Source organism: Zalophus californianus, chromosome 6 (assembly GCF_009762305.2).
Source record: "Zalophus californianus isolate mZalCal1 chromosome 6, mZalCal1.pri.v2, whole genome shotgun sequence".
Taxonomy (NCBI): domain Eukaryota; kingdom Metazoa; phylum Chordata; class Mammalia; order Carnivora; family Otariidae; genus Zalophus; species Zalophus californianus.
The window spans coordinates 140,948,811-141,089,716 of NC_045600.1; the positions used below are offsets into that span (position 1 = coordinate 140,948,811).

At 50.9% G+C, this 140,906-nt stretch overlaps 4 protein-coding genes across 9 annotated transcripts; 3 read left to right on the top strand and 1 right to left on the bottom strand.

The window, feature by feature from the left end:
- Positions 1–9,203: 9,203 nt before the first annotated feature.
- LOC113909155 (cytochrome c oxidase subunit NDUFA4-like) lies at positions 9,204–9,482 on the top strand (the record flags this gene model as incomplete). The annotated part of the gene is made up of 1 exon (XM_035728076.1): positions 9,204–9,482. A coding segment is annotated over one exon (279 nt), but the record flags the coding sequence as incomplete, so codon positions are not given.
- Positions 9,483–27,661: 18,179 nt separating this feature from the next.
- On the top strand, positions 27,662–94,457 carry ZNF710 (zinc finger protein 710). Of its 5 annotated transcripts, none has more exons than XM_027572167.2 (5): positions 27,662–27,788; positions 82,675–84,178; positions 87,176–87,367; positions 87,879–88,053; positions 91,787–94,457. In XM_027572167.2, the coding sequence occupies exons 2-5, from the start codon at positions 82,703–82,705 to the stop codon at positions 91,951–91,953; spliced, it is 2,010 nt and encodes a 669-aa protein (XP_027427968.2). In that variant the 5' UTR covers positions 27,662–27,788; positions 82,675–82,702; the 3' UTR covers positions 91,954–94,457. The 5 variants fall into 5 exon arrangements, with proteins under 5 accessions (XP_027427968.2, XP_027427971.2, XP_027427967.2 ...); XM_027572170.2 differs by lacking the exon at positions 27,662–27,788 and adding an exon at positions 28,125–28,227; XM_027572166.2 differs by lacking the exon at positions 27,662–27,788 and adding an exon at positions 28,962–29,297.
- A 1,195-nt stretch (positions 94,458–95,652) lies between these two features.
- Positions 95,653–112,271, bottom strand: IDH2 (isocitrate dehydrogenase (NADP(+)) 2). Of its 2 annotated transcripts, none has more exons than XM_027571001.2 (11): positions 112,047–112,271; positions 103,297–103,388; positions 102,258–102,423; positions 100,318–100,478; positions 100,090–100,233; positions 98,967–99,103; positions 98,634–98,785; positions 96,882–96,994; positions 96,608–96,705; positions 96,302–96,512; positions 95,653–96,012 (listed from the first exon to the last, which is right to left on the bottom strand). In XM_027571001.2, the coding sequence occupies exons 1-10, from the start codon at positions 112,159–112,161 to the stop codon at positions 96,341–96,343; spliced, it is 1,350 nt and encodes a 449-aa protein (XP_027426802.1). In that variant the 5' UTR covers positions 112,162–112,271; the 3' UTR covers positions 95,653–96,012; positions 96,302–96,340. The 2 variants fall into 2 exon arrangements, with proteins under 2 accessions (XP_027426802.1, XP_027426801.1); XM_027571000.2 differs by having other exon boundaries at positions 96,420–96,512; positions 112,047–112,269.
- Positions 100,487–102,247, top strand: LOC113909631 (ubiquitin-60S ribosomal protein L40-like). The gene has a single exon (XM_035728172.1). The coding sequence runs from the start codon at positions 100,787–100,789 to the stop codon at positions 101,171–101,173; it is 387 nt and encodes a 128-aa protein (XP_035584065.1). The 5' UTR covers positions 100,487–100,786; the 3' UTR covers positions 101,174–102,247.
- Positions 112,272–140,906: the final 28,635 nt, after the last annotated feature.

Sequence of the window (140,906 nt, forward strand, 5' to 3'; positions counted from 1 at the left end):
GGTCTCTGGCCGCACTCCGTGCTCACCCGGCCGGTGACCGAGCGTTTCTATCTCTGGCACCCGACCCCGTGTGGAGTCTCCAAACCCAGCAGATCCCTGCGGTGCGCTCCCGCGCCACTCCTCCCGGGGGAGGAAGGGGAATCTCCCCGGATCTGCAGCTTGTTGGGTCCCTGCTGGAGGAGCAGTGGCCCGACTGGGCCGCGGATCACAGTTTATGGCCACCCCGAGCTGAGAGCCCGCGCCTCGGCTCCGTCTCTGCAGCCGGCTTCCCTGCTCCGATCCCTGGGAGCTCTGCCGCACTCAGGCACCCCCGGTCTTTCTGTGACCCCGAGGGTCTGGAGACCACACTGTCCCGCGAGGGTTCCACCCCCCGCTTAGCCACTGGAGCGACATCCCTCAGCGAGCCGACTTCTGAAATGTCCGATTTTGTGCTCCGCGGCTCTAGCACTTGCCAGAAGCGGCCCACGGAGGCCCCCTCCCCCGCCGTCTATCCTCCCGAATATTGCCTCGGATTCACTTCTCCGCACGTCCTACCTTCCAGAAAGTGGTCGCTTTTCTGTTCAGAGAGTTGTTGCTATTCTTTTCTTCGATCTCCTGTTGAGTTTATCAGTGTTCAGAATGGTTTGATCCCTATCCAGCTGAATTCCTGAGACCAGATGAAATCCAGGTCTCCTGCTCCTCTGCCATCTTGCTCCTCCCCCTAGCCAAAATAAACTTTAAGGAAGACTGTAACAAGAGACAGGGAGGGGGGGCGCCTGGGTGGCTCAGTTGCTAAGCTTCTGCCTTTGGCTCAGGTCATGATCCCAGGTCCTAGGATCAAGCCCTGCATTGCGCTCCCTGCTCCGTGGGAAGCCTGCTTCTCCCTCTCCCACTCCCCCTCTCCCACTCCCCCTGCTTCTGTTCCCTCTCTTGCTGTGTCTTTCTCTGTCAAATAAAAAATATCTTTAAGAAAAAGAGAGAGAGAGAGAGACAAGGAGGACACTAATAATAAAGGGGGCAATTCAACAAGAGAATATAACAATTGTAAATATTTATGTACCCAACACGGAAACACCCAACTACATAAAGCAGTTCATTCCACAAACATAAAGGGACTAATTGATAGTATTACAATAATAGTAGGGGACTTTACCACCCCACTTACATCAATGGACTAAATCCATCTAAACAGCAAACCAACAAGGAAACAGTGGCTCTGAAGGATACAGTGGACCAGATGGATTTCAAAGATATATTCAGAACATTCCATCTAAAATGGCAGAATACACATTCTTTCCAAGTGCACATGGAACATTCTCCAGAATAGATCACATGTTAGGCCACAAAACTAGTCTTAACAAATTCAAGAAGATTGAAGTCATACCTTGCATCTTTTCTGACCACAACGCTATGAAATTAGAAATCCACCACAAAAAAAATCTGGAAAGACCACAAATACATAGAAGTTAAATAACATGCTATTAAACAATGAATGGGTCAATGGAGAAATCAAAAGTTATATAGAAACAAATGAAAATGAAAACACAACCATCCAAAATCTTTGGGATGCAGCAAAACAGTTCTAAGAGGGAATTTTTAGCAATACAGGCCTACCTCAAGAAGCAAGAAGAATCTCAATCTTCTTCACCTAAAGAAGCTAGAAAAAGAAGAACAAACAAAACCCAACACCAGCAGAAGGAAGGAAATAAAGATTAGAACAGAAGCAAATGATATATAAACTTAAAAAAATAAAAGGCAATAGAAACGATCAATGAAACCAAAAGTTGGCTCTTTGAAAAGATCAACAAAATTGATAAACCTCTAGCCAGATTCATCAAAAGAGAGAGAGAGAGGACTCAAATAAATAGAATCACAAATAAAAAAAGAGAAATAACAACCACACAAGAAATACAAACAATTATAAAAGAATTTTATGAAAATTACTCATGCCAACAAATTGGACAACCAAGAAGATATGGATAAATTCCTAGAAACATATAACTTCCTAAAACTGAATCAAGAAGAAATAGAAAATTTCAATAGACTGATTATACCATCAATAAAATTGAATCAGTAGTCAAAAAACTCCCAACAAAAGTCCAGGGCCAGACGGACTCACAGACAAATTCTAACAAACATTTAGAGTTAATACCTTTTCTTCTCAAACTACTCCAAAAAATAAAAGAGGAGGAGAAGTTTCCAAATTCATTCTATGCGGCCAGCATTACCCTGACACCAGAGCCAGATAAAGACATTACCAAAAAAGAGAACCACAGGCCAATATCTCTGATGAACAAAGACACAAAAATTCTCAACAATATATTAGCAAACCAAATCCAACAATACATTTAAAAAATCTTTCACCACAATAAGTAAGATTTATTCCAAAGATGCAGGTGTGGTTCAATATTTACAAATCAATCAACATGATACATCACATCAAGAGAAAGGATTTAAAAAAATATCATTTCAGTAGATGCAGAAAAAACATTTGACAAAGTACAGCATCCATTCATGATAAAAACCCTCAACAAAGTAGGTTCAGAGGGAACAAACCTCAACATAATCAAGGCCATATATGAAAAACCCACAGCTAACATCACACTCAATGGTGAAAAACTGAGAGGTTTCCCCCTAAGTCAGGAACAAGACAAGGATGTCCACTCTCATCATGTTATTGAACACAGTCCTGGAAGTTCTAGTAGCAACAATCAGACAAGAAAAGGGAATAAAAGCATCCAAATTGATAAGAAAGAAGTAAAACTTTTGCTATTTGTAGATGGCATGATACTCCATACAGGAAACCCTAAAAATTCCACCAAAAAAACACGAAAACTGTTACCATGAATTCAGTAAAGTCACAAGATACAAAATTAATATACAGAAATCTGTTGCATTTTTATACACTAATAATGAAGTAACAGAAGAGAAACTAAGAAAACAACCTCATTTACAACTGCATAAAAAATAATGAAACACCTAGGAATAAACTCAACTAGGTAGGTGAAAGACCTGTACTCCAAAAACTATAAAACACTGATGAACAAAATAGAAGAGGACATAAATGAGAAGATATTCTCTGCTCGTGGATTGGGAGAACCAATAATATTAAAAATATCTGGAGTGCCTGGTGGCTTAGTCATTAAGCGTCTGTCTTCGGCTCCAGTCATGCTCCCGGGGTCCTGGGATTGCACTGGGCTCCCTGCTTGGCGGGAAGCCTGCTTCTCCCTCTCCCACTTCCCCTGCTTGTGTTCCCTCTCTCGCTGTCTCTCTCTCACTGTCAAAATAAATAAATAAAATCTTTTCTAAAAAAATCTATATTATCCAAAGCCATTTACACATTTAATGTAATCCCTATCAAAATACTACCAGCCTTTTTTACAGAACTAGAACAAATAATCCTAAAACTTCTAAGGAACCGCAAAAGACCCTAAATAGCTAAAGTAATCTTGGAAAAGAGGGACAAAACTGAAGGTATCACACTCCCAGATTTCCAGACACACTACAAAGCTGTAGTAATAAAAGCAGCATGGTACCAGCATGAAGATAAACACATAGATCAATAGAACAGAACAGAGAGCCCAGAAACAAACCTACCCACGATGATATGGCTAATCAATCTTTGACAAAGGAGGCAAGAATAACCAATGGGAAAAAGACAGTCTTTTCAACAAATGGTGTTGGGAGAATGGACAGCTACATGCAAAAGAATGAAAAGGGACCTCTTTCTTACAACATACACAAAAATAAACTCAAAATGGATTAGAGCCCTAAATATGAGACTTGGAACCATAAAAAATCCTAGAAGAGTGCACAGGCAGTAATTTCTCCGACAATAGCCATAGCAACATTTTTCTAGATATGCCTATTAAGGCAAAGGAAACAAAAGCAAAAATAAACTATTGTAACTTCATCCCAAAATAAAAAGTTTCTGCAGTGAAGGAAAAATCAACAGAGCTAAAAGACAACCTACTGAATAGGATACATTAGCAAATGACATATCCAATAAGGGGTTAGTATATAAAATATATGAAGAATTTATACAATTCAACACCAATAATAATGATAATGATAATCCAATTAAAAATGGGCAGAAGACATGAACAGACATTTCTCTAAAGAAGACATGCAGATGCACAACAGACACATGAAAAGATGCTCAACATCACTCATCATCAGGGAAATGCAAATCAAACCACAATGAGAGGACGCCTGGGTGGCTCAGATGGTTAAGCGTCTGCCTTCAGCTCAAGTCATGATCCCAGGGTCCTGGGATCGAGTCCCACATCGGGCTCCCTGCTCCTTGGGAGCCTGCTTCTCCCTCTGCTTCTCTCTCTCTCTCTCTCTCTCTGTCTCTCATGAATAAATAAATAAAATCTTTAAAAAAAATAAAAAAAAAACCACAATGAGATACCACGTCGCACCTGTAAGAATGCCTAAAATCAACAACATAAGAAACAACAAATGTTGGTGAAGATGTGGAGAAAAAGGAGCCCTGTTGGTGGGAATGCACACCGGTGGAGCCACTGTGGAAAACACTATGGAGATGCCTCAAAAAATTAAAAATAAAATTACCATATGATCCAGTAATTCCACTACTGGACATTTACCCAAAGAATATGAAAACACTAATTTGAAAAGATATGTGCACCCCTATGTTTGTTGTAGCATTTTTTTACGATAGCCAAATTATGGGAGCAGCCCAAGTGTCCATCAAGAGATGAATGGATAAAGAAGTTGTGGTATATATACACGACAGAATATTATTCAGCCATAAGAATGAATGAACTCTTGCCATTTGCAATGACACGGGTGGGTCTGGAGGGTATAACACTAAGTGAAAGAAGTCAGAGAAAGAAAAATAACGTATGATTTCACTCATATGTGGAATTTAAGAAACAAAGAACAAAGAAAAAAAGAGAAAAAAAAAACAGGCTGTCAAATACAGAGAACAAACTGGTCATTACCAGAGAGGAGGTGAGTAGGGAGATGGGTGAAATAGATGAACGGGATTAAGAATACAGTTATGGTGGGGCACCTGGGTGGCTCAGTCAGTTAGGCAGCAGACTCTTGAATTCAGCTCAGGTCATGATCTCAGGGTCCTGGGATCGCCCGCATCACACTCTCTACTCAGCAGGGAGTAATCTTGGAAAAGATCCCTCTCCTTCTGCCCCTCCATCTGCTCATGCTATTTCTCTCTCTCTCTCATTCTCTCTCTCTCTCTCTCTCAAATGAATAAACAAATCTTAAAAAAAAAGAATACAGTTATGGTGATGAGCACTGAGTAATGTAGAGAATTGTTGAATCACTATATTGTACATCTGAAAAAGAAAAGAAACAAAAAAAAAGAAAGAGAAAGAAGAAAGGAAGGAAGGAAGGAAGGAAGGAAGGAAGGAAGGAAGGAAGGAAGGAAGGAAGGAAGAAAGAAAGAAAGAAAGAAAGAAAGAAAGAAAGAAAGAAAGAAAGAAAGAAAGAAAGAAAGAAAGAAAGAAAGAAAGAAAGAAAGAAAGAAAGAAAAAGAAAGAAAGAAAGAAAGAGAAAGAAAGAAAGAAAATCTAAGGAGTACAATGTGTGGCATGGTGAGTATAATACTATATTGCATATATGAAAGTTGCTGAAAGAATAGATACTAAAAATCTTCATTGCAAGAAAAAAAATGTGTAACCAGGTATGGTGACAGATGCTAACTATACTTTGTGTGGTGATCATTTTGCAATGGTGCAAATAGAATCATTATGTTGTACACCTGAAACTAATATTATGTTATATGTCAATTGAACTCCAATAAAAGAAAATCTGAACAGACCTATAAGGAGTAAGGAGTTTGAACTAATAATAAAAAACCACCCAACAATGAAAAGCCCAGGACTAGATGACTTCACTGGAGAATTCTACCAAATATTTAAAGTAGTATTAACACCAGTCCTCCTCGAAATCTTCCAACAAAGTTGAAGAGGAAGGAACACTCTTAAACTTGTTTTATGAGGCCAGAATTACCCTAATATTGATTCCAAAATCCTCAACAAAATACTGGCAGACCAAATTCAACCACATTAAAAAGATTATACACCATGACCAAAGTGGAATTTATTCCTGGATGGTCCTTAATGCAAAGATGGTCCAACATACAAAAATCACACAAGTAGGAGTGCCCGGGGGACACAGTTGGTTGAGCCCCTAACTCTTGGTTTCCACTCAGGTTGTGATCTCAGGGTCATGGGATCAAGCCCCCCATGGGACTCCATGCTCAGCATGGAATCTGCTTGGGATTCTCTCTCCCTCTCCTTCTGCCCCTCCTGCTTGTGCTCTCTCTCTCTCTCTCAAATTAATTAATGAATTTTTTAAAAATCACACCAGTAAATGGAGACATCCTATGATCGTGGATCAGAAAACTACATATTGGGCGCCTGGGTGGCTAGGATGGTTAAGCGTCTGCCTTCGGCTCAGGTCATGATCCCGGAGTCCTGGGATCGAGTTCCGCATGGGGCTCCCTGCTCCTTGGGAGCCTGCTTCTCCCTCTGCCTCTCTCTCTCTCTCTCTCATGAATAAATAAATAAAATCTTAAAAAAAAAAAGAAAACTACATATTGTTCAGAAGTCATTACTACCCAAAGTGCTCTACAGATTCAATACGATCCCTATCAAAATCCCAATGACTTTTTTTTTATTTGCAGAAATTAAAAAAAAAATCCATCCTAAGGTTTACTTGGGATCTCTAGCAACACTGGTTAGCCGTGTATGTTCAAACGATCTCCAACAAGCATGCCAAGACCACTCGATGGGAAAAGGACCATTTCTTCAACAAATGGTGCTAGGAAAACTGGTTATCCACATGCAAAAAATGAATAAGTAAATAAATAAAGTTGGGTCCTTACTTTATACCATATACAATAATTAATTTGAAATAAAATAAATAAAATCGATTAAAGACCTAAACAAGAGACCCAAAAGTATAAATCTTCTTGAAGAAATAATTGGGGAAAAGCTTCAAGACATTCACTTTTGCAATGATTTCTTGGCTATGACACCAAAATTACAGGCAGCAAAAGCAAAAACAGACTAATGATATTATCACCTCACACCCATTAAAAACCAGAGAACAACAAGTGTCAGCAAGAATGTGGAGGAATTGGAGCCCTGTGCACTGGTGGTGGGATTGCAAAAGGGTGCAACAGCCAAGAAAAAACAGTATGGCAGTTCCTCAAAATATGAAACATAGAAGCACTGTATGATCCAGCGATCCCACTTTGGGGTAAAGACTCAAAAGAACTGAAAGCAAGGACTCAAACAGATATTTGCATGCTCATGTTCATGGCAGCATTATCCACAATAGCTAAAAGATGGAAGCACCCCAAAAATCCATCAGTGGATGAGTGAATAAACAAAATGTGGTTGGGGCGTCTGGGTGGCTCAGTCAGTTAAACATCTGGCTTCAGCTCAGGTCATGATCCCGGGGTCCTGGGATCGAGCCCCGGCATCGTTCTCCTTGCTCCGTAGGGAGCCTGCTTCTCCCTCTGCCCCTCCCCCCTGCTCGTGCACACTCTGTCGCTCGCTCTCTCAAATAAAGAAATAAAATATTTTTAAAAATGTGGTTTACAAATACGTGTATGTATGTATGTATGTATATACACTATATGGTAGAATGTTATTCAGCCTTAAAAATGGAAGGAAATCCTGTCACACGCTGAACACGGAGGAGCCTAGAGGACCTCATGCTAAGTGATAGAAGCCAGTCACAAAAAGATAAATATTGTATGATTCTGCTTACGTTGAGTATCTAAAGTAGACAAATTCATAGAGACAAAAGTTAAAGGGTGATTGCCAGGGGCTGGGGCAAGCAGGAAATGGGGAGTTTTTGTTTAATATGTACAGTGCTGGTTTTGCAAGATAAAAAAGTTCAAAAGATCTGTTGCCCAACGATGTGAATGTACTCAACACGACAGCATTGTACCCTTAAAGATGGTTAAGGTGGTAAAGTTTATGTTATGTGCTTCTACCACCAAAAGAAAACATTTTAAGCCATGCAAAAGAAAAATAGACTTTCTCAGGTGAGTCCCAGCTTTGCAAACTACTGGCCCAAAGTGACCCTGCATGGCTTCTGGAAAGAAGAGCAGCGTTGAGCTGGGCTGTGAAAGACAGAGACGTCTTGGTTGGGCAAAGAGGTGGGGGCATGTTAAAAAGGGACGGATTAGTTCAGAAGCAGCATCATTATCACTGCAAACATTTAACATAATGCCTACTGTGCGCCAGGCGTGTGGTTCACACGTGTTGTCTCACATAATCCACATACCAGTGACTCTATGGGGTGGGGGGGCCACTACCGGGGCCATTTTACAGAATAGAAAGCAGGTGGTAGTTTGGAAGGAGCGAGCGAGGGCACCAGTCTGCCCGAGGGGAACGGTTGCACATAGAGATGACACAGATCGGAAGGGAGGAGGCAGATTGTCAAAGGTCTTGACACCAGACAGAGACATCACATGATGCCATGGACCTGGGGAGTCATTGCAGGTCCTGGAGCAGAAGCACATGATTCGAGGGGTGTCTTCAGCAGGTGAATCTGGAAGCAGTGTCTGGGGAAGACCAGGCTGTGCCCTGCACTAGATGGAAACCCAATCAGTGCAAAACGAGTGACAAATGTGTAACAAGCAGATGAGCAAAGTTGGGGTGCAAGGTTGGGGTCAAGTGCTCCAGTCTTTATCTCCCCCACCCTCAACACTCCTGGGCCTCTCCTTTGAACGACTCGTATCCCAGGGGCTGCCGGTCTCCTGGTACCTGCCCTGCTCTGGCTGAGCAGGACCAGATGGGACCTGACTTGGTGTGGGGGCACCTCCCATCTCTGCGTGCGCCCTCTGCTGGAGGCGCCTGGCCTGGCAAGTGTCTGCCGGCCAGTCTGGGCACTGAGCCTCTCGGGCTTTTCATTTTTTATTGGAATGATGGGATGGATGTCTTTTGGAGCCTCGGTGATATTAATGACAGCCTAAGGTTTCACAGAGGACAGTGTTCTGTCCTCCCAGAGGCCTCTGGCCTCCAGACACCCCACCTCCACCTCCCAGGCCAAAAAGATTGAGTTCTCAAGGATTCTGGACTCCCTCCTCCTTCTGCTGCTCATCCTCAGGACGGCCTAGCAGGCAGAACCCTGGAGCTCTGGGTGGGAGATGCTGGAGAATTCTAGAAATCGATCTAAAATTGGACACAGGGTGTAGGGACGTGCAGATTTGATCTGTTCTCCTGGACCCGGGGCCTCTGTCGCCCCCATTGTTTCGCCAGATCCTGGGTCCGGCCAAGAAGCATATGAGCTTGATCTCCCTCTTCGTATTTATTGGAGGGGGAGGTACTGGAGCAGCGCAGTATGTGTTGCTCGTGGCATTGTTCAATCCAGGTGTCAGTTGGGATAAGAAAAATAACCCAGAACCCTGGAACACACTGGGTCTCCATGACCAATACAGGTTTTACTCGGTGAATGCAGATTACGGCAAACTGAAGAAAGAAGGTCCAGACTTCTAAATGAAATGTTTCACTATAAAGCTGCTTAGGATGGAGGTCTTGCAGAAGTCATCCGTGTAATTTTCCTCTTTATCCAGGAAAGATTTCCCCTCTCAATGCATGAAATCATGTTGGTGTATTGTGTTGGGGTTTACACTGCTGAATAAATCTCTGAAACTTGAAAAAACAAAAATGAAATTGGACACGGGTGGCTGTGATTGGACAATAGATTCCTGCTCCAGTAAAGAAAGGTAATAATGTCTACTGTGACAGGACTCTTCCAAGAAGGGCCTGAGCCACACGGGAGGAGCACCGTAATGGACTCAAGCATGGGGATGTGGGGTTTGCAAACCGCCTTCAACAGCACACTCCTGGAACCCTGCCTACTGGGCCTTCCTGGCATCTCTCTGCAGACTCCCGAGGCCATGACTCCAAGCCCTGGCTAATATCCCCTCCGACTGTAAGAGTCCCTACTCTGCCATTCTAAGCCAATCAAATAGTATTAAGTGAAGGAAGACAAGTACATTTGAAAATCAGATTTCCCCCTTGGAAGGTTGAGTGTTCATTTCTGATTTAACCCAGGCTGGATTCAGGGGTTCCTGAGTTTCTGACTTGTTTCTCCTCTTTGGGTAATAAAACAAAACTCACGGAGATGAAAAAAGTGCCAGGAACCATGCTAAGCGCTTTACACACGTTTCTCTTTCTGTCTTCACAGTAACACTCTCATCCCCATGAATAAAGGGAGACTGCAAAGTTCATAAGGGATCTGCCCAATGTCTCTCAGCTGGAGGCCAGGATTCAGGTTTAGGTCTGTCTGACACCTAAGTAGCTAGCCTGCCTCCCGTCTATCCACTCAGCCCCTGCCGCATTTTACAGCCCCACCCCAGCCACCTCCTCAGCAGGAACCCAGCCCAAGCCGAATTTTGTGTTGCTGCCCTTCCCACCCGGTTCCCACCATACCCACCCTCCAGGGCAGGAAACAGACATAGAAGAAGTATGTTCAGGGGCACCTGGGTGGCTCAGTGGGTTAAGTGTCCGACTCTTGGATTTCGGCTCAGGACATGATCTCAGGGTTCTAAGTGTCAGGCTCCACACGGGGCATGGATCCTGCTTAAGATTCTCTCTCTCCCTCTCTGTCTGCTCCCCACTCCCTCCCTAAAAAAAAGAAAGAAAGAAAGAAAGAAAGAAATGAAAAGAAAAAGAAAAAGTATATTCAAAATGTTTAATGTGCACTAGAAAATGGCAGAACCCAAACCATAGACCATGTAGACCATCTGGGACCATAAGAGGATTCTAGGGAATTTGAAAAGTGTGTCCACGTTCCACATTCCAATCCCCACATCCATCCTGTGAAAGAGACAAGTGTCAATACCCTCATCCCACAGAGCGAACACGAGCCTCAGAGAAGCTGTGACCCACGCAGGGTCACACAGTTAAGGAAAGCATCTCAGCCAGAGCCAAAGTGATGCGAGTTTCCAGAGGAAGAGGCACAGGCTGGGACCCAGCTCTCCACCACCCGGGCCCGGGCTCCTGGCATCAGCGGGCAGAGAGCAGCAGCCTGCAGAAAGATCTCCAGACAGCGTCGTCTCACTAGCTCTTCCTCCCTCGCACGTGCTGTTTTCTCTTTATCCTTCCTCCTTTTGCTTCTCTTCCTTGTCTCTCCCCGCAAGTTACATCCCTTGTCTAAGGAATAATTAATTTGGCTTAAATAAAGAGCCTCTTTGCTGTGCTCACATAACATCGGACCATCACTTGCATAGCCAGCCTCTGGACATGTACACTACTACTTACTGAGCTTTCAACAATGTGCCAGGCAGGTGCATGCGCTAGCTCATCCCGTCCCCGCAGGCTTCTGAGAGAGGGTTCCACGTACCCATTTTACAGATGGGGTAATGGAGGCTCAGAAAAGTCACTCGTAGCTTATTCAAGGTCACATAGCTCGTAAGTGACTGAGCCAAACTTGAACTTAACTCATCCTTAAAGCTAAAGTCCAGATTCTTTACCCCATGGCTCCTGCTGGGGGAGTAGCCAAACCATAGCCGCTGCCTGCCTTCTCCATCTTTAGAACCTTTCCGGTTAACCGGTATGCTTCATTCAGCATGCTCATAGGTGAGACCAGGCTTGGAGACACCTAATGATAATAAGAATTATGATTTCCCCTCGTATACTGGCTGCTTACTTCAGGCATTGTGCGTTGCCCCACAAGAGGTGGATACTGCTATCCCCATTTTACAGGTGGGATGACTGAGGCTCAGTAACTTGCCACGGGCACACAGCTTGCGAGCAGTGAGATGAGACTGTGGACCCAGATCTGGCCGATGGCTTTAACCACATGTCTCCCTTCCTAACAGCCAGGTTTGCTATTCTTCCAAAGATGGCACGAATTCTCTCTGCCTCCTGAGAAGGGGCAGGAGAGGCCAGTCTGGTCAGTTTGGATCAAGAGACTCAAAACACCCTGAGTTCACGTCTCCTTGGTTCCGTCCCTGGGCTGGCCGTCTTTCCCTGCAGGAGAACTACTCTGGGCTTCAGGACGGATGCCAGAGGACAGCTAGTGTCTGCTGGAGCCCCGGGGACATATGTGACTTGCCTATTTGCAGGTACAGAGGAGACAAAGCTCAGAATATTCAAAAACGTTTCCTTTTCGGGCGCCTGGGTGGCTCAGTTGGTTAAGCGACTGCCTTCGGCTCAGGTCATGATCCCGGAGTCCCGGGATCGAGTCCCACATCGGGCTCCCTGCTCAGCGGGGAGTCTGCTCCTCCCTCTGACCCTCTTCCATCTCGTGCTCTCTATCTCTCATTCTCTCTCTCTCAAATAAATAAATAAAATCTTAAGAAAGGAAAAAAAGAAAACGGTTCCTTTTCTTTCAGCTAGGTAAGTATGCACTGCTCACCCTGCAAAGAGAGGAGAGTAGTGTATTGCAGTCGACAGTGGGGGATCGGTGAATCCGCCATGAGGCTCACTGATGCAGAAAGGATGACTGGGCATCAGAGAGCGAGGGAAACAGTGAGGCCCCTTTTGGTTACCAAGTGACAGAAAACCCAACCCAAACTGGTTTAAGCAAAGTGGATTTAGTGGTTCACAGAGCAAAAGCCCCCAATGTAGGTGGAGGTTCACCTGCAGCCTATCAGAGGATCAAAGGCTGACTCCAAGACCCAGCTTCTCAGCTCCGCTCTCCTCCATGTTGGCTTCACTTTCCTGTCATGGAAAGACGGCGACCGCGGCTCCAAACCTCTTACCCTCTCAGGAAAAAGGAAAAGGGAGTCCAACAAGTCAAACAACCAAGAGAGTTTCACAGGCTCTAGCTGACCTGACTCGGCTCAGCACGGACACAGGGAAACGTGCTGTGTTGGTCGGCTGGGCCTGGGCACGGGCCACCCTTGGGTGAGGTCCACACCCACCCAGGCTTGGACTTAGAGTGGTGGAGGGTTGGTGAAAAATCATGAGAAGCAGGATGGAGGGGTTGGGGGTGGTGGTGTTGGATGTCACAAAGAATGAGAGAGACAAAGGGGGTGGGCGGGAGGAAGGAAGACAGGAAGGAAGGGAGGGAGGGAGGGAGGGAAGAAGAAAAGAAAGGAAGGCCAAAGTCTACTTGAGGTGAACGAATTCACAAACAGATCCACAATTCTGTGGTTACAGAGATGTGCCAAACAGCTTCCAGACAGATTATGCTCCAAAAATTCATTTGTAAATCAGTTTCGAACTCAGCGCATTTTTACCCATGTGGGGAGAGGGGAAGGGGAAATTTTTTATGGTCAACTCCCCCAACTAGCCTAACATTGTAAAATGTAACCCATAATATAGTAGAAATGCTTGGCTATTTGCAATGAAAAATAGAAAGCAAAGCTTACAACGGTGGGTGATAAATAAAAAAGATTTTGGATCTGAAACTTTGTCGTTATTTGCTATGAGTGCTGATGCCTGAGAAAAAGCACACTAATTAATGAGAATGAGCTAGCAGATGGAGACTCCAGTGAGAATCTGAAGGGAGCTTCTCCACCTTCCAAGGACTCAGGAGGTTGACAGCAGGGCTCCCCATTATGTTGAATTTCCCCTCACATGTTATGGCTTTTCTTTTTCTTGACATAGGTACATCAAGGAGAACATTCGTCCTACATCTTTTTTACAGGTGTGTCGGGAAGATGTGAGTCTTCGCAACCCTACCGTGATTTGGGTCATTCGGGGCCCACCAGTGGAGTCCACTGGAGATGGTCCCATAATCCAGGAGCTGGTTCCACAGCACCTGGGCAAGAGGTGGTAAGGGGCGGGGCAGGGGAGGTGTTGGGCTGGAGGAGACCCGCCTGTAGGGGCGAGGCTGGACCTGCGGAAGAATGACCGGAGCTTGTGGAAGGCAATAGGCGGGAGAGGGGCTAGTCTCAGCTACAGGTGCATTCAAAGCCGTGCGTGGCTCACGCTCAGGCTTTCCCCTCCCTGACCGTCTAGAAGTATGGGGACAGCACCCCTGCTGAGCCTACTCGGAGCCCCACCCCACCCCACCCCACCCCTGCCCACTGGCCAGGGAAGGTGGTTCTCTGCTGCTTCCGTGTTCTCCGGAAGCAAACCGATTATACGTACCTCCCTCTCCTTTTCCCTGAGCTCTCTCCGCAGTGGCTACCGGGCCGCAGAATTTCTTTGCCTAAAATGCAAATCCCATGCCATCATTTGCAACCCCCCAAAAACCTGTCGTTTGCCTGGGGCCTTAACAGCAGCATTTCTTATAGACTTCCATCTGTGCCTTAGAACCCTCATTCTTGGCTCCAATAAGTTTAAGAAACCCTCTATAGCATATACATTCTTAGAGAACCCCAACACAAAATGACAAGTTATGGGCTCCGAACAGGCTTTCAGTAGAGTACCTGTTTTGATTTTTGACTCCATCAGTCCTTCACCTGATTAGGCACAGAAGGCCTTTTTATGCATTATCATTTAACAAGCACACTTTGGAAATCACTGGCTTAAAAGATAAAGCCCAGATACCCCAACAAGGCTTCCAAGACCCCTGCATTCCGGCCATGACCCCTTTTCCCAGCCTCACCGCCCCGGGGCTCTCCCACAGAGGCACCCTGCTTCCCCCATCCTGACGGCACACACAGGTGCTTTGTGCTTTCATTTCTCCATATTCTTGTTCATGTCATTCCTCCTTCCTTCCCTTTTCCCCAGTAAAGCAGTCATTCCCAGAACCCCATTCAGGTGATTATCCTGTTCATATAAATGACCGTTTATTGAGCGCTTTCTATGTGCCAGGAATACTCTATTCACCTGTCTGCACCCGGGCTCCCAAGCTTCAGAGCTCAAGCAAGATGCTAACAATGTTGCCTTCTATGTTTTGATACCCCCTTCCACCTGGCCCCACAGCCCCTTGTACCAGTGCACCCCTCTGTCCTCATTGTTACCCTAGACTTCCTCTGCCTGGCTTGGGTCTCCAGTCAAGTTCCCCTTACCACCTTCTTCCCTCTGAGAAAAGAGCTTTGCAGCATCTAGTTCACAAGGATAATTGAAACCCCGGTTCATTCATTTTACAAAGACTGACTGAGCACTGGGGGCTTTAAGAAAGACATGGTCCCCACCCTCATAGAGCCACAGGCCAGGGGTAGACAGACAGGAAACACAGTGTTACGAACAAATCAATATTTGCTAGCACAAAAAGTGTTGCCAAGAAGTTGAGGAAGTGGGGGTAGGACCTATGGGAGGGACTTAAGAGGGACTTCACCTGGTCTGGGGAGTCCAGGGAGGGCTTCCTGGAGGAGACAAAGGCCCACAGGAGATGGGACAGCCTATGAAGGACAGAGGTGGGGGGGGGGGCTGAGGTGCATTTAGGGGCTGCAGCAAGCACAGCAGGCCAGAGTGGCTTTGGGGGAGGCTGGTGAGCAACAGGCAGGGCCCCTGGACTCTCCCTGAAGACTCGGCACAGTGATGGAGTCGGCAGGCTTGGGTGTGAATCCTGACTGGGCCATTTAGCCACCGGGAGCCCTGGGCTGAGTTTCTTAGCCTCTCTCTGTCTCTTTTTCTGTCTGCAAAATGTTGCATCTTCTCCAACACTTAGCTAAATTTAATAAGCACTTATACTTGCCGGGCATGTTCTGAGCCCTGTACGTGACAGAACTAATTTGATCTTCACAATAACCCAATGAGGTAAGGTATTATCCCCACTTAGCCGATGATGAAACTGAGGCACTAAATGAACTTGTTGAAGGTGACCCAGGCAGCTGGAGGTGATGGTACCTACCTAACAGGGTTTCCAGAGCTGCAGGAGATGGCCCACCGCCACAAGACGTCCAAGTTCATATCCGTGAACCACTTCGCAAAGATGAGAGGTCAGGCCTTTGGAGAATGATAAACCAGCCATCATTTGCCAGCTAGCAAGGCTTTGACTGTGCCTGACCTCATGCTGAGCACCTCGCTGGCTCTCCCACCGAACCCTCCCCCCCACCACCCTTGGAGCTCTGTTCTTTTTTTTTTTTTTTTTTTAAGATTTTATTTATTCATTTGAGAGAGAACGCACGCGAAGGAGTGAGTGAGCAAGAGAGCACAAGCGGCAGAGGGAGAGGGAGAAGCAGACTCCCCGATGAGCAGAGAGCCTGATGGGGCTCGATTCCAGGACCCTGGGATCATCATGACCTGAGCCGAAGGCAGATGCTTCACCAGCTGAGCCACCCAGGCGCCCTGGAGTTCTGTTCTTATCCTCAACGCAGGAGAGTAAAAAATGAGTTCAGGAAGGTTCACTTACTTCCCTCAAGTCAAATAGGTAGTAGGTAGAGCTGGGATGTAAAGCCAAGTTGCCCAGATCCAGAAGGGTGAGCTGTCCACGGTCGCACAGTGGAGACACAGGGTCCACACAGTGTAAGCGACACTGGGGATCTAGACAGCGGAAGAGAAGGTTCCTGTGCCCAAGGGTTTCCACTCTGCTCCAAGAGCTTTAAGGAGGGAGCCCAGCACAGGGCTTGAACTCAAGACCCTGAGATCAAGACCTGAGCTGAGAACAAGAGTTGGATGCTCAACCGACTGAGCCACCCAGGGGCCCGAGCTCCATGAGCTTTAAGAGCTCTTTGTCTTTATCAGTCCTGCCCACCTCTTCCGCTCGTTTCCTCCCGGCTCCGGGAAGCCCTAATGCCAACCTTTCCCCACGCTCTGGTGCTCAGGCCCCAGCAAAGAACTCAGTTTTGTCTGAGCCTGGCCATGCCACCAGATCTCCTTCTCCCTGCACTAGGTCCTGTCACAGAAAGGGCAGGCGGGCGGTGTCGGGGCAGGACAGAGCCATCTACTCTGCCAGAGGGCAATGGGCGGCCAGCGCTGGCAAAATCTCCAGCTGGGAGGATTTGGGCAGGGGCCCCCTTCTCCTGTGGGCTCCCCTAAGGTACCCACTTCCCAAGATGGAGCTGGTCCTGGAGCCCAGAAGGGAAGCTGAAACCTGAACCCTCCGTGCTAGCTTCCACTCTGGATTTATTTAAATGACTGTGAGTGTGAACATTTTCTTGTAGTTTTGTTTTCTGGTTATTTTCTCCTGAGTGACCTGACTTATGGTATCTTTTGATCATTTATCTGTTGGGATTTTACAGCTTAAAAAAAAATCATTTATACATGCCGTTTATATAATTTTTAAAGACGGCTTTTAAAATATTTAAAAATGTTTAACACAGTCTGCCTTTTGGGTTTTGTTGCCACTTTATCTTTTAAAATTATACAAGTGAACATGAGCATATTCTTGATGTAAAAAATTTAAAATCATACACTTCAAATAAAGCCAGTGTCCCCTTCGGCCCACTGTCTTCTCCAGTCCACTCCACACCCCAAATGCTAGTACATCAGTTTGTGTACGCCCCTTCTCACCGCTTTCTAGACATTTACACACATGGCATATTCACACACAAATAGCTTTGTTTTGTGTACATTTTTCTTCCTTATGTGAACATTATCCTAAATGCAACTTGATTTCTTCACTTAACAGATCTTGGAGATAATTTTTGTTTTCTTAGCATAGTAAGGTTTGACTTATTTACATCACCAAAAATGTTCTTTTTTTCTGTTGATTTCCTCCACTGAGTCTAAGCTTAAAAAGTCATTTCTAGGGGCACCTGGCTGGCTCAGTCGGTAGAGCAGGCGACTCTTGATCTCGGGGTTGTGAGTTCGAGCCCCAAGTTGGGTGTAGGGATTACTTAAAAATAAAATCTTGGGGCGCCTGGGTGGCTCAGTCAGTTAAGTGTCTGACTCTTGATTTTGGCTCAGGTCATGACCTCAGGGTTGTGAGATCGAGACTGTGACCAACCACCGGATCTGCACCCAGCAGAGAGTCTGCTTCTCTCCCTCTCCTCCTGCCCTTCCCCCTGTTCACGCTCACGCTCTCTCTCTCAAATAAATAAATCTTTTAAAAATAAAGTAAAAATGAATAAGATCTTTTTTTAAAAAGTCATTTCTTCTCCAGCTGTTTGAAACTGTCTATTTTCTTTTCCTCAGAACTTTTTAATGGTTTGACCTATTATTATTAAGTCAGAATAGAACCTATTTGCTGTATTGTTATGTAAGGTAAGGGTAGAATATGTTTCCCCTAAATTGCTAGCAGTTAGCCCAAAATAATTTTTAAAATAACCCCCTTTTCCCCATGATAGTACTTGATTACATGTTAAATTAGTATGTGGATCATTGTCTGATTTTGAGTTACCTATTTTTTTTTTTAAGATTTTATTTATTTATTTGACAGAGAGAGAGAGAGCACAAGCAGGGGGAGCTACAGAGGGAGAGGTAGAAGCAGGCGCCCTGATGAGCAGGGAGCCCGATGTGAGATTCGACCGCAGGACCCTGGGATCATGACCTGAGCCGAAGGCAGAAGCTTAACCGACTGAGCCACCCAGGCGCCCCCCCAGGGTGTTTTATATATAGATCAATACCCTCCATCCTTATTTGTACTTTACAAAATTTTCTTTGAAATTCCGTTTATATTCCTAAATGAATTTTATAATCTTTTTTGTAAAAGTCTGAAAAAGAGTCACATTTGGATTTGCATTAAGCCTGTAAATTCATTTGACCTTTCCACCTGTCCATTATTTAACCTTTACCTCAGGCATGTGGTGGGTCTCTCCTTATTCAAGTCTTCTCTTAGGGGGGAAAAAAAGACAGTTTTCTTCATAGAGAAAATGCTATATTCTGGTTTTATTTCTAGAACATGGGGTTACTCATGCCTCAAAACTTTCGAAGACATCCACCCCCTCCCCAGTACAACCCTCTGGACTGACAACTTTGGGCGGAAGTGTTGATCTCTTCCTTAAATTCTTCCTCAATTCATTTATTCATTAAATTAGTATTTATTTCAAGCGCCCTGTGTGTGTCAGCTCTGTGCAGTAGGTATTCAGCAGCAAGCCAAGTGGTTTTCTTACAATGATCTTAAAATAAAACGTTTAATTAAAAAAAACACAATTATGTCAAAATAAAAAGTTAAATTAAAAAAAAAAAACAAAACAAAATCTCTCTTCTCAGGAAGTTCCTATTCCAGTGGGGAGAGAAGAAGGGAAACAAGTAAGCAATTAGGCATATGTCATATCAGATGGTGTGAAGCGCTGCGGGGGAAAATGGAAACACAGGGGGGTGGGGGCGCGGGGCTTTGGAAAGTTGGTTGGGGAAGTCTCTCTGTCCAGGGTGCTTTTGAGCAGAAACCGAAGGAGGTACTTTAGATTTTCTGCTTTTGATTCTGTCACACAGGGAAACTTCTCTATTTTCTTTTTCCCAGAAAATTGCCTTTTTCACTGGAGTTTTCATATTTGTCAGCAATGTCACATAATATCCTTTTAGATTTTTATTTTTAAAGTCTCTCTGTGTCCGTTATTCCCACCATTTCACCTTGTGTTTGTTTCTGCTTCCTTTTCATTACGTTTGTCCGTTGTGTTATTTAGACCTCATTTTCACAAAAAGAACCAACTCAAAGGCACATGCATTAATTGGACTATTTTCCATTTTCTTAATTTATTCTTTTCTGCTTTTTGCCTGATCTCTTCCTTCCTATCTTTCTTTTTTCCTTAAGATTTTATTTATTTGAGAGAGAGAGAGTATGTGCATGCACAAGCGGGGGGGGGGGGGAGGGGCAGAGGCAGAGGGAGAAGCAGGCTCCCCACTGAGCAAGGAGCCCAATGCCAACTTGATCCCAGGACCCCAGGATCATGACCCGAGCCGAAAGCAGACGCTTAACCAACTGAACCACCCAGGCACCCTTCCTTCCTTATCTTTACTTGGGGTTTTGTTTTCTGATATTTCTAAATTTGTGTAGTGAATACTTTGTTTAACTTTTTCTGAGTCTAATAGTAGAATCATCTTAAAAGCCAAACAAATTTTGGAGGCAACTGGGTGGCTCAGTTGGTTGAGGTTCTGACTCTTGATTTCGGCTCAGGTCATGATCTCCGGGTCATGAGATTGAGTCCTTCATCGGGCTCTGTGCTCAGCAGAATTTGCTTGTCTCTCTCCCTCTGCTCCTCGCCCCCAGTAAACAAACAAACAAATAAATAAAACTAAATAAATTTTTGAGTAGAACTTTGCACGTACACTGTTGGTTTTCATAGATTTGGTTCTTCTTTTGTATTATTTTCCAAATTAACTCTTTATCCTTCATTTTCTCCTTTAGCTAAAAGCTATTTTGGAGAATTTTAAATAGCCAATTAACATTCATTTCTAGATTTAGCATATTGTCAACAAAGGATGTGATCCCTATGAGGTTTGTATTTCAAATTTATTGAGATTTTCTTTATGGTCGAAAATTCCACTTTTAAAATTATTTTGTGAATCCTGGAAAATAGGCTGAGTATAACTCACAGGCCCAAGCCAACAGTCAAAATATCTTCAGGAACTGAGGGAAAAGAGCAAAATGTGAACAGGAAGTAAGCTTCAAAGGGGAAGTGATTTTGATACCAAGAGGACAAAGAACTGGCTTTTTTCAGTAACAACCGAAGGCCAGGCTCTGTGTGAGGCCCTTTGCGTGTATTGTCTCATTCAGCAGTGAGGTAGGATGCCTCAGAGCGGGAAACTGCAGCGGAAGGAACTTCCTAAAGTCTGTTCCCCTGCTCAAAGCATGTCCCCCCTTGTTTTGCTGAGCAGATTCCAGCTTTTCTTTCAAGACTCATTTTAAATGTCACCACTTCTAAGAAGACGCCCCAAAGATGAGAGCTGGGTCCACCTCTTGTGCTCTTGGTATAAGTCATCACTAGCCTTACACGTGTCACCCTTGGTTGCCTGGGAGACCCTTGAGGGTGGCTAGCACGTTGTGGGTTCTCAGTAAATGTTTGTTGATGAAGCGAAGATTAAAGGCAAAAGAAGGAGACCAAAAAGAGAATTCATGTCTGAAGATAAGGCACCGCAAAGCCATCACCTTTTGGTACCTACCCCTCCCCTGTCCCTGCCAAGCAGGTGATGCTTGGGGGTTTATAGATAATCATACTGACATTAAAAGCTCGTTCCATTTGCAGACTGTTTTGCTGTCTACACAGCATTCTCTTGCAGGCATTATCTCGTCTGATCTCCACGAACATAGGTTGCCCTAAGCCCATTTTCTAGGCAGTGAAGCATTCAGAGACTGAGTCCGGTCAAGGTCACACAGCTGATAAGCTGTCACAGCCAAGAGCTCCTCAGATTCCACTTGTTGCCCCGTTCAAACTTGAACTCAGGTCCTTCCTGACCTTAAAGCAGACACACACAAACACACAAACACCCAAACACACAAGCACACCTTGCTGCCTTGGTGAAGACTATCAATTCCCCTCCTGTCTTGCTCATCATCATGGCTTCACAATGGAGTCTTTCTTTTCCAGACAATATGTTTAATTGATGCCTTAAAGGAAATTCATGAGAGTGATCCCTGATGTTACAGGCTTATCTGTTCATCTGCTCTTATGGACAGTAAACATTTGCTGAGCCCCTGTCACGAACAGAGTGCCAAGTCCTCAGCAGGCCCTGGACACTGTGACCCAGGGGTAGGCTGAGGAGGACAACTTGGAAGGACCTTCAGGGCAGCCCTGCTCGCAGTCCACCCACCACGTCCAGGCCTGCCTCCTCCTGCCCCAGCCTAGCAGTTCCCACCCTGCGCCCTCTTTATCTCCTTTCATAAAAAGCCCCATTCTCCTTTTGCACAATACACTTTCACAATAGATAGTCTATTCAACCCAGAGCCCAAATCATCAGCAACCAAAACGCTGGTTCCTCTTTCCTCCTAGGTCTTCAAACATTTCCAAGGGAGGAAAAATAATTGCATTCTGCAGAATTCACTTGCTGTTTGCTTGACTGTTTTCTCCTACGGAGTGGAAGCTCCTTGAAGGCCTGGCCTGTGTCTTTTCACCGTTGACTATGGCGGGGGTAAGAAGCCTAGATCTCACTCTCCAAATATCTGTTATTGTTTAAAAATAGTATCATCAACATAGAAATTTGTCAAATACACTAAGAGTCAAAGAAGGAAATAAAAGTCGCCTATAATTCCCACAAACAGGGGTAACTTTTTAACTTGTTTGTTTTTCCTTCCCAGTATTTTATATGTGTTTTTTGGGATAAATATGTATGTATACATAAAATCGTACAAAAATATAATCCTGACACATATGCAATTTTGTATCTTGCTCAGGATGTTACAAACATTTCCCAGGTCATTCAATGTTCTTCAAAAACATGGTTTCTAGAGGTACCTCGGTGGCTCAGTCGGTTAAGCATCTGACTCTTGGTGTCAGCTCAGGTCATGATCTCAAGGTCGTGGGATCAAGCCCCGCATCGGGCTCTGTGCTTAGTGGGGAGTCTGCTTGAGATTCTCTCCCTCTCCCTCTCTCCCGACCCATGCTTTCTAAATTAATTAATTAATTAAATCTTTTTTTAAAAAAACATGGTTTTTAATAGCTATATAGTACTACATCAAATGTGCATGCCCTAACTTCTTTAAAAATTTCCTCATTGTTTAGGTCATTTCCTTCTCCTTTTTTTTTTTGTTTGTAATTTTTGCCAACATAAATAATACTTTCTTTTTTTTTTTAATTTTTTTTTAAAGATTTTATTTATCCGACAGTGAGAGACACAGCGAGAGAGGGAACACAAGCAGGGGGAGTGGGAGAGGGAGAAGCAGGCTTCCCGCAGAGCAGGGAGCCCGATGCGGGGCTCGATCCCAGGACCCCGGGATCATGACCCGAGCCGAAGGCAGACGCCCAACGACTGAGCCACCCAGGCGCCCCTAAATAATACTTTCATAAACATCCTTCACACGCATTTTTGTCCACCTTGCTAATTCTCTCAGATTTCTAGAATGAAAGTTACTGAATCAAAGTAACTTTTAAACTTCTCTTGATCTCTAATATCAACCAATTTTCTTTTTTTTTTTAAGATTTTATTTATTTATTTATTTATTTATTTATTTATTTATTTATTTATTTATTGGCAGAGAGAGAGAGAGAGAGAGAGAGCACAAGCAGGGGGAGCGGCAAGCAGAGCAGGCAGAGGGAGAAGCAGGCTCTCCGCCAAGCAAGAAGCCCGATGTGGGACTCGATTCCAGGACCCCGGGATCATGACCTGAGCCAATGGCAGACGCTTAACCGACGGAGCCACCCAGGCGCCCCTGGTGACACTTTTTTAAATGTCTGTTTGATTTTGTCAATGAAAGAAACATTTTAGGGCGCCTGAGTGACTCAGTCGGTTAAGCGTCTGCCTTCGGCTCGGGTCATGATCCCAGGGTCCTGGGATCGAGCCCCGCATCGGGCTCCCTGCTCAGTGGGGAGCCTGCTTCTCCTTCTCCTCCCTGCTCGTGGTCTCTCTCTCTCTCAAATAAATAAATAAAATCTTAAAAAAAAAAAAGGAAAGAAACAAATTTCAATATTCACCTGCTAATCTCCAGTTACTCTGGTGAACACATCAATTGAAACAGTGAAGAGCTGTGTTTCATCCCTTTTCTCAGCTTACAAAATTCCTCAGATTTTCGGAGACGGATATGAACATTCTGGAAGGCCTGTGGCATGCATGCATCCTCCCTCAGGGAGACCATGAGGATGAGTACACATCATAGTAACAAACCTTCCTTCCCATTTCAGCTCTAGGCCGGCAACTTTGGCATGCCCGGGAGAGGCCTCCATTTGCTGCTTCTGCATCACAACAGCGGATTTGGATTTCTCCCTCTCTCCCGTGTCAATCTGGAGGTTTCCTTCCTGGGTTGGGGCAGGTCAGGGAATTTGGCTCAACAGTGCTGGGGTCTGACTGTGTGTCTAGGCTCTTGCTGGGAGCTCCTGACTCTCATGCAGGCTTTATAGTTTATGAAATGCAGCATCGTGTGGGCCATGTCATACATTACTGCTTTTATTCCTCCCAACTCCCCCCAGAAGTGGACACTCCTGAAGCTTAAAAGGTGTCAGAGAAGGAAGTGGGTCACCTGCCCCGACCGGTCGTCACCGGGAGGCAATCTGTGAAAAAAACACAACAGGGAGGTACATGGAGGGAACAGTTGCTCTCAAACAAAGGAGAAAACAGGCATGCCGGAAAGGAACTCCCAACTGGAAACTCTGGCTTAAAAGTCTGGTTCAGCCACACGGCAGCTGTGGCCTTGGGAAGTTTGTTTTAATGTCTCTGTGCATCAGTCTCCTCCTAGGTAAAATGATGACCAGAATACAACATCCACCTGGCACTCAGGTGCTTTATGTTTATCAGAGCGGGTCCATAGAAGTGGAAAACTGGAAACATCCCGCAGTGCAACAATTTGTTTAAACAAATGAAGATGAAGATACACGCACACCATGGAATAGTATCATTCGTGAGTGATAATGTGGATGTTTATACACAGGGAAGGATATTTATGGCCTATTACCGGGTTGAAGTGGTTATAATTCAGTAGGCATAGTGCTATGTCATTTTTGTTAATTTTGTAAAAATACCGTATTTACACGTATCATCATTCAACTGTTTAACAAGATTTACTTTGCACAGTTTCACCATGATGGGCATTTACATGTGGATATGTGGGTATAAAATGTCCAAGGATCTACACCAAAATATAATGTCTCTACAGGGGGTTCTTTTTCTGTTGGGCTTAGCTGGTTTTCAAATTCTTTCACAATGAACTTGTGTCATAAAGAAATAATAGAGGTATAAAATGTTTACAATGCAAGAACTGGAACACCGGGGTCTGCCTCTATCTAGGGGGGCATTTTGCTGGTGCCAAGTTCATCGGCAGGTTACTTGGGGAATGAGGAACCCAAGCAAAGGCCTGAGAGGTTTTAAGGGATTTCATTCGGGCTCTGGAGGAGTCAATAATCTTTTTCTCCCTCTCTCCCCCTCGGTGTGAACGTCTGTGTCTACTTCTCTCCACTGAGCAAACACAGCCAGGTGTCTGCTCCTAGGGCCCCTCCTGGATTTTATGAGGCCCCCTCTCTTCTGATTTCTATTTGTTCTTCAGGCAGGCTACAACTCCACTGATCAGGCCAGGCCTCTGGAAGTCCGGTCTGCACATTCTAGTCATGTTCGGGAGATGACACCCTGGACATCCTGATCAGACAGAGGTGTTGCCCCAATCCCAGTCACCCACCGGGACACGGGCCATCTTTGAAGGAATGCTTCTTCCCCAGAGAGCACATCACGTTTCTGACATGGTGAGTCATTTTGGTTTCAACCCAGAATGTAATGTCACTTCCAGGTTGGACAGGCACCTCCCTGTCAGTCACTCGCTGAGTTATAATAACGAATAAAAGTTACCATATATTGGAGCTTCTGTCCCAGATCCTGTGCTGGGCATGGGCTCTGGTAAGACTCAAAACAACTCTGTGAGTGAGGGGCTTTCATCCTCATTTTACAGAGGATGAAACTTAACTTGGGTTAAGTTGCCCCAGGGATACGCAGCAAGTAAGCCTGGGCCCTTAAACAGAAGACCCTGTCGCTGCAGCCCGCGTTAACCCCAATTTAGGAGTGAGCAAACTGAGTCTAGGTTATTCCCTGAGGCTGCTATCACCCAAGTTCATGAAGCTAGCAAGTGGGAGAAGCTAAAATGTGCTGTATCTCGCTGATCCTGGCCCCCCCCTCCCTGACTTACGCCCTGACGCCCTCCCCACCGGCCCCTCCCTGACTTGTGCGCTTGGCGGTCCTCACTCCCACTCCCCCGTTGTACTCCACACTGCAGCAAATACTTGTGGCAATTCCAAGAACCTGTAAGAATGTTCTCTCTTGCCCCGGGGACTTTGGACAGGCTGTACCTTCCCATGCATTTGCCTGGCACAGGCCTACTCATTTAGATGTCACCTCCTCCAGAAAGCCACCCCTGAGCACTCCAGTCCAAGTACCCTTTTAGGTGCTTCCTTGGTTCATCCTGGCATGTATCACATGGCATTGTGGTTGCCTGTCTTCTCGCCACTTCCCCTCCCCTGCCGGGCTGCAAAGCCTAAGCGAGGGCCATGTGTGCCAATGGTGAGGTCCTCAGCATCCAGCACCGTGGTGGGCACAGAGGAGGTAGTCAGTAAGCATTTGTTAAATGAATACCTGATTATCAGAGCTGTGCTCTGCTTTGTTTGGAGACTACAGCTTAGGTGCCCTAAGTGGGAGGATATAAAATGACAGCAATGTGGCTTCCTGTCTATCCTATTAAGAGGGTATAGTGGGCGAATGCTCTGGGGTCACCCCGGGCTCAGTGCTCTCGTGTGAAAACCATGGTGTCCTCCTTGCTAAAGCAAAGTCTCAGGCTACTGTTTTCTCACTCCCAGGCAGAAACAAACCATGTTCTGAGTGACTGGAGTCATTGCTCACAACACCAGGAGCTGGTTTAGGGTGGAGCGAGGGGCAGCGGCCTTGGGGCTCCAGTCTCTAAAGGCCCAGGCCTCTCGGCTGGGGGGAGGGGTGAAGAGTAGCAGGTCCTGTCCCCGGGAGGCTGCAGTCACTGGGGGAGAGACAATGGGACTCAGCATCTGCTCCTCGCTGGGAGAAGGGACCCTCCAGTGAAAAGCCAGGGAGAGCAGGGAAGTGTGGGAGGAATTGATGAGGAGAAGGGGTGGAGCCAAGGAGAAGCAGCCGGGAGGAAGGAAGAGAAGGGGAAGGAAGAGAAGAGGGAGGGGTGAGGATTCCGGCTTTCCTTCCTCTCGGTGACCTGGTCCTGGGCGGCAGCCTGCTCTGGCATTGTTTCCTGCGGAAACTCTCGGGGCCCACGAAGACCTCACGTTTCTCCCCACAGCCGCTAGCAGCAGCCCCCGTCCAAGGGTCAGGCATCCAGCAGGTGCTCAATACTCACTTGGGAAAATGAGAAACGGGGCCAACTTTGCTCTGGGAACTTTTCCCTTGTCTTCTCCCCACTTCTCCGGAGAAGCTGAGGGCAGAGCAGGTCTTGGGAGCACGCCCAGGCGCCCCATGAATAATTGACCCTTCCTGGCGGCTCTGCCCGGCTCAGTCCGAGGACTCGCGACCGGCCCAGCGTCGGAGTTGAGAAGCGGCTCCGAGTGGCGGGCGTTCCGGAGGTTGGAGGCCGAAGGTCCGGCCTGCCCGGGAGCGGGGTCTGGGGCGGGGGGGCGGGGGGCAGGCTGTGCCAAAGCCCGCGGGGAGGCGCCTGGGGCCTGACCCCCCGCGCCGCGAACGGCCACGCCTCGGCGCCCCCCAGCCGTGCGCCCGGGGAGGGGGGCGCCGGGGCCCAGGCTCAGAGATCGGAGAGCCCACGGCGGGAGGGGGAGGGCGATCCCAGCGCCTCCTCCGAGCCCCTTCCCACCCCCGCCCGGGCGCTCGCAGCCCGCGCCTCTCCCTCGAGCCTGGCCGTCCAGGGCTCTGCAAACAGCTGTTTAAAGGCTCTTTTACAGTTCAGTGCTCTGCGGGGATGTTTGTTCCAAACCCATCTGCCTACTTTAAAAATACATAAGTAAAGAACACACCCAGCTTTCCACCCCTGGCTGGGGAGGGGCGGACTCGGCGGCCCCCGCCCGCACTTCGGAAGGAACCGGCACCCAGCCGCCGCCGCGGCCCCCGCCCCCACCCCTACCGACCCTCCTCTCGGGAGGACGCCCCGGGCTTCCCAAGGGGGAGGGGGCGCGCAGCCCCCGGGCCCCCTTTGTGACGGGCCGGGCCCCCCATTTCCATGCGAGGTTCTGGCGCTCCCCCTCTCCCCCGCTTCAGTTAATCTTTGTTCCCCTTTTCTGCTGAGAGGAGAAAAAAAAAAAAAAGAAAGAAAGAAAAGGAGGAAAAAAGGCGTGACTTGATTTTCAAACGAAACTCCCACAGCAAACAAAACCCTTTTAGAGAAATAAGAAAGGAGGAAGAAGGAAGAAAAGAGGGAAGAAAAAAAAAGGAGAAAGAAAACCCTCCAGGCTTTCAATTTGAGTGGGAGAGTTGAACCGAAAGAAAGAGAAAGAAAGGAAGAAAAAAATCCTCTCTGCGGTAGAAAGAGAAAAGAAAACTTGGGCTGACAAGAGGGGGGTGCTGGGGGGGGTGGAAGGAAGTGAGAAAACAAAAGAGAGATAAAAGGGCTGCTTTTCTGTCTCTCTTCCTCTGCGAGCTGGGTTAGGAGGAGCTGTTTTGCATCCCTTCACGTCAGCCCTGCCTCATTCCCTTCTTCCAGGGAGGGAGAGAGAGCGAGCGAGCGAGCAGGAGGGAGAGAGAGCGAGAGAGGAGAGGGAGAGAGAGAGAGAGAGAGAGAGAGAGAGGGAGAGAAAGAGAGGAGCCGGAGGGAGGGCGGCAGGAGCAGGCGGCGGGCGCGCGTGGAGGCGGGCGGCGGGCGCGCAGCAGCAGCCCGGGCGGTGGGCAGCCAGGAGCCCCCGGCCCGGCCCCGGCCCCGGCCCGCCGAGGGCCCCAGCGCAGGAACCGCGCCCGGAGCAGGGTGAGTGTCCCGCGCGGCCCCCGGCCCCCGGCCCCGCAGCCCCGGGCGGCGCGCCGGCGGGGGCGCGGGGGGCGCGGGGGTGGGTCGAGGCGGCCGCGGCCGACCCGCCCCCCGCCTCTCCCCGGGGACGGCCGCGCGCAGGCCCGCGCCGCGCTGCAAACATGTCGTCTTTTCCTTTCACTTCCACATTCCCTCATGCCGGGGAGCTGGAGGGAGAGAGGGAGAGCCGGGGAAAGAGGGAGAGATGGCGTCTCGGGGGGGGGAGGGGGAGGGGAAGGAGGGAGGGAGCGAGCGAAAGAGGGCGAGAGCGAGGAGAGCGCGCGAATGAGAGGAGAGAGAGAGGAGAGAGAGGGAGAGAGAAGCAGAAATGAAAGGAAAGCGCCGTGGTGGCGGCGGCGGCGGCCGCGGCGGAGCGGGAGGCTGGGGAGGCTGGGGAGGCGGCGGCGGCCGCGGCGGCGGCGGCGGCGGCGGCTCCCGGGCCCGCACGTGGGTGTCTCGGCGCCCCGCGCGCTCCCCCCACACCCGGCCCGGGACTCAAAGTTTCACCCCCTCGCCGCGCCGCCCCGCCCCTGCGGCTGCCCACAAACTTTATTCTCCGGGGCGGGGGGGGGTGGTTGCTGCGCGTCCCCGCCGTCCCGGGTGGGGGGGGTGGGGGGGGTGGGGGAGGGCCGAGCGCGCCGCCGCGGAGGAGGTGGGGGGAATCGGGGCGCCCCGGAGGGCAGCCGGCGGCCGCACGTCGTGCGCTGCTGGACCCCGGCCCGGCCGGCGTCGGGGCGCCCCGGCCGGGGGACCTGTTGAAGGCGCTCGCCGGCTGGCGGGGTCCCCACGGCCTGTCCCCAGGCTCCTTAGTCTCACTTCCCCTTCCTCGTCGCCCCTCTCTGTCTCCTCGCGGTCATTTTCCTAATTGGACAGAGCTGTGGGGTGTGATCGCCGGCGTCAGACTAGGGGGCCAGGAGGCTGCCGGGTGAGCGCGGGGACCCGGGGACCGACGGGGCAGCCCCTACAAGCGCGCGGATCCCGCAGATCCGGCCCTGGTGCCACCGTCCCCCTAACTGCGGACTTGCTAACTAGTGCGTATCGGGGGTTTTTTCCAACTTGCCTTTTAAGATGACTTTTATGGTGGCTGCAACTGCTTCCCTCCAGTCTGAGCTGTAGTTTGGGAAGATTTAAGAGGCCAGGGAGGTGCTGGCGTGGGTTTTAACTAACCCGAAACGGTCCTTGGTGTATCTCTAAGCTCTGCGTTGGTTGGGGCAAAGGCAGAGCCGTAGCCTGGGTGCGTTTTCACAGGGACACTGCGAGGTGCTCGTCCTTGCCAGTCTGAGCGGTCCAGTGAGTGACCATCCTGGTGGCCCACCTTTGAGCTGCAGGCTGAGCGCCCTAACTGCTAAGAACACCCTGAGCGCCTTTTATTTCTGAGCAAAGTGGAAACTCCTAGCAGTTGTCGACCTGGAGGGGACGTAATCGGTTCCCGTGGGCGCCTGGGAAATTCACAAAAATTCCCCCACAGGTGTGCAGAGCAGGACTTTGCACCCTTGGGGGTCACCCAGCCAACTTTGAAGCTACTCTTTGAGTTCTGCCTTTGTACACGTGTAAGCAAAAACAGTCAAAGTTCGTTTCTCCCAAGTGGAGGGCTCCTGGGCCTGCATGCCTGTTGTGCTCTTATCTAGGGGCCTTCAAAGGAGCGGGTCTTATGGGAGAAGGGAAGAAAACCACCCCTAATTGTCATTAGACGTTAGAAACTGTATTTTTAGTGTTTGTGATCAAGCCATGGGCCTGTCCAGTTTTGATTTTTTGAGACCTAGTATGATTGTACCTTTCTTGTTTGCTTTAAAGTGAATATTGTTTTCTAGAGTTTTCTTGGTGGTTTTGTCCACTGGCCCATAGGCCACGTGTCACCCTGACCAAGCACCTGCCTGACCCCTAATTGGTCACCTATAGCTCCAGCTGCATCTGTGCTCCCGAAACCTGCAGGATCTGGCTTTCTCACACGAGGGCAGTGGGAGTAGAGCTGCTTTCTTTTGAGTAGGGGGAGCTGGACATTTGGGTCACATCTTCTTTCCTGCAGTCTCGCCTGGTTGCCCACCTGTCTATGGAGGGAGATGCAGTGAGTTGAAGTGAGGGCAGGTGCTCACTCTTCTCCAGGCAGATTCTTAGGTGAGTCCTTGTCCTGTGGTGTGTGGCCAACAGGCCATTTGTTCCGTTCTTGGGTCACTTCCATTCCAACCAAGCATTTCCTACCAAGGAGAATTTTTTTTTTTTTAGGATTTTATTTACTTATTTGACAGAGAGAGAGACACAGCGAGAGAGGGAACACAAGCAGGGGGAGCGGGAGAGGAAGAAGCAGGCTTCCCGCGGAGCAGGGAGCCCGATGCGGGGCTCCATCCCAGGACCCCGGGACCATGACCTGAGCCGAAGGCAGACGCTTAACGACTGAGCCACCCAGGCGCCCCCTTACCAAGGAGACTTATTTTAGTCTCGCTGTCTAGAGACAAGGCCACAGACAAGGTCTGGAAGGGTTCTTGAGCTGAAGGAAGGGAAACTAATGGGACCCCCAGAGATTTTGCACGACTTCTATTTTAGGTTTGCCTTGTAGCCCAGAGATATTTCTGTCGGAGTCTGCTTAAAAAGTTCAAGTTTGAAGTTAGAAGGGAGTAAATAAACAAAGGAGAAGTCAGGTGTATCTCGGGGGATGCTCCCCACAGGCGCCTCATCTGGCTTGCTCACCACCAGGTCCCAGACCTGGGGCTCATGTTGCTGAGTTAAGGAATCTCTGAATCTGTTGAGTCTCATGTTAATGATGGTTGATCTCAACCCTTAGACTTCAGAGCTGGAAGACACCTTAGAGATTGTCTAAGAGAAACCGAGGCAGGAGAAAAGCTCCACGCCTAGGGCCACACGCTGTTGACAGAGCCAGCATTTGAATGTTGAGCTTTCAGAGTCCATTTCCAGTGTTCTTCAGCACAAGGCCAGGGCCTCTCTTCCTGCGGGGGGTCCCGAATCAGGCTCTGTCCAAAGAGTGTGGCTCTGAGAATAAAGCCATCGGTGTATGCTACCTGCAGGGGACAGGTAAACGGAGCACCTTATTGCCCAGGTGTGTTACACACGTACTGTTCTGGAGGATTTGACAGGCCGGCGTGACTGCTAGGGGGAACCAGGACCAAAGGCCCCCCCCTTCCGTGGGGCAGCATTTTAATCATCAGGATATTCCCAAGTCACACTCAGCACTTTTGGATCTGGCATGCTTTCTTCATGCTTTGTACTTGTGTGCAATTTATTTAGGATTGGTCTGCCGAGAAGAATGGGGGTGTAGGGAAGAGCCAGAGACCTGAACTGATGTTTGTTCATGGGTCAGATCTCCTACTAGAATGTTAGCTCGTGAGGGTAGAAAGTCTTTGTTCATTGCTGAGCCCCTGTGCCCACGTGGTGGGCCCTCAATGATACTTGGTGAATAAGTGTCCTGGGCATTGGGAAAAAGACCTCCCTCCCAGAAGGAACCCGTGAGTGACACACAGAGGCGGGGATGGGAAGGTGATTGATGGGACCTGCAGAGTTTTGCAGTGAGTCATGGCTTCAAACAAGCTCTAGACAGGTAAGGCAGGAGCAGCTGGGAAGAGTCGATCCGAAATAGGTGGAGCCACGGGGTAGAGATTGTGCAAAACAATGGAGAGATCTCAAATTGCGCTGGATAGAGGGAGAATAGTAATAATCGTGTATCTGGGGCCAGGCTTGTGCTATGTGTGTGTGTATCATGTCCCTTGGTATTCCCATTTGGCAGATGGGGAAACTAGAGCATAGAGGAGTTGAGTCACTTGCTGAAGGACACAGAGCTGATCCCTGAACCTGGGCTGTCTGGCTTCAGACTTTGCCTCCCTAGAGGTGAGCACTCAGAGCTTTGGAGTTCCTCAAAAGGATGGCAGCAGAAAAACTCAAAAAGAAACTGTTGGTCTGCAGTGGAGTGAGGCTGGTCAGGGGGCGTGCTCCCTGCTCCTGATGCCGGAGCCCGCGCAGCGCTCAAAGACCGTTTACCCAAGGAAGATTCGAAGGGAGTGCTTCTTTGGGAGGCCTAACCGTTCCCCAAGTAGAGTAGCTAGTACAGATCTGGGACTATTTTGCACTTGATAAACATTTAGGAGACGTTTTTCTTTTGAAGTATGCTTTTCAACTTAAATTTTAATTGGTATGTATTTGAAACTGCTGGGAATTCTAAAGCTACAAGTATCACCGTTGGCCTTGAGGCTTCCAGAAGGTGTTTTCCACGGGTGTAAACCTTCCCTTTCTACTCGAGGACGCTGGTCCAGGCTATTACAGAGCACAACAGCTCCCCTTTTATTGACAGTGTGATTTGCCGGTCTCTGTGCTGGGCCCGACCTCATGGAGCTTGTAGTCTCCCTGGGAGACAGACACTGAACTAATAATTACACAAATACTCTTTAATTACAGTTGTTATAAACACTTCAAAGGGAAAAGTACAGAGGCCATGGGAGCTGATAATCAGGGAGCATGGAGGGGAAGAGAGGCTTTCCTGAAGAAAGGGCATTTAAACAGCCGCAGGAAGGGTGGGTGAAGAGGCTTTAGCCAGGGTGGGATAGTCCATTAACCTTGACGTAAACCTTTGCTACTCTTAAGTGGTCCGAGCACCTGCAGCATCAGCATCACGGCCCGGGAGCCTGCTAGAAATGCAGAAACTGCATTTTCACACAACTCACCTGCACGGTAAAGTCTGAGAAATGCCAAAGGAATCCAAGTACTGAACCAGGAGGTTCTCAGCTTGGCTGTGAATGAGTGGGGTGGCCACTGGGAAAGTCACTTCTCTGGTTAATTAGGGAATTAGATCATTTCGTGAGTTCCTTCTGGCTTCTGTCATCTTTGGCTTTTGCTGGTTTGCGCTGTTTCCAAGCTTATTAAGAGTGAGGGCCCGGGCGTCTGCAGCATCCGCCTCTGCGGGGCCTTGGGTGGGGGTGCCCAGCAAGCACGGGGTCTGTGCAGTGGCCTGGCTTCAGTAGATGCTGCACAGCGGCCCGACCTTTGGGGAGCTTTGGGGAAGGATCAGAATAATTCGCAAAGAGCAGGTAGAGCTTTATTGCACACTGAGAGATTGTCTTAAGGTGACCCAGGGAGGATTTGGCCTGAATCGAGAGCAAAACGGGCAAGGGTCAGAAGGGCTTTGGGGAAGAAAGGTGTAACATTTCTGCCAAAAGCGGAACCTGAAACGGGGCTGTTGCTCAATAGTCCATTGCTTGTGAACATGAGACTTGAAGCGTTGCCACAGAGTTTCGCGCCTGAGATCCTCACATCAGTGTGGAGAGGACCAGAGGGCTGAGAGTGGTCCTTGAGCCTTGCAGTGTGGGGCGTGGGGAGGCGAGGGGGTACTTGAGTTCACATGCAGCTGTGCAGAGTGTTATGGGGATGTGTGTGCACTTTGCTGGGGAGAGGACCCATAGCTCTTGCCAGCCTCAAAGGGGTCTGTGGCTTCCCCGAACTATAGGGCAGATGCCTTTTTGAACTAATCTCACCCAACTCTCTTAATGACACAGCACTTACTAGGGACCAGGCACCATTGTAAGCACTTTCCATATTATCTGGTCATTTAGGTTGAATAACTTTCCGGAGGTCAAGTGTCAAAACCAGGCCTGGCGCCGGATGGGTGGGCCCCAGGGCGTCCCTGCTCGCAAAGCCTCACTTCGTTAACAGGGCCGGTGGGACTAGGGGAGAACTCCTTTGGTAGGACAGAAATGGAGATTACGGAGGCCCCTACGATTACAAGTTATGTGTCTCCCAGTTAGTTGCTCATGCATAAAACAGAAAGGTTTTTCCCGAGGAAACAGGTTACCCATTGCACCAGGTTGCCGGGCTAGCCCATGAGAGCCTGTGTCACTGTTGGGCCCAACTCGTTTTTGTTTGCTCAAAAAAAAAAAAAAAAAAGAAGAAGAAAAGAAAAGAAAAAATTAAAAAAGACGGCCGCAGTACTGCAGGCTAAATTAAAAATTCTAGCATTGGGCAGGAGATCCTTGAAGACGTGCACTGTCGAATAGAGGGTGAGGCGGGGGCAAGAGATTGGGGTAGATTCCTAAAGGGGGATTAAAGGTTGTGACAAGCCAAAGCAGGGCCAAAAACCTATGTCGAATCAGCAGCTTCAAAAGGTAAAATGACTGGTTCTTATTATGTACTAATTAATGTGTGTAGCTCGCAGACCTGACCCTTCCCCCATCCCCAAGTGCGTTACCCCCAAGGACAGAGGCCTTTTGTTTTCTCTTTAATTCATTTCTGTAATATGTGAATTTTTATCAGTATATATTATCTTTATAATCTATATATTTATAAATGGAGTAAAAAGACTATTAGAAGTGGGTTGACCTCTAGGGGGGTTTTAATTCTGTCTTCTGCAACCGTCACGGTAAAGGCGTTTCTGATATTACACCTATATGCTCTATTGTGTGTATATTTGGGGAGTACTGAGAGGTGTTGGAATTGTGAGGATTTTCAATGCAGTGGGAAGCTGAGAATGGGGGATCATGTTTGTGGCCATACCGCTTTCCCTTTCTTCCTTCTGTGTCCCCAGTGTGTAATAAGTAGGGGATCAAAATCCGGTAAGAATGATCACCACCGAAATCAGGAATGTCCACGCTCCAGATTTACGCGGGACACTAACTTCTGTGATGACTCTTGGTTGTGTGTGGTTTGTCTTCTGGGTGGTGTCTGAACGCCATCCATGACGCCATCCTGTTCCCAGTAGGGCAGCCATGGAATGGGCTATCCTGTGTGCGTTCGGTAAAAAACAAGAGCCAAACCTCAGTGGCGGTTTTGTGCACCATGTCACAACGTCCTCACAAGGACCACATCCACGCCGGCCTCTTGAAGAGCATCAGGTACCCTTTGGAGGCTGGTGCTGCTGGTAGGCTAACCCCACCCTGTGATGTTTGATCCTGGGGCCCCCGGAGCTTACATGCCTCACCTCCCGTCACTAGCCACAGACCACGAGTTCACTGTGGACTTGCCATTACCTGAAAGCAGGTGGCCTTTGAAATTCAGAATTCTTCCCATCCCCCACCACTGCCCAGCCCCTCCTAGAAACACCCCTGCCCCAAGCTGGGAAGCCTATGCCTACCACTGGGGGAGCATGGCTGCCATCGGTCCCAGTCCTAGATCCCTGTATCCTGCCCCCAGCTGCCTCCCTAGGCCTGAGCATCCCACATCCTCCTTTGGCCCTGCCTCTCCCCAACTCCCGTATCACTCTCTCCCCCCTAGGACTTTACAGAGAAGAGTTCACCCTTTCTGTCCCTGCTTCTTCTCTCCAGCTCTGAAACAGCAGAGTATTTCACTCCCCATTCCTACCTGTGTTTGCAGAGGCCCCTGGCCCACCCCCTAATCACACCTGGCAGTCCGTTTTGGGGCCTCTACTCGCCTGACTTCTCCGTAGCAGATACTGTCGTGGAGGGTGTTGGCTTGTCACTCTGGGCACTCTTCCTACGTCTCTGATCCTACTGTTTTCTGCCATTCCCTCCTCTCCTAGCTACACTTTGGTGCCTCAGCCAGGGTTCTCTGCTGCCCGTTTCCCTTCCATGGCTCTGGTTTCGGACTCTTGTCTTATGTCCCCGTCTCCGTGTATCCTGTAAACAGTCCAGAGCTGGGTTGACATTGGTTATAGTTTCAGATATATATGGATTTCTTTCTACCATCTTATTTTGTGCTTTCTGTTTCTTCTTTTTTTGATTCTCTGTCCACTCTTTAATTTTTTAAAGACTTTATTTTTCAGTAATCTCTACATCCATCATGGGGCTCAAACCCACCACCCCAAGATCAAGTGTCGCACACTCCACTGACTGACTGAGCCATCCAGGCGCCCCTGTTCATTTTTTTAAATTGATTAAGAGGTGTTTTTTTTCTTTTCTTTCCTTCATTCTGTTTTTTCCTCTACTGCTTTGCAGCTTACACACTCTGTTTCTATTCTTTTGACGCATGCAGACTGCAGAAGTTAGTTGGTGTCTGTATCTTTTCTTAAATAATGCAAGGACCTTGGAATGCTTTATATAAAGTCACCGTTGTGACACATTGAGTTGTCACACAGTGGTTTAGATGCATCTTATTTTGCTCTTCAGTTCCACAAATTAGGCATTTATTTATTTATTTATTTATTTAAAGAGAGGGAGAGGGGAGGGGCAGAAGGAGAGGGAGCCAACTCCACATCCAGCACAGAACCCGACGTGGGGCTCGATCTCAGGACCCTGAGATCATGACCTGACTTGAAATCAAGAGTCAGACGCTTGGGCGCGTGGGTGGCTCAGTCACTTAAGCGACTGCTTTTGGCTCAGGCTGTGATCCTGGAGTCCTGGGATTGAGTCCCACATTGGGCTCCTGGCTCAGCGGAAAGCCTGCTTCTCCCTCTGACCCTCTGCCCTCTCCTGCTGTTTCTCACTCTCTCTCTCTCTCTCTCTCTCTCAAATAAATAAATAAAATCTAAAAAAACAAAAGCGTCAGACGCTTAACTGACTGAGCCACTCGGGTGCCCCAAGCATTTATTTTTAATGTCCTGTGTGGTTAACCTTTGCTTTGATTATTTTCCACCTATCTTCCATTTTGTTTCCTGATTTCTCCTTGCATCGAAGACCTACTTTCTATGATCAGAACAGCATGTGGTGAAGATCTTTTAGGCATAAACTTTTCAGTTTCTGTTTGGCTAAAATTGTATGTCATCCTTGTTGTCAAAGTATTGTTTTAGTGGGTATAAAACATTAGCTTGATAGTTATTTTCTCTTGAGTATTTAAGGATCATATTCCAGAGGCGCCTGGGTGGCTCCGTCGGTTGAGCATCCAACTCTTGATTTTGGCTCCGGTCGTGATCTCAGGGTCCTGAGATTTGGGTCCAGGCTCAGCGCAGAGCTTGCTTGTCCCTCCACTCTCCCCCTGCTTGTCCACGAGCTCTCGCTCTCTCTCTCTCTCTCTCCAAAATAAACAAATAAAATCTTTTTAAAAATAAAATATAGTATTCCATTGTCTTCTGGTCAGGTGTTGATGTTGAGAAACTGGTAGCACAATTATTGTTCTTCTTAAGTAATATCTTCTGCCTGGTTGTTGTTGGGGGGGGTGCATGTGTGTGCATGCGTGTGTGTGAGTGTGCGCGTGCGCACACATGCACGCTCATTTGTATGTTTTGCAGTTCATGATTATTTACTTAGGAGTGGATTTGAATTTATTCGGCTAAGGATTCATTGGGCTTCCTGAAACCAAAGATAGGTGACTTTTATCAGTTCTAGAGGATTTTCAGTGGTTATCTCTTGGAATATTGTCTCTCCATCATTATCTCTGTCTGGTCTCTCTCTTGGGAACTCCAGTTAGATGTATGGTAGGTCTTACTCTCTCCTTTATGTTTCTTAACTTCCATTTCATTTTCAGTCTTTTGGTTTTCTGTAATGTTTTCTGGATAATATCTCACTTGTCTTCCAGCTCACTAATTCTTTAGTTATCTCTAATCTTCTGTTTAGTCCTTCCACAGAAGTATGTTTAGTATCAATATTAACTCACAAATTTTAATATATTGGATATGTTTTCACTGCACTTATTATTTTTGATGTGCATCCTTGGAGTTTTTAACCTGGATGATTATATTTTTTATTTCTGTTTCTATTTTATCCTTTTCCGAGGATGCATGGTGGTTTGTGTTTTTTTTAAATAATCTCTTGATTCCTTCCTTGTGTTTTTAATTCCCCATTTTTTTATTAATCACATTAAACATACTTATTTTTGGATTCTGTACCCAATAATTCCAGTCCCTGAAGTGTTTGCAGGCACAGTTCTGTCATACGATGCTTCCGCTCATTCCCACTCTTGAGGGCTTGCTCCCTATGTGTCTGATGATTTTTGGTTTTGTTTTTAAGATTTATTTATTTGAGAGAGAGAGAGAGAGTGAGCACTCGTGAGGGAGGGAGGAGCAGAGGGAGAGAGAATCCTCAAGCAGACTCCCCGCTGAGCACGGAGCCCAAGGCGAGGCTCCATCTCGAGACCCTGAGATCATGACCCGAGCCAAAATCAAGAGTCACATGCTTAACCAAGTGAGCCACAAGGTGCCCCTGCATGTGTTTCATGATTTTTTTTATTTTTTTTAAAGATTTTATTTATTTATTTGAGAGAGAGAATGAGAGATAGAAAGCACGAGAGGGAAGAGGGTCAGAGGGAGAAGCAGACTCCCTGCTGAGCAGGGAGCCCGATGTGGGACCCGATCCCGGGACTCCAGGATCATGACCTGAGCCGAAGGCAGTCGCTTAACCAACTGAGCCATCCAGGCGCCCTGTTTCATGATTTTTGATTGTGAATTTATGATTGTTAGAATTCTATCTGTGAGAATTCTTTGAAGTATGGGATGAGAGTACATTCTTTCACAGAGGACATGTTGCTTTCTGCCAGACACCTAAAGGCCCGTCAGATGGGTCCATTTATTTGTAATTCTTAGTGTGCCGTTTTGAGGGCCTGGCAATGACCACAGATCCTCAGAGGAGCCTTTTTTTTGAAAGTCCACCCACAGCTAACATGAAGCCAGATTACTTCCTTCCTGACTATGTAGGACCAGATACCCCACTTAGTCTCATTGTTCCCCTATTGGCAAATACTTTCTCCCCATATTTGGAAAAGTCCTGGTCATGCCAGGCCCAATTAAAGGCTACGTATCTTCTGAGCCTTCCCCATGCCATCCCTTGCAGAATTGACCTGTTCTTCCACATCTATTGGCCACTGTTGCCTTACCTCTTAGTCTGTAGGTGTGTACGTCTAGACCCCACATTGGATTCTGAGCTTCTTGAAAGCTCGGAGCTGTGTCATTTATTTCTAGAGCCCCAGTGCCTGATTCACTGTTGGGCAGAGTAGTTGCTTAATAGATACCTATTGATTGAGCAGAATTTATGGCAAAATCAATTCTTCTCTTCTTCTTGGATAGTAATTTAAAAAAAAAAAAAAAAAGTCCAAGCTCAAGCCTTGCCTATAATCTTAGACAAGTCCAGTTCACCTTTTTGGACCTCAGTGTCCTTAGCTGTAAAATGAAGGGATGCTTCTGAGATCTACACTTGTTCTAAGATGCTGAGATTCAGCACAGTTTGCATGATTGTCAGTCACGGTAACATGGATCAACTCTTGGCTCACAGATGGAATGAAGGGATATGAGGGCCATGGAGAGAAAGAGAATGATTTGAGGCAGCTGAGCAGGATTTGGAAGAGAAAAAGAGAAGGGACTCAGAGGTAAATTAATGGTAATTTGATATGAAAGAAAGATAGCATTTTTAAAAAATTTGTGACGAGATGACAACTTGATGACTTTCTAAAAAAAATGAACCAATTATAACACAATAAATTTCAGATGGCTTAAAGATGGTAAATATAAAAAAAAATGAACCCAGGAAATACTAGGGCTTAAAACCCAGAAGCCATAAAAGAAAAGATTGATGTAATTATACACAAGTAAAAAATTTCTGTGTGGCTAAAATCATCATATATGGAATCAAAAGAGTCTCCTAGTTCTCAAAACTGGAGAACATTTTTGCAACATAGGTCATAGATAGAGCTGGTTTCCTTAATATCTAAAGAGCTCCTGCAAATCATTAAGAAAAAGACAGTCAGCTCAACTGTTTTTATGTTTTATGTCATCTTTTTTTCAAGTAGCTCTAGGCCCAACGTAGGGCTCGAATTCGTGACCCCGAGATCCAGAGTCTCAGGCTTCACTAATGGAGCCTAATAATTCCAGTCCCTGAAGCGTTTGCAGGAACAGTTCTGTCATACGATGCTTCCGCTCATTCCCACTCTTGAGGGCTTGCTTCCTATGTGTTCCATGATTTTTGTTTTTGTCTTAGGATTTAAAATAGGCTAAGAACATGGACAGTTCACAGAAAAGGAAATACAAATGGTTCTTAACCTTGTAAGAACATGTTCAGCCCACTACTAATTAGAGAGATGCAAGTTAACTCTGGAGAAGTCACAGTAGGAACAGATACTCTCATAATTGTCGATAGAGTGCACATTATATAGTGAGGATTTTGACGGTGTTTATTAAAATCCAAAGTGCACAAGCAATTCCAGTTCTGGGAATTTTTCTCACAGGTGTGTGGCATAACATGCAAAATGAGCATTTTTCAAGATGGTTCATTGCATCATTGCTTGTAAAAGCAAAAAGCAAAAAAAGAAAGAAAGAAGAGAAAACTTTAATGTCCACCAGGAGGGAACTGGTAAATAAATTGTCCCATGATCATACAATGTCATTCTGGGCAGCTGTAAAAAAAGGTGAAAGCTCCCCGTGTGTCAATGTGGTCGGTCGATGTGGTCCTGGTCACTGAGATGTTTTCTTAAGTGACAGAGGACGGGACAGAATGCCTGGCTATGCAATAGCTCTGCAAGGTTACTTTTTCTACATTTTGAATCTTATGCCTTATGTGAATATCCTGCCCAACAACAACAACAAAAAAAGTATTTTTTAAAGAAGGAAGTTAGGGAGGGAAGAAGAATCTCACCTTTGCTCTGCATTTTCACACAGGGCATCTTAGTTACTCCCCTCAGCAACCCCCAGTGAGGTTACCATTTTTATAGACCGAGAAACTGAAGCTGAAATGACTTGCTCAAGTTCATGGAGAGAGCCTTGGAAACTTGCATTGAATCCAGTTACCACTCCAGAACCACTGGGCTCCTGTCCGTAGATAAGTTTTTGTTTTGTTTTGTTTAGATTTTATTTATTTGACAGAGAGAGGTAGCGAGAGAGGGAACGCGAGCAGGGGGAGTGGGCAGAGGGAGAAGCAGGCTTCCCGCGGAGCAGGGAGACCGATGCGGGGCTCGATCCCAGGGATCATGACCTGAGCCGAAGGCAGACGCCTAACCACTGAGCCACCCAGGCGCCCCGATAAGTTTTTTTTTTTTCCTTGTTTTTCTTCCCTTATTTTTAACTGACATCCCATTGGTCAAAGACCAGTGGTTGTACGCCATGGCCAAAGGCCCACCCCTCCCAAGGGAGTGAGTCTAAGTTCTGTCCCACCTCCCTCAGCTGGCTTGCTGGCTCACAAATGCCTATGGGGCAAAGCTCAGGTAGTAGGTGGTAGAGCCAGCCCAGAGCCCAGCCAGCCACATCAGACACAATGAGGAGGATTAGGGATGGGCTTTGCAGTCCTACCTTTGAAGTTCCCAGCTTTTATCAGAGTGTCTGAACCTTAACATTATTTCAAGGGAGCTTTTATTACTGTCTGTGAACTGGCCTCAGGTAGGTACCAGCTGCTGCCAGGTGCAGGGAACACTTCCTGGTGCCTGAAGCGGGGGCTTTGACTTTGTTATATGGTGGAGAAGTTTCTAGGGCTAAAGGCACTTGGTACGTAGAAGATTCTGGAAGAATAATTTTCTGTTTCTATTTTTCTATCCAAAGGTGCAATTGGATGGCATCCCTTTAATTAAAGGGAAGGAAAAGTGCTTGCTTGCTTGCTTCTTTTTCTTTTCTTTTCTTTTTTTCTTTTTTCTGTCTCACAAAAGCACCTCCTATGCTGTTTTCTTTCTTTCTTTTTTTTTTTTTTTAAGATTTTATTTATTTATTTGACAGAGAGAGAGACACAGCGAGAGAGGGAACACAAGCAGGGGGAGTGGGAGAGGGAGAAGCAGGCTTCCCGCCAAGCAGGGAGCCCGATGTGGGGCTCGATCCCAGGACCCTGGGATCACGACCCGAGCCGAAGGCAGCCGCTTAACAACTGAGCCACCCAGGCGCCCCTCCTATGCTGTTTTCAAAGTAGAGTATTGACGGCTTCTTTTTTGTCAAGGAGAAATGCTGTAGGAGAACAAAGCTAAAGGTGTTGGCCATATATAATACGAGACTGTAATTTATAGGTACAGCTTCACCCGGGGGAAGAATTTGATGTCTTTAGGAGATACAAGATCATCCAGCACCACCTGTCCTCGTGTGTGGCGTCGTATTTATTTTCCGAGTTGGAGTCATCATTTCTTAAGAAAGAGGCAGAGTCCTTTGGGGCCGAGGAATGCTAATGGGGGTAAGAAGTGTTCAGGATCCGTGGGCCTGAGCCGGCATGTCCAACTCCCTGTCGCAGGGCTACTTGGCATCTTTACAAGGGATGCATCCTAATGACCCACGCTGTCCATTTTTGTTTGTTTGGCTGGTGGATGTGAAAGTGCCTTAAACGTCACAGAGCTGTCCCCGTGTAAAGTTTGCTGAATGCATGAACCGGTAGGAGGCACCCAGTGTACGTTCCTCAAGTGAATACATTTTGATATTAGAGGTGGACTTTAAAACTTTTGATCATAAAGAGGACTGGAGAAATTTAGATGTCTGCCATTATTCCTCCTTGGGTTTTCCTGACCCTTGAATAATTAAGACCATCCTCCGTGGAATTTTTCCTTCCTTGGGCTCTAGGTCATCTCTGTTAGGCAAAGGCCAACTTCTGTAAATGGTGAGCTGAGTACTCTTAATGCCCTCCCGAGTGTTCCAGTCCATTATCTGCCTATGTTCTAGCTCATTCTCCAGAAAAACTTCTAGGTAACATCTAAATTTAGTAACAGCTAAATTCTTTTGTTTCAGTTACAGAGCTTGTCAGAATTTGTCTTCCAAACCCCAATTTTATTTTATTTTATTTTGTTTTTTTGAGAGAATGCACGTGTGTGAGCAGAGGGGAAGGGCAGAGTGAGAGGGAGAGAGAGAATCCCAAGCAGACTCCACTCCCAGAGCAGAACCACCGCCCCCCCCCTTTGCTCAATCTCATGACTCTGAGATCATGACTCGACCTGAAATCAAGAGTTCGACCCTTCACCGACTGAGCCACCCAGGCGCCCTCAAACCCCCATTTTAGAGCTTTTATACCTTGGTTGTAAAGATTGATTCCCTATCACCAGGTAGATTAGCCAGTCTCAGCTTAGGAACTGGCCTTTTTTTTTCTCCCTCTCTCTCCTTTTTGAATTTACTGTCTAAAGAGGCAGCTATTGTCCCGTCCTCCACGAAGGACAAAAGAAATGTTTGTTTTGCCTTTTTGTACCTTGGCTCCGCTGCTTGCTCTCCTTTCCCTCTCCCAGTGGCAATTATCTGAAGGACCTGGACAGAGAAGTTGGGTTCTGAGTATTCTGGGGGGGTTGGCTTTCTGCTTATGATTCTCACCCTGTCTGCACTCACTCCGGCCTCCCAGAGATTTTAATTCATCTTTGCTGGAAACCACCCCTTAGTTCTTGAAAATATTCTTAGGTGATTTTAAGATGTCTCTGTTCAGTTTTGTTTTGTTTTTTGTTTGTTTGTTTTCCAAATCCAGTTCAGGTTTGAATGTCCAAGGAATGAACAGTCTCTTGGCTCTTGGATCTCTTCCTTTTGTTTTTTAGAAAATAGATTTTATTGATTTTTTTTCTTGTTACAAAGAGATTTATGCTCTTTGCAGAAAATTTAGGAAATATAAACAAGCAAAAAGAAAACAAAACCCTTCTGTAATTATTAATATTTCAGTATATTATATGCCCTTCCAGCCTATATTTTTTTAATTAAAATGAGATCATACCGTGTGTACCTTCATGTTACTTTTTTTTTTCCTTAACAATTTGTGATTAAAATTTCCATGGAGTTAGATCTCTTCCTCCAAGTCACTATATTATTTAGTTTTTTTTTTAAGATTTTATTTGTTTATTAGAGAGAGAGAGAGAGCACACATAAGCAGGGGGAAGGGGCAGAGGGAGAGGGAGAAGCAGACTCCCCACCAAGCAGGGAACCCTCTGTGGGGCTCAATCCCAGGACCCCCAGACCATGGCCACACTGAGGGCAGACGCTTAACCAACTGAGCCACCCAGGTGCCCCTATTTTTTTTTTCTTTTTAAAGATTTTATTTATTTATTTGAGAGAGAGAGAGCATGAGAGAGAGCATGAGAGGGAAGAGGGTCAGAGGGAGAAGCAGACTCCCCGCCGAGCAGGGAGCCCGATGCGGGACTCGATCCCGGGACTCCAGGATCATGACCCGAGCCGAAGGCAGCCGCTCAACCAACTGAGCCACCCAGGCGCCCCCTATTTTTTTTTTTAAGTTTTGATTCCAGTAGAGTTAACATACAGTGTTGCATTAGTTTCAGGTGTGAAGTATAGTGATCCAACACTCCCATACACCTCCCAAGCTCATCGCCCCCAGCTCCTTTAAAGGGCTGCATAATACTCTTTCAAACAGAAGGACCATAATATAGTTAAGCAGCCCTTCCTACATTTCCAGTATTTCCTCTTTCTCTGTCTTCTGAGGAACGCTGTGGTGAACATCCTTGGGTATTTTTGCCCACAGCCTTGATCATTCCTTGGGATCCGTTTCTAGAAGGGAATCCCTGTGCCACGGACACATTCTAAAGGCTCTTGATTCAGATGGTTAAACGGCTCTCCAGAAAGGTTATATCGTATTTTCTTACTCCTTTTGGGTAAATCCAAAGTCCTTTTCTTTTAAACCCTAGCTGTGTGTTTCTTGGACATCACTTTTCCAAATGTTGAGCACCTGCTGTGGTAGAGAGTCCGTGGCCGGGGAGAGGCCTGAGCTGAGCTGTGAGAGAGAACGTCCCATCCTTGCCCCTTGGCTCGCCGTGCGACTCAAGGGCTGAGTCTCCTCTGACTGCAGGCGGCTGGGCAGGCCTTTGGCTCCCCAGGGAAACCTCAAAGTGCCCATCCTTAGAACGCCCAGGACGGTGCTGGCTTTGAGGGCTCCAGAGTCTCTTGGGGAACTTTGACAGTCTTTTTTCCAAGAGGATGCTCGTAGAGCAAACATCCCACCCTAAGGCCAGAGACTAAGGCTGTTCCTCCCGACCTGGGTTGGGGTTTGGGCTTGCAGGTCAGGGGGATTTTCTGTCCCCGCTCCGGGGAGGGGGGAGTGCATCTGCCCAGACCTTCAGCCCCACCAGCCAGCCTGACTCCTCCACCCACCACGACTGCCTTGGCCGGGGCAAGAGGGGGACAGCAGGGAAGCTTGATGGAATGACTGAGGAAGTAACAGTTGCTTAGGCTAAATCAGGCCTTCCTGTTCCAGCTCCACACTCCGTCTTCCTCCTTTTCGGCTCTCTTCCTCCTGCATGTCAGCGTGTTCTTTATGGTAGTTTTGGTCGGTGTGGCCTCTGAGGGCCTTCCCTGCTTCTTAGCTTCCCTCTTTCCTCTACTCCGCCAGGGACACCTAGGCTGGTGCCCACCTCCCAGATCTGACACATCCAAGCATGTCACCGCTCCTTCCCCGCACCCGCTCTGCTCCGGTTCCTGGCCCCCCTTCACCCTCCTTTCCCAGGCCTGATGGGAAGGCCGCAGGGGCTCCTGGAGGACCAGGCTGCTCCTCTCCTAACCGGAGACACAGCATGCCAGCTACTGCCCGTTGGGTTCCAAAAAACAAAAACACAAAACCCAGCCCCCTGAGATGAGGGACGGACGTTTCAGTTTCTCCGAGCCTGTGCTGGAAATGAGAGGCGCGGGCTGGGAGACGAAGGCTGGAGGTTTCCCCTGGGGTGGGCTTTGTTTAAAATTTAATGTGCTCTTCCTTTCCCTCGGTGCACCAGCGATGGCTTCTAGCGCCTTTGTCATTGTAGCCCCGTTATCTGTCTGGTGGATGAGATCTCTTACCTGTCTGGTCCTGCCTTGCGTCCCTGAATGGCCCATCACCATCCTACCCCCCCATTTGTGACGTGTTGGCTGGATCCCTTTCTGCCACCTTACATAGAATGAAACTTACCCTTTGCTTCTTAGCCAGTTAAGACCTGGGGAAGACGAGGGTCCACTGTCAATGGTGTTAGACCCGCCAAAGGCACAAGCAGTGGGCACCTTTAGTGCCCTGATAGAGGGGGTGTGGAACCCTGTCCTTAGCAGTGGGGAGAGTGCTGGGTCCCAGGGTGGGGGGGTCCTGGCTCGGGGTAGCCTGAGACAAGGTCACCAGGCTCATGGGTTTGCTCTCCTGTGTGTTCCAGCTTCTGCCCTGGCACCTTCTTGGCCCTGGGGAACTCTGTAGGACAGAAACTGTTTTCAGTTTGGAAACAGGGAGCTGCTCTTTGCCCCACAAGCTCCCCACAGAAGTGGGCTCTGAGACACAGGGGAGGATGTCCCTTTAAGCCATAGGACTCAGGTTCACGGGAACCATAGCTTTGCATCTTGGCTTACCATCTCCCAGTCCTGACGAGGCACAGCCTTCCCGACCAAGCCTTGGTTTCATGGCCTGTGAAATGGGTTTATGAGCCTACTTTTATAGCTGTGCTCTCTGAGGGGTAACACGTGGTTATCATTATTACCTGTGTACCACAGGGCTGTCAAGTCAATTCAGGATGGAAGAGCCATCCTGAATTCTCGTTTCTCCTACAAATCTCCTTACTCATCTCTTTATTCACTTGTTAGAGCAGCAAACATTTGCCAAGTACCTACCATGTGCCAAACTCTGTGACATAAAGGGAAATGACAGGGCTTTTGTCCCCAGTGAGCCCTTAGCCAGAAGGAATACTGGATATGCAAACAAGAGCACAGGAAGTTAGGAATATGGTGGGGGCAGGGGTGTATGCAGAGAAGACTGCCTGGTGGAGGTGGTCTTTAGGGGAGTCTCAGCAGGCAAGGGGAGCAGGAACATTCCACTGGGTACTGGAACATGCCAAGGCAGAAAGAACCGGCACATTTGAAGACTCAGTGGTGGTTTGGTGTGGATGGGAGGTAGGATGTGTAGGTGAGATGGTAGAAGATGGGGCTGGAGGTGTAGGGAGGGGCTGATCTGGGAATGTGTCCAAAGGCTTGGACTTAATCCAGAGGCTAGGCAGAGCCCCCGTGGGCTCTGAGCAAAGAAGCAACATGACAGATCACTGCCATAAACCAGGGGACTTGGGACTTGTGTTGTTGTTAACTTCATGTGGGGAAATCCCCTTGGAAACGTTGATCCGAGAGTGGAGAAACCCCTCAGAGGAATAAATATAGCACTTGTGCTTGAATTGCTTCTCATTTCACCTAAAATTTCAGCTTTGCACCAGTTGTTTACAGATAATTTACAAAAGTACATTTTCTATGCTTGATTGTATTTCTTAAAACTCACGAAGAAATAATCCCAAGTAAAATTTTTCCACCAGGGTGTGTTCCTAATACATATTTATAGTTACCAAATTGACTTGAGAATGTAGGAAGATCTTTTGAAATGTTGCATGAGTGCATGAGATCTTCAGGCTGGGTTTCCCTGAAGCTTGGCAAGAGAAAGAAAAAGAAAACCAGTGTTTGTTGAGCGAGCACCTGCTCCGGGCCAATCACAGGGCTAGACTCTTTTTATTCAATAACCCTGCAAGAAACAGTATTCCGGACTCATTTTAGAGGCAGAGAAGCAGGTTCACAAAGGTGGCCACTTTCCCATGGCCTTGTCCCTGTAAGGGATGGTAGGGGGGTTTGAACCCAGGTGTGACTGAGTCCAGAGTTCACACTCCATCCATCGAACCACTCTGCCACCCAAACCCTAGGACACACCAGAACAGTAAAGCAGGAGATACAGAGGTGGGCCAGATGAGCCACTGGAGAGCCTGCTAACTTCTAGATAAAAATTAGACCAAAAACACGAGTTCACTCCCACTCTCCCTCTGTAAGTTCTTCTGCTGGCTGACGTGCTGAGAACACCCTTTCCAAAGGGTGATGGCTCCAAGTCGTGTCGACCCGCTGTGTAGACACCACACAGAGCAGAGGGCAGGAAGTTGGGGTCTGCAGGCAGCATCAGGCTTAAACATAGACATGCTTGAAGGTCACTGCTCAGAACATCCAAGGTGATGGGCAGAGCTCTGCCTGGACGTAGGAAGCCAGAGGGACAGCAAGGGCGGCTGGGGGGTCGGGGTGCAGGGTTTATAGAGAAAGGATGTCTGTGGCTTTTTTCCCTGGTGGCATCACGAGACCCTCCCACACCCCTTACCTGAGCTATACCCAGGTAGTGAGCGTCCCCCAGAGACAAGACACCGCTGGGAGCTGGACACACACCCGCATCTCTCTGCCCACCGCTGCACTGCTTTTGGCCCTTGCTGTCTTTACTTGGCCACCTTAATACGTTCCCCGAGGGGAAGGGCATCTCCGTCAGGATTCTCTTCCTCGGCTTTCTAAGTGTGTCCTCCCTATGACGCAGGTGGCCCTAGACTACCCACCAGACTGGGCAGGGGCTCTTTGGAAGCCAGTCGAGACACCTGAGGGACCTCCTGTCTCCCCTTCCTCCCCAACATGCTTTTCTGAAACCCTCCTTCCTGCCGCTGTCTTCCGGTGCAGAGGGTGTGGGTCAGTGGGAATGGAGGGCAGGGAAACAGGAGAAAGAGCGCCATGTGAGGGACTCCTGGTAATGGTAATGAACGTTGAGAGGGGGAGTCAGCCCAGGTGGCTGGCTGGGCCGTTGCACCTGTGCGGTGCGCTCACTGGCTCATGGTTCTGAAAGGATGGGTCTCCCAGGAACTCCTGAACTACCTCTGCGCTCCCTGTCACACACCCCCTTCTCCCTCCCTCTCTCATCCTTTCTTGCCCCTGCCGCCTCTCCTTCAGCTTCCCTCCCTGCTTCTTTCTCAGGGTGGGCAGTCATGGAGCAGGCTTCTGGATCTCTCTGGATCTTTCCATCTCCAGAGCTGCTAGTATTGAGGGGGAGCCACAGGAGCTGGTGGTACAGCCAAGGGGACCGCCAGCCACCTTTTCCATTTGCAAGGGCCCAGAGGGGTGTTTGGCCAGAGTTGCTCCAAGTGCAGTTCTAGCAGTTGACCTGGGCTTGAAAATGTGGTTTTTTGGGGTGGGCCTTAGAGATCACGTAGGAAGGGAGAAAATAAAAGCCCGCATGGGTCGGTTGTAGTAGTTGGATTCTGTTGTTTTTTCCTTTGAGGGACAAATTGGCCATCACAGTAATAAGGGCATGCTCGTCCGCGAGTGGGGAACGCGGAGGATGAGGGTGACTCTCCTGGGTGCCTCCTGCGAATGAACGTCCTCCAGAGGGGACCTCCAGCGCCAGAGTGACTGTGGGTCCCTCACAAGGGTCACCATCTTCAGGTGTCATTGCTGGTTAGAGTCCAGGTCCAATCATTGCTCAGGTACTTCTTGGTAACTTCCTTAACTCTGGCCAGGGGGCGATTTGCAAAAACACTTTCAGCCGCAGAGCATTTCTCTTACCAAAGCTTAGGCGAATAAGCATTCAGAGAAATCTTATTATTAAAATAGTAAATCTTACACTTCTAAAGAAAATTTAAAATACAGGACAATTTAAAAATACAAGAAAAGTGTCAGGGTGCCCGGCTGGCTCAGTCAGTTGAGTGTCTCAGCTCAGGTCTTGATCTCAGGGTCGTGAGTTTAAGCCCTGTGTTGGGCTCCACGCTACTTTAAAAAAGAAGAAGAAGAAAAGAAGAAGAAGAAGAAGAAGAAGAAGAAGAAGAAGAAGAAGAAGAAGAAGAAGAAGAAAAATACGGGAAAGTAAAAATTGCCCATAATCTCCTCAAAGTAGAAATTACCAACACTGTTCAGTGCCTTTATATATTTGGTCACAGCCTTCTTCGGTGCACATATGTAAACATACTGTATTTTAAAACATGGTTACAAGCACATTGAACTTTGTATCCTCTTTCTCTTTCATTTGACGTAACATTATGGCAAGCAAGAACTTTTGAAAAGCACTTGGGCTTTGCAAGCGAGCATATGCTTTGCAGACATTTCTGTCAGCCACCAGTAACCAACTGTAAGAACTCACGTTCCACCCACAACAGAAATTGTGCCAGTCAGGGAGTCCTTTGATCACCATGCAGTAAACGTAGCCAAAATAATTGTAAATTTAATCGGACTAAAACTAAAACCCAACCACTTGAAAAATTTTAAAACCCTCTCCTAAATTGCTATTTGCTCAAGGAAGGAATAAGGAATATAGTGACAAATATTTAGAAAGCCTTGAAAATCAGAATGCCACATAACCAAACCTCTGCGAGACAGCTGCCGCTATTCTCATGGACTTAAATGCTTTTATTATTAAGAAGGGAGACAGAAAAAGAAAATAAACCAAGAAGTAGCCTGAGATCTTAGAAAAAAAGAATAAAAAACAGCCCCTAAGGAAAACGGGGAGAAAAAAAGAGTAAAGCCAGAAATAAATGAATTAGAAAACAGAAACACAGTAAAATTAGCAAATATATCCAAGAGCTGATTCTGTTTTTAAACAAACCATAAAGTAGACTAACCTCTGGCAAATCTACTTGAGAAAGAAGAGAAAAAAATAATAGGAACGAGAAAGGGAACATTGCAGTAGAGACATTTTAAGAAATAAAATGTAGGCACGATCGACTTAAGTTTGAAAATCTCAATTAAATGAAAGCTCTTCTGAAAATATATATGTTGTTAACTGAGAAAAAAAAATTGTGATTGTTATCAAAACACTGCCCCCTTTACCCAAAGAAAACACCGGTCCCAAGTGTTTTTGCTAGGTAATTATTTCAAATTTGATAATACTGATAACATTAAGCTAGTCCATGGCTTAGCACAAGATTGATGGAATGATCCAATTCATTCTACAAAGCAAAATAAGCCTGATATTAACCATGGCACAGAGGATGGAAATGTTATGTTGGAAATAGAATTCAATAACGTATTAAACAAGTAATCTGCCATAACCCAGTGGGGGCAATTGTCAATATCAGGAAAGCTTAATATAGTAACTACGTCATGCTAATGGGTTAAAGAAGTAAAACTGGATTGATTCCAATATATGCAGGGGAAAATTGATTAAAATTGAACAACCATTTCTACCTAATCAGTACACCAAAAAAAGGAATAGAAGGGCGCATTTGTAGTGTGATGAAGAATATCTATTTCAAACCAATAGCCAATGTTGTAATTAACCATGAAACACTAGAAGCGTTCCTGTTCAAACCAGTAACAAAGTAAGGAGGCCTGCCATCATGTTCACTGTCCTAGCCTCGCTTTTAAAATCCTCAATAATCCTGAAACAGAAATATATACTAAAAAAGAAGTAAACGTTCCATATATTTAGTTTACTCTATACCAAATCTTGGGCTAAAGGTCGATTTCCAAAGTTTAGAAATAAAAAAGTCATCAAAAATCCAACAGATTTGACCACATTTAAAAAAAATTGTAACTGCTCTGTGAAGTCTATGGAACATTTGAGAACCTGGGGGAAAAGATTTTATTATAAGATGCCCTAAAGGGTTAATATTTTGATTCTACTAAGACCATATATACATTTGTTTTTAAAGATCGAGGTTTAGGGGCGCCCAAGTAGCGCAGTTGGTTAAGCATCTGACTCTTGGTTTTGGCTCAGGTCCTGATCTCAGAGTCATGAGATCATGCCCCTCGTCGGGCTCCACGCTCAGTGCAGACTCTGCGTAAGACTCTCTCTCCTTCTCCCTCTGCCCCTCCCCACCTCAAATAAATAAATAAATCTTTTTTTAATCAAGATTGAAACTTGAGGAGAAAGTGAACAGACAATAAAATTAGCAAGGAAATACCCACCCAAAACAATGCTGGATGGTAAGCTCTATGAGGTTGGAGAGCATCACAGATACTATACTGTTAATTACTTGTTCAAATAAATGAATGCAATGCAAGTTTTTAAAGTATTACATGGCTTTTTACCTTAAAAAAATTTTTTTAATATTTTATTTATTTATTTGACAGAGATACAGCGAGAGAGGGAGCATAAGCAGGGGGAGTGGGAGAGGGAGAAGCAGGCTTCCCACGGAGCAGGGAGCCCGGTGCGGGGCTCGATCCCAGGACCCGATCATGGGGGATGGGATCATGGGTTCATGACCCAAGCCGAAGGCAGACGCTTAACGACTGAGCCACCCAGGCACCCTACCTTTTAAATTTAAAGCAGGAGTTTTCACCGAGGTTTTATAACGAAAAATTGCAATTATATAGAAATGAAAGAACAGTACAGTAAATACTCGTACACTCGTGATTAGATATTACAGTGATGTTTGCTGCCATATATATGGGTTTTTTTTCCCCTGAACCATTTTGAAGTAAGTTGCAGAATACATACACTCCTCGGAATTACTTCAGTTGTGAATCCTAAATTTCCCAGAATTTAGCTATCTGTGCGGAGGATTGGGGAAGCTCCTGTGCCATCCTCCAAGGGGTGTCTTTGCAGATTGTCCTAGCCTTTGAGAAGGCATTCAGGAGCCACAGTGACGACCTTCTGGTATTTAAGAGAAAAGAAAGTGCATATTTATTGTCAGCCCCTGTGCTGGGAGTTTTACTGATGGTCTCCAGTTTAATCCTCTTCATAACCGTATGAAGGAGGTGTTGTGCCAGTTTGAGGGGAAACCAAAGTTCAAAGAGGTTAAGTGACTTGTCCAGGTTCACACAGTGGCATTACTCAACCCAGGCTCATCTGACACCATCGAATTATACATCTGCCTCTTCCCTTTCTCTTCTCTCTGCATGAATGCGTGAAGGCATTCTGTGGGCCTTATGGACAAATGGGAAGAAATCTGAGTGTCCTTCGGTACGAGTGTGGGCGGCCAGATGGTGGTCTGTGTGTTAGTGTGGATGTGCTGTGTTTATGAACATAGACTATTGATTATGAACGTACAACATGGAAAATCGCTTGGTCATCCAGGTAAGGGGAAATGAGCAGGACACCAGGTTGTCGGTGCCACCATCAACATCTTGTGAAAACCACATGCTTGGGGAGGCCCAGGAAGAAATACACAAGAAGGGGCTGGGTTAGGGCAAGGAGTATTAATTTTTTTTTTTTTTTCTCTTCCACCCTTTTCAAACTCTTTGCGGTGGGTGGTTTTCTTAATTTTATAATAGAAATTTTTAATCAGAAAAAGAAATTTGTACCCACTTTACAGTTTTGTGTGCTCGTGGCAGGGAAAGGCTCTGCCCTGTTTATTGCTGTTCTTGTATTTTCCAGTGCCCAGCACCATGCCTGGCATATTATGGACATAGTAAGTGTGCTGGACAGGTGCCCACTGGGAAACCTCTGAGGGCCCGGAACGTGTTTGCAGAGAGTTTCTGCCAGCTGGTCTCCCCAAGAGCAGGCACAGGCCAGGTGTGTGTCATGGGGTGGCCTATTTGCAGGGTGGTGAGCTCTCCTGTCCAACCAGAAAGGGGCCCCCACCAAGGCGGAGGGGCCATTTCGGCCATTCAGCCTCACCAGGGCATTTAGTGCTGATATCCATGTGGAATAAACAAGCTCCAGTCAGACAGAAACAGATTTTATGTCATTCTCAGGCTTTCAAAATTGAGAGTCATGGTTATATGGACAGTTACTGTATATTTACTGAGTGCTCCCCGGAGGGCAGGCCAAGTGCGTTTACAAAGCAATCCTCTCCTTTCGTATTCACAACTATGTAAGGATTCGCAACTACATTAGCTCCATTTTATAGGTCAGGAAACTGAGTTACTGAGGAATGAGGCATGAGCTCCAGGGCAAGCCTTGGTTTTGCCAAGAACTTAACTTTGAGCAAACCGTAAGCTTTCTGGGCTTTAATTGCCTCGTTGATGAAGAACAGCCACTGACGTTAGTTGAGTGTTTACTATGTGCCAGGCTCAGCTGAGCGAGAATGAGAGGCCGCCTTCAGCAAACAAACAGGATTTATGCCACTGGCATCTCTACGCTAGGGACTGATGCGGCACTTGCCCTCGTGCACTAAACCCAGTTGGTCTTTTTGGTTTGGGCTTGTTTTTCTTGCCCCAGGCCAAAGTTTCTGAGGACCCTGGTGGCGCCCTGTAACTCCGGGTTCTCACGGAGCAGGGCCATCTTCAGTGGCCGAGTCCTTCATTATTCCCTGCTCTGGAAGCTTGTTAAAATGCAGTTCCCTTGGGGCGCCTGGGTGGCTCAGTCGGTTAAGCGTCTGCCTTCGGCTCAGGTCCTGATCCGAGTCCCGCATCAGGCTCCTTGCTCGGCGGGGAGCCTGCTTCTCCCTCTGCTTGCTTCTCCCCCAGCTTGTGCTCTCTCTGACAAATAAATAAAATCTTTAAAAAAAAAAAAAAATGCAGTTCCCTGTGTCCAGCCCCAAATCCACTGGATCCAGCCAAATCCACTGGATCCAGGCAGGGCCCGAGAGACTGCATCTTAAAGTAACATCAGGTGGTTCCTAGCTGCCAGTCTTGTTTGCAGCCAACATAGGCCAACCCTCAACTGTTACAGTGGCCTTGTCCTTCTGAGATTAAACCGGCAGATGCTTGGGCTCCTATAAACCAGAGCCCTTTTCCATCTGGAGGAACCCAGTGGAGCAGTGAATGTGGCTAAGGATTGCAAATTTTGTACTGACTGAACACTTGTGAATTTCCCATTGACAGAACATTCTCTTCAAACTTCAGCTCCATGGACCTCAGCAGGCCATGTGCAGTTGAATGTAAATTCCAAGAACACTCAAGAAACTTAGATGTTTTTGTTTTTGTTTTTTGTTTTTCTGTTTTAAAGAGAGAGGAGAGGCCGGTGAGATGACCTTTGGAAGGGTAAATTTGAGGCTCTCTCACCTAGCAGTGGAGTGTTCACCTAAGGGGAAGAATAATACATCTACATTTAATTTCTTTTTTTTTTTTTTTAAGATTTTATTTATTTGAGGGCGCCTGGGTGGCCCAGTCGTTAAGTGTCTGCCTTTGGCTCAGGTCATGATCCCAGGGTCCTGGGATCGAGCCCCACATCGGGCTCCCTGCTCAGTGGGGAGTCCGGTTCTCCCTCTCCCACTCCCCCTGCTTGCGTCCCGTCTCTCGCTGTGTCTCCCTCTGTCAAATAAATAAAATCTTTAAAAATAAAGATTTTATTTATTTGAGAGAGAGCAAGCATGGGCGGGAGGGGCAGACGGAGAGGGAGAAGCAGACTCCCTGCTGAGCAAGGAGCCCAGCACAGGGCTCCATCCCAGGACCCTGAGATCATGACCTGAGCCGAAAGCAACACTTAACTGTCTGAGCCACCCAGGTGCCCCCACGTTTAATTTCTTAAATGTATAAGCACCGTCATACCTTCTTGGGCCAGAGCCACACAAAAGGATGGGCCATGGGCCGATGGTGCTGTTCTGCACAGCGTCACCCAGCCCAGAGGAATTGAGAACGAGCTATAGCAACTGCATGCCACCTGCCGGGACGGCATCCGAGGGCGGGCGTGACCTGCAGCCGCACCTCGAGCCGGGTGTAGATTCGTGTGGGCATCACGCACCTCCTGCCTCAGTCTCGGGGCCAGGAGCTGTCCTGTTAGTTCTCGTTTTTCCTGGGAGCCCCACAGGCCAGTTCGTGCAGAAGGCAGTCAGCTGCCACACCAGCTGGCCACTCCATTGTGAGCCCTTCTGCTTGTCCCCGAAGATTCGTGGAAAGCCTGGTCTGGGAGCCTGCGGGGGCGGGGGGCGGGGGGAGCGGAGACTGGTTGGTCCGGGGCGGAGCGAGGTGGTTTAAGAGCTGGCCCTTGGAGTCCTTGCAGGCAGGTCTGGCTAGCAGTTGTGACTTCGGCCCCGCTGGCTTTCCTTCTCTGAGTCTCGGTGTTTAGGAAACGGGCAGTGACAGTCCCTCCTGGAAGGGCTTCCGAGCGAGATAAAAATGAGACGATGCTGGGAGTCTCTGCACTTGGGGTCGGGGAAGGGAGGCTTCCTTGTGCTGTTTTGTCTGTGTTATTTGAAAAAAGTGGATTGCATTGTGGGTCTCCAGGAAGTAGCCAGTTCTCCTCTCAGTTTCTGAATTCCTGTGTGTGTGTGTGTGTGTGTGTGTGTGTGTGTGTGTGTGTGTGTGTGTGTGTGTGTGTGTGTGTGTGTGTGTGTGTGTTTTCTGTGCCCTTGGTGCGGGGAAACAGTCTTCGGTTTCCTGTGTGTGTGTGTGTGTGTGTGTGTGTGTGTGTGTGTGTGTGTGTGTGTGTGTGTGTGTGTGTGTGTGTGTGTGTGTGTGTGTGTGTTTTCTGTGCCCTTGGTGCGGGGAAACAGTCTTCGGTTTCCTGCTGATTAATCCAGTTCCTGAGGGCCCTTCCCTGGCAGAGAGGGGGGCCCGGCCTCCTGCCGCACTGCCTCACTCTCCTGGCCCCTTCTAAGGGGCCCGCCTGCCCTCCTGCCACCCTAGGGCCCAGGACACCCTTTGCAGGCCTGGTGAGCCCAGCTTTGTTCTGGCTGTAGGTGGGCCTCCTGGCTTCCAGCTGAATTGGGTTTTGCCTGCAGGTGTGTTTCCTTTGCCCACCTGGCACCTGTGGGTACTTGGGCTTCTTCCCATCGCCCCCAGGTTGCGGCCAGGAGGTTTTGATCATCTGAACCGCAAGCCCTTGGAAATGAGGCTGTTGGGGTCCTCCACCCTTTCAGAGCGGGAGGCTGATGTCCACGGCTCCCGAAAGGCACCAGACCCCAGGATCTCCCTGCTGGTAGGGAGGGAGTCTGGAGAGTATGCCTTTGGTCTTCAGAAGGAAAGTTCTGGCAGCGGGAGAGGCCAGTGCGTTGGGGACTGGGGGTCCCTGGCCTGCGCCTTGGCCCTTGAGTGAAGGACCAGCAGAGAAGGGGAGTGCAGCTCGGGTCGGGCCTGCGGTCGCCGTGTTGGCCTGGATCCGCCTGGCCACTTCATTTAGAGACTTGGTGACTGCACAGTGGTCCCGTGGATGGTGTGGGGGCCACATGTGAATCCGTGGTCTTGTCCCCAGACACCGCAGCTCTTTGGCTACAGTGTGCCGGTGATGAGCTGAGCGTCCCTTCTTGGAGCCCGCAGCAACCACAGACGGGGCGTCTCCACTCTTCGCCCAGCTGTTCCTGGATGTGGACCCTCGGTGCCAGTGAACTGCGGAAGGCAGGTCTCCAGGACCGGGTGGGTGTGCAGCCTGGCTTTGGGGCCTGAGGACCACCCGTGCCTCCTACACTGAGGGATGGGGTCAGAACCATCTTGTGCCCAGTGTGTGGCGGACCCTCGGAGCTCCGGGAACGACGCTGTGCTACAGTGCACACGCAGCTCCTCACACTTCATCTGAGTCAGGCCCGCCTGCTGGCTGAGTCAACAAGGCCAGGATGCGTATTTGGTTAGCAAACAGGGAGCAGCAACTGGAGCTGGCCCACCGCCTTCCTGCCCCTGCCTTTCTAGCAAAAATGACCTCTGGAAAGGTCAGCCAGGACCGGCTACATGATTTGGTGTTGCAAAATGAAAATGAGGGCTCCTGGTCTGAAAATTAGGAAGAACTTCAAGATGGCTAGAGCAGAGCGTGCCGGAACCAAGCACAGACCCTCCTAAGCCTGGCGCCGCAAGCGGGGGGACGGCACCCTGCGGTCAGCGTTTCCCACCCTTACGGATTTCTGAGGCTTCCAGGGTGGCCAAATTGGGCTTCTTTTTGGAAGAAGAGGGACTTAGCCTCCACACCAGCTGTGAGTTCTGCGACATGCATGCCCCACCCTGTCCTGAGAAGGCAGCTTTTCTCAAGGGTTAGAGTGACTTCCACTTCTCCTTTCTCTGCTCTACCCTGTTTCCCCCTTCCTTAAGTAAACTCAGAAACACTGGACCCTCCCTCCCACTCCTCCTTCTTTCTCTCCGCCCCTCTTTCTGTGCCTCCCTCCCCCTCGCTCCAGCTCTGTTTCCCTCTTCCTTTCCCATTGCTTTCATCTGGAGGGGAAAACCCTTCCCGTGTTTGCTGGTTGACATTTCCCACCATTCATTAGGTGCTGTTTGATTTTAACATCCCTCTGAATGAGCAAGAATGCTCCTTGGATTTCCAGAGCCTCTCTCTGAAGTGGCTCAAGTGAGCACCTTCCCCCACCGAGGGACGTCCCTTCAGTGGCCTCTGGCTCCGTCCAGATGGTCTCTGCCCATTGGGAGCCTGGAATGAATTCTCATTGTTAGCATTTGTCACTCACCATGTCCTGCCCACATTCAGCTGTCAGCCCTACTGGCCACAGTGGAAAGAGAGCATGCTCTGTTCTTGTGACACCACTCATCCCCCGGTGACAAGCCTGGCCCTGCTTCCCAAAGATGGAGGTTTCGAGGCTTCCGAGGAGGCCCAAGAGTGGGGGGTGGGGACTGTGGAGGAGATAACAAATGAGCCCAGTGGGATGCTGTCCTGGCCTGCCTTCACCATGGCCACACTGTAACCAGAAGGACTGGATCACAACAGTCCCTTGCCTAAAACCATCCTCTGGCTTCCCGATGCCTGAGCATGGCATCCAGGTGCTCATGCGGCCTTCAAGGCCCTGTCCTCCCAGAGAGGTAGCCAGCCGGGGCTTGCTGAAGTGACCCTGGAGCCCCACCTTTGGGGAGGTGGAGAGGGGAGGGGGCCTGCCCAGGAAGGGATGGCTCCTCTGGAGGACGGGCGGGGGGAGGGGCAGCAGGACACACCGGCTCTGACCTGGTTCCTTAGGGGATGGTACTCCACCCTGGTGCACCTTCCAGTCACGCAAGGGCTTTGAAAATTACCAGAGCCTCTTGGGCTGGGCCCATTCTGGGTGTTTTCATTGGCTCCCCCCAGGGCAGCAAGTCCAGGCATCCCCTGGGAGCACTTGAGGAAGATGGCCTCAGCGAGAACGCACTGGCACTTTTCTCTGGTGATGATAGGAAGGCTGCTTTGCTCAATCAACCCTGAGCCTCTGGCCACAATGACCTAAGGGAGCACTAAGCACGGATGGGGTCCCTAGAGAGCCAGTTGGCAGGGCCCATGTTCAGAAAGGAAAACTGAGGCCTCCTTGCCAGGGGACATCACCACTGGGTAGCAGAGCCTGGGGTTTCCAGCCTTCGATACCACCTGGCTAGGATGGAATGAGGGCTGAGCTAGTACATTCCGGTCCAAATGATCTCCAACGGGCACTTCGTGGTTCCGACTGTTAGAGCATCTTCAGCACCGTGATCCCCACAGTCTGTGTCCTTTTCTCTGACCTTCAAACGTGGGGTACCAGGATCTGGGCTTCTGTCCTCAAAGAACTCAGAATCCAGGGGGCCGATGGGTCCAGGCATAAAGTATTGAAATCTGGACACACAGGAGATGGGCTTGAGGGGGAAGAGATGAGCTCCTCCAGGGGCTGACCTGAGAGGAAGCCGTGCCCAGGTGTTGACTTCCCCTAGGCCCTCCAGCGGCAGGGCAGGGGCCAGCTGTGGCCAAGGCTGACCGTGAGCGGCCTTGCCTGCGTAGTCCTGCGCACCGTCCAGGTATTTCCTGTGTGTGCCGGCGGATTGGATCGGGGAGCACAGCATAACCCCCGTCCTCATCACGGGTACATGGAGTCTGTGTTGGGTAGGTTGGGTAACAAACCAAAGCTGGGCCCAACAAACGCAAAAAACAAGTCACAATTCGCCTGCAGGGTCTGTTTCCTCATTACTTTGTATTTTGAAAATGTCAAGCCTAACTGAAAAGCTAAGAACCTTCATCTAGGTTCACCAGTTGTTAACATTTTGCTACGTTTGCTTTATCTCGTTCTCTTTCAAATGGTTTTGCTGAATCATTTGAAAGTGAGTTACGGGCAGCATGATACTTCACCCCTCAATACCTCGGCAGGTGTCTTTTAGGAGCAAGAACTTTCCCCTTGTAGCTGCAATGCTGTCATCATGCCTTAAAAAATGACCATTATTCAGTAATATATAATATAATGTATATTATCATATGATATCCCCCAGTTGTCCCCTGAATGTGTTTTTTAGGTTCCTTTCCTGATCCGAAAAGGCTCAGGTGTTGCGTTTGGTGGTTATGTTTCTTTAGCTTCTTTTAATCTAGAACAGTCCTCCTGCTTTGTGTGTGTGCCGGTGGCTTTGAAGAGCCCAGGCAGGCCAGCTGTCTTGTAGAGTGGATTCTGGCTTTGTCTTTGATTGAGCCGGTACAAGTTAAGTTTGCATGGTTTTCAAACTCGCCTGATAATTGCTTCATTGTGTCCAAAAAAGTCCGAAGGCAGAGGGTATCTCCTTTGTCCCCTACCCTTGTACGAGTCATGGGATGTCCTGTCCAGCCACCAGAAAAAGAGGTGGCGTTAGTAACATTATGTTATATTTATAAAATGTTTCAGCTGACTCTGAAGATTACTTCACTTGATCCGCACCAAGCCTGGCCCGATTGGGCCGGCATTCTCTAGTCACTGAGTGGATGGGGTTCTGAGAGATTGAGTTCATGCCCAGGTCCCCACGGTGGGCAGAGCTGGCCCAGAGCCCAGCCCTTCTGACCCACACTGGGGCTTCCCATGCCCCCTGCACTGAGGTGGCAGCTGGGAGACTGGGTAAGTTACAAGGTCCTATCACCGAACCTCAGCCTTGGCCCCAGCACCTGCGTCCCCGAGTGCTAAACAGAACACTGGATATACTCTCATAGGATCGAACCTGTCTTGACGGTCAGGAGCTTAGGCACTGAACTGAGGTACAGAGGTGCTGGAGCTGCCCTCCCCACCCTGACTGGTCCCATGCTGCCATCTGGTAGGTTTGCATCCCGCACCCTCACTGTTCCAGTCTCCGGCAGGGGCACCCCAGCCAGCTTTCCTGCTGGTCCTTCTCATCTGTGGCCTGCATCTGCCGGTCTGGGAAGCCAGACACACAAGCTTGTTAGAGCTGAGTCCAGGGGCACCTGGGTGGCTCAGCCGGTGAAGCGTCTGCCTTCGGCTCAGGTCATGATCCTAGGGTCCTGGGATCGAGCCCCTCGTCGGGCTCTCTGCTCGGCGGGGAGCCTGCTTCTCCCTCTCCCTCTCCCCCTGCTCCGCTTGCTTGTGCTCTCTCTCTGTGTCAAATAAATAAAATCTTAAAAAGAAAGAAAAGAACTGAGTCCAGAGGCTGCAAGGGAGGGGCATTGTCCGTGGAGGGAAGAGTGAGTGTAACTGCAAAGACCCCTCTTGGAGGCACCTTAGTCCGATTAACTTCTGGGCTTTCCGAGCTATGTGGTACCCCTCCACCAGTCTCTGGTTTTGGGGTAAGTGAGGTTGCCAGAGAAGGGACTTCTGGACAAGTGGGGTGTTGCTGTCACATGTTTCAACTTTAAAAGGCCTAGAAAATTCCGTAATGTACAGTGGAGTGGCTGGTGGGAACAGCGTGAGCCTGTGAGTGCCAGAGCGCAAGGGCACTTTGGACATGGTGGCCTCGATGCTGAGCGTCCGGGGGAGCTCAGCTCCTCAGGGGTCCTGGGGCTCAGAGGGCCAGCGTGCCCCGACCACCACCCTCCCTGCAGGTAGATCACGCTGCCTTCGCCCAAGTGAGCTGTATTCACACGCACGCCAGTTTTCCTGAGGATCTAGGCCCCTGCTAGAGAGCAGCACCCCAGTCTCTGGATCTCCTCGTCCCCCAGGGCGGCGTCCCTAGTGCTCCGGACCTTGTTGTTAAAGCCACATACCAATATCCTCCAGGTTTTTTTCCCCAAGGTACTCTCCCCCCATTCTGTTCTAATTGTGTTACGTTGGACAGGAGCCCACTGAATCGTGCTCTTCCTCGAAGAAATTTCTGTTCTCATAAACATATAAGCATGGTGCCCTTTCTGTTTCTCGGCTGAGTACTCCAGAAAGATCCCAGTTTGACTTAACAGTGCGTCCTTTGCCGAGACTTTTTGCTTATTTGCTTGCTTTTTGTTTTTTCTTGTTTTTTTTAATCAAACTAATCCATATGCATCCTTCTTTTTTTTTTTTTTTAAGATTTTAGTTATTTGACAGAGAGAGAGAGTACAAGCAGGGGGGGCAGCATAGGGAGAGGGAGAAGCAGGCTCCCACTGAGCCCCATCCCAGGACCCTGGGATCATGACCTGAGCTGAAGGCAGCCACTTAACCAACTGAGCCACCCAGGCGCCTCATATGCATCTTTTTTAATGTCAGACAATTAACTAAAGGCCTGGTCAGGAGAAAGCAGCAGGCCCCGCCCGCCTTCTTGCCTACTCTAGCCCTCTAGATCCATAAACCATTTTCTCAGTTCTTTTTATTGCTCCTCTGTTATTCACCTCCATATTTTGAAACAATATGTTTATCCTATCACTTCTCCATTTAGCAATTTTGGACATTATCTGTTGCCACCATATTCTTGCCCTTCCTGCTAATATTCTATCACAATTCAGGGTTAAACTCACAATGCTAATATGGCTCATCGCCGAGCCTAGTACTGAGCTACATTTCTTCTTTAAAAAGAGTTCATTATTTTTCTCGGCAGCTTAGTTTTCTGCGTCTATTTCTGATTCTTCCCAGTACACCAAAGGATGGAGAAAACATCTATCAGATGTTTTATCTGTAGTTCATTGATCAGTTCCATTGTTTTTTCCTAGACACTGGGGTATCCCACCAGTGAAATTCTGTAAGGCTTTCTCAAAACAAATGAAAATCTAATTCGTTTTAATGGATTACAAGAACTCCATGCCCTCTCCTCTGCAAAGGTTTCCCTGACCCCTCCTCCCAGCCTCCCCGAGGCTGCCCCTCCTCCAGGGCCCCCACAGCCCCCTCACACTAAATTGTAATCCCCTGTTTCTTTGCCTGCGCTGCCCCACACCCTGAGTGTGAGTTCTCGAGGGCAAGCCTCGATCTTCTTGTTCACTGCATTCTCTAGGAATGCACAAGAGCTGGCTGGCACATAGTAGGCACTCAATAAATACTTGTTGGAATTTGCATTTGTTGGATTGAAAGGCAAGAGTAATTATATGCTCCTGGTGGTGCAGGGAAATTTCCGACCCTGCACTTCTTTGCATTTTCCATGTGCCTGATCTCTCGGCTTCCTTGTTGGGTTTGGAGGCCTTTCTGGGCCCGCTCCAACCTAACAGCCCTTCCCAGATGAAGCTAGCAAAGGCAGGGTTTCCTTTCCCAGCTCGGTGGTGCACCCCACCCCCACTCCCCACTAGATTGGCCTCAAGCGTGTCGGGGCCTCCGATTGGTCCTTGTCACTTTCTAATCCCAGCCCATGCCACTGAGCTCGGCACAGACTGATTGCTCAATAGAGGAGTGAGGGTGAGTCTCGCTCAATCAATCAATCAATAAACCAATCAGTCCTCCTGCACCCAGCCTCTCTGTTCCCAGGCATTTCTCGTTATCCGGCGTCTGGATGATCAGAAGGAAAAAGGAACCTCTGCATGAAGGTGACCCCATTTCGGGTTTCGTCATGACTCGCTGAGTATTGAAAGACAAGGAGAGCAAGACCAGGAAAGACAAAGAAAGGGGGACCAGGGACATTCACCCGTGGTCTCAGAGGGACATCCTGGAAGCCATTTGGTCACTAGACTGAGGGCTGTGTGCGGGTAGGCAGGGTCCTGTGCGCTGTGTGACCCGGAGCTTAGCACCAGGCTGAGCACACAGGCGATAAGTCATGACTGACGTCTGATTGCAGGGAGGAACGAGGGACCTGGGGTCCTGGGCCCTGGGACCATGACCTGAGCCGAAGGCAGGCACCCACATATCTTGCAGTCTTTTGGTCTTGGCTAACTCAGGAAAGTGCCGATCTGTGAGGAGGCCACAGAGGCCCCTCCCTTGTAAGCACAGTGATCCCTAATGAAAAGGACTCAGCTCTCACCCTCCCAGCCTGAGCAGTCCCTGCAGAGGACTTCCCCCCATCCCAGAGCCACTAGAATGTCATTCATTCCACAAGTACCCTGTGCCCAGCCGCCCCGCTCAAACCCTCCTCCTTGGCCCTCCTGCCTGGGCCCTCAGCTCTCCGCCGGGGCAGGACAACCACGAGGGCCAAGCCGCCCACGGAGACCAGGCCTCCCCGACAGCGTCACAGCCTGGGGCCCTCTCCGCCTTGGCTCACCCAGGTCCCTGAAATAAAGCTGATGGCCGCAGGCCTGTGCCCCCCGCTCCCCGAGAGGGAGCACCACCCTTGCGGGTGTAGTGAGTTTCTGGGGAAGCCTTTCAAACCGCTCTTTGATGCTTCTCCGTGGAACTGAATTTATTTTTTGTGTATTTAGGAATTAACTTGCAGTTCTCAGCCTCTCCCTCCCTCCCTCCATTTCTCCCCAGAAAGGGGAGAAGGAAAAATGAAGAAAAGGGTCTGCATTGTCACTGTGATTGGCACGAGTGTGAATGAGGGGTCACAGCCTCGGCTGCTCCTTTTCAAGTGCTCCCCTCTCCCCTGCACGCCGAATTCACGCCGAACACTCTTCCTTTCAAAGCTCCCGGCTTTCTCTCCCGCTTTGTCTCTCCGCTCTCCTTCCCTTCCCGCTCTGCCTTTCATTCTGAGCCCTGCCCGGCTCCCTCGGGGACCACTCTCCTCCCGCTCTCCTTCCCCCCTTCTTCCTCTTCTATTCAGTTCTTTTTGCCTCTTTCTTTCTTCTTTTTTCTTTTTCTTTTTGAATAGTGCTTCTGTTTTCAAGGGATGGAACGCACAGAGAAGTCGGTTTATTTGAGCAGGGAGAATGTGAATGTGTTCATTTTCCTCCGTTGCTCTAAATGTGTAAAAGGCAAAAAAAAAAAAAAAAAAAAAAAAACCCCGCCGTGTGGGACATGGTTTCCTCCAGGCTCCCACTTTGAGAGGGAAGGGTGTTTGGAAAGGGGCTCCGCCAGACCAGAGGGAGCTGCTCACAGGCAGCCGGTTCTCGCCGGGAAGGCCCGCATCGGTCAGCAGGGATGATTGGCTAAAGGGCCGGTCCTGCCGCCTGCAGGATTCAGACATGGCCCTGGGGACCGGCTCCCTCTCTGCCTGGCCCTAGGGTGGGCCTCGATGTGAGGGTCAAGGTCCGAGGTGGATGCAGACCCCCCCCCCACCCAAACCTCCCTCCTCTGTGAGACCCTGGCTTTCCTGCAAGGGACGCGGCACGTGGGCTGAGCGTGAGGAAGAAGGCCAGGTCTGCACCCACTGCCACAGTTGTCTGGCATGGCCCCAGCCCCTGGGGGTGGGCAGGTCCTGCATCAGCTGGCCCTGGAGCCCTGCAGAGGGGCCTGAAAACCTGGAACAGCAGAAAGGAAGATGCTGAGAGGGGCCGGTGGCTCCCAGGAGGCGAGCCCTCCTTGGCGTTTAGACGGATGGTTAACAGAAGGTTCGACACCTAGGAAACGCTGCGGGGTGGGGAATAGAGGCATCGTTCTGGTGACATCAGCACAGAGGGGAGAGTCTGAGGAAGCCCTGGTAAAAGGGGCCAGCAGAGCCCACCAGGAGGAAGAAGCAGAGCTAGAGGGAAGCCGTGAATGGCTTGGAGCCCAGGGAAGATGGGGGAGCTGCTGCCAGGTCAGGGAGGAGGCCCGAATCAAAGCCTCTGCATTTGGAGGCGGTCACCTAGGGCGTCCAGGGGAGGGAACAGAGAGCAGGGGTCCAAGAGGTGGTGGAGGACGTGGGATCTGACCTCCTGTTCAGGGGTAGAGGGAAGGCAAGCAGTTGGGCACCACCAGGGCATGCAACCAGGGTGTGGTGAAGACCTCGAGCCTGAGGCCTGAGACAGAAGGCGAGTGAGTGGATCAGGGTTACCTGAGGAGTGTGGGGGAGGCAGGCGTGCAGGAGAGAGGGGCCAGGTCTGGGAGACCCTTTGGCCCTCCTCAGAGCCCAGGAGGAAGGGCTAAGTCACCTGCGGGGGACACGGGGAGCCCTGGGAAGGAGTCCTGGGGTGTGAGTGGCCTGGGCAATGCGGAGTGAGGATGCTGGCATAAGCCACAAGGCCAGAGTGGAGGCCTGGGCCAGTGGGAGGCTCCCAAGGGCAAGCTCTGTGTCTCCCTGCTCTGCCACACCCAGCACAGCTGGTCCAGGGTAGGTGCTTCGTAAACATTTGTTGAGGTGTGAACTGAACTTGTCCTTAGCAGATGTGGGATGGTAACAGCACGGCACGCAGCCGAGTGCTAGGTAGAATGGAAAGCCCCATACCGAGTGGGGCCCCGTCCCCTACCCACTGAGGGCACAAGGTATTGAGGGAAAGGGGCAGTCTCCTCCCCAAAGAAGACTGGGACAGGGTTCCGGCCACATCGGTGGAGGAAGGTAGAGGGACAAGTCAGCACCAGACGTGGAGTGTGGCAGGAGCCGGAATAGGTGGTGACCAAGCCAGAGAGCAGGACAGGCAGGGACAAAGAGCAGCCTCATCTGTGGCCACTGGGGTCCAGGTGGAGGAAGAGCTTCTGGGGAGGTGGATCTGAGCTACCCCCCACCCCCACCCTGAAGGGTCCTTTGTTCAGGAAACCGTGCCTCGAGCACGGACTGTGTGTCCTCACTCTGGGTCTGGGGCTCTGGATGAAGTGGACGATGGGTAAAGGTAGCAGGGAATGCGGTTATCTAGGGAAGTTTGGGATGTGGACCCCAGGGAAGGATGGAGAAGCCTGCGGAGCCAGTGTGGACCCAGCCAGAGAGTTCTGAGATTGGAAACAGGCGAGGAGGCCACCACTGCTCTTACTGGGCCCCACCTACTTCTCAAGACACCTGCTGGCAAAACTGGAGGTTGCAAGAGTTAGGGGTGCTGGCTGCCCGGCAGGTTTTTCCAGTTTGGGCCAGAACATCTCCTTATACCCCTTGAAGGCGCCCACAGCCACCCTGGCCTGAAGATGAAAGCAGGGCAGCTCCCAGCAGAGGGGTGGAGGGTCTGCATCTGTGGAAGGGCTTTTAGAGGCAGGTGCGTGTCCTGGGCCCCGGCCACCAGAGTGGCAGAGGAGCTGATGGTCAGTCCCCCTCGGAGAACTGGCATCAAGGAGCGCCACTCCTCCAGGAACTAGTGCTATGGCCCCAGCAGGGTGCCCAGTGCTAATAATAGCAGCAAATAGGCGTGCCGGGTTCCTCTGGGAGCCCTTTGCATTTTTCAGCTTGTAAGGCAGGTGCTCTCCGTACCACCCCACTTCCGTAGAGAGAAATAGTCACGCCTCTGGGAGTGAACAGGGGCAGGACTGAACTTAGGCCTTCGCAAACCAGTCTGGGCTCTAAACCAGGGCTTCTACTTTTAAAACTACTCTTATTCGTGATCCTTACAGACCAACACCTTATCAGCCTGCCTGGATGTCCTAACAATTTCACGTTGCTGTAAAAGTTTCTAAATGCTACCGGCTTGGGGGCACCTGGGTGGCCCAGGAGGTTAAGTGTCCAACTCTTCATTTCAGCTCAGGTCATGATCTGAGTGGTGGTGAGATCGAGCCTGCTTTGGGCTCCGTGGTCTGCAGGGAGTCTGCTTGAGATTCTCTCCCTCTCCCTCTGCCCCTCCCCCCACTCGCTCCCACATGCTCTCTCTCAAATAAGTAAATAAATCTTAAAAAAAAAAACACAAAAAACCCTAAATGCTACCCGCTTGCATCAATATGGAAGCAGTCCCAGAGAGCACTGCTCTAAAGGTGTTCTTAATCTTTCCGTGCCTCAGTTTCCTTATGTGTAGGACGGGAGGGTGATGGTCCTAGTACCAACCACATGTACAGTGGTCAGTAGTAAGTTCGGTAATGCCCTTCGAGCAGGCGCGGTCGGCCCTGTAGCTCCCAGGACAGCCAGTCGGCTAACGTCGGGATCCTCACCCGCCCCCGCCCCCGATCTGTGGGGCGGGAATAGGCCCTGCCCAGATCGGCCCCCAGCAGAGAGGACCCCTGCAGCAGTGGCCAGACCGGGGAGCCGGGGAGGGCTGTGCCTGCATGAGCGGACCTGTTCCCTTCCCCGCCCGGCCTCGCTCTCGGAGTCCCAGAAGAGCCTCTGTTCGTCCTGCACTTGGCACCCGGATCCGGGGGCGTTTGGAGGAGGGGCTCTGCCGAACCTCCCGGAGGCAGGTCCCGGGCTGCAGCGCAGGGAGGAGGGTGACCCTTGCCCCCTGACCTGTGCATGTGTCCGGGAGAGTGGCTTTCTCACTAGAAGCTTCTTGGACATTTTTGTTTCGGGGAATCCGGGCCAGCACACTGGCGGAAGGGGGGGGTGTCTCATTCTCAGCGTCTCCCCTTCACCTTGTGACCCATCAGGGCTGAGTTTGCTGACGGTGAGTCATCCCAGCCCTGAGAGACTGAGCAGGTGCCCAGGGGTCCCAGAAATCGACTACTCGCGTGAGGAGAGTTTGGTTTTGTGATTTGTTTAGGAATTTGGTCTTTGGGGCTGCCCTGATGGGTTGTAAAGTTTCAGAAAAGAGACGATGTCAGGCACCTATGAGGAGGGCTTCCATGTCCAGCCAGGAAGGGCTTTCCTGCTTCTCCGAGGACTCTCCGAGGGCTCCACTCTGGGCCTGGGGCCCGAGGGACCCTCGCGGCGCACCAGCACTGGGGTTGGGAACGCCGGTCCCCAGACAAGCCAGGGGCTCCTGTGTAGGCTGAGAACTAAACTAGAACCTTCCATAAGGTCAAGTTCGTTTCCAGCCTCTCTCCCGGTGCACCCGATTTGGCTACTTTCTCTCTTTCACAATAGCAGATGCTTTTTCCAAGTGGTCGTGCTCATTCATGGGAGTGGTAAGAGCATATTTTTAGTAGTAATAAGTACATGCCAGATATCGTCGGGTCCTTGGTGATTCACATTGTGTGTGCACATATATTGTAGTGGTGAAACCAAAAAAAAAATCACCATTTACCAAACGCCAGCCCGCATGCCAGGTACTTTCACTCCGGGAACTTATTTAATCTTCTCTACCATTCTGTAGGGCAGGCAGCTGGTATCCCCATTTTCAGTTGAGCAAACTGAGGCTCTGAGAGTTGAAGCAAGTCACCCAAGGCCATTCAGCCAGGCAGTGGCCAGGCTGACTCTACATCCCCGTAGGACAGTGGGAGGAAGCCTTCAAGTCGGACCACAGTCACCTCTGCTGAAGGCCAGATATTTATGATTGTCACGTCCACCGAAGTCATTTTGGCCCTTGGGTCCCAGCACCACATGCATCTGAATTTTTGTACCTGGGGATCCACGACCCAGAGCTCACGGCTCTGCGGATGAGGCCTCTGGAGGCCCTGAGTGTCGTCCTTTGTGATCTAGATTGAAGAGGAAACCAGATCGCGCTCTGGGCTAAGCTGGCCACCTGCAGCACCTTCTCCTCTGAGTCTGTGGATCCGCCTCCCTGCTGGGGACCTGCCCTTAAGCGCCCCTCCCGGCTCTCCCTCCCAGGCCTCCCTGCCTTCCCGGAATCCCCTCACTTCTCCTCCAGCCTGCAGATGAGGCCCGCCTGGGCCCACGGCATTGGGCATTGGCTCCCGGGACGTACCGACCCAGCAGCCCCCAGCTGGGATGCCTGTCCCGCCTTCCCTGCCAGCCTCCCGCCGACCCTTTTATCTCACAGCTGAACTGCGGGTTCCCTCCCCACCACGTGCATTCCTCCCCAGCCAGTCTGCCGGGTCCTTGAGTGTGCATATGCGCGCGGGCTCCCACCCCTTGCGTGGGTCCGGACCCTCGCCTCATCCCTCGCCTCATCCCTCACCTCACTGCATGAAGGTGACTAAGAATGGATGGATTTGCACGTTGCTCCTGCTTGCCGCAGGTTATAGCCTGTGTGGACGGCGTACATGTCTGATGTCTGCCTGCGTACGCTGTCAGCCTAAATGTTGGGCCAGCAGTCCCTCCCCCCGGGAGATCCATGGAGGCTTTACATGAATGAGAGAGGCATTTTTTTTTTTTTACTCCTCTCCTGGCATAAATCCGTTCTCGAGTTGGGTGTGTGGGTGACTGCAAAATAAATGTTGATCACGGCATGGGCATCAGGAGGCATCCGCGCCAGGGGCTCTGCCGGAATGGAGGCCCCAGGGTGACTCACACCGGCGGCGGTGGGAAGGAAGGGGAGGGCTCTGGATCCAGGCCACCCTCCTCCCCCATCCTTGTCTCTTCTCTGCCCGCTGCTCTTCTGTCCTCCTTACTTTCCCTCGTCCGGGCAGGCCCTCTTCAGGCCTTGTGCATCTCTGGGGGTGGGGGCTTCCTAGCCAGGCTGCCCCATCTCGAGGCTTCCCCACCCTTCCGCCTGACCTCTGTGTCCTGAGCACCAGGGAATCATGCTCACAGGGCTTAGTGGGCTCAGCGAAACCTCCTGAGAGCTCTGGAAAATGTGAACCTTTATCCCCTGTCACAGAAGACATGGGCTCACACACACACCGACGTGTGAGAGAGAGGGGCAGCCTCTGTGGCCTCCCGAAGGGCCACTTGACAAGGAAGAATGTTCCTGACCTCTTTACGTTGAAATAGAGGGGGGAAAAGCATCGTTACTTTGTCCTTCTGTGGTGCCCCACACGTTTAGGGCTCATTTCCTGGCTGCTATTTTGCTCTTCTGTTTCGTGGTTCTTAGTTTTGTCCTTCTGACCGAATTATGAGGTCCCTGAGAGTGGGGGTCTCGGGGTCCCACCAGCGTCCAGCACCAGTCTGGCCCAGCAGAGTGGGCGGTGATGGGGAGACGACGAACAGTAGCTCCCAGAAACCTAGTCCTTACTATGCTCCAGCACTGTTACCAAATTCTATCACCCCGATCTCCTTGCCCTTAAAAGCCTCACGCATTTAGGTTAGACCTGAGAAGGAAACCCAAACTCCACCCTTCTCTGGTGATCTGGTGACTTCGGGGCATGTCACCAGACTCCTCTGTAAAGTGGGTCCTGTTATGCGGATCCCACCCCTTACGTACATGATCTCATCATCTACAAGCCTGACCTGAAGGCAGGGCCTTTCCATATCCCTACTCCATTTTACAGATGGGGAAACTGAGGCCCAGGGAGGTTGAGGAAGTTGCTCAAGGTCACACAGCTCGTAAGTGGCAGAGAGATAGGGGTGCAGGCCGGGCCTGCCAGCCCGAGAGCCAGGTTCCTCCCCACTCTGTTCATCTGCAGAGCCAGGGGCTGCCCCTCCCTACTCCCCCATCCCCGTTTGCTGCTTCCTCTCTCTTCTCCTCAGGCCTTGTTCCCGGGACTCCTGAGGCACTGAGCCAGCCTCTTAGGGGAGAAGCAGAGCTGTTGTGTCATGGGCGTCTCTGTGGGCTCAGCCAGCCTGGGCGCCGGGACCTGCCACCTCCTGTGGCCAGGCCTTGCCATCTGCACCCGACAGGGTGGGCCAGGAGCTCCTCCAGCAGAGCCTTTGAGTCCCGGGACTTAGGGAGCCAGTCACAACTTCCACAGAGGCCCACAAGCCTGTGGGGCACCCAAAGATCCACGGTCCTTTCTTCTCCAGGTGACTTTGGTCTCAGAGGAGAGTAACATCATTTTCTGCCAGGCTATCCTCTGTCACTCAGACGCTGGGGCCACGGCGACAAGCAAGTCGGCTTGCTTGTAATTTCTGTGGTAAATTTCTTTGTTTCTCCTGTCATTTCTGATCACTCCAGGGATTGAGCACAGAAATGCAGAAGGCAGGATGGGGGGACACTGGGCCAAAGGGGGGGCCTGACCCCCTCTCCTCCTGGGGACCCGGGAAGAAGGGACATAACAGGGGAAGAACATGATTATAATCGGTTCAAAGCCCACCTTTACCTCTTACTGACTGTGTGATTTGGACAAGTGACAGCTCTTCCAAGCCTCAGTCTGCCCATCTGTAAAATGAAAATTAAGATGCCCATCTCCATGGGACAGCGTGTATCACGTGCCTGGTCCATCCTACAAGCTCAGTCAACAATGGCTGAAAGGAAACGGACTGGCCACCTTATATCTGCCCTAAGCTGTGGAGATGCAGAGCTGGTGAGGAGAGTGGACGCTTCCTTTTCCCAGAGACGGTTTAGGATTACGGTGAAGGGTGAATCTTGAAGAATGGATGGATCCGCCATCCTGTCTGGAGCGGGAGCGTACCTTGCCTGGTACATTGGGCATCCCCGTGTGCCGCAGCGTGGGGCCTGGGGCGGGCGGCTCGGGGCAGTGTGCGCGGGGGCTTTCGCGGGCCGCACTGAGGAGGGATTCTGGATCTGGCTTAACCCACGCTCTAGGTCCTGCCCTTGCTGCATCCTTGGAGGGCCTCCGGCATCTCCCCCAGCCCAGCCTCAGGAAAGCAGGGTGCACCCCCTGGAGTGCCCGCCCCCCGTGAGCCCTCACCCGGACACCTCGCAGCTGTCCTCCCCGCTGTGCGTCTGCCTCCTCCCTCCTACAGGTGAGGTCGTGGGGAGCCTGCATGGTGGCGGGCGGGGGGCCCACTCGGGGCTGGCTGCAAGAGAATGGTGGCTGGGACTGAACTGGAGAAGCCAAGGCTGGTGAAACGGGGGTTTCTTTTCCCTCCTTCTTCTATTTTCTTAAGCGAGAGGTAAATAAATGTCGCCCTGAGATGACAAGAGAACATTGAAGGAGATAAAAGCATAGGAAAAGGGAGTGAGAGACCAGAAGCAAAGGACGGAGGGGCATGTGGACCATACCCCACGCGGAGGGGAGAGATGAAAGAGGAAAGAGGAGGTGGGAGCGCAGGACCGAGTGGCAGAGCAGAGGATGGGGTTGCCACGGAAACGGAAGGAGGGGAGGAATGGAGGGAGAGGAAGACAGGATGGAGAAGGCTGAGGTCTCCGCGAGGGCGGGGCCCGCTGAGGAGGAAGGGAAGCCAGGAGGGGCTCCCAGGGCTGACTCGGGCCCTGGTGGGGAAACTGAGGTCGGCAGGGGTAGAAGACGCAACCCGGAAACCTCATCCCCCGCCCAGAGCTGGCCCGGGCCCTGGGGAGACTCCCCACCCTGCAGGGGCTGCCTCTCTCCAAGCCACTGTTTCCACAACGGAAATGGTCCTCCCGACCCCAGAGGGCTGCCCGGAAGCCTAGAAGTTGTGTGTGCTCCTCACAGGGCCTGACAAAGTTCAAGCCCAATAAATGCCCCTGTCGTTCCTTCACCTGTGATTCTTATCTTTGCCCCATGAACTCGTAAGCCCAAGTTTTTGTTTGTTTTTCCCTGGGACAGGAAGCTGGTGATCTTTGGGCCCAGCACAGGGTAGTTGTTTGGAGGGCAGATGTGCTTTTTGCTTCTGGATTTGGAGGAAAGACATGGAGTTTTCCGGAAACATGAGGGCTGCTGTCCCTTCTCCTGGGAACAGGCACTGGTCCTGGAGCTCGAGAGGAAGTCTAGGCTCAAGGGAGGAGGCTGGTTCCACCTGGGGCTCAGCAAAGGGCCTCTTTTTTCTCCTTTGCACTTGGATATGGGTCTTCTCAAAAGGACAGTCTTCGTTCTCGATGTGCACTCTGCTGGGAATGAGCCGCGGAAGCCCCCGGACGTGCCCTTTGCCCTGGCCTTGTCGGCTGTGATCTAACCGGAGTGCCAGACAGCAAGCCAATAGTTACGTACAGAGATACAGCGTCACGATTTTTAATAAGGTCCAGGAAAGGAAACTATTGCATGTCTAGCTTCTTAGAACTTGGGGGAGTCAGACCTGACTGGGGTCATGAGAGTCAGGGAAGGCTTCCTGAGGAAGGGCTGCCCCGTTGAAAGGTGAAAGATGAGGAAGAGCATTCCAGGCAGGGGGAACAGCATATGAAAAGGCTGTGTGTGGGCAGGTCTGTTAAAGATGAAAAAAGCCCACGAGTCTGGGGGGTGATAAGGGGACGAGCAGCATGCTGGGAAGCTGCCACATGGGGAGGGACCAATCCCGCAAGTTCTTCTAAGTCCTTGGTGGAGATGTTTGCACTTGACTGCAGGAGCAGGGCAAGTGGCTGGGGTCCTGAGCAGGGGAGCCAGGACTGTTTTAGACTTTGAGGTCAGAGGGCCAACTCTTGAGAACTCAAGACACTTCCTGCAGGTTGGTTGAATCCCTTGCTGCCCGATCCCACCGTGGCCTCCCTCGAGGCCCCCAGATCTTGGAAGGCAGACACCCTGGTGGGAGTTTCCACCATGTTTGTTGACGCGGTGGGCAGAAACCTACCAGGAATCAAGAGCTCTCATGTTCGTCCCTGTGGTGGGGGAGGGCTTGGGGCCTCGCTTCCCACATCTCTAAATGAAGGCATTGGACAGGAGGGTCCACAGAGTTCCTTCCAGCCCTGCCGATGGGATTCCAAAGCCAGTGTGGAGGGTACACAGCCCAAGTGGCCGCGGTGAAGGGCCTTCAGCAGGGCCACTATCCTGCTGCGGGAGAACCGAGCTTTCTTCCTTTGTGGTAAAGAAACAGATGCATCTGCCCAGGGAGTCGGTGGGGCATCAGGTGGGAGGAGGACCCGGGGCCCACAGCTTCTGGGGGCCTGGTGACTTCAGATCAGAGACACCATATCACTCCCACACCAGCGTCAAGGGGAAGCTGCCCTGGGTCCTGTGGGCGGCTCTGCAGGTGGCGTGGCATTTCTCCCGTAATTTCTGCATCAGATGCCTGGGTCGTTTTTAGACAGGCTCGTTTGTACAAGGATCAGAGACCCGCCCACCTGACCTCCGGACAAAGGGGGTTGACTGTCAGCAAGGGATCCCCAGGCCAGAAGCAGGGGCTGGCCCCATCCAGAGAGCAGGTCTCTCCCCAGGCCCTCCTGAAGGTGCCTCAGTCCGCCTCTGGCCAGGGCTCTGCTCCTCTGGAGTGTGCGTGTCCTCCTCAGAGAGCCAGGCACAGCCCCCAGCCCGCCTCCCCCACCCCACATACCTCAGGCTTGCTCAGGAGTTCTACCCACTCGTGTCCTGGCCTGACTCCATCTCAGGGCATGCCTGCATGAACTCCTTGTGCATCGGCTCCTGTGGTTGAGGGTGTGAGGCCTGATGCACAGCCGTGTTTCCCAGAGAGGAACCCTTCTGGCCTAAGCCCACTGCGGCATGGGGAGGAGCTGGCCAAGGTCTGGGTCCAGCTGCCTGTGTGGGGGTGAGCTGTGTGGGGTGGCCCCGCGCCAGGAGTGGGGCAGCTGCCCATAGGGGAGGGAGAGGAAGGAGCCCACGTGGGGTGGGCTGTCACAGCTTCAAGAAGGTAGGGTCAGGGCGCCTGGGGGGCTCAGTCGTTAAGCGTCTGCCTTCGGCTCAGGTCATGATCCCGGGGTCCTGGGATCGAGCCCCGCCTCGGGCTCCCTGATCGGCGGGAAGCCTGCTTCTCCCTCTCCCGCTCCCCCTGCTTGTGTTCCCTCTCTCGCTGTGTCTCTCTCTGCCAGATAAATAAATAAAATCTTTAAAAAAAAAAAAGAAGAAGAAGAAGGTAGGGTCTTCCTTTTTCATTCCAGTTACTTAACATAGTGTTACATTAGTTTCTCATGTACAATATAGTGATTCATCACTTCCATCCATCACCTGGTGCTCACCACCAGTGCGCTCCTGTTTCCCCCGCTCCCCTCCCTCTGGTGACCAGCAGTGTGTTCTCTAGAGAATCTGTTTCTTGGTTTGTGTCTCTCTCTCTCTTTTTTTTCCTTTGCTCCTCTGTTTTGTTTCTTAAATTCCACGTAAATAAGTAGGATACTCTTAATTCACCCTCCTACCTTAATTCGCCAGGTCACTGCGAGGGTGCTCATCAGATCTTACTAATTTGGAGAATCGGAATCAGTTGGGGAGCTTTTGGAACAATAGGATGCCCGGGGGCACCTGGCTGGCTCAGTCGGAAGAGTGTGGGACACTTGATCTCGGGGTCATGAGTTTGAGCCCCACGTTGGGTGTAGAGATTACTAAAAATAAGTAAACCTAAAAAGGAAGAAAATATCCCCGGAGATTCCAGGCCCGGGCACTGGTGCTCTTAATCAAACGAGGCCTTTGGACCCTGTGAAGCCAGGATGTCTGCCCTCGGGAGAGTTTGAGTCTGACGGGACACACAAGTAACAGTGGACCCGAGGTTGGGCCTCTCGCCACGGGGACGCCATCCCTCGTTTCCTTGGGTGAAGGGGTCCCTGCGACCTCCCTGGAGGAGGGGGCCTCACACAGTGGCGGCCCTATGGCAGCCAGGCCCACCTCAGCTCTCAGCTTCTAAAGCAGAGGTGTGGCCCCCAGGATGATTCTCGGTGCCCGGGGCCTAGGAGATTGAGAAGGAAAGGGCTTTCAGAACAGGAGGAACCGGCCCCACCTGTGAGGGTGTCACAGGTGGGAATAGCGCAGAGCTCGTGGGCCCGAGCCCCTGGGGACTCTGCCAGAGCAAAACCCGCTCTGTGAAGCCTGGAGTCCACCCCTGGGGAGGAGGCAGGACTGTCCTGGGTGTGAGGTGGATAAAAGCGCAGAGAAGAGCAAAGCATCTGTGGAACTCTCAGGCAAGGATTTACCACCACCACCCCCCCCCCCCGCCCCGGGTCTCATTCATTCATTCTAGGTGCCTCAGTGGCTGTCAGCTCTTTACTCCCCCTTCCTCTAGCTCGGTGTCTGTCTCCCAGGACACTCCCCTACGGGGCCCACTCTGCTCCCCTACAGTCACTGTCCTCTGGGTGTGCCGGCTGGTGGTGAGATGATCATAAACATACAGTTATGAATCAGCGTGATTGTACCGAGTTCTCCAGAGAAGCAGAACCAGTAGGATATATATATACAAAGAGAGAGATTTATTTTAAGGAATTGGCTCACCCAATTGTGGGGGCTGGCAAGTCCGAAATCTGCAGGGCAGACTGGCAGGCTGGCAACGCGGGCAGGATTTCCGTGATTCGGTCTTCAGGCAGAATCCCTTCTTCTCTGGGAAATCTCGGCTGTTCTCCGAAGGCTTCAACCGATTGGCTGAGAGCTGCTGACATTAAGGAGGGCAGTCCGCTTTACTTCAGGTCAGCTGGTTGTAGATGTTAATCACATCCACAGGATAGTTCACAGCAACATCTAGATTAGTGTTTGAGCAAACAGCGGGGCACCATGGCCCAGCCGAGTCTATAGGAAAATTAACCTGAGGCCTCAGGCTGTGGAAGAGGCCCTTGCCCTGCCCACAGGCTAATAAGGAATGCTTCCCTGGAGGGGGGAATCCTAAAGGATAAGGGGGTATTCACTCAGTGCCAGGGAAGGGCATGCCTGGCAGAGGAGTCAGCCTGTGCAAAGGCCCTGAGGTAGAAGACAGGTTTTGTGTGTGTGTACACTGCAGAGAGGCAGGAAGGCTTGATGGAGGATCAGGTGGAGCCTAGCTGGGGACAACACTGAGCAGCCAGCTAAGACATGAGGACTTTATCTTACAGGCCATGTGGCTGAGGATAGGGTCTGGGGCCCACAACCTATACTCTAGTCCTTACCTCACCTTCTCACTGTGTGACCTTGGACCAGTCTCCTCCCTGGGCCTCACTTTCCTTACCTGTAAAAAGAAGTGGCTGGACAAAGTGTACGTGTATTTCAGGCCCTTGTGTGGTTTGTGGATTGGAGGCGCTATGTTGGTGGCCCAGCCACCCTGACTCCTGGAGGCGGGCTCAGCAAATCTGCCCATAGAGAAAAGGGGAAGCTGAGGCAGAGAGAGACTCGCACACTTCCCCCTTGGCCGACGCGCCCCATCCCCACCCGCCCCCTCAGCACGGCCCTCATGCCCCGAGTCCATTGAGGCCCAGGGCCGAGTCCAGTGAGGCCCAGGGCCAGCAGAAGTGAGACTGTGGCAAGGAGCCCCGAGGTTTGCACAAGACTCCAGCCCTGGCTTTTGCTTCCTCTTCCTTTCTGGGGATTCACCTTGAAGTCTACAGTGAGGAAGACAGCCGAGGACACAGCGGGCAGTTTTGCTGCAAGTGCTTACAGCCCCGGACATACCTGCGACTGCCTTTTCCCCTCCCCCGGCCCAGCTGCCCTCCTCCGCTTCTCCAGGGGGCAGAGGGCCCAGCCGCACGCCCCCCACCCCCGCGCGCATGCGCATGCACCCCCCCCAGCGGTGCAGCTGGCCCCGGGGGCAGAAAGGGACCCTGAGCCACATTCCAGAGGGTGCAAATGCCAGACCGAGGAGTGAGACCATCCTCTGTTCTCTACTGAGCCCTGAACTGTCTCCGCAGGGCCCCAGCCCTCAGCCCTGCCCCCACCCGGCCCCAGTGCTGCACCCCTGCCTCCCTCCCACCCCCAGATCCTGGTGCTTCCACTGTTAACTGAGCTCACTCAGGGCAGCTCCTTGAGGGCTGCAACTTTATTTTGCTCTCTACTGCATCCCTACAACCAAGACCAGTACCCAGCACCTCGTGGGTACCTGGGAGCTGTGGCTGAGTCAGTGATTCAATTGCAGGACTGGAGACTCAGCCTCTGAGCCACCTGGTGGTTCAAGGTCAAGATGAAGGGGCCAAGGGCCAAACCTGCCCTCCCAGCAGAAGCCTGGGGCACCGTGCAGCCTGTGTGGGGGCACAGGCCCTGACACCTACTAGACCCTCAAGGATAGTCATCGCAGTAAATGGATCACAGGCGCATGGAGACATCCCAAAGTGGGGTTGGCAGAAGCCCGAGGGCGTTATTCCTATGCTGTCAGTTGTTTTTTGAGAGGATGTCCTGGTGGTGGAATTTACTCAGAATAACCTGCTGGTCACTTCCTTCCCAGGGGCCCCAAGGCAGACCAGGCCTCCAGTGCCTTACACCCGAGCTCTGCCCTACCATCTGTGTTCTAGGGACACTGGCCACCCTGAGCTCCCCAGCCCTGTCCTGCTGTCAGAGCGGGGATGCGTGGAGGGGCTCTCACTGACGGGAAAGGTGCTTCTAGAACACTGTCGGGGGAGCAGGGGTGCTGCCACATCTCACAGAGGGGACCCGGGGTGACAGGCAGGTAGGCCAAGGATTAACCTGCCCTCAACGTTCCAAGAAGCCACGTGTGCCCTTTTTACAGACAAGGAAACCAAGACCTTGTGTGGTCAGGTGACTCATCCAGCATCACACAGCAAGTCACCCCTTAATGCATTTGACAAGAGTGTCGGTGTTGACAGGAACACTTAAGAGCACAGCAGCAGGTGAAGTGACAGAGCTCTGGGGGCTAGGGTCCCTGCTGGGGTGGGGAAGGCCTCCTGCTGGGCCTCAGAGGGTAAGGCTTGGGGCGCTCCCCAGGGGGCCGGCCTGGGTGATGCTGGGCCCTGGGAAATAGGGCTGCCCCTCCTACCTCCCCGCCGTGGCCTCCCTTCCCCCGACTCCCAGTCCTAGTCTTTACGCTACAACCAAGCAGCTATTCTGTCTCCTCTGTTTTCCTGCCTTTGCCATGTCCTTTCTCTCCACACTGGGAACCACGGGTGCCCTGGGCAGGAGGCTGAGCTGCATCCTGCCCAGATGGATGCTCCTCACCTCCTAGCGAGGCCACGGAGAGCCCAGGAAGACCTGAGCTCCCCTTTCTCTGGGACACGGTGGTGAGCTTTGGCTCTGAGTCCCACACAAGGGGGGGGCCTTGAGGCCTTGAGGAGGGGGTGCCTGGCCCACAGGTGGGGCACACCTGGCAGGCTCTTCTCCAGGCCTCGAGCTAGGGCATAAAACAAAAGGGCTGTAGCCAGTGGGGCAGAGGGGGGAGGGTGCCCCAAAAATGACCCAGGAGGAGGAGAAATAGGGACACTGGGTTGCAGAGTGTCCCCACCTTCCCACTCCTCGTTTCTGTGTCTGGTAGACGGAGCACGCATGCAAAATGCAGGTAAATTAGATTCCCTGTCTTTCTCTGAGCCTCTGTCTCAACAAACAGAGCCCATCTGAAACCTACGCACGCACACGTGCAGCCAGCCTGGCTGCACCAGTGAACATGCACTTGCGGGGGGGGGGGGGGGGCGGGGGCGGTGTTCTGCTCAGACAAGTGTCTGTTGGGCGCACAGGAAGAGCAGGGGTCTGACTGGCCAGGCAGGTACGGGGCTGATGCAGGGTTCCAGCAAGAAGTGCGGTCTGAGTAGAGTGCCATGGAGGGGCTCTAGCTGCCCTGGAGGGGTCCCCGGACCAGCCAGACAGGGACAGCTCTGAGGCTTCCCAGTTGCAGGTCACCTGGGGGCCCATGAGCACCTGCTGGCTCCTCAGACCCTGGGCACCACAGGGCAGCACCTGGGAGCCGAGGCCGGGCTCAGAGCCGTGACACGACCTACCCGGTGGCACAGATTAAAGGAGCAGAACTGGAGGCAGGGGGCCCAGATGGGGCCGGGCTGTAGGGCCCCCAAGCCTGGGTGCAGACCCAGCTCTGCCCTGACTGACGGGACACTCAAGCCTGTGACTGAGGCCCTGGGTTCCTGGGCTGTGAAATGGGGTGCATCCCGCCCCCACCCCCCATGGGGTTGTTTTTAGGATTAAACGGCTCACCTGGGACCTTGTGAGCACTCGGTAATGGGAAGCTAGCTCTTCTGCCCAGATTTAGGGTTAATAGTTGGCTCCCCTATGTCCCACGCCACGTGGGCACAAACCCCTCATGAGCAAGAACCCCGGGCAGGTCTCCTTTCACACCCAGGCAGAGGCTCCTGTCACAGGAACGTTGACTCCAGCCCCAAAGTCAAAACTGCCTGCCTGCTCCCAGGGGAAGGGGACACCTGGTTGGCCAGGAGCTGGTGTGATCATTAGGAATGGCCCCTTTCACTCCGAAAGGTCAGTCCTAGCCGTGATGATAAACTGGACGGTCACCCGCCCCACGGGGGCCCATGCCAGACCTGCGCCCCGCTCCCACGGCTCATCTCCCAGAGGGATGATGGTTTCTTTGCTCCCATTCACTTGAGGTCGCTGGGGGTGGGGGGGGGGGGGTGCCAGCTTTGGGGCCGCAGAGGGGAGGACAGAGAGGGAGCCAACATTTGTACTCGCCACCCCACGAGCTGGGGATGCTATGGGATGTGCCTGAGCGAGAAAAAGGCAAAATTCGGATTTGAACTCCAAACCCAGGGCCAAGTCCCGACACCGGCTCTGCTGCTGGGGATCAGTTGCTCCCTCCCTGGCCCTGACTTCAGGGAAGTCTAGAAAAAGTGCTGAGCATGTTGTTTGCTCAAACCCACAGCCAGCATGAGGGCTGTCCCTGGGTGCTGTGTCAGACTGGCGGTCTTGGGGCGGGGAGAGGGGGGACGATGCCGCCCCACGGGGTGGCCACGGCGGGCACAGCAGTCTCCTGTGAGGATTCCATGAGGCGGGGGGCCTGCCTCGCCCACCTCACATCTCCGGGCACAGGGCCTGACCCAGAGCAGGGATTTAGCAAGTATTTGCTGCACAAAGAAATGAATGAGTTCTCATCCCAGAAGCACCCCCAACCTTTGCTGAATTGGGGGCCCCACAAGGGAAACATCTCTGGTCTCTGTGACTTTCATCAGGAAAACCTTCCAGAGCTCTGGGCAAATAAATAAGTTAATTGTTTACATTTGGTGAGGGCTTTATAATTAACAAATCCCCTTTCCTAGTTACGAGCTCCGGGCTCTCACGGTCCTTCCGTGTGTAGGTCTTTCCATCCCCATGTTTTATTTAGATGGAGAAACTGAGGTGCACATGAGACTTTGAAGTGACCCTTCTTAGTCCCTGTATGTGACAGAGTTCTGACTTGGGGCCAAGCTGCCTGACCCTCCCTCCCCCCCCCCATTCTGTGCTCGTTCCAACAGGGGCGGTGGCGCTGGGCTGAAGGAGGTTCAGCCCCTCCGGCCTGTTCCGGATGGACTCCGAACCCGAGTCAGGTTCCGTCCCACCTGACCCTCTCACGAGAGCCTGACTTTAAGATTAATAGTTTAATCTTTAGTGTCCGTTTCAAGGAAGCTCAATTCCTGTCTGGGGTATTTTATTTTTAGCCGGCTTCAGGAAGGAGAAGCTCCCCTGGCCTGTGAGGGGAGGGAGATAACGAGGCCCGAGCCGGTTTCCTGAGGAAGGGCCACAGCCCGCCATGCGCCTGACCCTGACCCTGGGATCAGAGCAGGCCCGGCAGCCAGGAGCCACCCCAGTAATAGCTTTCCCTTTCCTATGGAGCACTTCTGACGTGCCTGCGCCGAGCCAGGGTGGGCCTTGCAATCAGGCCAAGTGTCCCAGGCCGGAGAGGAGGCCCTCCCACATGCAGGGCACACACAGTCCCGTTGAGGCCCAGAGAGGGCGCCAGAGCCAAGGGAGGGCCGGTGAGTCCCAGAAACGGGTGGAATTTGAGGGAAGCCTGGGAGGCTGGTGGGAGAATCACATGCAAAGGCCCGCTACACAGACTGCGTCCCTAGGAAGGCAGGGAGCCGGTGCACCCGGGGTTTGGACTGGAGCGGGTGGGCGCGTTGGCTTCTCTAGAAGAACCCGTCAGGTCAGAGCGCATGCCTGCGAACCTGGGAGCCGGCTTTTGTATTCCTGTCAGTGCTCTGGAACGTGTTAGCCATCACGGGCCCTTCGATCAGATCACATCTTACATGGAACGCCAGTGTACCCATCGGAGGAAAGCTGTGCTTTTAATCGGCATAAATTTAGATATCTAAATGTGTAATATTTAGCTAATCCACAACAATCACCTGTTGTGACACAGTCATGTGACATCAGCCTTCACAGATAAGTGGTAGCCGCCGAGATGGACCTTGGCACCTAATTTATGTTTGTGTGTTGCCTTGTTTTTGCCATATATATATATATAACATTTTTTTAAAAATTTTCCCCCACCTCACCCCCCCTCCCGGCAATATATATATATTTTTTAAAAACCAGACACCTCACTGTACGGTCTCAAGGTCTGTGCAAAATTAATTACCTTGGGAACAAAGCCAGCGAGGCTGTAGAATGTGCCGAAGCGAGGTGTATTTTACATTTGAGAGTAGATGGGTACTCTAAAATCGATTTTTTAAAAGAGAGGAATCTTTATTTTTTGCAATTTTAAATCAGCTTGTTGGAGGAACTCTGGAAGGACATTATGGGGAACATAGTTTGAAAACCGCTGTGGAAATGCCACCTTCCTGTTACAGGAGGGCCGGCTGAGGCCAGGGAGGGGGCAGGGCTTGTCCAGGATCCCACAGGGAATGGGGAAAATGGTCAGACACACAGAGGGTGTCCCCGTAATGACAAGTGCGTCCTGTTCCCAAGGCAGGGGGAGAAACACGCCAGGGACAGACGCACCCCAAATCAGCCAAGCCCCTGCTGCAATACGTGTTTCTATTGTGTGTGCGGCCAAGAACCGGCAGTTATTAATGCTCCGTTCTCCCCCTGCAGCGATGCCCTCCTAGCCAGCCGCCGCGGGATGGAGGGCTTCATGGACTCAGGGACACAGACGGATGCCGTGGTGGTGCTGTCCTTGGCTCAGGCCGCCGTGCTGGGCCTGGTCTCGGAAAATGAGCTCTTTGGAGCCACCATAAGCGCGGAAGCCTTCTACCCGGACCTGGGGCCCGAGCTGTCCGGGTCGGCCATGGGGGAGCCCGGGCCCCCAGGCCCCGACGTCTACCAGCTGGCCTGCAGCGGGAGGGCCCTGGAGGAACCGGCAGAAGAGGAGGTGCTAGAGGTGGAGGCGGCCTTCGAGAAGCACACCCGGCGGAAGACGCGACCGCCCGTGCGGCTGGTGCCCAAGGTCAAGTTTGAGAAGGTGGAGGAGGAGGAGGAGGAGCAGGAGGTCTACGAGGTGTCCGTGCCCGGTGACGACAAGGATGCCGGCCCGGCGGAGGCCCCCGCCCAGGTGGCCGGCGGTGGCGGCGGCGGCGGCTGCGAGACCCTGGTGCAGAGCAGCGCCGTCAAGATGATCGACCTCAGCGCCTTCAGCCGCAAGCCCCGGACGCTGCGCCACCTGCCCCGAGCCCCGAGGCCGGAGCTGGACGCGGCCCCCTACGACCCCCACTTCCCCGACCCGGCGCGGGACGGCTTCCCGGAGCCCGGCATGACGCTGCCCGGGCCGGAGGCCCTGCCCTCCGAGTGTGGCTTTGAGCCGCCCCACCTGGCCCCCCTGAGCGATCCCGAGGCCGCCACCATGGAGTCCCCGGAGCCCGTGAAGCCGGAGCAGGGCTTCGTGTGGCAGGAGGCGGGCGAGTTCGAGGCCGACGCGGCCGGCTCGACGGCAGAGCGCCACAAGAAGGCCCAGCTGGACCGGCTGGACATCAACGTGCAGATCGACGACTCCTACCTGGTGGAGGCAGGCGACCGCCAGAAGCGCTGGCAGTGCCGCATGTGCGAGAAGTCCTACACGTCCAAGTACAACCTGGTGACGCACATCCTGGGCCACAATGGCATCAAGCCGCACTCGTGCCCGCACTGCAGCAAGCTCTTCAAGCAGCCCAGCCACCTGCAGACGCACCTGCTGACGCACCAGGGCACCCGGCCCCACAAGTGCCAGGTGTGCCAGAAGGCCTTCACGCAGACCAGCCACCTCAAGCGCCACATGCTCCTGCACTCGGAGGTCAAGCCCTACAGCTGCCACTTCTGCGGCCGCGGCTTTGCCTACCCCAGCGAGCTCAAGGCGCACGAGGTGAAGCACGAGAGCGGCCGCTGCCACGTGTGCGTCGAGTGCGGCCTGGACTTCTCCACCCTGACCCAGCTCAAGCGCCACCTGGCCTCCCACCAGGGCCCCACCCTCTACCAGTGCCTCGAGTGCGACAAGTCCTTCCACTACCGCAGCCAGCTGCAGAACCACATGCTCAAGCACCAGAACGTGCGGCCATTCGTGTGCACCGAGTGCGGCATGGAGTTCAGCCAGATCCACCACCTCAAGCAGCACTCCCTCACCCACAAGGTAGGGCCTCCCGGGGCGGGCGGGGGAGGGGAGGGAGCTGCGGGGGCGGGGGCGGGGGGGGCCCTCCCCGGGGAGGGGAGGGGCGGGGCGGGGCCTAGCCCCTGGCGCCTCTGCCCCTCCCCCACCCACGTCCCTGCCCCTACCCCCAGCGGCCTCTCTCCCCCAGGGGCCTGGCCCCAGGCCTGAGGCTCCTCCCTCTCGTCCTGCCCGCCTTTCGTCCAGTGCCTCCCAAAGTCCTGATTCAGATCATTTAGGGGACCGTAGAGATGGGACGCAGATGAACCTGTCTTCCGTTTATAATTACATATTCATTGGGAGGAGTATTAGAAAAAAATACAATTGAAATTCAGGGTTTTTTTTTAACAGTAAAACTTTTTTGAAGTTTTTTTTAATGTTATGTTAATCTCCATACATTACATCGTTAGTTTTGTGTGTTTTTTTTTTTAAGATATTTTTTTCTTTTTTTTTTTTGACAGAGAGAGACAGTGAGACAGGGAACACAAGCAGGGGGAGCGGGAGAGGGAGAAGCAGGCTTCCCGCCGAGCAGGGAGCCGATGGGGGCTGGATCCCAGGACCCCGCTATCACGACCTGAGCCGAAGGCAGATGCTTAACGGCTGAGCCACCCGGGCGCCCCACATCATTAGTTTTTGATGTAGTGTTCCGTGACGCATTGTTTGCGTATAACACCCAGTGCTCCATGCAGAACGTGCCCTCCTTAATACCCATCGCCAGGCTAACCCATCCCCCCTCCCCTCCCCTCTAGAACCCTCAGTCTTTTTTGAAGTTTTTGAATGAACTGTTGGAGGAACCCCGGCAGGCCCCAGGGCACCCAGTTGGAGAATCACTGAAGCAGCCTAGCCTCCCGGAGCGCGGAGGCCGGGAGGCCACGGGGCGGTGGACCAGATGGTCAGAAGTAGGGGTTTCCTTTGCTCCTTATAATTACAAAACTGTATCAAAACCTGGGACTTACCTTTAGGAGAAGCTGAAATATATTTCATTTTTAAAAGGGATCAGATAGAAGGAAAAATAATTGTTACGGGAAAGGACATAAACTAGGCCGAGCGGTTTGTAGGGATGGAAGATGGAGCACGCCGTCCTTGACACCTGTGTCCCCGAGACATCACTTTGACCCACTGCCCCCACCGTCCTCTCCCTCCCCTCAGGCCCCTAGCCACCCTGCCTTTCAACCACTGCCACCACCCCCTCCCAGAGGCCCTTCTGCCCAAGCAGACGGAGTGAGGCCTCGTGGGTCCCACAGCCTTGCTCCGGCACTTAGCCCGCCCCGTCGTTTCCACCCCAAATCCAACCTACTTCACGTTTTGCAGCTCAAGGTACAAGAGCTCCCTCGTTCCGTAACGGCCGCCATAGGGCCACTCGGGGTCCAGCCTGCGCCCTCATTTCCCACAGTGGACGCGGCAGCGAGTTGGGGGCGGCGATAGCCTGCCGGCCCAAGAATCCGGCCTTCCTCGCTCCGGGAACGCCTTCTACTAGAGCAGAGATGATTTGTAGGCTTTTGCAGCTGCTCCCCAGTCAGCTGGTATAGTTGCCCAGAGTGTGATGTTAAGAAGGATTCTGAAGCTGAGTCTGGGCTCAGCCGTTAAAGCGGACCGTGCCTTGAGTGAAACCGGATGACTGACTGACTTCGTGTCTGCAGGGAAAAGAGGGGCAACCAAAAGCACATGGGCCCTCTCTGTGCCATTTTTCGCCTCCACTAAAAATCCCCGCGAGTCTGCAGAGTGATAAAAGAGAAATAATACCGTGAAGAAAAACCGAAAACAAAAATCAAAGGCCGGTAAAATGGAAAACTTGCCTGTCATCAGCCTAAATTTGCACAGCATGCACATCATAGGCACCTAGGGAGTCAGCACCGAAGGCAGGGCCCCCTGGTGGTCAGACACACCTTTGGTGTGTCAGGCGAGCGTAGGGACGCGACCTACAGCCCCTGTCTGCTAAAAGAGACATAGGCACCTCATAATACGAAACTCTGTCCACATAAGCAGTTAGACAGCAGCCGTACCTGCAGCCACATATCTGTCCCACCGAGGGATCTACTAAATTACCGCCTCAGCAAAGAGATCGACTCCCACCCTTTGTCCTGACTTTCCTCCCCAGACGGTACATCGGACCCCCTGTGCTCACAATGCCCTGACCCACTGCAGGGGTCCCCTCCAGACCATGGATGAGCGTGTTAAATAAACCAGAGGGTTGGCCCCTGGAATCATTGTCTCCTGGGGCCAGGTGTCCCAAACTCCTTCAGTGATAAGAATCATCTGAGGGACTTGTTGAGACTAAAAATTCCTGGGCCTGATGGCCCGGCATCTCCAGGGAGGACTCTCCCAAGAGGCTGTATGTGCAACAAGGTGGTTGGTTCTTATTACCAGGGAAGCTCGGAAAACTCTCAAGGGGTCAAGTGAATGGGCTCCGGAGGTTTGAGAACTCTTGTATTTGGATCCAAGTATCATTTTTCCTGGAGTGTCCACACTTTTAATCTCAAAGGGGTCTGTGAACCAGAAGGACCACTGAGAGACAACACTGAGGGGAAAAACACATACGTGTGCCCTTGACCTGAGGACAGTCCTCCAGGCTGTGGCTCTCATCCCGGCCACAGATCCCTGGTACCTGGTGTGATGCTGGGCTTGTCACAGGTGCCCAGTAAATGGTTGCTGGATGGATGGATGGATGGATGGATGGATGGATGAACGAACGAACGAATGAACACATTTGCCTTAGTGCGCTGGTACGAACCTAGAGGTGCACCTGCCCAGGTGGGCAGGAGACAGCAGGTGTGTGGGTAGGAACTAGAAGGCTTCCTGGAGTCAGTGGCCCTGCCCCAACATTCTCCCAGAGGCTTTCCACAAGTGGTACCCCTCCAGAACACCTCCAGGAAGTCGCTTTCTGGAAGCTGTGCATACATTCAGATACTGTGGCCCACACACACAGAAGCTGTGCCCATCGTGTGGCCTGACCATCACCCCTCCTGCCCCCTCTCCTGCCAGGGCGTGAAGGAGTTCAAGTGCGAGGTGTGCGGCCGGGAGTTCACCCTGCAGGCAAACATGAAGCGGCACATGCTGATCCATACCAGCGTCCGGCCCTACCAGTGCCACATCTGCTTCAAGACCTTCGTGCAGAAGCAGACCCTCAAGACCCACATGATTGTACACTCACCTGTGAAGCCATTCAAATGCAAGGTACCAGGCTGTCAGGGCCCCCAAGCAGGACGTCCCCACAGGTGGCCCCTGGTCGGCATGACTGCAGCAGCTGAGACCCGCCCGGAGCCGGCCTGGCCAGTGCAAGCAGTGGAGCCCAGTTTGGGGTGAAAATGCCCGGGCTCGGTGGGTTGCTGTGGGCCATAGTGTTCAGAGCCTATACGCTGTTGAGGTTGTATTTTTTGGAAGTTGGAGAGGGGGTGAAGGTCCCTGCACAGCCAGAGGGGAAAAGCCCAGGCATGGGACACAGTGTGGTCGGAGAGCCCAGCCCTGGGTGTTTGGTAACTCCAGCTCGGGGAGAGTGGAAGAGTGACCAGCAAGAGTTGGCTTGGTTCTCTGGCTCTCGGGCCTCTGGGGTCACCTAGGAAAGGACAGAGTGAGTGCTGTCCATAGCGAATGGGATTCGAGCCCCAGCGGGGAAGTGGGAGTGGGCTGGGGGTTCAGGGAGGGCAGGCTCCCCTAGAGCTCCTGATGCCGAGTTGCTGTGTTCCAGGTGTGTGGGAAGTCCTTCAACCGCATGTACAACCTGCTGGGTCACATGCACCTGCACGCGGGCAGCAAGCCCTTCAAGTGCCCCTACTGCTCCAGCAAGTTTAACCTCAAGGGCAACCTGAGCCGGCACATGAAGGTCAAGCATGGTGTCATGGACATCGGCCTGGACAGCCAAGGTGGGTGGGCCGCGCACAGCGGACGGTGCAGGAGTGGTCCTGTCACGGCACACTCAGGAGCCTCCTGTCCAGTCAGGGCCGGCGGGAGGCTGGCCAGGCCTGAGACCTCACTGGGGTGGGCTCCGGGCTAGGGGCGGGGAGGCACCCTGGAAGGTGGTCCTGGTGCTGACGATGGGGCGTTTATGTATTCCTCAGAGGACTTCAGCGGGCTCACGTAAACAATAAGAAATAAAAATCCTAACTAATATTGATCAAGTGCTGACTGTGTGCCAGGCCTTTATTAACTCACGTGCTCCCCACAGTGAGGTTGGCTCTGCTAATTATCCCCATCTTACAGATACGGACCCTGAAGGACAGAGAAGTTAGGTAACTCAGGGAAGATCACAACACCTGGGCATGGGGGGGGGACAGGCACTTTTATGACTGTGACAGTGACATTTAGAAGACATGGTTGGCTGGGAAAGGAAGTAACAAAAGGGAAAAGAACAGGCTGGAGAGATGAGGGAAGCCGGGTGAGGTCCCGATCCCAACTGTACCACGGGAGGGTCTGTGGACAGCCCGGGGGAGCTCTGAGCTTCCCAGCGGCCAAGGCGAAAAGTATAACGCAGTCCGTCACACTCTTCACAGTGCTTGCCAAAGACAGTGTAGGCCACGCACTCAGGGTAGGGGCCTCACCTCTGCGGTTGGTAGCTTGTAACATCCCTAAGTGTGAGCGATACCCTGTGCCCTCCACACTCGTCAGTCGTGGAAGACCGTTAGTCTCTCTTGCCTTATTGAGGGAAGGAGGGACTTTTAGAGATTCTCCTGGAAGAAAGAGCTGATGGCCCCTCAGGAAGGCTCCCTGAATGGTCTGGAGCTAGTTGACTGTCTGGCAGGTCTTCTCAGACAAAGCAGCAGAGGGAACAATACGGGTGAGTTGACCTGCCTGCATGACGTTACTCACTAGCAGTCAGTCAGATGTTGGGGGATGGCTGCAGGCACCCTGCTTTGGTTTTGCACCAGCTAACCAGTGAGTGGCCCGGGTTTTCTGGCAGAAACGGGTGACCTTGGTTTTCTATTCTTGTGAGCAAGGATGCAACCCCATTAGCTGCAGAGAGGTGCTCTCTGCAGCCCCTTCCAACTCAAAATGTGGTACGAGAACCAACGGTATCAGGATCATCTGGGATCTTGCTAGAACTGCTGACTCAGCCCTACCCCACACCTCCTGAATCAGAATCTGCACTTCAAAAAAGATCCCAGGGCGATCTGTTTGCACAGTAGAGTTTTAGAGGTATGGGACTAGAGTGGTGGTTTCAAACTTTGGTATGCATTGGAATCACCTGGAAATCTGTTAAAACAAATGGCAGGGCTCCACCCCCGGAGCATCTGAATCTGTAGGTCTGGGGTAGGGTTGCAGAATTTGCATTTCCAGCAAGTTCTCAGGGGATACCAAAGCTGCTGATCAGGGACCTCACTTTGAGAACCTTTGATCTGGACTCTAAAGGTCTGGTTCTCAAACTTGGCTACGCATCGAAAGCACCTGGGGAATTTTTAAAATGCTGATGCCTGAGTCTCAGCCCCAGAGAGTCAGATGTAATTGATCTGGCATGTGGCCTAGGATCAGCACTTTAAAGCACTTTAGATTATTCTATGTGCCGCAGGGTTTGACAGCCACAGTCTAGCAGACCCGCCATGTACCTAACCCACCAGGAAAGACCAGAGCAGAACTTGTCCTTTTGGAAACAGCTGTCCCTGCACACCTTGCTCCCAGGGGGTGGTGAAGGCACACGCTCTTTCTGTCTGAGGTCAGTAACCAGGGATGCATAGGACTGCCTTCTTCCTGACTGCACCAGATGACAGACAGTAAAGGAGTGATTGGCACTTGAATGGCTGGGACCTAAGCCAATCCGCCTCTCACATATAACCTTGATCGGAAAAGCTCAGGCTTCACACTTATGCAGGAGGAAGGCAGTGCACATTCTAGATGGAACCATCTCATAAATTGGAACTATAATTTGGGAGGTGGATCGATGTCCTTGTAAAAAATGGTACACTATTAGCTTGCTTTAATGTTTAGTCAACTCTATCATTTGAAGGTATGGCACTAGTATTTGAGGAAGAAACAGCCAACAACCTAGTATCTTTAGGATTTGGAACAGCTAACCTTGTTTTATAAAGTCAAAGACTCACAGTTTGTCAGATGCTCTGGGCATGAGTAATAGACCCCCCCGCCAACTCGTTAAACAATAATGAAATAGATTCAGAAAGGACTTGAAATCCAGGCCATCTTCAGAGTTGGGTGAGTCAGCCCCTCAACAATGACACCAGGGTGAGGCTCCCTCCATCTGTTCACAGCATTAGCTCTGATTTTCCTCATGGTCGCAAGATGGCTGCCATTGTTCTTTAGGGTGGTGTGCTGCTCAGGGCTTGTGCACAACCAGTGGGAGAGTAAGAGCCTCTTCCCTTTGCTCTATAAAAACCAGTGAGAATCATGTGACTTCAAAGAATTCACAAGCAGACCTCTCACGATTCACTGGCCTGAATTCATTCCTGGACCACTCGTTGGCAAGGGGTAGAATTGCCTTTAGACCACTGGTTCTTACTGGGGGTGAGTTTGTCCCCTGAGGACATTTGGCCAAGTCTAGAGACATTTTTGATTGTTGTACCTGGAGTGACACTGCTGGCATCTGGCTGGTAGAGACCAGGGAAACTGCTAGCTGTCCTACCACGCACGCACATCCTACAGCGTCCCCCATAGGAAAGAATTATGGTCCCAAATGTTAGTAGTGCCAAAACCCTGCCTTAAGACTTGTCAGGACCACCCCCTTGACTGGGGTCTGTTTCTCCCCAAAACACATCACTTCTCCTAGGTGCACAGGGGCAGAACACACACTGGGGCTCAGCCGCAGACCTTGCCAGCCAGCTTCCCAGGGTCCCCAGGTCATCCCCTGGGCTTCCCTCCCTCCTTCCAATGGAAGGCAGCCCCAGGCCTCCTCTATGGAGCTTTCCACCTGGCTTTTGTTCTGATGCTAAGAACTTTACGGTAAGGTTTCAAATTGATAAAATTACAAGAGGCCTCTTGGAGTTTTTGCCTCTTGCAGCTCTGTTGACCTACCTTGGGTGTTTGTCCTCGAAGAGCAAGGCCCAAGGAGACCACTGGGCAGAGCCGGTCTAAAGCGCTAAGGCTGGTAGGAAGCCAGAGGTTAGAAAGGGCTCCCTCCCGCCCTTTGAGGCAGAGCAGCACAGTGGGCCAAAACAGTGCACTTGCTGGGCGCCCTTTGGCAAGTGGATTAACCTCTCTGAACTTCCTTTTGACCCCTTCCATGGGATTGCCATGAGCGCTCATGAGACGGTGTATGGGAAGTTCCGGGCATGCAGTAGGTGCTAAATGAGTGGTGCTGCAGAAACATGACGTAGAGCAGCAGGCTTTCATGTGGCCAAGGGGGCCAATGCAAAACACTGCAGAGGAGGCATAGGAGGGCTGACTTTGGAGGGCAAACAAGAGTTCAAGGCCAGGCCTGCACCTCTCCCCGCCTCCCCCAACACACACAGCTTTAGCGCTCAGGTCTGGTGACCCGTCTGAGAAGCCACAGGAGCCTGGGGCTTCCCAGCACAGGAAGAGAGGCAGCGGAGAATCCTCTGGAAGCAATGGCTAGGAAGTCCTCTCTTGAGAAAGGCCCTCTGCTTCCATGTAGAAGTGACTGGCTCTTCCCAGGAGGCGGCATCCGGGCCTAACTGTGCCTCTCTCTTGCAGACCCCATGATGGAGCTGACAGGCACTGACCCCTCCGAGCTTGACGGCCAGCAGGAGATGGAGGACTTCGAGAACGCCTACGCCTACGCCGGGGTGGACAGCAGTGCCGAGGCCAGCGTCCTCACCGAACAGGCCATGAAGGAGATGGCCTACTACAACGTGCTATAGCACGAGTTGGGCCGCCCAGAAGGGGCGGGGAGGGCGTGGGATGTGGGGGGAGACCCCGGCGCTGCGGGCTGCACCTGCCGCGGCCGAGAAGCTACTGCCCCACTGTCCCGAGCCCCCCCCCGCCCCCCACACACACACCAAGTCGTTTGCACCACTAGGGACTTTTCGACCAAATGGAGACTGTACTACTGGCCTCAGCTGTGAACCAGGCACAGGCCCCAGGCATCTGGGGAAGGAAGGAGAGCACAGAAGGCCCAGCTCTGGGTCTCCTTGGCCTGCTGCTGCGGGAGGGTGGGAGAAATGCTGGTGGGGGCCGTCTGGGGCCAGGCCACAAGGGCACAGGTCCTCAGGTCTCTCCAGGCCCGGCAGAGGGAGAGGTCTCTCCAGGCCTGGCACTAGAGGAAGACATAACTTGAGCCTGGCCTTGTTTCCCCTCTGGACCAACTCCTGCCTCTAAGGGATGTTTGAGCTCCTGCGGTGGTCAGCACTGCCCCCCCCCAACCCGCCCCCTTCCCTGGGCTGGGAAACGCCCAGGCCCCAGAGCCCCCTTCCCCACCCTGTTCATCAACAGCCAGGCAGGGCCCTCTGCCTTCTACCTCCTGGTGCCTCCCGAGCTCTCCGGGAGCCAGGCATGCATGCAGCCCCGGTCCTGGCCTCAGGAAAGCGGGGTGTAGCCCAGCCCCCAGCTAGTGCCCTCTCCAGCCAATCCCCCGAAGGCCCCCACCTTCCAGCAGTTTGAAAGTGGGTGTCCCTAAAGTGGATTTCAACAGATGTCATCCAGTTCTTTGTTGAACGGGTCACCGCACCAGGGTCCCCCGACGTGAGCAGAGCTGGGACGTGCCTTTCGCCGGGCACACGCTAAGACAGCCGGAAGCCCCTCAAGTGAGGGGCAGGGGACCGAGAGGGGCTGTCCTCAGAGGAGGCCAAGGACTCCACCTGGGGGGTGGCTGGAGTGTTGTATTATTAACAAGTATCCATGTTGAGGAAGTGGACAGCCAAGAGTCAACAGGTTCCCAAGAAGAGCAACATAGTTAAAAAGAAAATGAAGACCATAGAGAAAAAAAAATTTTTTTGAGCAAAAGGGGTATTTTGAAGGTAATTTATTTTTTTTTTTCCTTTCCAATTCTGTGTCGCCTATTCTTTTCTGATGGAGATCATTTTCTTTTTCCAAACGGAAGCTCCCTCGTGTGCTGTGCGTGCTTCATGCCTCCTCCCCAACCTCGAGCGGCCGGCCGGGCAGGGCTCAGGCCTGGCTCAGGTGCGGAGGGGCCGGGGCGGGAGGAAGGAGGCGGGAGGCAGAGCCAGGCAGGCCCGTGCCGTGGCCCCTGCGCCGCCCCTCTGGCTGGTGACTCGCGTGGCACCACCCACCGCAGTGGCCGGAGCGGCTTGATTCTGCTCAGCCCGCGGCTTGCTGCCTGGCTTGCCTGTTCTCCTGGCCTCTGTCCCCACACCCCCTCCTGCCCCGGGACCCCAGGACAGGCCCGGGGCACGAAATGGCACATTCAGGAACGCTAGGGCACCCAGACTCCTGCCCACTCGCCTCCTGAGGCCTCGGCGGGGAGGGGCAGGCAGCGCTGTCCCCAAAGGCGCGAAGGAGGTGAAGCCACCAACTTCAGCCCGGAAACCAGAAAAGGAGGGGTAACAGCCGGGGCGGGGGGTGGGGGACCAGTTGGAAATGCAGCCGCCCCCAAAGCTGTATCCTTAGCGAAGGACCAAGCCAGGCTTCAGGGTGGCTGTGATCAGGACTGAGGGGAGGACAAGGTGGCCTCAGGATCAGGCAGCCAGGTGCCCCTTCCTTCTCTGCTAAAGCTCGCTAACGCTAAGAGGCAGCAGACCAGAGGGCTGGGGGCTCACAGGAGCCTTTCCCCTCCAGAACCCCGAGGCGCCCCCCCCAGCCCCCCAGGTGCCCGCCATGATGACCCTCAGGTGGCAGTGACCCCGTCACTGTAGAAGACATTTTCTCCTGCTGAGCAGAAGCCTCACCCCCTGCAAACTACCTCTTCCCACAATGTCTTTCTCCCCTGGTACCAAAAAGAACCCTGTACCTCCTCCTCCTCCTCTTTCCTGCCAGTGCAGTGGCCTTGGTCGTGGAAACCCAAGGGAGAAGGGCTGGCCCCCAGGGCGGGGCTCTCCTTTCCTCCCCCAGCCCCGCCATCAGCACCCGCCCTCTGCGAGGTTAGATACTTGAACGCCCCCCTGCCCTGTGCCTTGGACCCGGGCAAAGCTAAGAGAAGGAAAACAGCACAACTCACACATTTGAGCTGGGGGGTGGTCTCCGCAAGGCTCCCGTCCTCACCCCTCCCCCGACCTTTCAAGAGAGGCGCGCACGCGGCCTCTTGGGTGACTTGGAAACTCCTGGACAAATTCCATCCTAACTTATTTTGACGTGTATACAAACCAACTGTTTAGAATTTCCACTTGTGCAAAGCCCTACTGTGTTTTTATGTTCCCGTTTAAAAGAGAAGTTTACTTAGCAATAATTATAAATAAATGAATATTCTTTAGCGAGGTGACTGTGAGTGCTTCTTCCCCTGGTTCTTGAGGACTTGGTCCTCACCCCTCCCCGACAAGGGACTTCCCAACAAGGCTTCCCAACCCCGCGGGGGCGTCACTCTCCGAGGAGGGGAAGAAACCCACGCCATCCTTTGCATCGGAATGGCCACCTGCAGGGCCAGGCACCTACAGGGAGCTGCTCCGAGCCCCCCAAGAGGGACGGGCTCTGGCCCAGGCCCCAGAATTCCCACCACTTGCAGAGAAAAACCGGTTCCCCCGCTGACCCACCAACAGGGCACCAGGACAGAAGCCAGCTCACGATGCCAAACTGCCCTTCAGAGGCTACCAGCCCTTAAGAAGGGGCCGGAAACCTTGAGCTTCACCCCAGGAGTTGGGCCTAAGCAGAGCCAGCACACCAGCTTTTCCTGCTACCGCCCTGGGAGTTCAGTGTGATGAGCGAAGGGAGTAAGTTGTCCCTCGGCCAGATGGAGGCCACCAGAGTGAGTGGCGGCTACAGCCCATCTCCAGGCTCCCGAGGTCCCAGCTATCCAGTCTCAGGAGCCATGAGAGTCCCCCCGAAACTGGGTTGCCAAGTATTCACTGTATCAAGTGAAGATGGTACAACTCTTCCCCTGGACATGTAAACACCAGAAGTAGACTATAATCCCTGCATAAAAGATAGCCCTTTCAATTGGATCTATTTAGCTTTAAAGCAACTTTGTAATCCTACGTTCCCGGTTTTGCCAAAAATCGGTGAAGATGAACCCAAGTCTGGGCCCCAGTCCCAGCCCCAGCCCCAGTCCCAGCCCCAGCCCCAAGCCCCCAACCCCAGGCAGCCATGGAGAGGACAGAGGGGCAGCTGCCGTGGGGGACCCACTCTGAAGACCCAGAAAAGGGCACAGAGAGAGGTCTGGAGATGTTGAGAAGGCGAGGACCAACAAAGCAAAAAACCAGAATCTATGAGGAAGTGATAGCAACCCTGAAATGGAGAGGAGGCTACAGGAACGGGATTGTGCCGGGAGTCCCGGGGGCCCGGCGGGGGGCTCCCATACAGCTCGGGACGCTCACGGTGCTGCCCACCCACAGCCGACGCAGGCCTGCGGCGTCCCCGTCCGTCCCGGGGTAGAATCCGCCGGCCCTGGAGGCCCTCTCTCTGGGGCCCTGGCCGGGCGGCCTCCTTCCCTGGGGCACAAACACAGCAGACGGTTTTGTGAAGAACTTTTTAGTAGCTAAATATGGCACCATGTGTTCCAAGGGCAATATAAATTACAGTATGCAAAACACACTGACCGGCTGAGGTAAAACACTCTGTTCCTGCCTCACATCACCATGAGGGGAAACACACAGATACTTTTAAAAACATCTTGCTTATATAAAAAAATGTCCCCTAGAAAGGCCTGAGAAGGGGCTCACCCGCGGCCCGCGGCTTTTGCTCGGCCCGGCCCGCCCGCCACAGCCGCCGGGCCGCGCTCCCGCCCCCACTACTGGCCCAGAGCCTTGTCCAGGCTGTTCTTGATGGTGTCCAGGAAGTCCGAGGTGTTCAGGAAGTGCTCGTTCAGCTTCACACTGCCGACACAACACGGTTCGCGTGAGGAGCGGCTCCGGCCGGGCCCTTCCAGGCCAGAGCCTGAGCTCGGGCACCCGAGGGGCTGCCCACCACCCCCCTCCCGCGCCCGTGGGGAGCGGCGCGCCCGGGCTACCGGCCACAGGCTGCCCAGAGCCCACGGCCAAAGGGCCGCGGCGAGTTCAGCGGGAACTCGTACGGAAAGGGATGGCAAGGCTCTGAGCGGCTAGCCCGCTAGCCTCGGGAACGGGGACCAACCCGCTGGGCCTCGGGGCTGTGGACCCGGCCCACCTCAGGCCCTTGGCAGCGAAGCGGATTCCAGAGGGGCCTCTAAGGAGCCTCTGGCTTCTTCCCACCCGGCCCTGAGGTCCTCGAAGGCCAGCCCCGCCCTGTGCCACAGGCCACGCACTTGCTGAGACCATGGATGCAGCCTGCCAGGTCCTTGGTCATGGCTCCGCTCTCCACAGTCTGGACACACACTTTCTCCAGGGTCTGCGCAAACCTGCAGGCGGCGGGGCAGAGTGAGGCCCCAGCTGACAGAGCCGGGGCCCAGAACCTGTCCTGGGCCGGCTCGGGACCCCCGCCCTCTCCGCTCACCTGATGAGGTCCTGGTTCCCGTCCAGCTTCCCCCGGTGCTCCAGGCCGCGTGTCCAGGCAAAGATGCTGGCAATGGGGTTCGTGCTGGTGGGCCGGCCCTGGGGGGCAGGGGTCACAGCGGCATTAGGAGCCGAAGCAGCTGACAAGGGGGCCACCTGGACGCAGCTGCCCACCCCTGGACTGACAAGCCAGACCCATCCTCCCAGTCTTCCGCGCCAATGGGTTCTGAGCCCCTGGGGTAGGTGGGCATGCGACCACAGTCCCTACCACTCACCTTCTGGTGCTCCCGATAATGGCGAGTGACCGTTCCATGAGCAGCCTCAGCCTCGATGGTCTTCCCATCCGGGCAGACCAGCACAGACGTCATCAGGCCAAGGGAGCCAAAGCCTGAAGAGGAGGAAGACCCTCCTTTCAGTGCCAACACCCACCCCTCACCCACCTGCCCTCCTGCTCGTGAGCTGCCACTCAGCTCACAACCCCCGACTGTGCCCGGGAGGACAGCCACCGTTTCTGGCTTGTCTACCCTTGTCGTGGGTCTCCAGAGCCCACACAGGGTAGGGGGCATTCAAAGGTGGCATTCGTCAGCCTGTGAACATATATCTGTATAGCCACCTAGGCGTTCCCAAAAAGTGAAAAACTTCTGTAAGAAAATTGCTTGTCTAAGGGGCATCTGGGTGGCTCAGCTGGTTAAGTGTCTGCCTTTGGCTCAGATCACAATCCCGGGGGATCCTGGGATCGAGCCCGGTGTCAGGCTCTCTGCTCAGTGGGAAGCCTGCTTCTCCCTCTCCCTCTACTCATCTCCTCTCCCCCTACCCTGCTTGTACTCTCTCACTTTCTCTCAAATAAATAAATAAAATCTTAAAAAAAAAAAAAGAAAGAAAATTAGTTGTCTAAGAATGTCTGCAGCTGGGGCAGGGGGAGGGGGGTCTCGGAGCTCCATGTTTACCAGACCCTCACGCTCACCAGTCCCTTATTACTTAAGGGTAACTTTCGTGCCTTTCTCTTGTCTGCTATGGCTTTTCATCCTTCCATCCTAGACAGGAATTGTTCTAGTGAGAGGATCACCACTGCCCTTACTGAAATAAAGCCAAAGGTTTTATAAAACATCAGGACCCTAGGTCTTTTCCTCACAACCTTCACTTGCCTTCGTATGAGGAGCTAGACTTCACCCCATCTCGTGGAACATCGTTTCCCCTCCCTGTCTGTACTTCACATGTTGTCTACCCTCACCGCCTGTCCTGCTCGCGTTCCCAACATAAATGGGCGAGTTCTCACGGCTCGCTCTCTAATGGCCTCATCCGTGCTCCCGCTGCAATCCAATTTGTCTCACGGGACACTCTGGGGCGTGGGGCTTTGCCACCTTCCCCAGTATTCTCCTACATCCAACAGATTTACTGTGCAAAATGAATTCTCTGTTGTTCCAAAAGTACCCAGTCGTGCTCAATCCCATTTTTCTCCTGGAGTCAAACCTGGCCCAAACCTGGAGCCACAGTCACTTGGCCCATAGGCAGGAACAACCTCAAAGCTGACACACCTAGCCCTTTAGAACTTGAATTCCTGGGGCGCCTGGGTGGCTCAGTCGTTAAGCGTCTGCCTTCGGCTCAGGTCATGATCCCAGGGTCCTGGGATCGAGCCCCGCATCGGGCTCCCTGCTCCGCGGGGAGTCTGCTTCTCCCTCTCCCACTCCCCCTGCTTGTGTTCCCTCTCTCGCTGTCTCTCTCTCTGTCAAATAAATAAATAAAACCTTTACCAAAAAAAAAATCTTAAAAAAAAAAAAAAAGCACTTGAATTCCTATGTTCTCCTTTCTCTGTAACAGTAGCTTTAGTAATACACCAGTCCAAACCTAATTTGGGAAGCCTTCCTCACTCAGATGCCAGAGAGCTCCTGCCCCCTGCTGTCCACGGGGAACCCTGCAATGAGTCAGCAGGCCACACTAGAGAAGTTTTCTATAAAAAGGGTCTGAAAAATCCCCCAGCCAGAAAAGACCAACAACCCACCCCCTGGAGAACGGTGCTCCCAGCGTACCCTGGGCCAGGATGTCCGACTGCACATCTCCGTCGTAGTTCTTGCAGGCCCACACGAAGCCACCGGAAGACTTGAGGACCTGAGCCACCATGTCATCAATGAGCCGGTGCTCGTACCAGATCTTATTCTTGTCAAAGTCGGTCTTATAGTGCCTGGAAGCACAAGGGCCTGTTGTGGGGAGAGGGCGGGGGGCTGACAGGTTGGGGATCTCCCCCCAAGCTCAGGGCTGAGTCAAATGCACTGGGACAGTGACCACCCTAGAGGCTGGGGGCTGGGGGGCAGGCAAGGAAGGCTGTGAAATCCTGAGGGGGCAACAAAGGGAGAGGCCGTTACTTCTCAAAGATCTCCTGGAAGATGTCCTTGAAGCGCCCGTCGTAGGCTTTCAGGATGGTGTTCTTGGTGCTCATGTACAGAGGCCACTTCTTCTGGATGGCATACTGGAAGCAGCTGTGTGCAAAACCCGAGATGGACTGCAGGGAGAGAGAGAGAGAGACAGAGGTCCCTGGTGTGATCCCCAGCTGGGGCCCCTGGGCCCTCCATACCGCCTGCCCGGACAGTCTGGGTGAACCCAGCCACCCTGGACGGAGCAGCTGCTCTTTCTACTGGCCCAGTAGCCCCCTCCCAACTTCTGGGAGGAAGCAGCCCCTCAGTTTTGCTTTGGAAAACTACCCTCCCCTCCCCAATTCTTAGACCATATGGCTGGGGTGGGGCTGATTCCCCCGGCCCGCCCACCCGTCTCTAGAGTGAACCCTGTGTCCCGGCTTATCGTCTCGGAGCCCTCTGTGATTGGCTCAGAGGTGGTCCTGTGACCCAGGCCCGCACTTTTGCCCGAACCCTGTTGACAAAAAGGCTCTTTTCTGATAGGGTAACCAAGCTGGCAGGGGACAAGCCTGGGGCTCCCGGTGGCCACTTCCTCACCGCCAGAGAATGAGACCAACCACAGAAGAAATGAAAGCCAAGAGTTGGGAAAGGGGAAAAAAAATGCCTATCCAGTTTGCTTAAGCCAAGCATCCTGACAACTAACGTGCCCCGAAAGGTGTGTCGGTAGAAGGAGCATAGGAAGTCGGGCTGTCGGAGAAGGAGCACAGGAAGTCGGGGTGTCAGAAAAGGAGCACAGGAAGTCGGGGTGTTGGGGAGCACAGGAAGTCGGGGTGTCGGAAAAGGAGCACAGGAAATCGGGGTGTTGGGGAGCACAGGAAGTCGGGGTGTCCGAGAAGGAGCACAAGAAGTCGGGGTGTCGCAGAGGGAGCACAGCAGGGGCATCTGGCTAAGCAGGAGTCTGCCCGCCCCACTCCACCCCAGGCACACTGTGGGTCCCCCTGAACGCATCCCAGATGCATTTGCTCGTAGGCCTCGGAGCTTCCTCAGGCCGCTGTCGCCGGGGGAGTCAGAATCCACAGTCCACCGCGGCCCGAGAGCGGGGCCAGGCTCGGGGAGCCACACGCCGGGGCCTCACCTCGTCAGTGTTGTACATGCCCATCCCCACGCCGCCGGCAGGGAAGTTGTACACCTCCCACTCCTTCGCGCCACTGCCGTCCTTCGGGGAGAAGACGATCTTGAACGTGCCGGCCCGGTCCACCACAAAGTCCGTGGCCTTGTACTGCGGAGACAAGAGCGCGGCTCAGGCGAGGGGGTCCGGGTGAGGGTCCCAGGCCAGTGCGAGCCAGCTCCCTCCGGGGCCAACCTGGTCGCCGTGGGCGTGCCTGCCAATGGTGATGGGCTTGGTCCAGCCAGGGACGAGGCGGGGGATGTTTTTGCAGATGATGGGTTCCCGGAAGACGGTCCCCCCGAGGATGTTTCGGATGGTCCCGTTGGGACTCTTCCACATCTTCTTCAGCTTGAACTCTGTGAGGACAGAGACGAAGTGGCCCCGCTGCAGCCCCCACCTTCCAACCAAAATTTTAACCCTAAGCAAGAACGCAGCCAGACGGGAGCCCTGGAAATCATCCTGGGGAATGTCTAGAATATGAATGTGTGGGCCATGGGATCAGATTTCCTGGCTTCAGGGTCTAACTCCACCACCTCTAACTGTTGAGTTTTATGCAGGTGGCTTAACCTGAGCTATAAAATGAAATGATTGCGCTCTTTCTCTTCAACGAGGTGGTCGAGTGGTTTGGTGGCGGCGGCCTTGCGGATTCGCACCAGACGCAGAGATGCAGATCTTTGTGAAGACCCTGACAGGCAAGACCATCACCCTCGAGGTCGAGCCCAGTGACACTATTGAGAATGTCAAAGCCAAAATCCAAGACAAGGAGGGCATCCCGCCTGACCAGCAGCGTCCGATTTTTGCGGGCAAACAGCTGGAAGATGGCCGTGCTCTGTCAGACTATAATATCCAGGAAGAGTCCACCCTGAACTTGGTGCTTCGCCTCCAGGGTGGCATCATCGAGGCTTCCCTCCACCAGCTGACCCAGAAATACAACTGTGACAAGATGATCTGCCGCAAGTGTTACGCTCGCCTGCACCCCCGTGCTGTCAACTGCCGCAAGAAGAAGTGCAGCCACACCAACAACCTGCGCCCCAAAAAGAAGGTCAAATAAGGCCCCTCCACCGGCTCTTCCTTTGCCTGCAGGGCAGCCTCCTGCCCGAGCCCCAAGGGCCTGGGGCCTCAATAAAGTTTCCCTTTCATTGACTGGAGCAGTTAAAAAAAAAAAAAAAAAAGAAAGAAATGATTGCTAAGGGTCGCGGTGAGGATTAAGTAAACTTATTCCTAAAGCGGCTCCCACATCATGCTCTGCTGTGGCAGCACCCGGCCTCGCTGCAGACGTGCCGTTCTAGCCCCAGTACTCTCACGAACCATGGGGTCCAGCCCACATTACTAAGACAGTGACTCCCTACTTCCTTGGCCACAAAATAGGGATGCATAAATCCTGGGGCTTGGGAGAAATAAAAGAAAACCTGCAAAAAAGAGCTTAGCACGGAGATGATTCCAGTAGCCTAAGGTCAGTTTCCACCAGAAAGACGGGAGGAGCTCTGGAGCATTTGGGAAATAGGGCTTGAATGCCTCCTTCCAGCTCCCTCACACTGCAGGACATAGCAAGAGAGAAAGAGCTCCGCAAGCCCCTAAGCTACCCTTTCTCGAATTTTCCAAACCTGGCCCCTTTGTCCACACATTGGTGCCCTATTTCATGGAACCCTCGAAAGTGGTCCCAGAACCAGGGCCCAGCAGCCAGTCCAAGCCTGGTGAGGGCACCTCTCTGAGACCCTTCCCCAGCCACAGGGGCCTGGGGCAGAGCTGCGGTGCCAAGTGGGTGGTGAGATCCAAGCAATGCTCCCCAGCGCCCTCTGAGGCCCTCTGAAGGATACGAGCCTGACACAAAGCACTCTGCTGGACAGAGGTGGCCCCAAGGTCTCTCCGTAAACCTGCCTGCAGAACAGCCCAGGAGGCCAGAGGGGCAAGCTGCCCAAAGAGGCCGTCCTTACTGTGCCTTCATGAGCTTCCTCCTCGCTGGTTGCCAACGACCCCTAGCCTGGCCAGAGCCGCACAGCACAGCACAAACACCACGGGCCTGGGAACAATACCCCGCCCAGCCTCATCTGCAGGCACCCCTAGGGCTCCCCTGTCTCCCAGGTTCATGGCCCAGCCCCCACTGCCCTGGCCCACCCACCTCCGCACCCTCACACCTTCCACACGGGCCTCATCGGGGGTGATGGTGGCACACTTGACGGCCACACTGTACTTCTGGGTGGCCAATGCAGAGTCTATGGTGACCTGGTCGTTGGTCTGGTCACGGTGTGGGAGCCCCAGGTCGAAGTACTTGAGCTGGACGTCCACGTGGGGTAGGATGAGCTAGAGACAGATGACCAGGGCAAGGCATCAGCCCAGATGTCTGTGACTCAGGGGCATGTGTGGGCCATAGCACAGGATGCCCAGTCAGGGAAGGCCAGTGGAGGAAGGGGGCAGCACGGCAGAGGGGTGGGATCAGCCATTCCTCAGTGGGGCCGGGCGGAAGCTGTCAGGGTGCCAGGGCTCTCTGGAAAGAGGCCAGCAGACCAGGCTGCAGCCCCTCAGAGGGCTCAGCCCCTGGCATGGACCACGATGGCCCACCAACTCAGCTGAACCCCAACCCCAAGCGCATCTAGATTTCTCTGTATGGTGGGTTCCCTTCTCCTCCCCATTCAGAAGTGGCAATTCTCGACCTTCTTGTGGACACACACACAATACAGGGGTCTTCACGTGGACAAGTTCTCCAGGCAGATCCAGACCACTGCGACTTTGGGGAAGCCAAGCAGCCACGCTGGGAGCCATCCGCCGTGACGGCTCAATGGCTCGGACGTGTTGCTGTCCATGGCCTCGACTCCAGATAACATCCCTGAACCGCTGAGGAAAGGTGTGCACACTGCCAGGCACACCCGCCCTGCTCTTTCCACTCCCTGGAGAACGCACATCGGACTGTGGGGCATCAAGACGGACCCGATACAGGATGGGCCTTGAATGTGCACCCATTCTGGAAAACATGTGGGCTTTGGCACCGGCACAAGACAGACGGCTGAGGACGGGCCCCTGCATGACGTTGTGAGAACTATGTGTGGACGTGACAGAAAGGTGGTTGGAAGGACAGAAAAGGGCTGTTGCTGCCCACCAGGGTGGTGGGTGAGCCCTGGGACCGGACACGGGGCCCAGGAGGCCGTGCGGAGAGCCGCCCACTTTGGGAGGAACTACCTTCTCCTTGATGAACTGCCAGATGATCCGGGTCATCTCATCGCCGTCCATCTCCACCACCGGCTTCGCCACCTTGATCCTCTTGTCGGCATCTGGCACCGGGCACACACAGCGCATCACACCTCTGGGGAGGTTCGTGGGGGAGCCCCTCTCCTCCCCGGCCGGACCTGCCCTTCCCCAAGGCGGGAGCCATGTCAGCCAGGGCCCAGTTCCCCACGTTCCGTCCCCCTCAGCAGGAGCAGCTCCCCGGCCACCTGGGGGGCCTGGATCCCCCACTGAGGACAGCCACCTAGGACTGGCCAGAAGGATGCCAGCCTGGCCGGTCAGACCCTCTCCCCTGGAATCTGAAGGCAAAGGAGACCAACACAGAGCCTAAGATCCAGCGGGGGCCACCCTGTCCAGCAGCACGTCAGGGAGGGCCGCCCACAGGCTGCTATCACCCCGTCCCCAGGGCGCAGCCCCTGTGGTCCCATCCCTGCAGTTCTGGGAGCTACCCCGTGGCCTTCCTGTAACTTCCTCTCAAAGTTAGCCAGTCGCTAACCTGGTAACAAGAGCCCGACTAAATCTAAGTGAGGCCGGCAACTCTGTTGGCACCTATGTGACAGGGTACCCACGCCCTTCACGTGATTCCTTTTAAGGCTCCAACGGCTTCCACAGGGAATATGCTTATCTCCACTTTAAACGCGGTACCAGCAAGGCTCAGAGAGTTTACCAGCTTCCTGCCAAAGCTTATACTGCTTGAAGACAACACATCTACCAGGAGTCACACCTTTCTCGATGGAAAGCGTGGCTTAGGGCACGTGGACTAGAACTCAGAACCCTCAATCCGAGCTGGCTCGGGGTGGCCAGTCCCACCAGAGAAGCATCTAAGGTCCAGGGAGATGGTTGAGGACAAGAGGAGCCGGGGGGAGGCTCGCCAAGCAAAGTCTGACTCATGAGAAAAACCAACGGTCTGGGAAGTGAATTCCAAAGAAAACTCAGGAAAATGGCCCACCCCATTAAATCAGTGCAGGCTACCTGGAGGGAGCTTGTTGAACCTTAGCCTGTAGCAGACAAGAGGTACCCAGGCGCCAGCACGTTCCTCTACGAACAGCCGGGAGGAGGCAGTGACTGCAGAGTCAGGCAAGCAGATCCATGTGACACCTACAGCCGGGCCTCCGTCACCAGAAAGTTCACTCACTGCTGGAACGTAGGCAGGAGGACAGCTGAGGAGTGGGGCTCTGTCCCCAGCAGAGCCTCCTCAGCCCTCACTCAGGGCCCATTGACTCTTACGTTACGCACAATCCTTACAGATGTAGTGCTGGGTCTTTCACCGCACCTGAGATTAGACAGCAAGTCCAAACAGGGGACCAAGATGCTCACTTAAAAACACCAATGGTCAGAAGAAGTGACCACCACTAGGTGGACAGCAAGGGACAGAAGTCTGTAAAAAGCAGGCCGAGACTAAAAAAGCATGACCACCTACGCACATGTAAAACAGAAGTGACCAAAACCCCACAACCCCAAACATATCACTGTCCTACGACACACACCACCACTGTGATTCATGCTGACTTCCCCAGCCCGCTGAGAAAAAGGTGAATTATGTGCAGCAAAATGACTCACTTTCCAAAGATGTGCACAGATTTTTTTTTTTAATCTAAAAATAATCTCCCAAGGATATGCAAACAGATTTTTTTTTTAACCTAAAAAGAATTTTAGAGATTATTTAGGAAGAAAAATGAGACCCAGGGAGTGTGGCTTGTGTCATAAGTCAGGATAGATCCCAGGTCTCTGGTTCAAGCGCAGCCTCTGGACACCCTCATGGGTCACATGCAGAGAAGCAGAAAGCAAACACAGACTCCAAACATTCCATTCCCTACAGAACAAGGCGGACCCAGCTCTACCACCCTTCCCAGGATTCGAAGGGGCCTTTGGACCCAAGTTACAAAATTCTTTTACCTTTCCCGGTTGAAAGCTTGAGTATAAAGGGCTTTAGGACCTGCAGAAAGTCTGGGCTGTTGCAGAGCTGGCTTAGTTTTTAAGAGCATCTCTTAAGAGTTAATGTCATGAGAGCTAATCAAGATTTTTTTTTTAACTGTACTGAATCTGCCATAATTATAATGATAATCCCTAAGGAGAATTCATTTGGGGCCAGTCCTAAAGGTTTCAGCTTCACCTGGGCTCCACTCAAGTTTTGGGTTTCAGACACAGCACCTGTGGGCTGTGGACACCACACCTCCTATATGCAGAACTCAATGTCGAGATCACAGTGGGCAGCCCTCCCTGCTGTGCCTGCAGGTGTCAAACCCTCGGAGGACACAGGGCCCACTTATTTACAACCAGGTGCTAAGCACCTCTTCCTGAAACAGAAAAACATTAACAGTGCCTGGCCTCAAGGAGTGAGTATGTAAGGGGAAACCTACAGATGGAGAGAGAGGGCAAGCAGGGGCTATTAACAGAGTCAGGAGTGGGGCGCCTGGGTGGCTCAGTCAGTTAAGTGTCTGCCTTTGGTTCAGGTCATGATCCCAGCGTCCTGGGATCAAGTCCCGCATCGGGCTCCCTGCTCGGCAGGGAGTCTGCTTCTCCCTCTGACCCTCCTCCCTCTCATGTCCTCTCTCTCTATCTCTCTCTCATTCTCTCTGTCTCAAATAAATAAAATCTTTTAAAAAAATAAAGTAAAATAAAAATTACCAACAATTACAAAATTACAAATAATCACAAAAAAACGACCCTGCTCAGGCAGGGTTTTTTAAAAATAATATATTGATTGGTGACCAAGGTTTTAAAATCAGGTGATTTCAACAACAGTAACAACCAACTAATAAATGGGCAAAGGACTTGAATAAATATTTCTTCAAAAATGATACATAAGGGGCGCCTGGGTGGCTCAGTTGGTTAAGCGACTGCCTTCGGCTCAGGTCATGATCCCGGAGTTCCAGGATCGAGTCCCACATCAGGCTCCCGGCTCAGCGGGGAGCCTGCTTCTCCCTCTGACCCTCCCCCCTCTCATGCTGTTTCTCTCTCTCTCTCTCTCTCTCTCTCTCTCTCAAATAAATAAATAAAATCTTTAAAAAAAATTAAAAAAAAAAAATAAACCAAACAAACAACCCCCCCCAACAGAAAACAACAGGTGTTGGTGAGGATGAGGAGAAACTGGAACCCTGTGTACAGCTGGTAAGAATGTAAAATGTTGCAGCCACTATGGAAAACAGTATGATGGTTCCTCAAAAAATTAAAGATAGAATTGCCGTATCGTCCAGGGGCACCCGGGTGGCTCAGTCGGTTAAGCGCCCAACTCTTGATTTCCACTCAGGTCATGATCTCAGGGTTGTGAGATGGAGTGGGGGGTGGGGGGGTGAGGGGTGCTCAGGCTCTGCTCTGGGCATGGAGCCTGCTTGGGATTCTCTCTCGCCCTTTCCCTCTGCCCCTTAAAAAAAAAAAAAAAGGAGAATTGCCACACGGTCCAGCAATCCCACTTCTAGATATATATCCGAAATAATTAAAAGCAGGGTCTCAAAGAGGTATTTGTACACTCATGTCCATAGCAGAATTATTGACAATAGCCAAGAGGTAGAAGCAAGTCAAGTGTCTATCAAGGAACGAATGGATGAACAAAATGTGGTATGTGCCTTCGAGAGAAGAGGACTCTGGAAACTAATCCAGGAAGGTTAAGAGAAATGTCCCTCCAAAGGTTAAACAATGTTCCTAATTCCAAGTTTCTCCAAGACTGGGCTCCCCACCACTCAAATGGGAATGGACTTGCTTGGAAGCTAAAAAAGGAAGTGCCGCCATGGTTAGTGACAGCAACGGATCTGGACCTACCTCAATAGCTTTTGCTGCTCAAGTTCTTTCGTTTCAAATTCCACAAAGCCAGGTTCCCCTTGGATGGCCAGTGGACTTACAATGTGATATACTTACATAGACAGCATCACCACATCCCAAACACTTTCAGTATGGCTGTGATTAACATTTCTGGGAGGTAACTCTTATAATAAATTAGAAGCGATAATAAATACGCAAGGAATTAATAGTCATATTGCCTAAGCTTTTCACAATTCCTGTACTTTACTCAGAATGTCAATAAACTTTTTTTAAGATTTTATTTATTTATTTGAGAAAGAGAGAATGAGAGACAGAGAGCGGGAGAGGGGGGAGGGTCAGAGGGAGAAGCAGACTCCCTGCTGAGCGGGGAACCCAACGCGGGACTCGATCCTGGGACTCCAGGATCATGACCTGAGCCGAAGGCAGTCTCTCAACCAACTGAGCCACCCAGGTGCCCAGTCAATAAATTTTAAATGGACTATTTTTTAAATGGGTATATAGAGAGTGGAATATTCAGCCCTAAAAATTAAGAAAATGCTGACACAAGCTATAACAGGGATAAACCTGGAGGACTTATGAGGACTGAAACAGCCTAGGCACAAGAAGAAAACTATGGTCTGATTTTATTTGCAGGTGGTACCTAGAGTAGTCAGATTCACAGAAACAGAAAGTGGAAGGGGTGGGGGGGAGGGGTTTGCCGGGAGCTGGGGGGAGGAGGGCGTGGGGCACCGTTGTTTAATGGGTACAGAGTTTCAGTTTTGCAAGATGATAAAGCTCTGGGGATTGGTTTTACGACAATGTGGAAGTATTTAACACTACTGAACTGCACTCTTAAAAATGGTTAAGATGGAAATTTTTATTGTGTGGTTTTTACCACAATACAAAATAAGAAATAAGATTTTTTTTTTTTAAGTTTTTAAAAATTTGAACGGGGGGGAGGGGAGAACAACCCAGGAGATTTTACATACAAATACAGTCTCTCTCTTTTTTTTTAAGATTTTATTTATTTATTTGAGAGAGAGAGAGAGAGAGGGGGAACAAGCAGGGGGAGTGGCAGAGGGAGAAGGCAAGGGAGAGGGAGAAGCAGGCTCCCCACTGGGCAGGGAGCCTGACACTGGGATCAATTCCAGGACCCTGGGATCATGACCTCAGCCGAAGGCAGATGCTCAACCCACTGAGCCACCCAGGCGCCCGTCCAGTCTCTTCTTGAAGCATGATTTGCTTCCCAACCACACTGAGCTGGGGCTCACGCAACACCTTCTCCTTGATTCCAGGCCTATCATGTACGCTCCAGAGGACGTGCACCCCAAGACGTCAGAGTTGGGGACCTGGTGTGTGGTTTGGCCAATATGGTAAAGGCACCCCCGTCGTCTGCCCCTCTCTGGGTGACAGATGATGACAAGCAATCTGAAATCCAAGGAACAGTACATGGGCCTCCCTGGCAGCTTCCAAGGGCCAGCCACCATGAAATCCTCAGAAGCCATGTTGCACACGGTCCTCTTGGTCAGAGTATGGGATGGAATTATACCAGTCACAGGCGACCCAGCAGGCCAGTTCTCCTCCTCATCTGGACTGCTAGCACCCAACACCAAGTAAGGATATCAAAACTTGTCCCCAGTTTCAAGATTGGCCTGCTGCTCCGAACTCAAGGCTGAAGGTCTCTCCCAAGACAGCCGCCCCCAAGAGTTAAGTGCTTTGCCACTTTCCCACCCTGGCGGCGGTCAGCAGAGAAGCTGATTGGCCAGCATGGCCCAGCAGAATGTGAGGGGAAGCCCCCAATTCCTGGTTGCTCAAGAAGGCAGGGCAGCGATTCTGGAAGAGGCTCTAGAGTTTTCCTCGGTGTCATCCTGCACTCCACTCCCTCACACCCACATCTGCACCATCAAAAAATCCTATTGGCTCTTCCTTCAAAATACATCAGAATCCAATCCCTTCTCACCCTTCCCAGCCCTACCACCCAGGTCCCTGTCACCATTTCTCTTTTTTTTTTTCCACCGTCTCTTGCCAGATTAGGCCTACAAACCTACCAAGACCCCTGAAACCAGAGTGCTCCTGTTAAAATGTAAATCAGGCCATACTCTTCTCAAAACCCTGCAAAGCTTCCCCTTTCACACAGAGTAAAGGTCAAAGTCCTCAAAAATGCAAGGCCCCCAGAGGCCTGACCTAATCTGTCACTGCACCCCCCAACTCTGTGGCAGCCTCAGGCACTCCTCCCTCAAGCAAAGGGGGACACGCCCAGCGTGGCCTTGGCACCTGACAAGCAAACGGCCTGTTTCCTTCCTTCCCTTAGCGCTTCATCCGAGGTCTTTTCTGGCCACCCCATCCAAACTTCCATGCACACCTGCCTGGCCCCAATTTGTTCCCCTTAGCTCGTGTTCCTTTACACCACACTAGCCAACTTCGACCTTGTTTTACTGACTGTCCCCGCATTAGAATTTAGGCTCCACAAGGGCAGAAATCTTTGCCTCTTACCCCTGGCTCTGTCCCCAGCACCTTGCCTGAAACACAGGAGAACACAATAGTTGTTGAAGTCACAAGTCAATGTCAAGTCACAGTCAGTTTGGTCTATAGTAAGCTGCTGCCCTTCCCTCCCCTCCTGTTGGGATGAAATGTGCTCCCTCCCATCCCCCACCCCGTCCCCACGCCCCGGGATGCATTGCCACACAGAGATTGGGCAAATTCTCACCAGCAGATTGCATCAGACCATCACAAATGTACATGAGTGGCATCTCTGCCAGGCAATGGGCAACTTGCCCTGGAAAAGCTCACACTTTATACTGTGTTAAAATGTGCAATCCATTGGCATTTTAAACATGCATTTACATTAGTGTAAACTCCAGGGCAGGTCACAGAGCCTGGCTTCCAGTAACCAGAGGGCAGTGTCCAGCACCTCATACCCTGAATGGAACCAGCACAAGAGAGGCTCCAAGCTCCCATGGAGGATTTGGGGGCTGGCCCCAGGCCTTCTGGAGGCTTTTCCTCCAAACCTGCCGGGCCACAACATGACCACCCAAAACACCTCTGATGGGGCAGCAGTGGTCTTATCTGATGTGGCTGAAACCAGCTTCAGTGGAGAACACGTTAGTAACTCACTCCACCGGTGGGTCTGCAGAACTTTGACCAATGATTAAATAATCTGCCCTGGAATCTAAGAGTGCAGGCAAGTCACCAAGGTCTGAAAAGTTAAGAGGTAGGGTGAGAAAATCAAGAAATTCCCGGGAGAGGAGTGGAGCTAAGGAAGGCCAGACAAGATCATTCTCCCAGTGAGCGCTTGGGCAGAGCCCACCCTCACTTTCCCAAAGGCCAGCATATCAGAACCACCACCAGCAGTCGCTGGAGGCCTAGGAACTGCAAAACTAGAGACGTGGGAATTACTGAGCAGCAAAGACACAGGAGTGTTTTAGCCAAAAAAAAAATATTCTTTCCTTGTCATCAAGGGGAATGCCAAATATTCTGCCTCCCGCAGCGTTGCCAGGTAACAAACTAGCAGAGGCCACAGTTGTAATCACTTGTCCAACTCAAATACTATGTACTGGCCCCATTAATAACCGACCCGCTTGGGGACTTCTGGAAGGACCTACTACTGAAGGAACTTTCTTTCTTACCATCAATGCAGAGGAGAAAAGGGGAGACCTGGAGAATGTATCTAACTCCCACTCCATTTTGCTAAAGGTGGTGCCATATGGGAAACTCTGTTTGGGGACCTGTGGGCACTTAGAACCTTGGAGTTGCAGGACTGACCACTTGGAGACAAATCCCACTAGTACAAAAGCAGAAATGCCCCTTTCTTCTTGGCAGGAGACGTCTGGGTGGGGGCCCAAGCTCTCCCCCCCTCCTCCCCAATTCTGTTCGGCTGCTCCCACACTCGTTAAAGATTACCTACCCTAACAATTAACGCCAGGCTGCCTGGGCCCCACTGCCTCTTCCTCACTGTCCTCGCTCACTCTGAGGGGCTCCAGGTCAGGAAAGGGGTTTCCGTGGCAACAGGCAAGAGACGGGGCCAAGAGACCTACATTCTCCCTGCCTTTTGTAGCTGGCAATGGAGAGCCTCAGTGCCGGCCAATGCCCACATGCCACAGGGGGCGGGGGAGGTTGGTAATGGAGGTTCAGGCTAAATCCTGCTTATTCTGACCCGACTACTGTCTTCTCTCCTAAGCAGGGTGCTAAGGGTACCACAGAAGCAGTGAGGAACTATTCAGGAAAGTGGCATTTTGGTGCGGCTGCCCAGGAGCCCAGTCTCCCAGTCGGGAGAGAGGGCCGGGTCAAGGAGCAGCGCAGGATGGGCTGGCGAGAAAAGGCAGGTCAGGCCAAGGAGAGGCCCCAGGATGGAGACTTAAGTTAGACCGGGACGGGGGGGCGGCAAACAAAAGGGAAAATAAAAAGGACGCTCCTCCAGCTGTCGCGTAAAAGGCTCCAAAAATAGCTGACGCGGGCCTGACAGCGAGGAGGGATTACAGAGCGCCGGGCTGCAAAGGAAGGGGAAGCGGCAGCCTTCTCCCCGCCTTTGTCTGAGACGGGCCCGCGCCACGACCATCCCTCTCACGCGAACACCCGGCCGGGTGCTCCCGCCCCTTACTCGCTGGCCTGTCCCCCTCCCGGGGACGCAGGGCAGGCAGGATACCCTCCGGGCCCGGGCCCCCCCCAGCACCCCCTACAGGAATACCTAGGGGCGCGGAGCGGCCCGGAACCCCCGCCCGCGCAGGGCCGCAGGACTGGCCGCGCCAGGGCCACCAGTTGCCACCGTCCTTCAAGCCCCCTGCGCCTGGCGCGGCCAGAGAGCCTAGGGCCGGGGAGGGCGTCCCCGCCCCCCCGGCTCTTTATGTGCCAAGCCCGCCGTCCCCGGCCCCGCGATTGTCCCGACTCGCACTCCCAGGTCCCCGCCCGGGAGGCCGCCACGTCGCGGTGCCTGGCGCCCGCCCCGCCCGGACCCTCCTCGTGGCACTCACAGTGGCGCCGCGGCTGCTCCTGCAAGCTGGGGCCCGTCGGGGCTGCCGGCGCCCAGGCCGGCCCGGAGCTGGAGACTCTGCAGAGCGAGCGTACGACCCGCAGGTAGCCAGCCATCCCGCCAAGCAGGCGAGCGAACCGAGCGAGGCAGGCGAGATCCCAGCGCCGGTGCTGCTCCGGGCCGCCTGGCTGCGAGCGGCCGAGGCCTGCCAGGCGCCCGCTCGCGGGCAGGGGCGGGGCGGGGCTGCCGGGGGCCGCCACCCGATTGGGCCTCGCCGGAGAGGAGGCGGGGCCGGGGCCTGGCGGGCCTCCTCCCGGCCCCCACCCGCCCCGCACCAGCCGGACCCCGCCCCAGCGCCCAGAGCGCGCTGCCTTTGGAGCCAAGGGTCTGCTGCTAGAGGTCGACAGACCCGCGGGGAAGGGCGAGCCGGGGTCTGAGCTGGGGGATTAGGGCAGCTGTTAGCGAGGCTAAACTCCTCTCTCCGGGATTCCCTATTTAAACCTGGGTGTCAGTTGCTGACAAATCAGCTTAAACCCCCAAGTGAGCAAACGCCTGCGCCCTTCGCGTTGGCTGGACTGAAACTCCTTCGCATTAACCAAGTGCGGGTTCAGTGTTCTTGGACTAAGACCACGGGCACGTCGGCTCCTCAAGTTCGCGCTCACATACTCCTGTCCACACGAGTTGTGTAGACCGATCCGAGTCAAGAGCTGACATCTCTTCTCCTCTGCTTCTCACCAGGTCAAGCTGCTAATCCTCGAAGTCATTCAGCCTCACCAGACTCTGCTTTCTCCCGTCCCAAATGGGAATTGTTAACAGTAACAGGGCTGCCCGGAGAGGTGGGTGACACAATGCAAGGAGAAGGCTTGGGGCACACCCTCGGCTCAACGGTTGTAGTTGATGCTTATCACGACCCAGATGAGTCTTCATGCAGCCAGCACCGAATGAGTTCAGGATCCACCCTGGCAAACAGTTCCATCTTTGCCTGTTTGCATGCGGAAGACAATGCTGATTGGTTCTGTCGCAAGCAACCAGAGTCTCATCGCCCATGTTCTTGAAATGAGACACCAGCTGGGGCTGGGTTTTATTTAGAAAAATCTGACCCCAGACCCCACTTTCCTGGTCACACCAACTCACTCCAAATACTAGCAACCTCTTTCTGCCCTGTGTCCCCAGCTCTCCCCTTCATTGCCTCACAGTCAACAGTGCCAGATGGGGCTGGGCCAAGAAAGCGACCTTGAATTACTGACTTCAGTGCTTCCTTCTCCCTGTCCCAACCAGGCAGAGCTACTGCTTTGGCCCTGAGACCCAGTAGACTGGATCCAAGGGGAGGTTGCTTTTGAACACCCCTCCCCCGCAAAGTCTGAGGTCTCAGTCAAAGGCCTGATCTTAGGCCAGCATGTCCCAGAATGACTCATGATGCCTTTCACTCTGTTCCCAGTCCTCTTGTTCAAAACAGTTAAAGATCTTGGAAGCCTCTGGTATTTGCCTTTATGCCATCCTGGTATTATCAGGCACCTGGGCCTCGGTGTCCATACCTATCAACTGGGAGAAAGGACACCCTGAGGATCCTTCTGTTATGGATGTCAGCTACCCATACTACCACTTCTGAAATGGCCATGAAGAAATTTCTGCCCACCCCCAGGGGCTCATCTGTGCCTCTGCATGGTAGACTAGGGTGTCAGAAGCCCTAGTGAGAGGCAGCACTGAAGCCTCGGTGTGTTCCAGAGTCTAGCCATCACCTGCAGACAGGGTGGCGGCACATGCATCCTTTGCAAACCCAGCAGTAGCCCAGGGCAGTGAGGCAAAGTCTTCAGGTTAACGTCTTCACTCCCTACTTCCCAGGGCTCCAGCTCCATGCCAGCCTTCCACATACGGTGCCTATTTGGTGAGACAGCTGACATTTGCTCAAAGAGGTTAGGACACTTACTCAAAGTCACACAGCTGGGAAGTAGCAGAACTCTAGTTCATACCCATATACCTGGCTCACAGTCTGTTGCTCTTGTAAGAAGAAAGAGGGAGAAAAGAGTCCCTATCTATTGCACTTGTTTGGAATGCCTGGCAGTGCTAGCTACTGGCCCTGAGAGCCACTTCATAGAAAGATGGTGTTTAAAGGAAAAATGCTCAGATCCTTCAGTTTGGGGTCAGCAGAAGCAGAAACTCCCAACCTTCCATGTTTTTATTTTATTTTATTTTATTTCATTTTATTTTATTTTATTTTTAATAAGGGTGAGCTGGATTTACTCCAGGAATGCAAGGTTGGTTTTATTTATTTATTTATTTAAGATTTTTTATTTATTCTTTTGAAACACAGAGATATATATATAGAGAGAGAGAGAGAAGCAGGCTCCCCGCTGAGCCAGGAGCCCAACGCGGGGCTCGATCCCAGGACCCTGGGATCATGACCTGAGCCGAAGGCAGACGCTTAACCATCTGAGCCACCCAGGCGCCCCCCTTCCATGTTTTTAATCAAATGGATGAGGTCATCTGCAAGTTCCCTGTGGAGGCACCTAACTCAGTCTCTACCCTTGGGGAACCAGACACACAGCTGTGTCATCACCATAAACTAGGCACAAGAAGAAAGTGTCCCAAGAGGAGCTTAGGTGACAAGCAAAGCACCAAAGTCAAAGACAAAATTACTTCTGTGGGGGGGGACCCTGGTTGGTTTAGGGCAGGAATGCCCATCAAGCTGGCCCTTAAGGATAATTACGATCTGGGAGGAGGTTAGACAGGCCTGGCCGTCTGGGAGAGGGAGGGACTTGCACTTCACTCAGGTGGACACTCCAGGGCATTAGTTGCGAGGTGTGTTTGTTGGCAGGGAGTAACATCAGGCAACAGCAGTGAGAGGATGTTGGGGACTAGGGGACCGGGCCTGGGCAGGGGAGGCCAGAGTCCCCGAACCAGGGCCAGGCCTCATACGAGGTCCTGGCAGGACCCTCAACACTCCAGAGGTGGTGTAGATATGGAATCAGCAGGAATGGCCCCTGGCTGGACTTGGCCGGTGGGAGGAGTCAGAACGACTCAGACCTCCATCCCTGGGGTTAGAAGAATAGTCATGCCGTTATTAGAAATCAGAAAAGAGGAGAAGAAGGCAGGGTATGGGGGGCCGGTGTTGATAGCAGAGCTATTTATGGTCATTTCTAAATGGGTGTCCCTGCCAGCAGTCTGTTCCCTCCCCTTCCCAATCACACTAGGGCTTCACAGCCCTGAGCAGTCACTCCCCAGCCGGCTCCAGGCAGGCGCTCTCCAGACATGACACAGTCAAATCTGATCGCTTAGAACATTTCCTGGCCTTCACCTCCCTCACCATCCTTCTCTTCTACTATTTCCTCTCCCCAAGAACTCTAAATTTAGCCATTCCCTTAAATAGTCCCTGACTCTGAGCCTTTGCACAGCCCCTTCCTTCCATCAAGTGGACTCTTCCCACCCCCCCCACCACACCCCGCCCCCAATCTCCAAGCCCACATTCTCAAGCCTGCGCTGGGGGTGAGGGGCACACAGCATTCATTTACACCTAAGTCATCGTGCAAGGCAAACAACTGCCCAGGTCCCCCCTCCCAATAGAAGAGCACCATATACTACTCTGATTTTAACTTTGTCAAAGAAATCTATGGATAGGGGCGCCTGGGTGGCTCAGTCGGTTAAGTGTCTGCCTTCGGCTCAGGTCACAATCCCAGGGTCCTGGGATCGAGTCCCACATCCAGCTCCTTGCTCAGTGGGGAGCCTGCTTCTCCCTCTCCCTCTGCTGTTCCCCCTGCCTGTGCTCTCCTGCCCTCTCTCTCTGTCAAATAAATAAATAAATAAAATCTTTAAAATAAATAAATAAATAAAAATAACAGGTGGGGTCCAGAAACGAACGTGGAAGATTTTTTTTTCTAAGATTTATTTATTTATTTGACAGAGAGAGACACAGCGAGAGAGGGAACACAAGCAGGGGGAGTGGGAGAGGGAGAAGCAGGCTTCCCGCTGAGCAGGGAGCTCCATCAGGGAAGGAACTTGATCCCGGATCATGACCTGAGCCGAAGGCAGGCTCTTAACCGACTGAGCCATCCAGGTGCCCTCAAACTTGGACGATTTTAGGATACTATTTAACTTTATGAAATTTTCTCTCAGGTTGCCTAAGTGAATCCTAAAAATCCCTAATAAAACTGGAGATCCAGAAGATGGAGCAAGGGGAAATGATTGAAAAGGCCTTAAAAAAGAACCAGGGGCATCATTACCCTGTGGGCAGTAGATTCCTGGAGCGCAAACGTTTCTGCTTGTTTGCTGAAGTCATTAGTTATGACTGTCTCATTGTCTGGGCAAGTCACTTAACTTCCCAGCCTCAGTTTCTTCATCTATAAATGGGGGTTATAACAACACCTACTCTTAGTAGTTATTCAATTAAAGAAATTCGGGCAGGCAAGATCCTTAGAAGGTGCCTGACACACATAATGGAAAACTGTTGGCAGTGTTAAAATTCAACTGAGTAAAATTTAAAGATCTTATTGGCTTTATTCAACAATTCATGAACTGGGCAACACCCCATCTAGCAGGTGGGGCTACAAATAGCTGTACAAAACGGAAGATTTTAAAGGCAGAAGCAGGCAAGAAAAGGAAGTTTCTAGCAAAGAGTGGATTGTTTCCAGACAAGGTCACCGTCCTACGGAGGACAGAAGGGATCTATCAAGCGAATCACCTCCCTAGTGCTGGCCACATCATTCCAGATTGACTCCCAGATTCCTGGAGAGGCTAAAATTGCCATTGGGTTAGGTATCAGGTCTTGGTTTGCTGACACTGGGCTTAGCACAAGAAACTCCATTTTGGGCCTGTTGTCTCTTTTTTAACAGTGCTGTTGTTACTATTACCCATTCATTCACATGAATGAGCTCCTGTGACATGACAGTTGTGACCCAGGGACAGACAAGAGGACACATTCCATTCCCGAGGGGACCCCAAGCCACTGGGGGTACCAGGGAGATGGATATGTGAAGAGGTCATTTCAAAATACAGCGGATGTGGTTGGAGGGAGTGTTGGTTAGTATCATCTCTTTGGAGGGTAATTGAGTAGCCTCCATCCTTTTATAAAATGCACATACCCTTTTATCCAGAAATTCCACTCTGAAGGACTGACACCCTGGAAATACCCACTAGATTATTTAGAGACATAAAAGAGCAAGGTGTACACCGCAGCACTGTTTATACCAGGGAAAACTTAGGAATGAGTAAATGTCCACTGTCAGTTATATATATATATATATATTTTTTTTTTTTTTTTTTTTTTTTTTGAGATAGAGAGACAGAGAGAGCACAAGCAGGGGGAGAGGCAGAGGGAGAGGGAGAAGCAGACTCCCTGCTGAGCTGGGAGCCCAGCGGGCAGATGCGGGGCTCCATCCCAGGACCTGGAGATCATGACCTGAGCCAAAGGCAGACAATTAACCATCTGAGCCACCCAGGTGCCCCAATTATCATTTATGTTAAGAATGAGGTAGATCTATATTTGCTGATGCAGAAAATTGTAATGTGATACATTAAGTGAAAATAGAAAGTTGAGGAGAAATACCCCATCGATATATATACACATATATATGAAAAATACATATATGTGAAAAACCGGAGGCACATACACCAGATAGAGCATGGCGGCGAGCAGGATGAGGGGAGACGCTCGATTTCTACTATATACAATTCTGTGTGGTTTGAATATTATGTAACAAGCACCTATTATTCTTATAACCAGAAAAAGAACAATCAAGATGTAGATTTCTTATTTTACTTTTTTTATTTTTTAAAACAAATCGCCCCCGTAAGTTAGGTGTGGTATAGCACAAGTCATTCCAGCGGCTTCCTTTCCACCCTGGGGGAAGTGAAGGGTTAAAGGGGCTGGGGGAGGGGAAGAGGAAGTGAGGTCAGGAAAGAAGGGTGAGGGGCCCCGTGGGCCCAGCTGGCTGCCTGGCGGCTGGCCACGCCCCTCGGCTGGAAGCCGCGCCCCCCCCCCCCCCCCAGCCCGGGCTCCCTGGGCGCCGCCGCACTGTCCCTAGGAGCGCAGGAGGACGAATGATGAGAACTTAATGTAAACTCAGGTGGAGATGAAGACAAGATGGTGCCACCTAGAGCAGTGGTTCTCAAAGTGTGGTCCGAGGACCTGGAGGGGGAGGGGCGGGGGTATCCAGGAGGGCAAAACTCTTTGCATACCGATACCAAGACGTCACATGCCTTTCCGGGCTGTGTTATTGTTTGCACAGGTGGGGAAAACTGCTGGCACTTTACCGTATATCATGAGCCAGAGGCACCCAACTATAGGAGCAGTGATTTTATTGCCCACCACGGGCACTCTTTGGCTTTTAAGAAAAAGTATAAAGGGGGGCGCCTGGGTGGCTCAATTGGTTAAGGGACTGCCTTCCACTCAGATCATGATCCTGGAGATCCAGGATCTAGTCCCGCATCATCAGGCCCCCTGCTCATCAGGGAGTCTGCTTCTCCCTCTGACCCTGCCCCCTCTCTGTGTGTTCTCCCTCTCTCAAATAATTAAATAAAATCTTTAAAAAGAAAAAGTATGAAGGTATCTTTAATAAAGCAGTAAAAATGAATAATGTTATTAAATCTTAACATCTTGGGTTTACCTCTTTTGAGTAGCCTGTCTGGTAAAAGTGGGAAGTACCTATGAAGTGCTTGTGGTGAAGACCTAGGTAACATGGTTTTCTTCTGGAAAAGCATTTAGGCTTATTTGAGTTTTCGAGAGGAAGCAGCTGCTTTTTTCAGAGAACACCATTTGAACTGGAAAGAAGAACTGGTAAGGAAACCATAGTTATTCAGACTTGAATATTTGACAGATATTTTCTCAAGAATGAATGAAATGAGCCTGTCACTTCAAGGAAATAACTGACCATATTTGTTGCCAATGATAACATTTGAGCTTTCAAAGGAAAACTGAAATTTTGTAAAACTTGTATATACCACCTGAGCTTGACAGCTTCCCAGTTCTTAAAGATGTTTTCTAATGAGATTGGTGGCATTACCAAAAGTGATTTCTTTTTCATATGGTGCAATGAAATGGGTCAATTTTTAGAGGGTCTGCATACCTCTGTGACCCAGTATTTTCCAAGTGACCAATGCATGATGTTAAAACTTTATGCATGGGTAAAAAATCTAGTCAAGAATGAACTTGAATGTAATAGATACGAATGTCACAGAGTGGGAAAGGCACACTGATGTTGTTCTGGATTCCAGGTAACAATTAACCTTTAAGAAACAATCACTTGTACATTTTTTTTAAAGATTTTAAGTAAGCTCCACACCCAAGTGGGGCTCGAACTCACAACATGGCGATCAAGAGTCACTTGCTCTACCCAATGAGCCAGCCAGGCAAGCCCCCCCATACATCTTGTTATGGTAAAAGAATACCCCCCCCATGGGGTCTCACCCAGTCTCAGTGACCAGGAGACCAGACGCCTAGAGCTGAAAAGCCACCCGGGCCTCGGTCCAGATTGGCCCATGCAAGTTGGGGTGGCCCTGGTGCTTGCGGTGTGCACCGTGCCCAGATGCGCCCCCCGGGGGAGGACTGTGGTGCAGGCCTGGCACAGGGATAAGTCCCAGGAACCCCCAAGGTAGCCCTACGACCCAAGAGCCTGGCTGCATCTTCAGCCTGGAGCAGCCATGCCAGCTCATAGAACTTTCCAGGAAAGCTGACAAATGTGAGCATGGTCCAGAATTAGAATTCTCCAGAAAGAGAACTAACTCCTGGGTGGGCATAATAAGCACATGCAAGGATAAATTGGAAGAAAGGAAGAAAAGATAAAGGCATTTGGTGAGGAGCAGTTACACTTAGATGTAGGACTTGCTGCCCCTTGGCTGAGAGTGGATACTTTTTTTTTTTTAAAGATTTTATTTATTTATTTGAGAGAGACAGAATGAGAGAGAGAGAGCACGAGAGGGAAGAGGGTCAGAGGGAGAAGCAGACTCCCCGCCGAGCAGGGAGCCCGATGCGGGACTCGATCCCGGGACTCCAGGATCATGACCTGAGCTGAAGGCAGTCGCTTTACCAACTGAGCCACCCAGGCGCCCAAGAGAGTGGATACTTTGATGTAAGCAATAAAGAGGACAAGCGGATCCAGATTTTCAGGGAAAAGGGTGACATCAGAACTCCTCCCGCTTCACACTGGATGAAAACAACCCCGTGACAGTCACGAGGCTGTTTGTGGGAGGACCAGCGTGGCCCGAGTACTACCGGCCCGCTGACTATTTTTCTTGCTCGAGGACAATACAAGACTTTTTGGCACAGCCAACATATAGTGGTGCTGTCGGGAGCTAACATACTTCTTGTAAAGATCCTAAACCTGATAAGTGAGCAGAGAATCAATCATTTGCTCTCTATTTTTACATTAGAGTCTTGAAGCTAGGCTATCTTTCTTGCGTAAGATTATTTGATCAGAATATGTTTTAATGAAAGGAGCTAGAAAGCTGATTTTTTACATGGAAGCAACTGTGCACATTTGGACAAATCACTCATCATTTTCTCTAACTCAGTCAAAATCAGTGGTTTAGACAGGAATTCAACTTTAACTCAAATGAAATGTAACTTCTTAGATGTTCTTTTTTTTCTTTTAAAGATTTTTATTTATTCATTTGTCAGAGAGAGAGAGCACAAGCAGGGGGAGCAGTAGAGGGAGAGGGAGAAGCAGGCTCATCACTGAGCAAGGAGCCCGATGTGGGACTCGATCTCAGGACCCCGGGATCATGACCTGAGCCGAAGGCAAACGCTTAACGACTGAGCCACCCAGGTGTCCCACTTCTTAGATGTTCTACCTGGACATGATTCTTCTTGTTTCCAGTCCCAGGCACAGAGCTCCTAAACCCCTTGGAATTTCCTGAGTAACAGGAGTGTCCCTTGTTATTCATAAGGAGGGACAGAAGCGCCTTTGCTCAGGACCCACGGGACCTCACTCTATGTACCTCTTCATCTGACTGTCCGTCTAAATCCTTTACAATATCCCTTTATAATAAGTTGGTCAATGTAAATCAACATTTCCCTCAGTTTTGTGGGCTATTCCAGCAAATTATGGGACCAGAGGAGAGGGTCATGGGAGTCCCCAGTTGAGAGCCGGTTGATCAGAAGTTCAAGTGTCCCAGATCTGCAACTGGCATGAGGCTGGTGAGAGTGAACCCTTATCCTGTGGGATCTGATGCCGCCTCTAAGTGGATGGTGTCAGAATTAAGTTAAATTGTAGGATGTTCAGTCCTGCTGATGAGGGAACAGAAGGCTAACTGAAGACAAAACATAAACTGACACCCTGCAACCTCCCCCCATGCCCCACTCCTGGGTGAGACATGTGTGACCTTCTTCTAGGATCTCCCAACTATCTTTATGTTAATGTCTCACCAGAGGGAAAAACAACCTTAGCTTGATATAGCCAGGCCTCCAGTGTCCTGACGGTCTTCTTTAACATATGAAAACCCCTTTGAAACCCCCCTTTTCCTTACTTCCCCCAACTCCGGAGTATATTAATCAGCCGCTCCGACAGCCCCGGGGCAGCTGCTTTCTCTGCCCTGGTCTTGTGCGTGTGCTTTCCCAAAACCACCATTTTACACCAAAGACCTCTCAAGAATTCTTGGTCGGGGGCTCTGGACTCCACCCCACTGAACCTCACCTACATTCCAAAACCACATCACTGCTAAGGATTAGAGAATTGCTCGGTGTGGGAAAACGAATTAGAAAGGTGTACTAATAGATAACACGACTAACTAGATATAGCAACTATTTTCTCCCCACAGTGTACCTTAACCTTAGAGCATGGAGTGGTAAGGGGGAAGGGCTCTCACAATAGGAGCACACTCTCAGTTGCTTATGCCACTTGCCACTTTCATGTTCAAAGTCAAGTACCTGGGGCACCTGGGTGGCTCCGCTGGTTAAGTGTCTGCCTTCAGCTCAGGTCACAATCCCGGGGTCCTGGGACGGAGCCCCACGTCGGGCTTCCAGCTCAGCAAGGAGTCTGCTTCTCCCTCTCCCACTCCCCCTGCTTGTGCTCTCTCGTGCGCTCTCTCTCAAATGAATAAATAAAATCTTAAAAAAAAAATCAAGTAACTGCCTTATTTTAAGAAGGAAGGAAGGAAGGAGGGAGGGAGGGAGGTAGAGAGGAAGGGAGGGAGGGAGGGAAGGAAGGAGGAAGGAAGGAAGGAAGGAAGGAAGGAAGGAAGGAAGGAAGGAAGGAAGGAAGGAAGGAAGGAAGGAAGGAAGGAAAGGCCCCACCGGTGACTAGTCCCCTTCCTGGTACGGTGGAACGTGGGGTGCCGCAGACCGCACGCTAGCTTCTCTGACCCTGAATGCCCCTGTGCTTGTTAGTCTCACCTCCTCTCTTAAAATTCATGCTGAACTACTGTGGGAGAGAATAGCTGTGAAACTGTAACTAACTAACTAAATAACTAACTAAATAAAATACATTAAAAAAAATTTCTGCTTTAACTTTTAATTCAGCAAATGTGGTTTTATATAACCCATATAAACAAAAGCTTTTTGGAGTCCTCAACAACTTCTAGAATATACAGGGTTCCTGAAATCAAAAAGTTTGAGAATTATGCTAGAGGAAAGTCCTAGCAACCCAACAAAAATGGGGCCACATTATCACACACACAAGAAATTTAACATTGATGCAATAATACTATATAATAGATAGTCCATATTAATTGTCCCAAGTTGTCCCAATAATTTCTTTAAATTTGGGAGGGGGGGCCCTCAGGGATCCAGAATCTAATAAGAATCATGCATTGCATGTGGTTGTCATGCTTCATTAGCTTTCTTTTTTTCTTTTTTAAAAGATTTTATTTATTTATTTATTTGACAGAGAGAGAGAACACAAGTAGGCAGAGCGGCAGGCAGAGAGAGAGGGAGAAGCAGGCTCCCCTCCAAGCAGCGAGCCCGATGCGGGGCTCGATGCAGGGCTCGATCCCAGACCAGAGCCGAAGGCAGACACCTAACCGACTGAGTCATTTTTTCTTTTTTTAAAGATTTTATTTATTTATTTGACACAGAGAGAGAGAGAGAGAGAGCGCGCGCACACAAGCAGGGGGAGCAGCAGGCCCGTGGCTGAGTAAGGAGCCTGATGTGGGGCTCGATCCCAGGACCCTGGGATCATGACCTGAGCTGAAAGCAGACGCTTAATGACTGAGCCACCCAGGAGCCCCCTCATTAGCTCTCCTTAATCTAAAGCAATACCCTGTTCTTTTGTGGGCAGATGGATGGGAGGTGTTTATATTGCTATTTTTTCTTAAAAGCCAGGTCAACTGTTTTTCAGAACATCCTAACAGTTGCATTGTTTCTTTTGTCTGATGGTTTCCTTATAATTGTATTCACATTAAATATCTTTCACAGGAATTTTACATTGTGTCATTCTCATTGCATCACTTTAGGAAGTCCCTGATCTCTGTGTATCCTATTTTATTTTATTTTTTTAAAATATTTTGTTTGTTTGTTAAGTAATCTCTACACCCAACGTGGGCTCGAACTCACGACCCCAAGATCAAGAGTCATATGCTCTACTAACTGAGCCAGCCAGACCCACTCATGTGTCCTATTTTAGAAAGTCCCCCCTATGTTTGGGGACTCTCTTCTTGATTGTGATTTTATTTTATTTTATTTTTAAGATTTTATTTTATTTTTTTAAGATTTTATTTATTTGAGAGACAGCGCGTGCGCACAAGGGGGGAAGGGGTGCAGGGGGGAGGGGCAAAGGCAGAGGGAGAAGCAGACTCCCCACTGAGCAGGGAGCCCAACTCAGGACTTGACCCTAGGTCCCTGAGATCATGACCTGAGCCAAAGGCTGACGCTTAACTGACTGAACCAGCCAGGTACCCCATGATTTTATTTTTAAGTAGTCTCTAAACCCAACGTGGGGCTAGGGTTCGAACTTAGAACCCCAATACCTAGAATCACATGCTTGGGGTGCCTGGCTGGCTCAGTGGGTGGAGCATATGACTCTTCATTTCAGGATTGTAGGTTTGAGCACCAGGTTGGATGTAGAGATTGCTTAAAAATAAAAATCTTGGGGGGGGGGGAAGGAGTCATACACTCTACCGACTGAGCCAGCCAGGCACCCCTTGATTGTGATTTTATATTTTTTTGCACTAGGTCTAATGCTATGTCTTCTTTGGCACTTACTGAATATTCCTCTGTGGTCCAATATGTGGCTATATTTGTATGATCCACGTGTTCTTGAAAACAAAAAATATGGTCCCTAATTGTAAGGTAGAGAGTTCTACGTCTGGTCTTGAGAACATGCTTCTCTATTGTGTTCCTTGAACATATATTCTTACAAATATTTATAAGTTCGATCTATTAGTTTCTGAGAGAAGTATTAAGGTCTCCCATTGTGGGTTGTGGATGTTCTTTTCTCTTTGCAATTCCATCCATGGTGATGTATATATTTTGAGGCTATGTTAAGTGTAGGATCATGCCTGTTCTATTTTTCTAGTGAATTAATCTTTTTATCATTAAATAAGAACCATCCGTATACCTAATATTGCTTTTTGCTCTAAGATTTGTATTATATTATGTTATGTTGTGTTATGTTATGTTATATAATATTGCCACAGCCAACTTTACTTTGGTTGGTATTTGTCTGCTACATATTTTTTCATGCTTTTTTACACTCATCTTTTCTGTCACCAGGTTCTACATGTATCCACATGCAGCTGAATTTTATTTTTGTAACATACTTGAAAGTCCATGTCTTATAAAAGACACATTTAAACTATTCACATCTATAGAGATTACTGAAGATTATTTACTTATTTCTATCACTTTGTTTTGCATTTTCTGCTTGCCATGCTTTTCGTTTGCTTTTCTTCCACATCCTTTTTATTTTATTTTATTTTATTTTAGATATGGTTTCTTTTATTTTAAAGATTTTATTTATTTATTTATTTAAGAGAGAGAATGAGAGAGAGAGAGAGCATGAGAGGGGGGAGGGTCAGAGGGAGAAGCAGACCCCCTGCTGAGCAGGGAGCCCGATGCGGGACTCGATCCCGGGACTCCGGGATCATGACCTGAGCCGAAGGCAGTCACTTAACCAACTGAGCCACCCAGGCGCCCTATTTTATTTAAGATTTTATTTATTTGACAGAGAGAGACACTGCGAGAGAGGGAACACAAGCAGGGGGAGTGGGAGAGGGAGAAGCAGGCTTCCCACGGAGCAGGGAGCCCGGTGCGGGGCTTGATCCCAGGACCTTGGGATCATGACCTGAGCCGAAGGCAGACGCTTAACCACTGAGCCACCCAGGCGCCCCTTTCCACATCCTTTTTAGTTTTCTGTTGGGTCAATCAAGATTTCTTTATGCTCCCCCACCCCCTTTACTGGTTTAGAAGTTACACATCTATTTCTACTCATTTAGAAATTAAATTCTTATTTTCTAGTATCTTATTTATTTATTTGACAGAGAGAGAACACAAGCAGGGGGAGCGGCAGAGGGAGAGGGAGAAGCAGACTCCCTGCTGAGCAGGGAGCCCAAAGCAGGGCTCAATCCCAAAACCCCTGGATCATGACCTGAGCCGAAGGCTGACGCTTAACGGACTGAGCCACCCAGGTACCCCAGAAATTAAGTTCTTAACGTGACTTAACAAAGTTTAAAACTCATCATTTTCTTTATCGTTCTGAAATGTGAAAAACTTAGATGATTTCTGGGGCGCCTGGGTGGCTCCATCGTTAAGCGCCTGCCTTCGGCTCAGGTCATGATCCCAGGGTCCTGGGATCGAGCCCCGCATCGGGCTCCTTGCTCCGCGGGAAGCCTGCTTCTCCCTCTCCCACTCCCCCTGCTCGTGTTCCCTCTCTTACTGTGTCTCTCTCTGTCAAATAAATAAATAAAATCTTAAAAAAAAACTTAGATGATTTCTGTCCAATTTCCTCTCCTATATTCCATGTTATTATTCCATAGTATTCTAGTTCCAGTGGGGTTTCTGAGCTCCCTAGTTTTTCAAATAGATTCATCAGCACGTTTCGCCCATTTCTTAGCTCAGTGTGGCATCATGCATCCCACTTCCTAACTGAAGGGCATCAGCGAACGGGTCTTTCAACAAGCGTCCTGAGTAATTAACAACCTCTGTCTCAAATTGTCCAACTTCATCCTCCCTCCTTTTTGTTTTTTTTTAACTTTTTACTGGAGCATAATATATGTATACACACATACAGAAAAGTACAAATTCTTTTTCTCTTTAAAATTTTTATTGTTATGTTAATCACCATACATCATTAGTTTTTGATGTAAGAAAAGTACAAATTATTGATGTACAGCTTATGAATGTTCACCCCACTACAGCCCAGCTCAGGAAACAGAACCTCACCAGCACACCAGAAACCATCCTCAGGCCATCTCCTACGCCCTGTTTTTCCCCCAACTTCCCCCCAAATAATTGCTATCCTAAATTCTACTAAAATGGGCTGGTTTTGTCTATTTTCATTTTGGGTGTAAATGGAATCAGACAGCGTGTACCCTGTTGTGTCTTACTTCTCAACAGTCCATTTGTGAAATTCATCCATGCTTTTGCGTAACGTGCTGTAATTTATTCTGTTGCTATATAAAATCCATGTTTTTTTTTTGAAGATTTTATTTATTTATTTGAGAGAGAGAGAATGAGAGATAGAGAGCACGAGAGGGAAGAGGGTCAGAGGGAGAAGCAGATTTCCCGCCGAGCAGGGAGCCCGATGTGGGACTCGATCCCGGGACTCCAGGATCATGACCTGAGCCGAAGGCAGTCGCTTAACCAACTGAGCCACCCAGGCGCCCTATATAAAATCCATGTTATGAATCTGCCACAGTATATGTATCCATTCTACTATTGATGGACATTGGTTTTTTTCTGGTTTGGAGCTATCATTAATGAGGCTTGTATGAATGTACTAGTGCTTGTCTTTCGCTGCACATATGTAGGAAATTCCATTGGACGACACTTAAAAGTGAGTTAGTGGCTCACAGGTCACTGCATAAGCATTCAGCTTTCATAGACACTGTCAGATGGTTTTTCCAAGTGATTGTCTAATTTATTTTCTACCAGCAATGTATGGGAGTTTCAGTTTCTCCACGTTTTTGTTGACACTTGGCGTTGTCATTCTTCTGGGTTTGGGGCATTCTCCTGAGTGTGTAGAGGTACCTTGTGGCAGTTTTTTTTTTTTTAAGATGTATTTATTTATTTGAGAGAGAGAGAGAGTGTGTGTGTGTGTGTGTGAGAGAGAGAGAGAGAGAGCAGGGTGAGGGGCAGAGGGGGAGAGAGAGAGAGAGAGAGAGAGAAAATCTAAAGCAGACTCCCTGCTGAGTACAGAGCCCAGACAGATGCTGAGCTCCTTCCCGTGACCCTGAGAACATGGCCTGAGCTGAGATGAAGAGTCGGTGGTTTAACTGACTGAGCCACCCAGACACCCTTCATGGCGGTTTTAAATTGCATTTGCCTGGAAACAGATGAGACTGTTAATATTTATTTGATTATTCTATTTTATGAAGTGCCTGTTTCAAGTCTTATGCTTATTTTTCCCCCCATTGGATTCTTCCTGTTTCTGATTTGTAGGAGTTTATATACATTCTGATATAAGTCCCCTTTTTGGATGCATATACTAAAATATACTAAAAGTTTTCTCCATTCAGTGGCTTACCTTCTCATTCTCTTATTACGTCTTCTTTTTATTTTTATTTTTTTTTAAGATTTTATTTATTTATTTGAGAGAGAGAGAATGAGAGATAGAGAGCACGAGAGGGAAGAGGGTCAGAGGGAGAAGCAGACTCCCCGCTGAGCAGGGAGCCCAATGCGGGACTCGATCCCGGGACTCCAGGATCATGACCTGAGCCGAAGGCAGTCGCTTAACCAACTGAGCCACCCAGGCGCCCTTACGTCTTCTTTTTTAAAAAAAAAAAAAGATTTTATTTATTTGACAGACAGAGAGAACACAAGCAGGGGGAGCGGGAGAGGAAGAAGCAGGCCTCCGTGGAGCAGGGAGCCCGATGCGGGGCTCGATCCCAGGACCCTGGGATCATGACCTGAGCCGAAGGCAGATGCTTAACGACTGAGCCACCCAGGTGCCCCTTATTATGTCTTTTTTTAAAAAAATATTTTATTTATATATTTGAGAGAGAAAGAGAGCATGAGTGGGGGCTTGAGGGGAACGGGGAAAGGGAGAGGGAGAAGTAGACTCCCTGTTGAATAGGGAGCCTGACTCGAGGCTCCAATCCCAGGACCCTGGGATCATGACAGAGTCGAAGGCTGATGCTTAACTGACTGAGCCACCCAGGCAGCCCTCTTCTTCTTTTTTAAAAAGATTTTATTTATTTATTTGAGAGAGAGAAGGGGGGGGGGAGCAGCAGAGGGAGAGGGAGAAGCTGACTCCCTGTTAAGCAGGGAGCCTGACTCAGGGCTAGATCCTGGGACTCTAGGATCATGACCTGAGCCAAAGGCCAAATCCTTAACCAACTGAGGCAGGCATGCCTCTTTTTTTTAAGATTTTATTTATTGGGGCGCCTGGGTGGCTCAGTTGGTTGAGCGACTGCCTTCGGTTCAGGTCATGATCCTGGAGTCCCGGGATCGAGTTCCACGGTGGGCTCCCTGCTCGGCGGGGAGTCTCCTTCTCCCTCTGCCCCTCCCCCTGCTTGTGTTCCTGCTCTCACTATCTCTGTCTCTGTCAAATAAATAAAATCTTATAAAAAATAATAATAATGGGGAGCCTGGGTGGCTCAGTCTGTTAAGCAGCTGCCTTCGGCTCAAGTCATGATCCCAGGGTCCTGGGTTGGAGCCCCGCGTCATGCTCCCTGCTCAGTCGAGAGCCTGCTTGCCATTCTGCCTACTTGTGCTCTCTCTGTGAAACAAATAAATAAAATCGTTAAAAAAAATTTAAAAAATAAATAATGAGATAAAATACTCCAGGTTTTAGCTTTCAGGGGAGGTGGCCAGATCCTGAAGTGAGTTGGTTATGTAGTTCCTCAATTCCTAATTAATAATTGATTGACTTAGAAGCCCTGCATCAACTGAAACTGTGGATCATTAACTCTAGAACAGTCTTACTTACTCGTGAAAGTCTCCTAAAGACCTGGGATAGGCCTCGTGTTGCAAGTCCACAGTTTTATTGGACGTGACCAAGGACAATCAAACTACATCAAAATGAATGCCCTGTCGTAGTTGAAACCAAAGCCAGCCTTGGCGGCCTGAAGGAATAACAACTGAGCTACTTACTCACATTCCCTTATCGGATCATGGGATTATTCTTTATCTGTGGAGCTAGTGGTTCTGAAAGGATTCTAACCTGATCTTAGCTGACGGCCTCAGGGGACAGCTGCTTGACTTCACTGTGGCTCACTCTAGCATCTATAAAATGGGCAGAGTCGACGTTCAATACCCACCCCTCAGTGATGTTGTCAAGGTCAAAGGACCGCTGAGCTGAGGGAGGACACCGCAAGTGTGGGGCTCCGTAGAGGCCACAAGTATCCTCAGCCCTGGTGGTATGGACGTCGGGGAGAGTTGGCCATATGAGGCAGCGAACTCTGGATCCGCGTGGAGTGGGGAAACCCAAAAGGCTGGGGTGCTTGTTTACGGGGGCCAGATGGGGATTACTGGAACTGATGAGACGTGGCTCAAGACCAAATTCCTGACATGAGTTTGTCCAGTGAGGTGCTGGCAAATGTTATTAACAACCAGCTCCATGGAGGATGTGTGCCTGTGTATGTGTGCGCTGATTTCCTGATCTAAATACTTTAGCCCCCGCCAATTTCAAACTACCCACATAACACCACAGAACAGAGTTGTATAGTGTTTCTATTATACAGTATTTCTATCATATGGATACAATAGATGTAAATACCCTCAAGGGAAGAGATACTAGTAAAATAAAGTAAATTTAAAAATAAATAAAAACAAAAAAATTAAATAAGAAGTAATGAGTTTTGAGTTTTTAAATATAACTTTTTTATAAGTTTATATAACTTAATTTTTTAAGATTACTTATTTGTTTAAGTAATCTCTATACCCTATGTGGGGCTCAAACTCACGACCCCGAGATCCAGAGTCGCACGCTCCTCTGACTGAGCCAGCCAGGCGCCCCTCTATAACTTAATTTTTAATGATGGCTAGGTTTAATAACTGGCTTGCAAAATTCCTGAAAATATAATAATTGACTCTCCTGAGCCTGTATAAACTGGCTCTAGCCATCACTGAATTAGTCCTCAGGTCCTCATTTGGAGCCCGTAATCATGGACAAATAACATTCATGTTTAGTTTAGCACTTGGCACCGGGACAAGTGCTAAGGACAGGCTCAGTGTACTTCTTAAGGACCAGTGCTCATTCCCCTGGGAACTGTGTTCCCTCCCCCGTGACACAGCCCAGAAGGTGACCTTTTCCTTTCCTGGCTCTAGGCTATTTATCTTCCCAAGCCACCAGCACGCGCCACCACCCCCCCCCTCCCCCCCCCCCCCCCCCCCCCGCAACACACACACTTCAGGACAGACTATCTTGAGAATGCCTGGGACGTGCACACAGGGCACCATGGCCAGCCATTCGCTGAACCCATGTCAGGTGCTCACAAGGTCATCCAGATGGCCAGAAGGAGAGCAGCCACCTGCTCCTGGGCTCTCAGCCCCATGACCTCTGTGTTCATGGGTTAGGCACGCCCTTGGCGAACAGACCCCACCAGTCCGCTGTCCTCGTATGTTTCAAGCCTGGATCCAAACTACAATTTCTCATGTGACTTCTCTCCCTTGCGTCTCTACCCCTGCAAGGCACAGAGACAGTTGCAGTGTTGACAACTACATGCTCTGGGAGCTTGCTCTAGAATTATCCCACTTAAGCCCCATAGCAACCCTATGAAGTAGGTACTATTCTTGCCCCAAGTCCTGTGGATGGGAAATCCAGGGCTTCGGGTAGTATGCTCATTTGCCCATGGTGTATGGGAAGGACCCGGTATTTTTCCTTTCTCTCTCAAATGTCTTCTTCATGCGGTATCCTCCTCAATGTATGCACAGTTATTTTGCATTCTTTAACACATTGCTTCCTACTAAGCGTTCTCGGGCATAGAGACGGTAGTAGAAGCCATGGGTCTAAGACGACCTCTCTTAGACCTCTCTTCCGGTAAGAACGCAGGAGGCACATGCTAAATGGAAGGAGGGCTTTTGCAGTGTAGCTTTTACTTTGTTGGTGTTTTAAACTGGGAATATCCTTAGCCTTGGTGAGGCTGAAGATGCCAGTGACAGAGGAGAGTGACGATAGGAGGCAGTGGTGGCCATGTGCTGAGGGGTCTGAGCTGCAGACGGTGGGGTGGGCGGACATCCGCCTCGGAGCCCGAGGAGTGAGCTGCGCTGGGTGCTGCCTGGTAGCCTCTAATCCTTCAGATAAGTAAGGAGGTGGAGAGTGAGGGGGGTGAATAGTTGAGGGCACCAAAGGGCATGGTGGGGCTTGTAAAAACCAGCAGCTTGGGAGGTTGCCTGGAGACGCAGCTGAAGTAGGAGGTAACGCACGTGTGGGAGAGTCCCCTAGTTGTCATGGCCCAGCAGCCCTATACCTGGACTTCTTTGCGGAACCTGGTTATGTCTATGGTCAGTAAGTTCATCAAGCTCATTCATCATCTCCTTTCTTACTGCTTCTGTCCCCAGGAGGTGACACTCTCCAGGTTCTAAGGACAGCTCACCGAGGCCACCCAGTAAGCAGTGAGGGATTTCTTTCCACCATGTAAAGGTTCAAGAGGTTGGCGGTCTGCAGCCTGGGAAAGGGCTCTCGCCAGACACAGCAACAGCCAGTGCCTTGATCTTGGAGCTCCCAGCCTTCAGAACTGTCAGGATTAAATATTTGTTCTTTCAGTCGCCCGGGCTATGGCAATTTGCTCCAGCAGCCTGAGCTATAACCCCATGTGCAGAAGGAGGAAGTCAGTCGTTTTGCCCAGAACACGGCAGGGCTTCTAGCTCTGGGCCAGTGACTTTCCACTGTGTCACGGGATGTACTACAAGGTGCTGTGGTCTTCGAGGTCTCCCCTTACTTGATCCAACAGAAAATACGTCCTTGGAATTGGCCTCCCTGGGCTCAGCCTAGATGGAGGAATTCATTGCAAGCACCAGCCCTTTTCCTCTGACACAGATTTACCTCTTTGATAATCTTTTTTTAAAGATTTTATTTATTTATTAGAGAGAGCGAGAGAGAGAGAGAGCGCACGCATGGGTGGGGGGATGGGCAAAGGGAGAGGAAGGAGCAGACTCCCCGCCGAGCATGGAACCCCCATGTGGGGCTCGATCCCAGGACCCTGAGATCATGACCTGAGCCGAAGGCAGACGCTTAACCGACTGAGCCACCCACGTGTCCCCCCTCTTTGATAATTTAGACCGACTTTCATGAAGAGGCAAATAGGTTTCCTCCCTGATCTATGGGTAGTGGCTACACAGGATCCCTCTGGAAAGAGCCCTGTGATCAACTAGCCAGGTCTGCCAAGGTCAAGGCCATGGGAGAGTTAATCTTGTCTACTAAATATTTGCCCAAGCTGGTAAGAGATGGGGTAGGTGGCAGACTGAAGGTTTAGCTTTGCAGAAAAGTTTGGGAAGGGAAGACATGAGAGATTCCATAAAAGTCTGTTTTCTGTCACCCTGCTGAGCAGTCTGGCGCTGTATGGCTGCCAACTGAGAATGTTTATGTCTCTCAGGGGTGTCAAGGCAGGGCTTGTCCAGGAAGAGAAGGACGAACAGCAGCTCTGTTCGTCCTACCCCCTGTTGAATCCAGGGCCCAGTGAGCAGGACAGTTACCAAGATTTCTGGGCAAGGCTCACTCTTGGCACCCAGGCCTGAGGAGATGGGGAGGCCAAGCGCCTGTCAAAATAGCCTGGCAGAGGAAATGCTGAGTTTGTCTCCCTGCCAGAGACAGGCACAGGACGTCCCCAGTGCAGCCTGGTCCTTTGCTTTGGCTACAGATGGATTCACATTCTGGGAGACCTTAAGCTTGCACCGTTGGGTCCGCTAGGCAGGGGGCTCCTTTTAAGAAAAAAATACAAAAGTAGATACTGACCCTTGGAGGAGGCCCAGAAGCTTAAGCTTCAGAAAGTGATCTATGTGGAGCAGAAAATAAAATAAGATGAGGGGACAGGTCACAAGGGAAAGGAACATCTACTCTGGACTGGAGTAGTCAGGGAAGGTGGACTTTTGAGCTGCAAGCCAAATGACAAGGAGCCAGTCATGGGGAGATCAGGGTGAAGACATTGTGAGCTGAAGGAACAACAAGTGCAAAGGCCCTGAGGTCGAGACAGGCTTGGGATGCCACCAGCCCAAACAGATCGGGGCGGCGGAGGGATAAGCAGATCAGTGGGCCTGGACTATAGTGAGTCAAGAGAGAGGGAGAGGTGGTGAGTCCAGAGGAATGGGCAGGAGAAAGCTCTTCTTGGGATGGGGTGGGGCAGTCGGTCAGCAAAGAGCCAGAAGGTGGCAGTGTCTACCCAGGGAGGGGTGTGGGCAGGGCCCCTGGCTGAGGAGGTGTCTCTCGCCAGTGGCAGCCAGAGTCACCAGGGTTTGCAGCCTCACGTGGCCCCTTGCCATGATCTGAGCCTGCCAGGCCTTCCTCCCTTGGCCTGGGCCCAATCTCCTCCAATCTCCTCCCGCTCCTGTCCCGCAGGCCGTGGGACCCCCAGCATCCTCCTCGCTGTCCCCAGGGTTCAGAAGGGCTTGCTTTCCAGTACCTCTGGCCAGAGTCCTATGCTGCTGATCTCCTGAGACCTGCCTCTCGCTTCCAGGCCCCAGCTCCTCCCCCTGTGGTGCACCCATCCTGGACTCGGAGTGAGCCCCTCCTCTGAGATCCCTGCTCACACAAGATACAGCGCAGGGCAAAAGAGGAGTCCATCTAGCGGGAACACAAGCCATTCAAAATGCAATATTACAGATTCTGGTCATGAAAGTCCTATAGTACCTGGGCATCTGTGTGGCTCAGTGGGTTCATGAGATCGGCAGGGTCATGAGGTCGAGCCCCACACCTGGCCCTGTGCTGGGCATGGAGCCTGCTTAGGATTCTCTCTCTCTCTCCCACTGCCCCTCTTTACCCCATCCACATGCGAAAGTATGAAGTTAGACCGTACCTCACTCCATATATGTAAATTAACTCAAACTGGATCAAAGACCTAAACATAAGAGGTAAAACTATAAAACTCTGAAAACAAAACATAGCAGAAAAGTTTCTGCTTTTCTGGATTTGGATTTGGTAATGACTTTTTGGACGTGACAGGCCATAAAAGGAAAAATAGATAAATCGGACTGCATCACAATTAAAACCTTCTGTGAATTAAAGGAAACAATTAACAGAATGAAAAAGCAACCCACAGAATGGAAGAGAATATTTAGAGATCATAGATCTAATATGGGCTTAATAACCGAAGACTAGAAATAACTCCTAGGACACTGGGAAAACAAACAACCAGTTAAAAAATAGACAAAGGACTTAAATAGACATTCCTCCAAAGACGATTCTTCCCCCCGATTTTTTAAAGATTTTATTTATTTATTAGAGAGAGAGAAAGAGAGAGAGCACAAGAGGGAAGAGGGTCAGAGGGAGAAGCAGACTCCCCGCCGAGCAGGGAGCCCGATGTGGGACTCGATCCCGGGACTCCAGGATCATGACCTGAGCCGAAGGCAGTCGCTTAACCAACTGAGCCACCCACGCGCCCTTTCCCCTTTTTTTTTTTAATTGAAGTATAGTTGACACACAATGTAACAATATTATATTCGTTTCAGGTGTACAACATAGTGATTCAGTAGCTCTATACATTATTCTGGGCTCTCCCCAGGTGTACCTACCACCTGTCACCACCCAAAGCTACTACTGATAAGGAAAATCTGTATCCTAAGAGGCCGACCAACTGAGCCAGCGAGAGAGTCCCAGTCCTTGCCCTGGGGCTCTTCCAGGTTCTTCTCCCTGCCCTGCTTTGCGCACACGCCAAAAGTGCCAAGTATGTGAAAGAAGTGTATAAATTGCCCCCTTTGTTTGTGCTCAGGGCTCAGGCCTTTGGAGACCACTCTCCTCTGAACCCACGGCATTAAACCTCCGATCCTCCAAGATCTCCGGGTGCCACTTGGTTCTTCCGTCCCGCGATCCAGTCCAGGTTCCATAACCTACAATACCATTGACTCTATTCCCTGAGCTGTACCTTTCATCCCCGTGACTTATTCATCCCATGACTGGAAGCCTGGACCTCCCACTCCCCTTCACCTTTTAAAGATGGTAGTTAAGGGCGCCTGGGTGGCTCAGTCGTTAAGCGTCTGCCTTCGGCTCAGGTCATGATCCCAAGGGTCCTGGGATCGAGTCCCACATCGGGCTCCCTGCTCGGCAGGAAGCTTGCTTCTCCCTCTCCCCCTCCCCCTGCTTGTGTTCCTGCTCTCGCTGTCTCTCTGTCAAGTAAATAAATAAAATCTTAAAAAAAAAAAGATGATAGTTAAGTGGCTAATAATCAAATAAAAAGTTGATCAACATACAGTCACTAGGGAGATACACTTCACACACCTTAGGATGGCTTCTATTGTTTTTTAAGATTTTATTTATTTATTTATTTATTTGAGAGCGAGAGAGAGAGAGAGAGAGAGAGAGAGAGAGAGAGCATGAGCAGGGGGAGGGGCAGCGGGAGAGAATCCTCGAGCAGACTCCCCGCTGAGCGAGGAGCTCGCTCCCAGGACCCTGAGATCATGACCTGAGCCGAAGACAGATGCTTAATCAACTAAGCCACCCAGGCGCCCCAGGATGGCTACTATTTTTAAAAAGAAGAAACAAAACCCCCAGAAAATAACAAGTGTTGGCCAGGATGTGGAGAGACTGGAATCCTTGTACACTGTCGGTGGGAATGTAAAATGGTGCAGCCAGTGTGGAAAATAGTATGGTGGTTCCTCAAAAATGAAAAATAGTAGAATTACCATATGATCCAGAAATTCCACTTCTGGTCAAATACCTAAAAGAATCGAAACAGAGTTTCAAAGAGATAATTGGGACATCTTGTTCATAGCAGCATTATTCACAATAGCCAAAAGGTGGAAGCAACCAAAGTGTCTACCAAAGGATGAATGAATGGCTCAACAAAAGGAGGCAGACACATATGATGGAATATTATTCGGCCTTAACAAGAAAGGACATTCTTGGGGCACCTGCGTGGCTCAGTTGGTTAAGCGTCTGCCTTCCCTCAAGTCATGATCTCGGGGTGCTGGGATCCAATCCTGCATTGGGCTCCCTGCTCAGTGGGGAGTCTGCTTCTCCCTCTCCCTCTGCTGCTCCCCCTGCTGTGCTCGCTCTCTCTCTCAAATAAACAAATAAAATCTTAAAAAAAAAAAAAAGAGTAAGGAAATTCTGTCATGTGCTACAATAACCCTCAGGACATTATGCTAAGTGAAATAAACCGGATACCGAGGGACAAATACCATATGATTCCACTTACATGAGGTGCCCAGAGTTGTCGAACTCATAGAGACAGAAAGAATGACAGTTGCCAGGTGCTGGGGGGAGGAGGAGTTACTATTTAATGCGTACAGTTTCAGTTTGGGAAGGTGAAGAAAGTTCTAGAGATGGACGGTGGTCATAGCTGCACAATAAGGAGAATGTACCTAATGCCACTGAAGTGTGCAGCTAGAAATGATTAAGATGGCAAATTTTGTTATGTGTATTTTACCACAATTTTTTAAAATTCTTTTGGGGGCGCCTGGCTGGCTCAGTAGAGCATGTGACTCTTGATCGCAGGGTCCTGAGCTCAAGCCTCACATTGGGTGTGGAACCTACTTAAAAAAAAAATCAGGGGCGCCTGGGTGGCTCAGTTGGTTAAGCAACTGCCTTCGGCTCAGGTCATGATCCTGGAGTCCCGGAATCGAGTCCCGCATCGGGCTCCCTGCTCAGCGGGGAGTCTGCTTCTCCCTCTGACCCTCTTCCCTCTCATGCTCTCTCTCTCTCATTCTCTCTCTCAAATAAATAAATAAAATCTTTAAAAAAAAAAATCAGTCAGTCAGTCTGTCCATCCATCCTTTGGTGTCCCTACCACTGGAAATTTCTCACTGAAATACATCCCAGACTGTGGCTCCTGCCATTTCGTTTTGCACCGCCCCCGCCCCCCCATTTCATTTCTCTGATCTTCCCTGTCTTTTCTCTTCTTGGGGTCGCTTTTCCCCAAGCTCCCGTGAAGACGCCGGTAAAGCTGTTTAGTCCCTCGTGTGTTTAACTGTGTCCCTTCAACCATGTCCCTGGCACCGCCTCCCCTTCCTCAACCAAAGTGGCTGATCGAGATGTTTTCCTAAACAAAACTGTTCTCGCCCCGCTAACTGCATGGAAAACGTGCCATCTGGTGTATACGCAGGTCTCCTGAGAAATCGAGGAGTCCAAGCTCCCAGCTGAGACTCAGATCTCCTCTCCACCAGCTGCCAGGCTGAGGCTAGACCGGGGGCCCCAGGAGTGAATTTGTCAGAGTCAAGGCCACAGTGGGGCAGCCTCTTGGCAGCCTGCCAGCAGCCCCTTCTGGCAATGTTCCATCTGTCTGAGCAGCCCAGATCAAGCCTCAGATGTGTGGGGCCCGAGGAGAAAACCCGAGAAGGATGACAGCACGGAGGTGAGGTGACCTCAGTGGAGCGGAGGTGCTTGGGGTCCAGAGCTGCTGGGAGACAGGAGGTGACAGTGGACTGGATGTGAAGAAAGTTTGCCCCTGCACAGAAACCTGAGTCGTGTGTGCGTGTGTGAGTGTGCATGCATGCATGCATATGTGTGTGTGTGTGTGTGTGTGTGTGTGTGTGTGAGTGTGTGTGGGGGGTGTGGTGTGATGCCTCTGGAGAGGTCTCAGAGGTGGGGAAGGTGAAAAGGAAGGCCAGGAACTCTTCCTGTGGGTGAAGAAATATGACAAGGTGGGCAGGGAAACAGATAATGCCTTTTAGGCAGAGATCCACGGTGTGGAGCCAAGAGAGGGCACGGCGAGAAGTCTTCAGAACAAAAGCGGCCACGAGATAAGCACTTACCATGCGCCAGGCACTCAACGCTGAGAGTAGCCACAATTACTCTTCCTGCGTGCCAGGCATTGTCCTGAGCCAGCACTGTGTAGTAAACACGCAATGTAAGCCACGTATGTCATTGTAGATATTCTAGGAGCTGCATTTTATTTTATTTATTTATTAAAATACAAACAAGGCGCCTGGGTGGCTCAGTGGGTTGAGCGTCTGCCTTTGGCTCAGGTCGTGATCCCGGGGTCCTGGGATCAAGCCCCGCATCGGGCTCCCTGCTCAATGGGAAGCCTGCTTCTCCCTCTCCCACTCCCCCTGCTTGTGTTCTCTCCCTCGCTGTCTCTCTCTGTCAAATAAATAAATAAAATCTTAAAGAAAAATAGCGCAAAGGAACAATGATGCCATGGCTTGAACTGAGAGGGAAAGAGGTGTTTGCACCATCTTCTACACCAGCATTTTATTATTATTTTTTAAAGTAGACCCTACACCCAGTGTGGGGCTTGAACTCACGACCCAAGATCAAGAGTTGCATGCTCCACTGGCGGAGCCAGCCAGGAGCCCCATCGTTTTCCTTCCTTCCTTCCTTCTTCCTTCCTTCCTTCCTTCCTTCCTTCCTTCCTTCCTTCCTTCCTTCCTTCCTTCCTTTAAGATTTTATTTATTTATTTGAGAGAGAGAATGAGATAGAGAGAGCATGAACAGGGGGAGGGGCAGAGGGAGAAGCAGACTCCCTGCTGAGCAGGGACCTCAATGCGGAGCTCAAATCCAGGACCCTTAGACCATGACCTGAGCTGAAGGCACATGTTTAATCCACTGAACCACCCAGGAGCCCACCCCATTGTTTTTCAAATAACGCACCATAATTTATTCCAGTGGTCCCTATTTGAGGGCAATGTTTCACTAATATAGATAGCCTACAGTGAACATTCCTGCAATTTTTTTTTTCCCAGTCATCCAATGTGCAGCCCAGAAGTTTTTATTCTCCGCCACTTCATTGTCTGGAGTTCAAAGAGTGTAGGCGAGAGCCGCGCAGATACCCCAAGCCCGACGTGTTGCCACTGCCCCCAAGAGTCCCTGAACGTGTCCACCTAAACCCTGGTGCTTATGCTCATGACTTCACTTTCTCGTCACACAGGCCAGTTTCCTCTGCATCCGACACTTGGTTCCACCTATTCTTCTGCTCTCCGATGAACTTCTGCTCGAGAGACACATTTCTGGGGCCCCGCCATCGGCTATGCCCATTAGGCAGAAAGACGCTTCTTCAGTCCCTGCTCTCAGGCAAGTTGCATTTATTTAGAGCCACGCGGAGCCTTCACCGTTCTTCTTCGTGGAAATGTTTCTGCAGGCTCCTGGCTTCTTCCCAGGCTGTAACTGACCGCCCTTTTATCTTTTCGGTTGGTCTTATCTCTAACTTGGGGGCGGGTTTTTGCAAAGCAGAAGTCCAACTGAAACATCAGTTCCTGAAATTAACTTTTTACGTTTTTAACTAGAGCAGAGGTGTGTTTTATTTTGTTTTTTGTTTGTTTGTTTTTGTTTTTAAAGTCTTTATTTATTTATTTGATAGAGAGAGACACAGCGAGAGAGGGAACACAAGCAGGGGGAGTGGGAGAGGGAGAAGCAGGCTTCCCGCGGAGCAGGGAGCCCGATGTGGGGCTCGATCCCAGGACCCCGGGATCACGACCTGAGCCGAAGGCAGATGCTTAATGACTGAGCCACCCAAGCGCCCCGAGCAGGGTTTTTGTTTTGTTTTTTTTTAAGATTTTATTTATTTATTTATTTGAGAGAGAGAATGAGAGACAGAGAGCACAAGAGGGGGTAGGGTCAGAGGGAGAAGCAGACTCCCCGCTGAGCAGGGAGCCCAATGCGGGACTCAATCCCGGGACTCCAGGATCATGACCTGAGCCGATGGCAGTCGCTTAACCAACTGAGCCACCCAGGCGCCCTCGAGCAGGGGTTTTTAAATTAGAGTGCACAGATGATGTTGGGAAGGGGGAAGACACAAATCCCCGAATTACTGTGCAAAATCTGTGTGTGTGCATCTTTGTAGGGAGAGGTGGCTTATTTTCATCCAATTTCCCAAGGGCCCTGGGACCCACCTAGAGTACATGGTGGGTCCGAGTGGCCACAGGATCAGACCCTGCACTGTCGATCCTTTGCAGACTTCTCTGGCCAAGAACCACGGCTTCTGGACTCCTCCGTTTCTCCTTCCCAGCCCAGCAGCAGGCTGGCTCTCCGTTTAAGACCATTCATCAGAAAGACCTGCTTTTCGGGCTCCACCAGGCTTCGTGTGTGTTAAGTGGTGGCTGGTGGAAGCTTAGAGCAGAGAGGCTTCACCTTGGCTCTGTTGGATCCTCTGCTCCCGGCCCCACAGGCTGAGGCTCAAATTCTAGCTGCAAAAAAAGGAGAAAAAAAAAAAGTTACAAATGACTTCCTGAACCCCTGGGTTTCTCATGACCAGCAAAAACTTTCAGTGTGAAAACTTGAAATACCAAGTACTTGTATCTGCTTGCCTTTCTTCCCTTTTAATTACGTAGTGTCTTCGTTTGCTGGGCAGTCATAACAAAGAACCATAGATTGGATGGCTTAAACAGCAGAAATTCATTTTCTGACCGTTCTGGACTCTGAAAGTCCAAGATCAAGGTGTCAGCAAGGTTACTTCCATTTGAGGCCTCTCTCAGCTTTCAGATGGCTGTCTTCTCCCGGTCTTCACATGGTCTTCCCTCGGTGTGTGTCCAAATCTCCTCTTATAGGGACGTTGGTCACATTGGATTAGAGCCCACCCCAATAACCTCACTTCACCTTAATTGCCTCTTTAAACATCCTCTTTCCAAATACAGTCATATTCTGAGCTCCGGGGGATTAAGAGTTCAACTAATGAATTTGGGAGGGAAACCATTCCGCTGCTAACACCTTTGTTACGCTTTTGGTGATTCTAAAAATCACATATATTCTCC

Bases quoted from the DNA above. Each gene is read 5' to 3' on its own strand.
- ZNF710 (XM_027572167.2), top strand. From the start codon at position 82,703: ATGGAGGGCTTCATGGACTCAGGGACACAGACGGATGCCGTGGTGGTG. The intron at 87,368-87,878 runs GTACCAGGCTGT...GCTGTGTTCCAG, and splicing joins TGAAGCCATTCAAATGCAAG to GTGTGTGGGAAGTCCTTCAA. The intron at 88,054-91,786 runs GTGGGTGGGCCG...TCTCTCTTGCAG, and splicing joins CATCGGCCTGGACAGCCAAG to ACCCCATGATGGAGCTGACA.
- LOC113909631 (XM_035728172.1), top strand. From the start codon at position 100,787: ATGCAGATCTTTGTGAAGACCCTGACAGGCAAGACCATCACCCTCGAG.
- IDH2 (XM_027571000.2), bottom strand. From the start codon at position 112,161: ATGGCTGGCTACCTGCGGGTCGTACGCTCGCTCTGCAGAGTCTCCAGC. The intron at 103,389-112,046 runs GTGAGTGCCACG...GCCCGGTGCCAG, and splicing joins GGAGCAGCCGCGGCGCCACT to ATGCCGACAAGAGGATCAAG. The intron at 100,479-102,257 runs GTGTGAGGGTGC...CTGTCCTCACAG, and splicing joins CGATGAGGCCCGTGTGGAAG to AGTTCAAGCTGAAGAAGATG.